At 34.9% G+C, this 143,479-nt stretch overlaps 7 protein-coding genes across 12 annotated transcripts; 4 read left to right on the top strand and 3 right to left on the bottom strand.

Annotated features, from left to right (window-relative positions):
- Positions 1-1,080: 1,080 nt before the first annotated feature.
- Positions 1,081-2,171, bottom strand: LOC142622344 (uncharacterized). The gene has a single exon (XM_075795793.1). It carries the CDS (start codon positions 2,040-2,042, stop codon positions 1,260-1,262), a length of 783 nt encoding a protein of 260 aa, XP_075651908.1. The 5' UTR covers positions 2,043-2,171; the 3' UTR covers positions 1,081-1,259.
- Positions 2,172-9,552: 7,381 nt separating this feature from the next.
- LOC142622547 (esterase-like) lies at positions 9,553-17,171 on the top strand. Its single transcript, XM_075796038.1, has 5 exons — positions 9,553-9,844; positions 15,569-15,778; positions 15,921-16,090; positions 16,276-16,540; positions 16,718-17,171. The coding sequence occupies exons 1-5, from the start codon at positions 9,577-9,579 to the stop codon at positions 17,008-17,010; spliced, it is 1,206 nt and encodes a 401-aa protein (XP_075652153.1). The 5' UTR covers positions 9,553-9,576; the 3' UTR covers positions 17,011-17,171.
- Positions 17,172-29,919: 12,748 nt separating this feature from the next.
- Positions 29,920-64,896, top strand: LOC142618728 (DExH-box ATP-dependent RNA helicase DExH7, chloroplastic). 6 transcript variants are annotated; one of them, XM_075791734.1, is made up of 34 exons: positions 29,920-30,348; positions 31,018-31,123; positions 31,246-31,436; positions 35,490-35,537; positions 36,545-36,695; positions 36,785-37,203; positions 38,138-38,356; positions 39,684-39,795; positions 39,992-40,189; positions 40,485-40,576; positions 41,127-41,249; positions 42,096-42,182; positions 44,145-44,245; positions 44,723-44,780; positions 46,063-46,128; positions 47,646-47,728; positions 47,840-48,023; positions 48,919-49,071; positions 49,169-49,270; positions 49,373-49,525; positions 50,123-50,242; positions 51,180-51,320; positions 51,424-51,513; positions 51,596-51,652; positions 53,394-53,477; positions 53,841-53,939; positions 54,030-54,170; positions 54,532-54,602; positions 55,505-55,574; positions 56,326-56,418; positions 58,693-58,905; positions 60,218-60,310; positions 62,544-62,666; positions 64,170-64,896. In XM_075791734.1, exons 1-34 carry the CDS (start codon positions 30,028-30,030, stop codon positions 64,248-64,250), a joined length of 4,443 nt encoding a protein of 1,480 aa, XP_075647849.1. In that variant the 5' UTR covers positions 29,920-30,027; the 3' UTR covers positions 64,251-64,896. The 6 variants fall into 6 exon arrangements, with proteins under 6 accessions (XP_075647849.1, XP_075647870.1, XP_075647856.1 ...); XM_075791755.1 differs by having other exon boundaries at positions 50,138-50,242; XM_075791741.1 differs by having other exon boundaries at positions 48,925-49,071.
- Positions 64,897-67,147: 2,251 nt separating this feature from the next.
- LOC142636621 (uncharacterized protein At4g02000-like) lies at positions 67,148-67,681 on the top strand. Its single transcript, XM_075810899.1, has one exon. The coding sequence runs from the start codon at positions 67,148-67,150 to the stop codon at positions 67,679-67,681; it is 534 nt and encodes a 177-aa protein (XP_075667014.1).
- A 16,681-nt stretch (positions 67,682-84,362) lies between these two features.
- LOC142618847 (serine carboxypeptidase-like 17) lies at positions 84,363-90,137 on the top strand. Its single transcript, XM_075791883.1, has 14 exons — positions 84,363-84,654; positions 84,744-84,880; positions 87,133-87,209; positions 87,298-87,420; positions 87,580-87,682; positions 87,793-87,830; positions 87,924-88,025; positions 88,310-88,396; positions 88,471-88,623; positions 88,766-88,837; positions 88,911-89,029; positions 89,447-89,560; positions 89,654-89,708; positions 89,803-90,137. Exons 1-14 carry the CDS (start codon positions 84,479-84,481, stop codon positions 89,884-89,886), a joined length of 1,440 nt encoding a protein of 479 aa, XP_075647998.1. The 5' UTR covers positions 84,363-84,478; the 3' UTR covers positions 89,887-90,137.
- Positions 90,138-125,806: 35,669 nt separating this feature from the next.
- LOC142636652 (uncharacterized) lies at positions 125,807-126,712 on the bottom strand. Its single transcript, XM_075810929.1, has one exon. The coding sequence runs from the start codon at positions 126,710-126,712 to the stop codon at positions 125,807-125,809; it is 906 nt and encodes a 301-aa protein (XP_075667044.1).
- Positions 126,713-129,257: 2,545 nt separating this feature from the next.
- On the bottom strand, positions 129,258-130,753 carry LOC142636661 (uncharacterized). The gene is made up of 4 exons (XM_075810941.1): positions 130,536-130,753; positions 130,177-130,418; positions 129,984-130,062; positions 129,258-129,864 (listed from the first exon to the last, which is right to left on the bottom strand). The coding sequence occupies exons 1-4, from the start codon at positions 130,751-130,753 to the stop codon at positions 129,258-129,260; spliced, it is 1,146 nt and encodes a 381-aa protein (XP_075667056.1).
- Positions 130,754-143,479: the final 12,726 nt, after the last annotated feature.

Raw genomic sequence — 143,479 nt, forward strand, 5'->3', positions numbered from 1 at the left:
AAAAAAAAAAAAAAAAAAATTCACTACATCATGCATGTTTTCAGGTGAACAATTGAATCATGATTGAGTTTGTAGGTTGGACCTTTCTAGGTCACAACCCTTATTTTTTTGAAATATTATCCATCAAAAACCAATGGCCATCAACCTAAAACAAAACCAAAGTAGATGAAGGAGAAGGGGGGGGGGGGGTTTAAAAGTGATGAGGGTGGCCACGATATGGTGGTTTTTCAAGATCGTCTACAAAATTGATGATTCTTAGGAATTGGAACCTTTGAGATTAATTATTGATAGTAATGGTGTGTATTCAACCCACATTAACTTAGCATTCAATTTTGGTATTGGCGTGTGAGTGTATTCCCTTATCTTATCCCCTTCTCCTATATATATATATATGTGTGTGTGTGTGTGTGTGTGCACGCGCGCGCGCGCACGCGTGTGTCTCTCAAAAAAAAACCACACTAACTTAGCAAAGCCGTTCTGATCCGATCCATGTTATTAATAGTTTAAAACATATATGTATTTCAAATTTACTAGTTTTATTAATTTAAATTTTGGGAGTTATTTAAATTTGTTATCTTGATTTAGTTTGGTATTTGAGATTAATTTTTGATTAATTGAATATTAAGTTTAATTGTGCAAATTGTAATCGTTTATATTGAATAATGAGCTTAAATGGTTAAATGATTTTTTTATTTATTAGGATTGTCAAAATGACCGCAACCCTAATAAACTAACCAATTCCTATGAATTGTGTTGAGTTTGCTACTAGTTATTATGGCTAAATGGGTTGAGTTGGGTTAGAGTTTCTTAATATGAGTAGGTTTTCTTTGGTCAAAAATTAACTTAACCCCAATTTGAATCGATCCATGCACATCCCTAATCAATAGTTGATTGGTAATGCCATTCAAAATCAACATTGATTAGTAGCAAAGGCCAAAAGATGATCGTCTGAAAATGAGGAGATTAAAAAGAGAAACTTGAAACTTCAATAGACATGAGTGTAACTGGAAACTAAAAGTTACTAAACTCAAAGTCCCTTTCTTCATTCAACAGATTAGCAAATATGACTACAAAATATTAACCATGGAAAGGTTTAGATAGTTCATGAATATATATAGATATAGATAACCTTTGCATACATATTCCCTCCACAAAGCAATTAACGTTCTTATAATCTCATAAAGATAATAAAAAAAAAAGAGACATAAAACCAAATTAAAGACACATTCCTTCTCAAAAATTAAAGACACATTAAATTCTCAATTATACAAGTTGGGAGATGAATATAGAGGGTTTTGCATGGTTTTAGAAGACCGTTTCTTCCTTGAAAACAAATCTCCCACCAAAGGAATAATAGGCTTCTTCTTCATCGCCTTCTTCTCATGCACTTTCCCTCCAAAATAACCTTCCTCACCTAAACTTAATATCTGAGCCAAAGTGGTCGAGTCCTCCATTCTAATCATCAACTCTCTCTTCCTCTCTTCCTCTCTAACTTCTCTGTTTCTGTTTACTATCAATGCATTTGTTGCAGCAGCTGCCTCGGCTTTGGCCAACTTTGACATGTTCTTGTGAAGCTCAGCATTTAAAGAAGCCAATGCAACCTCGGTTTCAGACTCTCTCTCTTTTAACATCTTCAACTCCACCTTTGTTTCCTCTAGCTCAGCTTCAAGCTTCTTTAGAGCGTCTAAAACCAAGCTTTCATCTTCTCTTTTGTTGTCGCTAAAGACCAAGTTTCTTGTAGGGCTGTCGTCATCGCTAAATACCAAATTTCTTGTAGTGTTTGGAACTATATTCACATTATAAGGCTTTGGAGATGGTGAGAATATTTCTCCTACATTCACATTATAAGGCTTTGGAGATGGTGAGAATATGTCTCCTACATTCACATTATAAGGCTTTGGAGATGGTGAGTACATTTCTCCGAGAAGAAGGCGCTCGCTCAAAATGGCGACGGCTTCTTTGACAGATCGGAAGGGACTGGAAGTGTCAACGTTGGAGCTATAATCTGGGGTTGGGCTTTGAGGAAGAGAAAAGGGCTCCATGGTGGTGCGTTTGTGGTGAGAATGCGGTGCACGAAGAAGAAGGAGAATAAGATGGAGAAGCTATATTTGATATGATTGGTTAGGTTTGGGTTTTCTTTGCTTTTACTTCAAAAGTTTGGAAGGAAATGGTGAAAGGGGAAGTGGGGTAAGGGTAAGATATAATAATATGGAAGAGGGAGACTGTTGTTTCAAGGTTAAGGTACGATCCGAATGTGGGATGAGGATGAGGCTGAGGATGACTAGTTACCTACAGAGAGTATATGTCACTTTGATATATACCTCAGGTGTGTCCCTCCAGTTTGTTTGTTTGTTTTTTTTGGTTTCTCCTTAGACAATATTCATGACACACAAGATAACCCCAAACCATGACAAGATATGTGATCAGCTTAGTTGCTAAAGTCACTTTTTATAGCACTAGTGTGGGATGCCGTGCCTTGCACGTGTTAGCCCTTTAGTAAGAGAATTAACATAATTTTTTTTTGTTGAAGAAGTATGAAGTCATGTATTTAAATTTAAAATAGCTATTTGAATATCTATGTACTATGACAATTTCTTAGAACTTATTTATTAAATGTAATATTTACTCACCAAAAAATGCTACAAAGAATGATAATGAATAAGATCATTTTTCTACAATATTTAAATTTTTGCAATGAATAATAATATATGCTACAAATTTTTTGAAGATCTTCATTAAATTAAATATTTGCAATCATCTACAATGAAAGTTTTGTTATTCATATTTCTTTCTTTATTATCTTATTTTATGAGTCTAACTACGGTGTTTACTTTACTTATTTTTAATGAATATCCTTTTAAGTAGGAAAATAAATTAAAATAAGAACAAAATAACAAAAGACATATGTCATCAAAGTTTTTAATTATTAGATAAAATTATAAGTGTAGAAGATTTAAACCTAATAAATTAGTGTTCTCTAGGTAACAAATAGAACACCATATATTATCATTCTAACTTTCCAAGCATGACTACTAGTCTACTACATAAAATTCAAAATACACAAAGAAATTTTTTGGGACATTAAAATTTAGTAGAAGTATAGTAGACATTGCACAATGGAATATTTTAGGAATTATAAGATTTTGTTAGGGTTTAATTGAGAGAAAAACAATAGGAGTATATGCTCATTTACAAAATATAAATGATGAAATTATTCAACTTTACTTTAGGGGGGAATGCAACTACCCCGAACATAAAGGAGGAAAGTGTTACTTCGTCAATTTGTGTGTGTTTTATGTGTGTGTAAAACTATGTGTGTGTGTGTGTTTTTATTTTTTATTTTTTTAAAAAAACTTGAAACAATGTGTAAAAAAAAATCAACCTAAAAAAATTATGCATTAAACAATGAATTTCAATTCAACAAATTGAATAAACCAAAAAAGAAGTTTAGAAACACAACAACAAGTCACGATATTTTTACAATACCTTTATTTTTAGCTATTGTGGGTCCTAATCTGACATTTTATTATTTTATTTTAAAGTAATGTTATGTCCACAATATTTTCATAATAAATTTTAGGTGGTAAATTGCTATTAGTTTTAAATTAGGCTAACCACTTTTAATCGTATATTTAAAAATAAAATAAAATTCCAATTGAAAAAAATTATGCCTAAAACAATGAGTTTTGGCTTACTAAATTTGACCCAAAAAAAAAGCCTAGGAATACAACAAAATGTCACACAAAAAAGAAGTTTAAGAATATAACAAAACGTCACAACATTTTCATAATATTTCTTATTTCCAATTGTGGTAGATCCCAGTTTGATATTTTATTATTTAATTTTTACATCTACAACATTTTCACAACGAATCTTAGGAAAAAATTATTACTGGCTTTAAAATTATGCATTAAAAAAAAAAGCAAAAAGAAAATACAAGAAAATTGTGCGTAAAACATACAGTGAATTTTGGCTCACCCAATTTGACTATATATACTAAAAAAGAAATCTAAGAATATAACAAAATATTAAAAAAAATTTACAATACTTTTATTTTTAGGATCAGAATAGTTATATTTTTATTTTATTTGAGAGAAATGCTAAATCTATAACATTTTTAGAACAAATTATAAATGACAAGTTGTTATTGGTTTTAAATTGAACTCATTACTGATATCTCGCAATCGTGAAAATATTGTAACAAAAAGAAGATGTTATAACATTTTCACCATACATTTATTTTTAGTTGTGATTGATCTTAGTCTCTTATTTTATTATTTTATTTTGACCTTTAAAAAATTGGCACCTTAATAATTATGAAAATATTGTAAAAATTTGTTGTGTCAATATAATTGTGTATACACATATAATATTTAAAAGCACAAGCAAAACCAGCGTATTGTGAAAAAAAAAAAAAAAACCAATGAACAGTGCAAATTGCCAATAATTGTGAAAATATTGTAAGAATTTGTTAAATCAGTGTAACTATACATACACATAAATATTTAAAAGAAAAGACAAAAACAGCACAACCAAAACTGGCATACTATGGTTTGTGGAAAAAAAAAAAAAAAAAAAAAAGCCTAATGAACAATGTTGTGAAAGTGTTACAAAAAATATTGTTGATATATCACTTCTTTTTTCATAATACCTTTAGTTTTAGTTGTCGATGATTCTAGTATGATATTTTATTTTAACCTATAAGGAATTAACATATCAACAATTGCAAAAATATTGTGACAATTTAATGTGTTAATTAACAGTTTTATATATAAAAAAATAAAAAAGAGTGGATAGGGTATTACCCAAGAAAAAAAGCAGAGAAAAAAGAAAAGAAAAGAAAAGAAAGCAGTGGGAAAAAAAAAAGAGCAACTATTCAAAACTTGGAAAAAAAAGAAGAAAAAAAGTGACTCACTAAATCAAAGTATTGTTGTAGCTACAGTGCTACAGTGCTACAGTGCATGCGCGCATTCGTGCTTTTATTATAAAGAAAAAAGTTGACCAAGAACACAGCTGCATTTTTTTGTCAAGCCTCATCACTTATTATAAATTATAGACAGGGCTGTTCACTACATCCTTTAAATGAAATGCATTGGTATAATCTTCATTTGTTATAAAGGTTCTGTTTAGATACTGCTTATTGCTGAAAATTGAAAATTAAAAACACTATAGCAAAATAATTTTTAAATGTGTGAATAGTGTCGTGGGACCTAATTTTAATGAAAATTTTGCTGAATTTCGTACTTATGAATTTCGTGAACAGTGTACGAGACCCACTGTTTAAACGCTAAATGCAAACGCTAGCACTTTTCAGTGCAATCCAAACTCACACATACTATTCCCTTTTTACGGGTGAAGAACGTAAATACATCCATCACGTTAAATGAAAACAACTACTTTAGGAGATTTTGTTCGCTTTTAGCTGCTGCAACATTTCCTCCTTAGTTTATATATATGAGCTTTCGCTCCCATTGTAATAAGCATTGAAAATATTAGAGTAACACACAGAGAAAAGGAGAGATGTGTATATCAGTTTTTGAAATAATATGTTGTGGTGAATGACTACTTGACAAGAAGCAGTTTAAAAATAATATCATCTTCATATTTTATCTTCTTGCTTATATATTTCCTCTATTTTACAACATCTTCTTCTTATTCTTTTTTTGCCTTTTTTCTTTTGGGATGTGAAGTATTTCATTTTTCGATCATTAACTGAAGCATAAGTTACATCATAAGATAATGTGTGTATAAGAAAACACGGTTCTCTCTTCAATCCAAGTAACCAAATCATCTATGAGAATTTCCTTGGCAACTTACATGAGAGACTACTACATACCAAAACATGTGAATGATGCTTGTAATTCTATAATAGATTGCTGCAGTTGGTATAATATATTAATATTGGCTCCCAGTCAAAGACTCTTGGAAGTGCAAAATCATAAGAGTGATCATTTTGCATGGATTTATAACTTTGTAAGATTTCTCCTTATTCGTTGTTAGAATTTTTTATATGATTTTCTGTTTCCTTGAAATTGGATACTATTTGGTCGGGTCACCCAATTTAACTATCGTTTAATAAAAACCATAACTCGATTACAAGCCCAACCTGTAACAAATAAACCCAAGCCCACCTCATTTAAACACAATAAACTCAAATCCATACATGCCCCATTTGCCCTTAAAGCCCAACCAAGATCAAGCCTAAGCCCATCGGTCCAACTCACTTCAAGCTTTCCCATATTACCAAACTACCACTCTTCTTCAAATCACACTTTTTCACCTACTTTCTAACAAAGCTCCCATAGTCCCATGCCCAAATGATCAAAATAGCTCTACATTACTTAGACCATTCTTATCAAACATGTCCAAAAATATAACATTTAACATCTCAAAACACTACTTTATCAATTATAACACTTCACTAATATACCATACATCAAATGTTTTATTTTTTTTATTACCTCATTAAAATATTATTTATTTATTATTTATAATTCATTTTTATTCTATCTTTCTCTCTTTCTTTGCGTGTGTTTCTCTTCTCCAGGCAAAAACAACCAACCCATCCCCTTATGGCCACCACCAAACACCACCCATTCAATGTCACCACCCACAACAAACCCACAACCAACCACCAAATCAATCAACCCACACCCACCAAAGAAAAATTTCACCAGAGAGAGATTGATCGATCCAAGGCCTCAACACCCAACAACCCACGGCCTCAATCCACCAGCACACCATAATCAACAACTACCACCAAAACCACAAACTCACCAAAATCTGCCAAAACCCAAAACAACAAACTCATCCACCACTCACAAACCCACCACAAACTTATTTGAAAAAAATCATAACCACCGTGATTTAAATTGGAACAATCACTTACCCAAATCTTAATCACCTCCTGTGGCCCAATGCCCCATCCTCTACCCATAAAAAACAACAAAAAGGACTAGAGACCACCGACCCAAATCCAAATCCAAAACCACTGACCAAAACAACAAACAACCACCACCATAGCCACCGATCTACACTTCGTAGGACGCCACCGTGGCTCTAACAATCTTCAACCTCACCCATAACACATAACACAAACGAGAGAGAGAGAGAGAGAGAGAGAGAGAGAGAGAGAGAGAGAGAGAGAGAGAGAGAGAGAGAGAGAGAGAGAGAGAGAGCAGAAGAGTTTGGAGACAGAAAGAAATTTGGAAAGAAAGGGCGGGAAGAAAGAAAGGGCGGTAGATGATAATGAAAAAGGGCACCATGTGGTAGTTGAGAGTGATTCCAAGATTGTAGCTGACTCCCTACTGGGATTATGTACTTCTCTTATGGTTGTCTCAAATATTTTGATTGGTATCGCATACAAATTTCAAGATTTTAGATTAGTTCAAGTGTCATTAAGGTAATAAACTTGCACATCTTCTGGCAAAGTTTGCCAAAGAAATAGATAATATTGATAATTATGTAACGGATAGAGGAAAATTCATCGTTGATTGAGTTAGCTATTACTCATGATGTATTGAATTTATTTTATTTTTAATAAAGTTACAAGTTTCTCATTAAAAAAAAGACTTTATATTTATGTGAAAAAATAAAATTTTATTTTCTATCGCATAATTTTTCTATCGCATAATTTTTCTATCTTGTATACTTTTATTGGAACAAGCCAAGTAGCCAACGTTGGAACCCCAAATACGGAACTCTACCCAAATCTTTGAGTTTGAAAGTGAATTGTTATTGGCGTACAAGTAAGCTCACAATTTATTCCCAAATATCTTTTATTTAATTTGACAAGGAACTTTTTCCATCACCCATATTTCTGGTTATTCCTATTTCATTTCGCTTTCAGCTTTCAGGTCAAACATCCTGGCTTGTGTTCAGCCTTTAGTTCTTAATCAAATCGTTTACTTTTTTATTTTTAAACTACAAATTGTGTACGTTGGGTGGTAAAGTAATCGTGAACAAATCATATGTTCAACATTTTGGGACTCTATCAGATTCAGATGACTTGTAAGACAAAGATAGATGTCCACTAGCTAGGCACATAAAGGATGGTTTCAGATGACTTGGTAAGCCAAAGATGTATAGTTGTCCACCAGCGCATAGAACGTGTTAAGAGTAAGATATAAGAGAAAATATTTATACACAACTTTGAGTCTTAATTTTTGTTATTGTCGTGATATGGTCGGTTGATGGAGTATAGGTCAAAGCCTTTTAATGTCCAAAGAGATCCATTTTGTCAACGGTTTTTTCTTTCATCTTATGTACAAGAATCTCACTCTTATTTTAATTTTGTAAGAATTAAAGAATAAACAATCATAAAAAATCTGTATTCTAGTATACAGACATTTTAAAATATTCTAAGACCATCAACTTTTTGTATTTATCTATTACTTTCACATGAACTACTTTTTGCGTTTGTTTAATACTTTCATATGAACTTCTTATAATTTTCTCATCACTCACAGTTTGTTATATTAGAGTTGTGGCAAAATTGTGCGTACAAATTGTGGTCCTAGATTTCCTTCTTGAGAAACCACATCTTACTTCAAAATTCACATGAACCGACAGATTCATTGACCTACAAAAAGATTTCTAGAATTTTAAATTGGTTTTAAGTTACATAATACTCGTCATCAGCAGATTTCAAAGAAGAATGCGAAATCTATGCCTTTGACAACCATCTTTTTATATATATATAGGACAGGGAAATGCACATTTCCTTGCAACATGTTGTTACTAAGAACAATACTTAATAAATAAATAACATTCAAATTAATATTTAAATAATAACATATCACATAAATTAGAATTTACCATAAAATTAGAGAATTTAAACTTATTACCTCAATGATGCTTTAAAGTAGCCTCATAACATGAGAATAATTTGTCGTCAATTCATAAGTTTTTAGATGGTAGAATTGAGGCGTGGATTATATCATTGTCTTGAGACGATACAAGCAATCTACGAGATTTCCAATATAATAAACTAAAAATATTGTCGTGCCGCCTTGGGGTACAACAACTTAGGCACCTTGCTGATCATCCTTACAAGCCAACACCACTTGTAAGATAGATAGCTTTCAATAGTACTTCTTTTTTCACCCAGAAATAAAGTATATACAAGGATATATTATTTTTATAAAAGATGAGAAAACTAACAAAGTAAATATATAGGTAGTTTTTCTATTACAATGAAAATATGTATGCATAAAAGTTTCTCTTCTATATCTCTCTCATGGCCGGACATATAGGCCTGAATATATAGTGACGTATTCAAACGTTTGATAATAATTATAGTGACGTATAATTGAATAATGGCTACTACTGAAGATCTGGATAGCAAGCCGTGTGAGCATAAAATGCTCATTGAATAGATCAAACCGGACCCTAAAGATAAAAGCTGTAAATAGACAGATTTTGATGATAAAAAGTATAAATATTAAATCGTTTAAGTCCGCAATTAATTAATATTTAAACTATTGTATTTAATATAAAAATGTTCCAACATAATATAAGCAACAAACTTTAGTTCTTGTTTTCAATATCATTTGCGTCTCATTTTCTTTATCCAATATGAAGTCTCCTAGCATTAATCTCAACTTTGCAACTTCTGTCCCTCTCTTTTGTTGTATGCTTTTGTTGTTTGCTTCCACAGTGAATCCTGTATTTGGTTTGAAAAAGTGCAACTTTCCAGCAATTTTTAACTTTGGTGACTCAAATTCTGATACCGGTGGATTGTCTGCTACGTCCCTTAAAACACCAACACCACCTTATGGGGAGACCTATTTTCACAAACCTGCTGGAAGGTTTTCGGATGGCCGGCTCATGATCGATTTCATGGGTATGTACCTTGTTTATTTTTAGCATATCTTACTCTTATAAAGAAATTAGATTCTCATGATAGTCATAGCCACTGTTATAGCCTAGTTTTCTTTATATGCACAAGTTAAGTGAGGTCGTTTAGTTATCAATGCAGTGTTGATAAAAATTAGAAAGTACTGCCTTTTTGTTCTGTTAAATATTGCACAAATAAAAAACATAGTATAAAGATTAAGTTTGCCCTTTGCACTACTAGACTACTAGTAAGCCCGTGAAGATTCATGGACATTCATTTTCTCATAGATCATCCCGGTTTATCCACATTGACATGATAGAAGGGTCATGTGTCATTCTACAGGGAGAACTTTCTAGAGCACTCCGGAGTGGACAAAAATATTAGGATGCTGCATTTACACCGATAGGATAAATGAAGTACCACCCCAAGAGGGGTGGCCCAGTTGGTAGAGATCCCGCAAGCAAGCACAAGGTCCCTCGTTCGAGTTGTGGCGGGTACCATGTGAGGGGTGGGCTCCTAGCTTGCTTTGCGCCTCCTCTGCTGGCTCTCTTGAGGTGCTAGGGTGAGGTCTGTGACACCCCAGTCACAGTAGTTATAGCTAAATCCAACATTCCCTAACGGGGGGTGCCCCTATTACGTCACGCCCTGAGGGGTAAGTCACATATGGTCGCCCCCGCCCCCCCCTTTCGTTTATCAAACAAATAAAAGGATAAATGAAGTACCAAAACCAATGCTTTTCTGTTCCATTTGTTTCACTTTCCATAAACATAAAATATTTTTAATGAAAAACAATTTCACATATGGCAAAGCCGCACTCCAGCCCCTAAATCTGTTATCTCTCTCTCTCTCTCTCTCTCTCTCTCTCTCTCTCTCTCTCTCTCTCTCTCTCTCTCTCTCTCTCTCTCTCATTTGAGCAAGAGATCTCTATCTTCTCACTTTCTCAATTTCCTAATACTGTTTGAAATAGAGAAGAGAGAGGGACAGAGAGCTTTATGCATCTATCTTTCTCCCTTTCTCTGTTTCAATAATGACCCATGAGTTTCACAAACTTGAGTTTGTGAAACTTGAGTTTGCCATGTAACTCAAGTTCCAGAAATTTGAGTTTTTTAAAAATATAGCCTTCAAGTTTGTCATGTTATTCTTTATGGAACTCGAGTTTCTGAAACTCGAGTTTCATAAAAAAATAGTAGCTATTTTTCATGGAACTCGAGTTTTAAAAAAGTGATAAATCCCTAATTATTTCGCAAATAGTGATAGATCCATACATATTTTACTAAATAGTGGTATTTGGTTATTTTGACCATCAAATGGGTCCAAAATTACAGTATGGATAAAAATTTTCACCTATGTTCCTACATCTATTATAAGCAGGACAAAGTTTAGTTATAAAATTGGTTATAGTTCAACATCATTTTATTGGAGGTAAATTTTGACAAATTTATCATTGAATTCATTTTCTTCTTATGTCCTCTATACTTGCAAAATTTCTAGAAAATTAAAGATTAACAACTATGTCATCAATAAATTGTTTAGATTGCAAGTTTTTATAATTTAAAATTATGCATAAAATATAATCTTATAGATCTTATAGTAAATAATATCTGATTGACACAAAATTTTGATATATTAAAAGTATGAAAAACATACAATTTAACGATTAGATTTCTGAAATATGTAGTTGTATTAATGATATTAAGTAATGTAGTCTTAGATTACAATCAATTTTATAGCTAAACTTTATCCTTATAAGAATAGCAATAAACATATGAGACGGGACCCAATTATGTTGGTGGGTGATTATTATTATTATTATTATTATTATTATTATTATTATTATTATTGAATTGGTTTAGCCACAAATGATACAAAATAGATAATTGGTATAGTTAATAGTTGTGTTTTTATGACAATTTTTTAATACTCATTCGAATTTTATAATAATTTTCTTTTTATATTATATCCCCCAAACATGAAGTCCTGCCTCTGTCCCTAATTGGATGAGAATTAAATACTATGAGTTTTTGTTAAATATTTTACCAACTTTTAAAAGATACAATGTTGTAAAACGTTTATAACATTTTATTAATGATTTTATGGTAATATATATATATATATATATATATATATATATATATATATATTGAGATTTGACGAAATTTTATAGTAAAATAAACATAGGAAATGCTGAAAATATTTTTCATATAACATTTTATAGCGAAACAAATGGAGCATAAGTAGCATTATGTTTATAAACATTATATATTTGCACTATTTTAGCAGGGAAGAGCCTGTTGGTTCGGAAAGGCCTAGCAATCGGTTGGATGGGTCCCTTTTTTTTGTTTTGTAATCTGATAGTTACAATTATTGGAGAATGAGGAATTTGAAATTTAAATTATGGATGTCTCTGTTATAAAATTAATCATGAGTATTCTTAGTAGTAGATTTTTTTTTTTTTTTAATTCAATAGTTATACCATACATGAAAGATATTTGATGCAAAATAAATAAATAAATAGATAAATCTATTATAAGGTAAATCATACCGAATATCCTTAACTTTTGGGGTTTTATCATGCAAAATTTACTAAATGTTTGGGGTCTTATTTTATATATACTATTTATAATAGGATTCCTTTCTATGGACTGGACTTTTATATGGCTCGAAAATACCCCTAGACTCTACGTTTAATAGGGACAAAATTTGAAGGCAACCCAGTAAAAATATATCTATAATTCCACTTAAAGTACCTACAAAATAGAACACTCTCCTACTAATTCATGTTTTCCAAACAAACTTATCCAAAAATTTAAATTAAAAAAAAAAAACCTTCACAGTCCACTTTGATATTTCCCTCAAAACCTTCACAGTCCACTTTTAATACCTTATCAAGACTCACCATTTTTTTTTCTAATTTTTTTGAATTCCTGGTTTCTTTAATTCCTAATCTCACATACACTAGACAAAAAAAACATCGCATCTGATGAGGATAGTTTCCTTTAATTTCTTTATCATGTAACCATTTGAGTTGATTTTGAATGATATTTTAATTTGGAACATGTGTATTTTGGTAATGCAATCAGTGGCGGCTCCAGGATTGTTTCTCAGGGTATTCCTTGGTGGGCTTACTCTGTTACAATTTTTTTTTCTTCAGATTTTCTATTACAATTTTTTATTTTTTAGATTTTAGTTCAAATTTTTTTTTAGCTTTTTCTTTTTGCTGGGAAGCAATGTTATGAATACCCTTTTGGACCTTGTTTCGGTTTGTTTAGTGGAACGAAATATTTTGGTACCGATCTATTTCGATGCACCGTTTCAGGGTGTTTCGGGATTTCTAAAAAAAAATAAAAATAAAAAATATTTATATTTTCTTATACAACATAAAATTATTGATCCAAATAAGTAAAACTCAAATAAACAAATCATTAGTTTTTCTTTTTTGACACTCAAATCATTTAGTTATTACATAACAATTTTTGTTTTAGAATATTAAAACATAAATATGTAATTGAATAATGAAAAACAACAACAAAAAATAGTACAATAAGAGTGTATATATGTATATCATATTGGGAAGAGGCAAGACCCAATAAATAAATTTGAAATCAAAATCTTTTGTTAGCTTTTTGAGTTTTGTCATTTCCAAAGCTTTGTCATGTGGGTGGGGTGAGCAAGCTAAAAGTCTAAAAAGCAAACTAAAGAAAAAACTTGACAAAGCAAAAACTAGAGTAAAAAAAGAAAGAAGAGGTAGACTAGCAGAACATCTAAGACCAAGCAAAGAAGAAGAAGAAGCCGACCTTTGCGATAGTTGGATTTGTTTTTTAGGCGTTCGACGCAAGTAATGACATGTTGTGCTGACGAGTTTGTCAGTTTAAGAGTTTTTCTTTTTTTTTCTTCTAAAAACTGGTACCAGCCAAAATGTAACAAATAATCTACCAAAATTTAATTTTATTGGCATAAAATTTTTTTGAGAGTGTTCCTAATTTTTTTGAGGGTGTTCCTAATTTTTTTTTTATAGGTAGATAAATAAATTTTTTTTATTATATATATATTAAAAAAAAAAAAAAGAATTCAGGTCAGGGTGGTCCTGGGACCACCCTGACCTATATGTGGCGCCGCCACTGAATGCAATCATTGTAGGGAGTACACGATATGTGTGTCTATATATATTGAGGAGTGAAATTGGACACTAGTTTAAAGTTTGCATTTTTTTTTTTTTTTGTAAGAAATGAAAAGAGGGATAATTATATATAAGTTTCTTGCCTTAACAATTCTTCTTTCCTCATGTTTGTGTGAGAATGTGAGGTTCAAACCTCAGATATAAATATTACAAAAAATAATATTACCACCAAGTTATCACGTCAACTACAACTCCAACTCCAACTATCTAATTTATGAGACATTGCTTAGATCCCCAATCCCAATGATCCATTAGTACTTTAGTAGTAAAGAATTTTTTTTTTTCCAATTTTAAAAAACCAACTGAAAAACTTAAGTTCTTGTTCAAAAAAAAAAAAAAAAACTCAAAAACTTATGTTATAAATTGGAGAGACCAAGCAATACATATATCTATTTTTATAATCTTCAGCCAAAAAAAAAAAAAAATCTATTTTTATAATGAGATTTACTATTCAAGTATTTATGCTATAAAAACTAAACATGCAATCTCTGATCAAATTAATATAATTGGTTACTCTAACAAGCAATCCCCCTTTCTCTTTTCTAAGGTCAGACTCAGGATAGGTTTAGCAGAATTCTAAATTATAAAGATTCAGTCACTTGACCATAGGAAGAGACACTTCAGCTTCGTTTCTTTGCATACAACTCGACTGTTCTCTAATATATATATATATACACACACACACACACACACAAACCCAGGTAACGTGGGATTCTTTATCACTTTGATATATTGAGAAGTATTAGCAGTTTTTCCTTTTATTTATTTTTTTCCTCCCTTGTGTGTAGGTAGTGAGAAAGTTGATTAGCAATAGCGGTAGATTTCTCATTTGAGTAAGAAACAAGAAAAAAAAAAATTGCCTCGCAGCTAGACCAAATAGTAAAAGAACTAAATAATGTCTTCGTCAAATCGGAAACTCTCTCCATTGAGGAGTTGGGTTGGGTTACGTAACTATTGTTCTTCTACTTTAATATTTTTTTTAAAAATAGTTACAATATGCTGTTAACCTTGTAATTTAAACCCTTTCCTTCTTAAACTCATAAGCATTCTAGGCTAACTTCTTTATAATTAGTGTGCACTTGATGATTTAATTTCCACCATCTTATTTATTTTATAATGTAAAAATATAATTACACTAAAGAATCCCACGTTATTTTTTCAAAATAAAATAAACACATCCAAAGGCCGGCAATTAGATTAAGTACGGTTAAGGAATTTTTTTTTTTTAGCAACCATCCTTGCCATCACTTGGCAGTTGCTAGTTGGTAAAATCTAGGGGACTAACCGTTTATTCAGGTCTAAGTTAAATAAGTAAATCTAAACACAAAAACAAATTTCATAATATTTCTATAATTGTTAATTGGTATGTAATAATAGACAATATTTTTTGCATAAACTGATATGAATGTTCACATATGTTGCTCAATAAGTTGTGGAAAAGATTGTGAAATTTACTGTCTGCAGCATTGTCAAGATTAATTTAATTTAATTTCCACTCTAAGCGCAATGCTTAATTATCAATTGTTTACTTTAATCACATTGTATGGTTACAGCAAAGAGTCTTGGTCTCCCATATCTGAGCGCTTACCTTGATTCCTTGGGGACCAACTTCACACACGGTGCAAATTTTGCTACATATGCATCCACAATCAGACTACCAACCAGTATTATACCTGCTGGTACATTTAGTCCCATCTACCTCGATGTCGAATACTCAGAATTCATACAGTTCAAGTTCAGATCACAAGAGCTAAGGCAGAAAGGTAAAATGGGTCAATGGGTAAACACTTCACTTGTTCTTAATATTGGGTACTGTAGTTCTAGAGAATTGAGGGTGCTTATAACAAACATCTGCATTACCAAATGAATTTTTGCTTTATATTGGGCCTTTGATTTTTCTTGTAGGAGGTATATATGCATATTTATTGCCCAAGGGGTATTATTTTCCAAAAGCTTTATACACATTCGATATTGGTCAGAATGATCTTGCTGAGGGGATCTTTGGTAACATGACTACAGAGGAAGTCAGTGCTTCTATCCCTGATATAGTAAACAAGTTCTCCATTAATGTCAAGGTACTTAAATATATTCTACGATTTGTCATTGAAAATGGGCTGCCTTGTTGGCCTTGGCCTAGTACTTCAAGAAGAAACATACAATTGTTAAACCAATTAGTAAAAAAGAAAAAAGAGAGACAATAAAAACAGGCAAATAAAGTTTGTTTTCTTTTAATGCTAATCAAGTGAAAGTTATGGTGTAGAATATATTTAACTTGGGAGCTAGATCGTTTTGGATCCACAACACGGGACCAATTGGCTGCCCTCCCTTTATTTTGGCAAATTTTCTATCAGCTCAAAGGGATAGCTATGGTTGCGCAAAGCCTTATAATGATGTAGCTCAATATTTCAACCACAAGTTGAAGGAGGCCATAGTTCAACTCAGGAAGGATCTTCCTTTAGCTGCAATCACATATGTCGACATCTACTCTGTCAAGTACTCTCTATATAGTAAACCAAAGGAATATGGTAAGACTGACGATATTATATAACCAGAAAAGTACTAATACTGATAATGATCGACCTCATAAACTGAGATGCTTATTAATATTTATCATTTTTTAACATTTGTACTTAAGTGACAATTTTTTCGAAAAGAAACAAAATCTCAAGTTTATTGATTATTTGTTTGGTTGAAAATATCAGGATTTGAGCTTCCCCTCATTGCTTGTTGTGGCTATGGTGGCATATACAATTATAGCAGCAGTATTGGCTGTGGAGCAACAATCACAGTCAATGGAAGCCAGATATTTGTTGGTTCGTGTGAACGCCCCTCAGTTAGAGTAAATTGGGATGGAATTCACTATACAGAGGCTGCTAACAAGTTCGTTTTCGACAAAATTTCAACTGGAGCCTTTTCAGATCCACCAATACCCTTGAAAATGGCTTGTCACAACATTTGGATTTATAGGCACAGCCGCACAGGCAACTATATATAAATCAAAATAATCTTGTACTGCAGGTTATTATGTACTCTTTAATTACCGTCTCCCTTATTGATATTGTGGTTTAATTCTGAAACAGCCTGCTTTGTACTGAATATAGTCCTATTATATAAAGTAGAATGAATAAATTACCATATACAAACGAACTTTGGGCATTTTTTTTTTCTTCATTTTGATTGTATAATTAAATAAATAGCCAGAACAACGCTCTCATTGCAGAGCAAAAATTAAAGTCGGTTATTTTTCATTTGAGGTTATCAATAATGTTGTCGATAGAAACCATTCTGAGAAAAATAAAGGAAACCATAGGGCAAGAAAAACCATTTAACGTGGTTAGATCATAAAGAGCCTACGTTCACAGAGCTTTTCAGTCTTTTGTTTCTCCACTTTTGTGTTGTGTTAGGGAGGATCCTTTATATTCACGGTTTTCAGAAACAACATCCCTGCATATATTTAATCTGCATTTATGCATGTATCCTTTGCTTTCTTTGTGTGTATGAATTTGTTGGAAAATTATTAGGAACTTATAGAGTACCATAAATGCATACTTTCTCCTCTCACATGAATAGTGGGCCCTACCATGAATTTATTTAGTGGGACCCACCATTCATGTAAGAGGAGAGAGTATGCATTTATAGTACTCCGAAAATACACAATAATTTTCTGAATTTGTTGATTACACAGTGATTTGGTTGGTGTAATTTCCATATTGGGTTGGTCTTCAACTCTTCTTGATTTGGTTGGTGAGCTTGCCATATAGAGTTTGTCTTCATCAACACTTCCCCTCAAGTTGGGGTGGATATTCATGATACCCAACCTGCCATGCGATTCCTAGTCCAAAACCATTAAAGAGTAAGTGAGAAATTGACTTCTAAAGTGCCCACTAGACATAATTAAAGTGATGAAATCTTTGAGTAGGGTTGCATCTTTTATGAAATGGTGCAAGTGTGTCTATAAATAGTGATTCTCTCATTTCATTTAGAGAGAGAGAGACTTCTTCTTTTTTTCCGTTGTGAACTTATATTGTTGTGCTTGACATCTAAGAGTAAATAGTGCGAGTGGCGAAATCTATTTTAAAAAGATAGTGTCAAACACTAGCCTTAATTAGATTTGCACTTATTATTCTACATTCATATGGTCTATGAGTATATTTAATTATTCTTAATTATTTATTTATTTTACATACTTTTTTTGTTTGTTGTTTTTGTTTACAAAATCACAAGAGTAAATTATTATGCACAATATATCCAATAATGACTTTATCATTGACTAATGTTCCTCAAAAAAAAAAAAAAAAAAATAACAGCTTGTTACCTCGACATTTGTAAAACATTTTGTAGTTCTATCTACACCATGTGCCATAATTTGATGATATGGTGTGAGTGATAGATAATCACTTACTCATAGTCCATCAACTAAAACTTGTGGAAAAAGTTATGATACAAAAATTTTATATATAAACTTAATTATGTGACTTGAGTCATTGAATCACTAAAACTTCTAAACCTTTTACTGGGGCAAGCAAGGGATTTCATTTGTCAATTCCGTGCGAGAAATTTCCGCAGATCAATAAACCTATTCTCAACTGTAACATTTTGTAAGTTGGAACCCCACATAGAAATCCCTTTTCTTTTGGTTTGAAATTGAATATTTATGGGCTGCAAATAATGTCACATTTCTTCCCTATTTCTTTTATTTAATTTGAAGATTTTCCTAAAATTTTCAACCACCCATTTCTACTTATTTCACTTCAATTTGTGGTCAAACATTCTATTGCCTGTATTTAACGAGTAATTTTTGGATACTCCCGGAGTATTATAAATGCGTACTCCTTCCTCTCACATACCGATAGATCCTACTAATGAAATTTATGGTGAGACCCACAATTCATGTGAGAGGGAGGAGTACACATTTATAGTACTCCTAGTGTATTTAGTAATTTCCTATGTTTAACACTATCCACATTGGTTTGGGCATAATTTTCCCTCTATTTTAGAATAAGACTATTTTTTTAACTAACCACTTTTCAAAAATCTCAAATCTAATTCTTTATTCAAAACTCTATTTTATTTAAACATTCTTTTTTTATTCATTTTTTTATTATTTCTTTAACTTTTCAAAACACACACATCCACACTAACACTTTTCAAAAAATGAATAAAATATTCATTTGGAAAAGCTACATTGTTCTTTATTTTTGAAAAATGAAGTAGCGAAATCTTTTTTATTTAAGATATAAATTTTACTCTAGCCTAATCTAAGTATATATGTGTGTGAAACTTCTTCCTGGAAATCAACTTAAATTAATGAAAAAGTTTTACATAAATATACACTTAAATTATATTAGAGTAAAATTTATATATTGTATAAAAAAAATCAATTCACTTAATTTCCTTTTTCTAATAGTTCTAACTAAAAAATATTTACAAAAAAAAAAAAAAAAAACTTTCTATAAAAAAAAAGACAAAGTTTAGTAACAAATTTAGTTTTAACCAATGGCTAAAACTTCACTGAATATCACTTTATTGGATGTATTGAGAAATATACAATTGGGTTACAATTTCTTATTATATTATCTAGAGTAGAATTTCTATCTTGTATAAAAAAAATTATCAATTCACTTAATCTTTTTTTTTTAATAATAGTTAAAACTAAAAAAAAATATTTACAAAAAAAAAATCTTTCTATAAAAAAATGAAAGATGGACAGTTAGTGAAAATGTCACATTGAAAATGAGAGGAACTATTTTATTCTTTTTAATTGTGGTGATTAATGGGTTAACATGAATTGTTTCAGATATTGGGCTAGATACGTAAGCAAGGAGGAGCTGAAGAATGGAGATATTAATCAGATTAATTTGGATAATAATTTCGTGAGGTCTATTGAGCCTATAAATAGACTCATTCAAACCCAATCCATATGACAGCAATATACACAAACAAAAAATAGAGGGGTTCTTGACAAAGTCTAGCCTAGCTCCAACAATGACCAAGTCAAATGTTTTTTTTGTATGTTTTCCTTACTAAAACCAAACTTGCATTATCACTAAGAAACAAATAAAGAATGTTTCTTCCAAGCTTCCCAAACACAGTGGGGCAGGAAAGAATAATTACAAATGAAAGAACGTTGATCATCAAAACCAAATTATGACTTGTTTCGATAACTCTACTCTACTTTCTTTTTCTCCCTCTCCCTCCCCTCAATTTAAACAGACCATTAGTTTAGTTACCCCATTAAACTCTCCCCAAACCCATGTAAAAAAGCAAGATGACTAGAGAAGTCAAAAATAGTTGTCCAGGCACATAAAAGATGTATAAAGTTCAATATAAATATGGAGTACAATTTAAATATAAAGTTCACAGGAAACGCGGTTTGTTGTGGGTTTCTTTGGCTAAAATAAATAAATAAAAAAAAAAAAGATGAATTGCTGATTTTGACAATGAGAGAAAATATAATTTGAGAAAATGTAAAAGCCAAATATTTTGACATAAAAATAGTGTTTTCAATTTTACTCTATCGAAAATGCTCAATATTATGTTTTATTCACACTAAACTATAGACATAGTTATCCTTTATTATTATTATTTAATTCTTAGATCAATCCAATTTTTTTTCTTTTTAGAGAGAGAGAGAGAGAGAGCTTTGCCTTATTGATTTTGTGATAGCACCGGTGATTCATGCACAGATTGGCACATTTAAAAAAGTTTTAAATAAAAATTACCAATTAATTTTTACATCTCACATAGGTGTGGTAATTGCATGAAGCCACATCCGACAATTTCAATATGGTAGCATTACTCAAGTTCATGTTCTAATTAACCTTTATTTTTTTATTTTTTTAATGAGGACTATGGATTTTGGCCCGTTGGTTATTTCTATTTCATGAGGTCTCTTTTGACCAATTTGATTTTTCATATTGAATCAACTATAAATTTTAAAAAGTTAACATATAATTTTAACTAAATACTATAAAAACTTAAGTATATACTATAATTTATTTTTAACTCTATACATGTTATTAAAAAATAAAAATCAAGGCGCCACGGCCCTTTAGTCCAAATGTAGCTCCGTTGCAGTTTTTAATGATGATCAATCTCATAGATTTAGATGATTATTCGCATTTATCATTTTTATTCATTCGTTTAAAATATTTTATTAATGAAACAAAATTTCAAGTTTATTAATTGTTTGGTTGAAAATACCAGGATTTGAGCTTCCCCTAGTTGCTTGTTGTGGCTGTGGTGGCATGTACAATTATAGCAGTAGTGTTGGCTGTGGAGGAACAATCACATTCAATGGAAGCCATATATATGTTGGTTCCTGTGAACGCCCCTTAGTTAGAGTAAATTGGGACGAAATTCACTATATAGAGGCCGCCAACAGGTTTGTTTTTGACCAAATTTCAACTGAAGCCTTTTCAGATCCACCCATACCCTTGAAAATGGCTTTTCACAACATTTAGATTCATAGGCACCCAAATGTTGTGCTGCGGGTTATTATGTACTCTTTAATTTTGTCTTCCTTATTGCTATTGTTTTTATTCTGAAATAGTCTACTATATTGAAGTTAGTCCTATTAAATAAACTAGTGTGTAATACTGTGCATATATACGGGTACAATTAACAATAATTACACTTACATAGTTCATATATATATATATATATATATAGAATGGATGATTGATCCAAAAGATTGATCATTTTGGATGAACTTTGGAGTTTTTTTTTTTTTTTTTTTCATTTTTATTGCCTAATTAAATCAATAGTCAGAAGAATGCTGTCATTGCAGAGAAACTATAAAAGTTTGTTATGTTTCCTATTAAAAAAATTATTGTGAAAATATTAAACTTAATTCTTAAAAAAAATTAAAAAAAAATTATTGTAACAGAAGATAAAATTAGCATAGTTATATAACAAACCCCAGAATATTGTTTTTTAAGTTAAAATCTAGAATTTCTATCGCATAAATGTTTAGAATATACTTTTGAAATTGTTATAATTTGAGCATGTTAATTATGAACTTATATTTATTACATTCTCAAAAAAAAAAAACCTTATATTTATTAAAATCATAGAAGTTCACATCAGCTGAACTTAGAGTTTATCTAGTTACTAAATTTCATTTAACGTGAATCATAAGTGGGATATTGATTATGAATAAAATTTGCATGCATCATAACAAATAAACATTATATAATGAACATATCCTCTTTTTATAGGTTTTCTTGTTTCTAAAGATAATATTCTTGTGGCTTATATTTGTAATAGCCCACTAGTTAGGGTAGCACATGCAAGACACGTGCTTGCCGTGAAAAAAAAGTACTATAGTAATTAAAGTCAATTTTAGATTTTATTTGTATTACAAAACAAAGATATGAATCATTTGATTTTTAAAGTATATAGAGATTTACATTAATTAAAAAACAAATTAATTTTAAGAATTTTGATAATTATGTCGTAAAAAGTTAATCTCATTCGTTTAAGATTTTTGATCAACCACAAAGTTAGGGTAGCTATTTCATATAAATATTTATTAACTATAATAGTTTTTAGTACCTACTTGCTAAAGACAATATATCTATTTTCTAAAAACTTCTAAGAATGATAACGAATATCATCATCTTCCAACAATAAACAACTGAGTTTTGCTAATAAATTTAAAAAAAAAAAAAAAAAAGATAACAAAAGGCACGTGTCATCGAATTTTTCATTAGATAAATTATAAGTTTTGAAAATTTAAACCTGGAAAATCAATGTTCTTTAGATAACAAATAAAACACCTAATATTATAATTCTAACTTTCTAAGAATTTTTATCATTTAAAACTCAAAATACGTAAAGAAAATTTTTGGGATGATAAAATTAGTGGGAGTAATTTAGACATTATACAATAAAATATTTTAAGAATCATCAGTTTTCATTAGGGTTTAACTGAGAGAATAACAATATGACATATTTGCTCTTTTTCAAAATATTAAGGGAAAAATTGCTTGATTTTAAAGTTTAAGGAAGAATTGTAAACTACCCCAAACATAAAGGATGAAAAATGTTTTTTTTCCTAAGTTTTTGTTTTTGTTTTTTTGTGCAAAACTATGTGTTTTTACTTAAAATAGTGTGTAAAAAAAAAAATATATATATATATATATATACAAAAAGTCAACCCAAGAAAAGTGTATGTGGAATAGTGAATTTTGGCTCAACAAAGTTGATTAAACCAACAAAAAATTTCTAAAAGCACAACAGAATGACGCAACATTTTCATAATATCTTTATAATTTTGTTATATTTTATTTTAACTTGTAAAGAATTGACAGTTCAGCAGTTTTGAAAATATTGTAACAACATCAAAATGTCTTAACATTTTTCACACAAAAAAAATGTTATATCCATGACATTTTCACAACAAATCATAAGTAATAGGTTACTACAAGTTGTTATTGGTGGGCAAAAAAGTAGTTTCATTACTAAATTTAAATTATAACCAATAACAATTTACCCTATATGATTTGTTATGAAAGTATTGTGAAAATTATTGTGGATATAACACTTCTTTTTCACAATACTTTTATTTCCAGTTGTAACTGGTTATAGTATTATATTTTATTGTTTTATTTTGACCTATAATGAATTAACACCTTAACAATTGTGAAAATATTGTGCTAATTTGTGATGTTAATATTTTATTAGAATGTGAAACAGCGTGAATTGGACAAACCAAAAATAATATAGCAAATACACTACAACTCTATGCATTCACAAAAAAAAAAAAAAAAAAAAAATGGCCAGCAAAACAGTGAAAGTTGAACAAACTAAAATTACTGTAACTTTTCCCATTCACTCTTTATATATATATATATATATATATATATATATATAGAGAGAGAGAGAGAGAGAGAGAGAGAGAGAGAGAGAGAGAGAGAGAGAGATTACACTTACAATGTAAATATATATTGTAAACACATAAAAATTGGTAATTGTTGTACACATTTGCAAAATTTGTACAATTTTTTTTTTTTTACAAATGTATATAATATTTGCTACTTTTTGTGTATATACAATGTAAGTTTACATTACAAGTAGAAAGTAAACGTATGAAGATCCTTTAAAAGAAAAAAACCAAGCTCAAACCAAGTCGGTGAACTTGAAGAAATATATATAAAAAAAAAAATTAAAAAAAAAAGGGGAAGAGGCAACTCACTAAACCAAAAATATTGTTCATGAAGCAAACATATAAAGATCCTTTAAAAAATAAAAAATAAAAAGCTCAAACAAAGTTGGAGAACTTGAAAAAAAAAAAAAAAAGGACAAAGGCAAGTCACTAAACCAAAAATATTGTTTATAATACTATTTATGAGCCTATTCGCTATTTTTATATAAATAAAAAAGAGCACAAATCAATGATTGGAATAAAAAAATTGATGATTAGTACATATTGAACAAACCAAAAATACTGTTGTTTTTACACATTCACCCAACAAGTGTCACAACATTTTCATAAAATATTTATTTTCAATTGTGGTTAATTACAGTTTCATATTTTATTTTGACTTATAAGAAATTGGCACCTCAATAATTGTGAAAATATTGTGAAATTTGTTGTGTCAATATAACAATATATATGCAGGTTCTTATAAATATATATTTTTTTAAAAGTACAAATGGAAGACTTAAAAAAAAAAAAAAAAAAAAAAAATAGAGCAATGTAGCTACTGTAGTAGAGCTTATTAAATGTATATAATATTTGCTACTTTTTGTGTGTATACAATGTAAGCTTACATTACAAGTACAAAGTAAACATATAAAGATCCTTTAAAAAAAAAAAAAAAAAAAAAAACTCAAACGAAGTTGGTGAACTTGAAGAAAGAAAAAAAGGGGAAAAAGACAAGTCACTAAACCAAAAATACTGTTCATAACACTATTCATGACCCTATTCGCTCTTTATATATATATATATATATATAGAGAGAGAGAGAGAGAGAGAGAGAGAGAGAGAGAGAGAGAGAGAGAGAGAGAGAGAGAGAGAGAAAAGAGCACAAATTGGTGACTAAAAAAAAACGATGAACTAAACATATTGAACAAATCAAAAGTACTGAAGCTTTTACACGTTCACCCAATAAGTGTCACAACATTTTCACAAAACATTTATTTTCACTTGTGTGATTGGTCACAGTTTCATATTTTATTATTTTATTTTGACTTCTAAAAAATTGACACCTCAAAAATTGTGAAAATATTGTGAAATTTGTTGTGTTAATATAACAATATATATACGGGTTCTTATAAATATTTAAAAGAAAAAAAAGTACAAACGGAAGATTGAAGAAAAATAAAAAAAAATAAAAAACAGAGCATTGTAGCTACTGTAGTAGAGCTTATTAAATGTATATAATATTTGCTACTTTTTGTGTGTATACAATGTAAGCTTACATTACAAGTACAAAGTAAATATATAAAGATCCTAAAAAAAAAGCTCAAACCAAGTTGGTGAACTCGAAGAAAAAAAAGGGGAAAAAGGCAAGTCACTAAACCGAAAATATTGTTCATGATACTATTTATGAGCCTATTTGCTCTTTATATATATATATATATATATAAAAGCACAAATCGATGACTACTTTTTGTGTGTATACAATGTAAGCTTACATTACAAGTACAAAGTAAATATATAAAGATCCTAAAAAAAAAAATGCTCAAACCAAGTTGGTGAACTCGAAGAAAAAAAGGGGGGAAAAGGCAAGTCACTAAACCAAAAATACTGTTCATAACACAATTCATGAGCCTATTTGCTCTTTATATATATATATATATATAAACACAAATTGATGACTAAAAAAAAAAAAAAAAAAAAAAAAAAAAAAAAAAAAGATGAACAGTACATATTAAATAAACCAAAAGTACTGTAGCTTTTACACATTCACCCAACAAGTGTCATAACATTATCACAAAACATTTATTTTCAGTTGTGGTTGGTCACAGTTTCATATTTTATTATTTTATTTTGACTTTATAAGAAATTGACACTTTAATAATTGTAAAATTTGTTGTGGCAGTATAAAAATATATATGCGAGTTCTTATAAATATTTAAAAGAAAAAAAAAGTACAAACGGAAAACTTAAAAAAAAAAAAAAATGCTATAGCACTACAGTGCCACTTGAACAAACCAAAGTGGCACTATAGCAACTGTCCAAAACTTGGGGAAAAAAATGGCTCACTAAACCAAAAGGAGCTCTGTAGAGGCATTGCCTCATTTTATATAGTTAGTAGATGTGGCCCAATTTAGTGGCCTAATTTGTAATATTCTCGGGTTCTATGTATAACATACTTCATTTATATAGTCAAAGATGTAGGCATGTAGCTACTAGAGCATCTTCCGTGACGTAACCCTCTGTGTTCTGGGAAATTATTATGTACTCTCGGAGTACCATAAATGTGTACTTCCTTTTCTCACATGAATGATGAGTCCTACTAATTAAATTCATGGTGGGATCCACTATTTATGTGAAAGGAGGAGTACGCATTTATGATACTCCGGGAGTATCTAATCATTTTCCCTATGTTCTCTCTCTTGCTTGTACTCTTTCAATTCTTTACAAAAATTTTCCTTTAATTCTAACATGGTATTCGAGCTATATTCTTGCAGTCTTTGATTGTTTCCCAATTTTGTTCCCTTTCACAAATCCCAGCTCCTCTCAAAAGAGTCTAAATCTTCTGTCTCACTTTTCCTACTCCACTCTATACTCCACTAATAAAAATTTGCCACGTGTTCACCTAATTAATTAAATACTACTATTAATTAATAATGATAGCATTAATAAGTCAAAAATGATAGTATTTAATTACTTAAGTGAACACGTGGCAAGTTTTTATTGGTGGAGTATAGAGTAGAGCAAGAAAAGTGAGACAAAAAATTTGGACTCCGCATAAAATCTTCCTAACCAAAAGCTCCACAAATCCTCCACATTGCCGGCCGTCTTGTGCCACAACAATTCCAAAGTAGAAGGCCTAGATTCACTGCTGAAAAATAAATAAAAAGGCCGTCTTGTGCCATAAGTCCAAAGTAGAAGGCCGTCTTTGTCTTGTGCCACAAATCCTCCATATTGTCCGACGTCTTGCTCTTTAATTATATTGTCTTCTTGATTTAAAATAAATAAATAAAAAGATAATTATCGTCTTCGTTGTTGATATTGATTTTATTTTGATACAACCTGCTATACTGAAGCTAGTCATATAATATAAACTAGAATGAATGATCGAATTTGGATGAAGTTTGGGCTTTCCAAAAGAAAGATCTCATTTCAGAGCAACTACCAAAGTTTGTGAGTAGTTTTCAAAAAAAAAAAAAAAGTTTGTGGGTAAAATCTAGGAACAATTATTATTATTTTTGCTAAATCTAGAAACAATTATTTAAATGTAATACATTAGATTATCCAATTAAATTCATAGATATAGTTGCATTGAATTTAATTACTCTTAATAAAAAAAACTGTTTGAACTTCATTTAGAAATGCAAATATGTGTTTGAATCAATGAAAACACAAAGTGGTCCAAGGAATTTTAGGGCCTAAGGAGATGTTTAAATTGATGCATTTTATATATTCAAATTTAATTAAATAATATATATTTTTTACTTAAAATTTATTCTTCTAATTATTTTAGATGCAAATTTCTTTTAGTTTTTCTTAATAAATTTCTTGTTCATATGTGAGTTGTTCATCTAAATTATTTTATAACTTTTGTTGAAAATTTTCTTACTTGTTTTTGAGATTTTCACATTTTTTAACTATTATTTTGCGCTCATTGCTAGTAACAAACTATCTAACAATCATTTTGAGATGTAATTAATTTTTTACAAAACTTTTTTTTTTAACAATTAGTATATATATAAAACTACAAAGATTTAAAAACAAAGAGTTGAGTAGACAGTGGTGCACCTACACTTTACTATTCTTTTATAGCAAATAATTAGTTGACCAAGAACACAGCTGCATTTTCAATTGTCAAGCCTCACTTGTTATAATTATAGACGGAGTTGTTCACTACATTCTTTACCTGAAATGAATTGGTATAATCTTCATCTGTTGTATACTATTCCACGGGTGATGAACATATATACGTTCATCACATTAAATAATAATAGTTACTTTAGGAGATTTTGTTCGCTTTTAGCTGCTTCAACCTTTCCTCCTTAGCCTATATATATATATGAGCTTTGGCTCTCATTGTCGTACGCATTGAAAATATTAGAGAAACACAGAGAGAAAAAGAGATGTGTATATCAGTTTTTGAAATAATATGTTGTGATAAATGACCGCTAGACAAGAAGCAGTTTAAAAATAATATCATTCACATATTTTATTTTCTTACCTATATATTTCCTCTATTTTACAACATCTTTTTTTTTTTTCCTTCTTCTTTTGGGATGTGACGTACATCATTTTTTGTTCATTAACTGAAGCATAAATTACATCATAAGATAATACGTGTATAAGAAAACACGGTTCTCTCTTCAATTTAAGTAACCAAATCATCTAGGGGAATTTTCTTGGCAACTTACATGAGAGACTATCACATACCAAAACATATGAAGAATGGTTGTAATTCCATAATAGATTGCTGCAATTGTTATAATATATTAATATTGGCTCCCAGTCAAAGACTCTTGGAAGTGCAAAATCATAAGAGTGATCCTTTTGCATGAATTTATAACTTTGTAATATTTTTCCTTATTCGCTTTTAGAATTTTGTATATGGTTTTCTGTTTTCTTGAAATCCCATTGGCTAGTGAGATTTCAATTGGATAATATTTGGTCGGGTCACCCAATTTAACTATCTTTTAATAAAAACCATAACTCGATTACAAGCCCAACTTGTGACAAATAAACCCAAGCCCACCTCATTTTAACACAATAAAACTCAAATCCATACATGCCCAATTTGCTCTTAAAGCCCAACCAAGATCAAGCCTAAGCCCATCGGTCCAACTCACTTCAAGCTTTCCCGTATTACCAAACTACCACTCAGCTTCTTCAAATCAAACGTTTTCACCTACTTTCCAACAAACCTTTGACAGATCTCAAATTACACAAAAGCTCCCATATTCCCGTAACCAAATGATCAAAATAGCTCTACATTCCTTAAAATATTAAATATATGTTGTAAAATAGAGGAAATATATATATATATATATAAAAATAAGAGAATAAAATACGAGGATGATATTATATCTAAATTACTTATTCTCTAGTGGTGATCTACCCCAACATATTATTTCTGAACTAATTTATATATATATTTATTTTACTTTCATTATCTTTCTAATTTTCTCAGTACATTACAATGGGAGCGAAGGCTCATATATATATATATATATATATATATATATATATATATAGGCGAAAGATGAATTGATGAAGCAACTACAAAAGAGACAAAATCCCCTAAAGTTGCTACATCCATTTAATGTGATGGACTGTGAAGAGTAAATAGTTTACAATAAAATAGAATAACGGAAAACAATAATACCATATAAAGCCCTAACATGATGTGCTGGGCTTTTGATCTTATCACACTCTAGTATACCTATTTTTTCTTATTTGACTTATGTACCATTAAACTCATTTTTTCACATATTTCTAGATAAATTTAGGTCCTATAGTATTATATATAGCTTTAAAAATTATTTTGTTACAGTATTTTCAGTAATAAATTTTTAATTTATAACAAATAAGCAGTATCTAAATACATTTAATTTTGTAACTTTAATTCTTCAATTAATTTTTAAATACATAATATTTGGATTTTTTTTTTTTTTTTTTTGGGTTGAGAAACGCATAATATTTGGACTTGATTAGAAAATCTAAGACATACAGATTCTTCTAAAATGAAAATAAATAAATAAATAAATAAAGACGGTGTCGTTTTCTTCACGCCTCAGGACTTGTAGTTTCTCTTGAAATTCTTACACTTTTGTTCAACTCCGAAATCCTCTGCTCTGCAAAGCCAAAGCAAAAATGGCTCCGAAAAAGAAACAGCAGCAGCAGCAACAGAAGCAGAAGCAGAACAGTAACAATACCAAGCCGAATTCGAAATCGCAAAATTCATCTTCATCTTCATCGTCCGGTCCGAGACTCCAAATTTCGGCCGAGAACGAGAACCGCCTCCGCCGGCTTTTGCTTAACAACAGCAACAACTCGGCCCGGTCCGATTCGGCTCCGGTCGACGATACACTGTCGAAGGCTCAGAAGGCAAAGAAGCTGAAGACCGTTTACGAGAAGCTTTCTTGCGAAGGCTTCACCAATGATCAGATTGAACTTGCTCTCTCCGCTCTTAAGGTTGCTCTCATTTCTCTCTCACTCTGTTTGGTTTCCGAGAAAATCAAATAATCGAAAATAAAATAAAGCAATACTGCAACGGAAAAGGATTTGAAGTTCGAGTGTAATCGTTTGCGTTCTGAAGAATGGAAGTGTTTGGTTGCTAAGAAAATCAAAGCAAAGACACTTTGATTTTCCGTAAAAAATTGAAAGGAAAAGAAAATTTGATGCTACACAGGAAAAGTATTTGAAGTTCGAGTGTAATTGTTTGCGTTCTGAAGAATGGGAGTGTTTGGTTGCTAAGAAAATCAAAGCAAAGACACTTGATTTTCCGAGAAAATTGAAAGGAAAAGAAAATTTGATGGCATTGCTATAGGGGCTTTTTTTTTTTCTTTGATACTGACACTTTATTACGAATTTCAATTAAGGAAGTAACAAAGAGTTTGATTTAATAGAATACAATGAAATGCACTAATGATTATCCATAGCCAATCCCAAAATTTTGGGACTAAGGCTTGGTTGTTGTTGTTGGATTGGATGATATTTATGACCCAATGGCTGTTTTTTTTTTTTGTTTTTTTTTTATTTTGAAGGAGATTTTAATGTGATTTGGCACTAAATGTTGAAAGCATAGCTCTTTCAAGTATCTTATTGCTTTCTAAGATTGTTCTTGTATGTTACTTTGAATAGGAGGGTGCTACATTTGAGGCTGGTCTTGATTGGTTATGCTTGAATTTGCCGGGTAATGAGCTCCCACTGAAGTTTGCTAGCGAGAATTATCTGCGTATGAATGAAGGTAGAGTTCAATTTGCTATGATTATATAGTGAAGCTGGGTATTTTTTTTAGTTTAGAGTAATTGAGTGAAATTGCATTGGTTTTTGGATAATGATTTTACTGCCTTTTAATGCCATGTTCAGGAGGTTCAGTTGGTGTCATATTGAATTCACGGGAAGATTGGGCGCCTTCGGTGGACCTATCAACTAAGATTGAGGAGGAAGCTCCAGAATTTTCTGTTAAGATCAAGGGGCGGCGGGATGATGATACTCTAGATTTACGCCAACCTTCTCAGGCAGATTGGATTAGGCAATACATGGAACAACAGCAAGAGGTACAGAGAGAGGCCGCCTTGGCATTTTTACACACTGCTTCCCCTTTTTCAAAACCTAGTTTTAGGATTGAAATATTGAAATATATGCCTTTTAATTCTTCTCAGATGCTCAAACTTTCTTCTTTTCAGTTTGATTTATTGCTGAATGCATATAGGTTAAAAATGCTTGATAGTATTATGTTTCACTAGATCCTTAAGGAACAATTGAAATTTTATATATCAGAAATTTCATACCATTTATTTATTTTTAATCTTTTTATAATGAATTGAGGAGGCGGACAATAAGTTGAAAGTTTGAGCTATTTCTATCAACTGGTTGCTTTTCTATTTCTACACGTGCTTGCATGGTTTGAGGATCTCTTTAAGCTTGATTTGGGTATAGGTTTTATGGGCCGACCTTCAAATTGTTCCTTTTTAAAACTACTAAAATGTTCAGTGCCCATTTCTTTGACTACTCTTTTAGTTTGGCCTATATATCTATACATATATATAAAATAAAATAAATAGCATGAAAAAATAATTTAACATTCGCTGAGATGTGATAATAACTGAGCTTAAAAAAGGATGATGTCATGGCATCCAAGCTAGTGTCAACATACTAGTACTTGGTTTGGCATGGTCCATTTGCTGCCCTTACTGGGGATAACATCCTGATTTTGTATTTGGAGTTGAGAAATAGGTCAAGGAGTTTGCTGAATTCTACTGGAACCTTTTGCTCTATGCTTGGTTGCATATAAATGGGATGGCCGACCTTTTTTCCCCTTGGGTGTTTGGTTATCTTGGAAACAAAATGAAGGAAATCAAATGGTGGGCTTGATTCAGAAAATAAAGAGTATAGACAAAATGAAAAGAAAACACTTTCTCAGTTTTGGAATTTTTTCAATAATTTCCTCCCAAAGTAAGGAGGCAAAGTGGTGGCCCTAAATTGAAAGGAATCCTTCAATTTCCCCCTGCCCCCCTCCTTCCCTTGCCATTAGTTTGACAAATGGAAACCAATTCCTCCATTCCCTTTCCCTCACCCCTGTTCCATTACTTCCTCTTCCCCTGAACCAATAGCCTTAGAAATAGAGATTTGCTCAAAGGAATTTGCTCAATGCTTTGGTTATTGTCGAAGGGCCATTCATTGAGAAGAATAATTATGTTGCCCTGAGCGCGCGCACACACACACATATATATATATATATATATATATATATATATATATATATATCCACACACACACACACACACACGTGAGTAATCTCAAATACAATATTTAACTAGTCTTTTGGGGCCTTACATAATCAATTGCAGGTTTAGTTGAGTTGCATACTTTTTTTATTTTTATTTATTTTATGTTGCTGTTTCATTTGTTTGTGTTTCTTATGTTTTTGAATTCAAAGATATTTCTGTTATTTTTAGATTTTCTGGAACAGACTGTAGCTTTTTTTTTAATGGTTAGTAGCTTCAAGCTTAGTGTACTAACTTATTATCTTGTTTCTAAAACATTGATTTCTAGGCTCAAAAAACTCAAGAAATATTCAAGTATGAAATTTCGTAGATTAGATAAGAAAATGCAGCCTTCAATGATTCAAAAGAGCCCATTTATATTTAGAAACCCTTGAATCCTAGCCTTTCATCTTACACAACAGTTAAATTGTAATCATCCAACTTCATTAATAGTCACGCACTAGTCACATGACCTTTTGAAATACTCAAGACATAATAATTCATTCAATATACGCAGAAAAATAAAAGACAATGGTCAAAAGATTTTTGTTTTTGTTCCCCTTTTATCTCTGGGCTTAAATTCTCCTACGTCACTTTCAGAAGAGGTCAAAAGTATTTATTACTTTCAACAAACCTTTCTTCACTTGAGGTTTGGACTGTGGAAGGGTAGTGTTCTAGAATGGGCAAACAGTGACAAAGAATTTGGAAGTTGATGCTTATGGGGTATTTTCTGCCCGCAGTGCTTTGAAAATGGTGAGAAATCTTGAGGATGTGGCTTTGGCCAACAACAGTATTGGAAGACATTTCTCCATATTTCTGGTCTTTAAAGGAAAATCTTAAAACTCAGGATGTCACATGGGTATGTGGGTTCTGCCAAATTTCAATCATATTCAATGCCAGAAAATTGCAGAAAATCAGAGGCTTCTTCAGTCTCTAATAGAATATGGGCTGCTATTTTTTATGAAATTACAAGTGGAATTTTGCCTTAGATCGGAGGTAGAATGGATGACTAGGCAACACAAACACCCTTATGTTCATAAAGAGCTGAGAAATGCTAACTTTGCTGTAGTCATCTGCCACATTCAGAAAGAAAGGAGTAGAAAATGATTGAAAAAGTCTTTTGCATCCAGAAAAGTTGTTTTTCTGAAGATTGTGGTTGTATATGGCTTAAATTTTTTAGTGTATAGTAAAGGGATGGGAAATTTGCTGACTACTGTAACATGCGGTTGAAATCTAAAATGAAAGGAGCTAAGGGACTGGTGATGTGATATAGGGTTATTGTGTTGAGTTGCTGATTTGTAAATGATAGGGGACTGGTGACCTGATTCAATGGGTTATTGTGTTGAGTTGCAAATTGCATACTCTCTTCCTTAATACGGACTGATGCTGGTGCATTCTTTTTGTTTTTTCCTTCAATCTGACTGATCAATAGTAGGGCTGTCTGAGGAAGGCATAAGGCTGCATAATGAAAATAATGCCATGAAGAAATAGTACTTCGGTCAAGTTTTTTGTGGCTTGTATAATATTGAGTGACAGCTTGTTGTATAGTTATGGTGTTGTTTCTCAGGTTGTCCATTGTCTTGTATGTTGGTAGTGCAGTTGTTGGTTGTTGAATATGCTTCTTTCTGGTCATTGTTGGGGAAGCACTCGTCTAACTTTTGGAATTTAGTTCCGATGTGTTTAATGTGGTGTATTTGGAGAGAGTGTAATCGGCGGACTTTTGAGGGCTTGGACATGACGAGTTTCTTGCTTCTTTTAGTGGTTCTCTTTTTGATTGGTCTAGGGCTTGGGGACTCACATCTAGTGATTCTCTCCCTTTGTTCCTTAGTTCTCTTCTTCTTTGTAATTAATTTCCTTCTTTGTTCTTTGCTTTTCTCTTTTTGTAATCTTTGATTTGCTTTGTGCCCTGTTTGCATAAAGGCAGCTTTTTGAACATACATCTTTTGTACTAATCAAAAAAAAAGAAAAAGATGTTCTAGCGAAAATTGTTAGAAAATTCAATTAATCTCTATATACTTCATCTCTTTTTTATGTTTCATCTGTTGATATGGCAGCATAATTTCTTCCTTGGGTTGATCCCTTGATGACAAGACATTGAATAATATTTGACATCAATGGAGGCTTATGTTAATTGAGAAATTTGGGATTTTTTTTTTGGGTAAGTGAAGTTTTTAGGTTATTCACTTGACAAATTTTTAATTGTTATGTTACTTATCAAAAAGTGATAATTTAGGAGATAGTTTGGCATTTACACAACAACAAAAAAAAAAACCTGGATTAGTCTACATTTGAAAGAGATTCACTATTAATTCCCTAATTCATTGACCATTGATGAGTGTAGTTTTCCTTATCTTCTCTCTCTTGTATTCCCACACTTCCCAATTATTTCTGTTGGTTTCTCTTTTATTTTAAAGAAGAAATCATCTAATGAATAAATCTACTGAAAAAGGAGTTATGATTTTGACTTTTTATATTTATAAGTAAAATAAATTCTGAGTTTGACTTCAGTTACCGCTTTAGAAGTTTGAAGCTCAAAATTATTTTGCTGTTGGTGCTATCTATTTAGCAAGCTTTTGTGCTTAAGATGACCATTGCCTTCTTAATTCATTATGGTTTTTCAACTACCATCTCGTGGAATGTGTTTTTTTGTTTATCAAGTGCATTTCCATTTTCTTTCATTTTGATAACCCATATCAGGTTTGCCTTGCAGTGTGCATTTCAAAATCTTTTGAACATTTTTGTCTAGCGTGTGGATGTATCTTTATACATGTATTTAAAAGAATACTGTTATGGGAAATAGTTAATGTAGTAAAGGAATTAATAATAGTTATATATTATTTGCAGGACGAATCCACAACATGGGAAGATGATGCAGTTGATTCTCTTCAAGAGGTACTTTCAATTGTTTGCCACCATTATCTATACTATTTTCCTAATCTAAGCAACTTCTTTTTGAAGACGTCTATCTATGTTATCCCTACCCGGTTATTATCTTTATTTTTTCTTGTATACCATAAGTAATATTCTGTAAGTTAAATTTCTCTAGATTTCCATTAGTTTCCCAATTAAAAACCTTCTATTCCAAGTGCCTATAAAAATCTTATTCTCTTGGACTAACAGTGAGAACTGTTACCCAATTTTTATTTCACCCAAGTGCCGATGTAGCGTTTTGTTTACAGGGAATGCCCAAGCTAACCCTTGCTCACTTTCATTGCATCTGGGGTTGGATGCAGTGTGTCACTAGTAGGGGATATGAGGATATCTTAACATGTATTTGTAGTGGATCCATTCATAATAAAATGGCTAAATTTTAAGCTGGTAATCAATTTATCACAACCCTCTTCTTCTTTTTTGGACTTGGGACTGGTTGTGAACATAATATATGACACTAAGCAAATACAAATGTGGAGTTCTCTACATACCCATCATGCATACTAAATCTCACATCAATCCATTCATTTTCTATCAGATCCACATTCCACAAGCTCATTTTTAAATTGCAACAGTATATGGATAAGACAATTCTTGGTTCCTAACTGAATTGATATTTGACAAGCATGATGCATAAAGGGAGGGAATGAATGCATTGGTGGCTTTACCAACGTATAAATCTTATAAAAAAAACAAAAAAAAAAAACTAATGGAACAGTATAAAAACCAATTAAATTTTACACTGGTGTCAATGGGCCTTTCCTTTTGCGTGTTGTGAGAGTGCAAAAGCAATGTAGACTAGCTCTTTATAGAGAAAGTATAGTTTCTCAATGTTCTGTGATTGTCTCTACCAAGGTTTGTATGGTTTCTGATGTAAAGTGGTATTACTATCTTTCTATTATATATATATATACTCTCTTCCTTAAGATACTGACTATCTCTTTCATCTTTTATTTTTATTGCAATAGGTATCTGGGCCTAGGTCTTATGATGTTATAGCAAAGGAGTACCATGCTGCACGGTTGGAAGCAACAAAAGCCAAGGAAAAAAGGGATAAGAAAAGCCAGGAGCAGGCAGGCAATATCATCCGCAAACTTAAACAAGAATTGGCTGCCCTAGGTTAAAAATTATAATATTTTTTCCTGATTTATATTAAGCATTATTTTTTTAGCACATTTTTTAATCTGCTGTTTAATTTTTCTGAGCAGGATTATCAGATAACATCATGGCATTAGAAGTAGAACATGAACAAGCTGGTGTTTGTACATCTGGGGACACAATTACGAGTTCCATGCCTTACAGTTACTCTGAGATAACAACATTGTGCAATGTTGAAGATGGTTTGCCCTTTGTTGTGGGTGCAGATGAATCAACATTTGATGGAAATGATGTGGATTTCTGTGGCTCAAAGGAGAATTCAATCAAATCTTCTCCTAGTTCACCTATTCAGGAAAAACCTGCTACGGAAGAAGAGTCAGATGATGTAGAGCTTGGTGGTTTCTTTTCAGAAGATGCGACATCTAATGATGTTTTGCCTCCTGAAGTTTTGAAACTTCAGAAGCAAGAAAAGATGAGAAAATTATATAATGAGAAGAATTTAGAAAAGTTGGATGGCATCTGGAAGAAGGTAATTTATTAGATGGCATTTGGAAGTAATACCATTGATTATAATATGAAATATTTGACTTGTAATCAAATTTAAGTGATGTGTAGCTTTTACTTCTCATATTTAGCTGGAAATAGATACAGTTCAAAAGGTTTTTGGTGCTGTAATTTTGTGTTAGAAGACTCTAAAAGTACAGTATTTGATGCGTGACTGTAACTTCATAAAAAAATGATGCACCATTGTAATTAGGGGTGTACATCAAACCCACCAACCCAATCCAACTACCGATGCCTTGGGTTGGTTTTCGTGGGTTGGGTTGAGTTGGAATTTTATTTTGAGTTTCGGGTTGGGTTAGGTTTAGGTTGATGGTTTTTTTAACTCACTATATATATAATTTTATTTTATTACACTTATTTAATTTTTTTTGTTTTATTTATTTAGTATTTTAAGAATTGGTTTTGATGAATTTGGAAATTCGCAATATAATTTAAGCATATTATGTGAATTGTAATAATTTGTTATAAAAAAATTAAATAATTAATGAGAATCCAAGTTTTTACAAGGCATGAAACACATAATCACCCTATCCATAAAAAATCAAAAAAACATGTAAGCACAACCCACCGATCCAACTGTGGGTTGGGTTGGGTTGGGTTGCCGAGCCAACCATGGGTTGGGTTGGTTTCTATGCATGTGATGGGTTGGGTTTAGTTGAAAAATCTTTCCAACCCAATCCATGCACACCCTCAATTGTAATAAAGTGGCATGTCCACATTTCTGTTTACCATATAAAAAATCTTATATCTTTTCTAATTGGTGGACTCATATTAGAACTTCAAAATGCTTATTGTTTGTCCTCTTTTTGCTTTTCATGTCGCTTGTATGCTTTTATTTATTTCCTATTTGTTGCAATTTTTATCTGATTTTCATTGTATTCTGTGATATGCAATGATAGGGGGACCCACAAAAAATTCCCAAGGCTGTTCTTCATCAATTATGTCAAAGATCAGGGTGGGAAGCTCCGAAATTTAATAAAGTACATAGCAAAGGAAATAGTTTCTCCTATACTGTCAGTGTTTTGCGTAAAGCTAGTGGGAGGGGCAAGAGCAGAAAAGCTGGGGGACTGATTACCCTTCAGCTTCCAAATCAGGATGAAACTTTTGAATCTGCTGAGGTACTCTCACTATTCCCTGTGCCGTTCATGCTAGTTGAATAGTAGAATATGAGGTATTAGGGTCAAGGGAGATAAAAGAAGAACGGAGAGAAATTTGAGAAAAGGTCTAGGGCTGCATTAGTCAGTCCCTTACCCTAGCACATATTTATATAAAGGTTTATGGCATGATTACAAGAATATATAAATATAAAATATCATGCTAATGTAAAAAAAATAGCAAGAAGTACTGTGAACAATGCTCATATATTTTCGTACTGCATATGTATATGTATGTTGATGTCCTAATTGTTTCATTTTTATTTTTAACATCTTGTAGTGGTCTGGACTCTGGACTTCTGGGTCATTGATGTAGATTTTGACATTATAGATGCATTTAGCTTGTATCATTTATCTGCACACAGAAAAAAAAGAAAAAGAAAAAAAAGATGCATTTAACTTGTGTTAATATATTGTTAATCTTTTAATATTTGTTCACTTGGTTTTGTTTTTGGTTGTTAATTTAATGTTAGTTCACTTCAATCATCCTCCACTTTGGTATCTTATTAAACAAAAATGGTGATATTATTCCTCAATTAATTAAGAGTTTCGATTTATACCTGGATTTCAGGGTTTTATTTATTTATTAAATTATAGTTTTGCTTCGAAAAATTATAGTTTTGCTTCTTCCGACATTTTACATACTTATGTAGAATGCACAATGGGTCTTTGTCCATCTCACTGGAAATTCTTAAAGTTTGTTGATAGGCTACAATGGTCTCTAGCTGCCCGAATATTTATCAGCTGAGGATTTGATCCGACAGGGTATTATTGGGTTATATTTTTATGGTTAGAAAGGAGGTCGGACTATTGAAACATGCATAGTCTTTGGATGTGAAACTTTTATGCCTAATATGAATTTAGGGATGATGGTGGTGTGTTTGTAAACATTCATGTTATTATTTTGGCTAATCATGGTTGGCAATGAGATGGAAATGATCTTTTAATTGAAAAAATTGGGGTTTGAATTTTTTATATTGATGTAAAAAGAGGACCTTGGGATTTTTACTGCTTGTTTGTGTCTTTAGTACAGTTTTTTTTTTTTAAAATTCTCATTACACTTTGGTAGGATCATCCTTTCGTCTCCCTTTTCCTTTTTCTAAAACTTTGTTTTCATCACTAGTGATTTTATCTTTTATAAGGGGTTTTCTCCTTCCATTTGTAGAATGGGTGGTTTGTCTTCCCTCCTTGTATCCCATTTAATATATATATATATATATAGTCAACTCACATGTTGGATAATTGGCTGGCTACTTGTGAATATAACTTATATGAATTATTTTGATGACAGGACGCACAGAATAGAGTGGCAGCATTTGCTCTTTGTCAATTGTTTCCAGATCTCCCAGTTCACCTACTAGTTACGGAGCCCTATGCTTCTCTTGTCATGCAGTGGAAGGAAGGTGACTTCTCTTTTTCCCTTCTCTAAGATCTATTGTTGAAACTATTAAAAGTGTTTGAATTCTTTGTATATTAATTGCCTTTTTCAAGATTAGTTAATAAATATCTTTGGTAGTTTGAGATTATATTGTTTATCGGGGTAGTCAAAATGTCATGTAAGTGTCGTTGGCTATTGCTATAACATTTGAGACCTTACAGGGGAATCATTGGCCGACGTGGAAGACACTGTGGAAGATCGGAGGGCTAATTTTGTGGATTCATTATTGAATGCGGATCACTCTAGCTCAGCTGCTTCTGATGATGTTACAGCTTGTTTGCCTCCAGAAAAATTTCAGAAGCTCCGTGTTGAAGAAAATGAAAATTCGACTCTTGCCGGCTCTGATTCATTAGTTGATAGTATGTTCATTCATTTATCCCTTCCATATCTTGTTCTTTGTGTGCCAATAAGCTCAGGCTCAAATGTGAGAGAACAATTTCAAATATTTTATCAGCTAGTACAATAAAGCTCTTAGCTTGATAAGTGTTATGTTTCAGACATTAGGTGGATGCTAAACTAACTGGTCATTGATTTACTTTCAAAAAACATAGGTCCAAAATTTGTAAAAAAGTTTTAGTGGGGGCCAAGTCAATTTGTATTATTGAAACGTAAAAACAAATATAATTTTGATTTATCTTTCTTAACTTTGTCAAGGTCATGTTGCAGGAGTAAATCAAAGGAAAGAAGCAGAGAGTGCATATTTGAGACAGAAACATGAGAATAAAATGAAAATGCAGAGATACAAGGTTGTTATATTCTTTTTTCAATTCTCTCTTTATCAGGAACTCCCTTCAAGTAGGCTTCAACTTTTAAACTTTTACTTGTATTATTCTGAAAGCCTTGTATTTTGTTGGCATTTATCTAGTACCTCAGGAGGTGTAACATTTGCTGGGTCTTAGGCATTTTATTCAATCTTGAGGACCTTGAGTCTAATTTCACCTTTCTTTTGAAACATGGCCTGTTCTATATGTGTTTTTCTTCCCCCCCCCAAACACCACTCCCCCCATACAAGCAAACTGAATCAATTTGTTGTATGTATATTTTCTTTATTTGCTTCTTAATAATTGTGAGTTTCATTATGTTACAAGATCTTATTGTTTGGGGTCAGCAGTATGTGTTTGGGAAAGTCACATAAATATGCTGGATAATTATTATATTCCATGCTGTTAGTACTTTGCATGGCTGCGGTTTTACTCCAATTTTTGCCATTATAGTTCTTTTAATATCTCCTTGTGCATTATTAGTACATACATTATGTTTTTCTCTATGTTCTATAATACTTGTTATTCCCTTTAGGACATGTTGAAAACTAGAGCTGCACTTCCTATTGCTGCTTTGAAGGGTGATATTCTGCAACTATTGAAGGAGAATAATGTTCTTGTTGTTTGTGGTGAAACGGGCTCTGGGAAGACAACTCAGGTAAAGATTAATTAGTTTGCAGTGATGCATACTACTTATGGGTGTATTATTTTTAGAGCTTTGGTGCTGCCATTGTTACTCTTCTCCAATTCTCATTTTTAGATCATATTTATATAAAATTGCCTAGAGGGGTGGGGGATGATAAGTTTCTTTGGAAGTTTACTGGGAGTGGCAATTTCGATGTTCCTTCTTTTTATAGTGCTATCCATGGAAATAATGCCTATCTATTTCCATGGAAGAGTTTTTGGCATGTGATGGTCCCCAAGAGGGTGTCGTTCTTTTTGTGGTCAGCTGGGTGGGGTAAGATTCTCACAATTGATAATCTCAACAAGAGAGGTTTATTGCTCATCAATTGGTGTTGGATGTGTCGTTGCAGTGGAGAATCAGTCATCTTTTGATCCACTATGAGATTGCTGATGCTTTATGGAGTGAAGTATTTAGGATTTTTGGGATTCAATGGGTGTTGCTGGACAAGGTGGCATCCTTAGCTTTGGTTGGCGCAATTGGTTTGAGAAACATTCCTTGAATGTATGGAATTTGGTGCCAGTGTGTATGATGTGGTTAGTGTGGAAAGAACGAAATAGTTGCACATTTGAATAGATCAAGACCTATTGATCAATTGAAGTCTTTGCTGCTCGTTACCTTGTATGATTGGTCTCGGACATGGAGTTTTACTAATTGTACTTCAATTTTTTATTTCCAAATTTCTCTTAGATTTTCCTATTGATTTACTTGTATATTTCCAAGGTGCTTTATGTTCATCATTGAACATTGAGTAGCCTTTTCATTTTCTATAAATTTCTATTACTTCACAACAATGTGTTATCTAATTGGCATTTTATGTAGGTTCCACAATTTATCTTGGATGAAATGATTGAATCAGGATGTGGTGGACAATGTAACATTATATGCACGCAACCAAGAAGAATAGCGGTGGGTATCTCAATTCAGTTGTGTATTGCCTTAATCTTGCAATCAACATTACTTGTTCAACTCAAATGTAAAGCATCTTTAGTTTCTTGGTTAATTTGTTAACTCTGTTGTTCATGCATGTTGCTTCTTGTTATACAAGGTTATGTATGATACCTGGATTGTGTGAATAAGATCTGATTGGATTGTATGAGTGTAAGTGTTAAATGGTTGTGTGTTGAGTTCCACGTTGGGTATTTACTAGGTTGAGCTTGGCTATACAAGTGATTATAATGAGCACTAATTGTAACTTGACTAGTCTCTTTGAGATGTTGTGTAAATGTGGCTGGAACTTCCTTGGGCCATGACAAAATTAGAAATAACCAGATAATGCTGTGTGGGGTAGGAGTTGTAGCATAAGGCAGGACCTGATAAGACATTAAGGATTCAAGCGAGGGTGCTTATAATACCTTGGATTGTGTGGATCAGATTTATTGGATTGTTTGAGTGAAAGTTTTTCACTAGAATGCGCTACGTCCCACATCGGGTGTTTTCTAGGTTTATTTGGGCTATATAAGTGAGTACGAAGAACCCTAATTATAGTTTGACTCTTTGTGGGACAACACAAATGTAGCTAGTGATTCCTCAGATCGTGACACTATTCTCACAAATAAGATTGTCCATATTATTCTGCATAAATCCAGTAAAGTGAAATAGAAAATGATATTGGAGCTGGTCTGGAGCTTAGGTAGTAAAGTGGCATGGGGTGTGGGAAGGTCCTAATACCAATCTTTCTAATAATTTTGTTTTTGATTGGTAAATTAAACACACACCTTGTGGGCCTTGAACCCTCAACCCTACTCTCCACCTAGCACTTGCAAGAGGAAGAGGTGCTAGTGGAGCTCGATAACCTTACCAATAATTAAAAAAATTATTATTATGTGGTATTTCTTGTAAAAAATAATGTGTTACATTGCATACAACCTAAAGATGTCATAGATAAAATGCTCTTACATATCACAGATTTGGACAAGAAAACCCTTCCTATCACCCTTTGGTTGGAGATTTAAATTGAAACTTATTTACTCCCCAGGGTGGGTCCAAAGGGCCCTGCCTTGGTGAGGTTACCGTCATAATAAAAAATATTGATATGTAACATATGTTGATATATGAACCTAGAGTTCTGGGGTTTGAGGGATACTCTGGTGGTTCTAGCACCTCTTGTGTTGCCTGGGCACCAGGATTCGGACCATTCCCCCCCCCCCCGCCTTTACCTAGGAAAAAAAAAAGCACTTAGAGTGCTACTACACTTTAGTTTCTTTCTGAATTTCACTTCAAGTACTATCTCAAGCTTTATATTGACAAGAAAAGCAATGACAATGAAGCTGTTTTATGATCCCCAACAAGGTAAATGCCCCTGATTCTCATGAGGTTAACATCAGAAATGGTTAATCTGCCTCTGTACATTTTTTTTTTGAAGTTCAATTCTCTGATATAGGGAAATTGGCACAAATTAAAATATTTCATCTATCTGATTATTATGCTTCAAATCATTACCCTGTTGCTTGAAATCGTGTAGTTGGTAGTCATTTTCTTGCAAATATTGTCTTGATGGTGGCTTGGGTTGCTTGGCTCTACCTTTTCTATTCTAGTGCAGGTCTATTTGAGGCTTGTTTAGGGGCATTATGAGGCAGTATGACAGCTGCAAATGCACTGGTGGAAACATATTATCTCTATTTAACTTATTATCCTCATTGTTTGTTAATCATCCTTTGTGATTATTGTTATTAATCCTCGAAAAACATATTTAATCTGGACTGGTTGATACTATGTTATAAAACTGCCATGTTAATCATTAGGAGATAGATTTTTGCATAATTTTCTGCAAATAATTTTAATTTTGAGATTGCTTTATACTGAAACACAGGGCAGGCTTTTATTTCTTACTTGGCAACTGTTGTTTATCTTTGCTGTGTTGTATTGTAGGCTATTTCTGTGGCTGAAAGAGTTGCTGATGAGCGCTGTGAACCTTCACCAGGTTCAGATGGTTCTTTGGTTGGTTATCAAGTCCGTCTTGATAGTGCAAGGTGTTCATATGCCTGCTCAACTAATTGGTTTTTTATGGTGCTTATAATATCAGAGGCATCATCTTATATTGCTTTGACTGCATTTTGTTGTTATTTTTTCAGTATTCTATAGTTCTACACGATCCATTTTTTTAATCTCAAATCTTTTTCATAGACACACAGTTTTGGAGTTCAGTTGTGATTTCAGATTCTGCCTTATGTTTCTATCTTTTTGGGTTTCTCTTTCGTTAGTAATCTGATGTTGACGTGTTTGGCTAAGATGTTCTTGATAGTATATAGAATCAAGTGTTTGCAATTTTGTTTGGTGTGCGTATATAAACTAGCAGAGAGAGTTACTGATCACCATCAGGATACTTAAGACTAAACTCAAGTAGTAATCATGTTAGCAGTGCCAATTGAAATGTACCTTTCACTTTATATATATGTGTGTGTGTGTTAACTGTATTACTTATATTTGCTTTAATTTTGTGATCTCAGGAGTGAAAAAACAAAGCTTCTTTTTTGTACTACGGGCATTCTTCTGAGAAAATTTGCGGTATGCCCTTCTGTTTGATTGGGTGATGTTACTGAATCTATTGTAATCTCTATGGTACTCATGCTGATTTTTGATTTCATATCAGATCTAAATTTTGATTGTTATGTTGTTACCTATCCAAAAAAGAAAATTGTTATGTTGTTGTGGTGGTGGTTGTTTTGGTTCTAGTACTATAATTTTACATGCCTATAAATTGTGTAGATGCTTGAAATGCTTTACTTCACGAACCCTTACTGATCTATCAATGGCAACCTAGCTATTTTAAATTATTATTATGCTGTCTGACATATTTCTCTCTCTCTCTCTCTCTCTCTCTCTTTATTTTTCCCAATTTTAGTGGATAAATCACGTCACTAATCTTTCTCTTTGTCCTTCCCTTTTCTTGCTGCAGCCTTAAAAATCTAGTATTTACTCCCTCCATCCCAATTTGTTTGTCTTGTTTGAAAAGTCAATTTTTTTAAGGGAACACCATTTATTGTTTTGTTTGCCTTATAAAATTGTATAAGTTTACAAAACTACCCTTAAATAAATTTATCAACTTTTTTTTAAAAATAGTTATTCTTAATGAGACAATTAAAAAGGTGCCCCAATTAGATTGATTTTTTAAAAGTATTTGTTAATTTTCTTTTCAAATGGTTTTGAAAATAAAGTAGGAGTATAATAGGAACATTAGTAAATTAATGACTTTTATTTTTAGAAATAGGACAATATTTTGGGATATCCCAAAATGGAATAGAGGACAAACAAACTGGGACGAAGGGAGTATCATTCAAAGTGAAGTGAACATAACATTTATTTAAGATAATTCTTTGATTAAAATAAAAAGAAAAGCCTATACTTGAAATGCCACTCCACTTTTTTTTTAATGATTAAATGTCATTTAGAATATACTCTTTTCTTTCATTTTAATTAAAGGCTTATCCTAAATTAATTAATTGGTATAAGACTTAGTTGAGTTAAGTTGGTTGTGTTTCATACATTACCTTTAATGATACATAATAATTATTTCACCAAATTGTTTCAGATTAATGAATTTCTTGTGATTACAACCATTATTAGTATAGTTTAAAGCGGTCATTAGAAGTGACTGCCTGGTGTCCATTTTTTTAATATTCTATACTTGGTTTGACATTTGCACGTGTGACTTAAATATTTTTAACTTACCAAAGTTATTGTTTCATGATGATATGACTAGTTATATATTAGGGGAAGTATTGTATTATTATGTTATTCTTCCCCTTAGAAGCACATTAACCTTAATTGTTATGTTTTTCAATTTCAGGGGGACAAGAACTTGAGTGACATCACACATGTCATAGTTGATGAAGTGCATGAACGGTCTCTATTGGTGAGTTAGTTTAACTTTAGGTAGTTTTAAAAAATAAGGTATTGGGTATTTAAATAATTAGTTGATTTGCATTAGCCATTTCGTAGTTGATCAAATGCATGAATGGTTTTGATCTGGTAGGGAGAACTTAGGTCTTGTGTAGATCTGATATGAATTGTTGTTATTTTGGTTCATGATTTTTGCCCCACAGTACATCCCCAATGTACATGGGTTGGCTTCTTCATTAATATAGTTGTCATTACCTATCAAAAAAAAGATCTTATATGAATCTGCCAAAGTGACAGAAGCAACATTGAGATGAAGTTGTTGTTCACCCATAGCAACCTTTTTTCTTTATTAGTAAATTACACACACAACGCGCGCGTGTGCAGTGTGTCAATTCATGAATTTCCCCTTACCCTATTGTTATATGTGTAAGGTGCTATTTGGGTTAGAGCTGATTAGCGTAGTACACACTTAAAAGCAATAAGCCCAAGCTCCTTGGTTGCATCAAAAGCTCTTGAGATAGAAACTCCTGTTTAGTTAACCAATCTGCTCTAAAGCTAGCTAATTTGACAACCTTTGAAATGGAAGTGGTTCTCCACTTAATTATGTCAAAGTCTCTTAAATGAATTAATAATAATCAATGGTCCTAGAACATTGTGTTTGGTCCATCTTATTAAATTAGAGGACTTATATATCTGAAACTAATCTTGTTTGCTATCTGATTGCAAAGAGATTTGGATTAACAGTTCCATATCCTACTGGCCAAGATCAGGAGAATTAAATATGTAAGGTCACCAATTTCTACTTGCATTAGGGTATCAAAATCAGAGTTGACATTAAATTTGGCTGCTAACTGGGGGTAAACCTCTTTGAATATGCAGAACATGGCAATGTTTCAGTATAAGGCCACTCCCACTTGTTGCAAGGCTAATATCAAAAAAATTTCAGGCTAATTAAGAGCGAAAAGGAAAACAAATGATCTGATTCTGAGAATTTTTTGTTTTTGAATTAATGTTAAAATTTACTCTATATATTCTTATTATTTTTAGTAATGTTGATGAATCGCTTTCATGGAAATGGTGCATACAATTGGCTTGATAAAAATGTAATCACAATATCACAATTTCAATCATTTTAGTAGCATAAATGTTGGCAATTGTAACATAGTTCCTGTCACTCCTCTGCCTTGCTTGATGGACAACATATTTACTTTTGGTTTTACTTGAGTTAATTTTGTGTGACTTGTAACACTTGTTTGCCTTAGATGCATAAGTGACTGTAAAATCTGTGCCACCTAGAGGTTGGTGATCTTATTTGTTTGTCAGTAGGTGGAATAAGTATTTAACATTCCTCTTCTCATATGGTTAAGTTTATTGGGTTTGCATTTCATTTATTTACTTTGTTTAAAAGCCTGTTATTATGTGTGATCTCCTGTACAGAGAGAATCTGACTAACAATATGGAAGTTGTAACAGGAAGAAATAAAGACTGACTTGAAAAAGGAGTAAATAATTGGCTAGTTTTTTTTTTCAGGGTGATTTCCTACTCATTGTTTTAAAGAATCTGATAGAGAAGCAATCTGCTCATGGCGCACCAAAACTGAAAATCATCCTTATGTATGCAATTTTGTACTTTGTTGTATTGTATAATTATGCATATCTTGTCTGTTTTCATCTTTAGTGAGCTTGTCTTGATTTTCTTGACTTATTTATGTTCTAAATGTTCAGGTCTGCAACTGTAGATTCCAATTTGTTTTCCAGATACTTTAGTAACTGCCCTGTAATTACTGCAGAAGGCAGAACTCATCCTGTGACAACTTACTTTCTTGAGGATATATATGAAAGCATTAGTTATCACGTTGCTTCAGATTCTCCAGCTTCTATAAGGAACGAAACATCCACCAATCAAAGGGTATCTTATTATTGAGTACTAGATTATTCTCAATTTGATATGGAATTATTAAACATCTCTTGCTAGCTTTTTCTCTGTTGTACTAGTCAAGTTTTTCATAGTTCCATCTATTTGTTTTTCCTAATATTTTCTTTTCTTTGTGCACATTCATAATATGTGCTGAGAGGTTTAAAAAATTAAACTGTGCACTTTTTTTATGGAATTAAGAAAACACTATCTCAGATCTAGTTTTTTTGTTATTTCTTTATTTATTTTTATTATAAATAATGTAAGAGCTTTTATTAAAAATAGTCAACCCAAGTACACTGGAAATGTACTTCAATGGAAGAAATTAAGAACCTAGATTACAATGATCAACTAGAACAGGGAGGAACAAACAAGAACATGAAGGCAAAACTAAGCTCCATTTGAGGAGAATACTGTAAAAAAAAAAAAAAAAAACTTTATATCAAGAATAGACCATTTACAATCCTCAAAGTATCTAGCATTCCATTCCCCAATTATGAAATCGCTTTGTGAATTGATTATGAAATTCAAATCCATACATGTACCTTATATATTAACCCAAATTTCTTGATTTATGTGCTAATACAGTGGTAGTTCACCATGACTAAATGCTTTTCAGCTATTTTTTAGCCCGCTATCAAATGTACAATGATGATTGAATATTATTCTCTCCGTTTTTATGGTGCTTGTCATAATGTCAGTTCAACCAGGCAGGTTATTCCGTATTTGATATGGTATACTATTTTCTAAAGAGTGGATTAATGAGTACAATTTTAATAATGTCATATATTGTTTCCTTCACCTTTGTTTTTTTAATGATTATTGGTTGGATTATGGAGTACTATTTTGATAGTCATCCTCTAAGTTGTGAGCTCTTGCTTTGTCAAAGTTCCAGAGTGGTCCCATAAATAACCGTAGGGGCAAGAAGAATCTTGTCTTATCTGCATGGGGAGACGATTCTCTGCTCTCAGAAGACTGTATTAACCCCTATTATTCGCCAAGCAGTTATCAATCATACAGTGAACAAACTCGACAGAATTTGGTAAATGTCTTCAAGATTTTAATCCTGAGACCACTTTCAAGGTGACTTCATAATTTGACAAATTCACCTTTTCTTCTTCTTCCTTTTTGGGGTGCAGAAAATAGTGAATGAAGATGTTATTGATTATGATCTTCTTGAAGACCTAATCTGTCATGTTGATGAAACTTGTGACGAAGGTTCCATACTTGTATTCTTACCTGTATGTCCTTTCCATCATCCTTTCTTGGGTCATTTATGTATGCCTTATTGTTTTCTCCTGGAAAATATTATTATATGTTTATTCTGCTGTACTGCATAACAGGGGGTGTCTGAAATTTACACGTTACATGATAAGCTAGTTGCTTCTTACCGATTTGGCGGGCCATCTTCTGATTGGATTCTTCCTTTACATTCATCCGTTGCATCAACTGATCAAAAAAAAGTGTTTTTACGTCCTCCTGAAAACATACGCAAGGCAAGTTCTTGCATTTAAGGCCACCTATGCTGGTTGGTTCTTGCATTTAAATTTTGCAGATCACCATTTATGATAAATCTTGTACACTCTTGAAGTCATCATTTAAATAAATTGTATGCTTCATTGCTTTATATTGGTGCATGAAAGTTCTTGTTTATTTATAACTTGGAATTAAAAATTTGGTCATATCCCTTTATGTTCCTGTTGTTTCATTTTGTTCTGGTTGTGATCTATTAAAAATTCATGCACCAATATAAATTCATGCACAAATTGGTGATGAGATCTTGTGTAATTGGTGTAGAAAATTCAATGCCATATATGCCTGAAGTTAATGGTGGAAATTCACAAAACATGCATGTCTGAAGTTATTGATGCTTGGATTCTTAATTAAACTGGACCATTCTCATTAAAGGAAGATCTAAAACAACAAAGGTTGTTCTCTCTTGATGTGTCTTTGTAGTCCTTTTGTACTCACTTTGATGAAGAAATGCCTTTGTAGTACTTTTAGTTGTTTGTTTGACATATACTTGTGTGATGTTTCCCAGCTTCTGTTGCCCTTTGACTCCTTGTGCCAAACTTATTTATTATAATCTTCAATATCTTGTGTCTCAGGTCATTATAGCTACAAACATAGCAGAGACGAGTATAACCATAGACGATGTGGTATATGTCATTGACTGTGGAAAGCATAAGGAGAATCGTTATAACCCTCAAAAGGTTGTGCCTTTTCATTTTCTAATGAAATGTTTAGTTGATTAGAAGGGCAGTAGTATACAGTTACATCCTTCATATTGGAGCCACTCATACACATTCAATTATATTTCTGTAGTATAGTAATTTCCATCTTATTGCCAAAGATAAGACCATGTTCTGGCATTCTTCCTCCTTTTTGTCAAGATCTATTCAAGAAAGAGAAATAATGTAACAAGAAGATACTACATGTTTAATAAAGTTTAGCGTTGTGTGTGTGTCAAATTACTTGTTTTTGTCAAATTACATGTTTATTTTTTGCAAAAGGATAGTGACATTGTATTAGTTTTTGGAATTTTGTTGCAACTGTTTCATGGAAGAGAACTGAGACAGTTTTGCTTCTTGTTCTTATGATCTAATATGCAATGCTGGTTTGGTAATTAGGTTTCTTTTAATAATAGAAATTTTATGGTTGGAAAAAGATTGGTAATTAGGTTTCTTTTATCACCTATCCCAAAGAAAAGAAAAAAGAAAAAAGTTGTATTGTTGGAAAAGATTTGAATATGTTTTTTTATTGCTATTTACATATGCACTTGTTGGGTCTTGAACACATGATCTCATCCTTCACCTTACTCTTACAAAGGGGAGGATGTTCCATTTCTGTGGAACCCAACATTTGCTGAACCTATCAATCCAATGAGTTAATATGTTCTTGCCACTGCGTTAAATTAGGATTGTACAAGAGATAATGGTAGTAAACATTGCAAGTAGAATAGAAAGGATACCATAAGAGGGCTGAGTTGCTCTGATCAACTTGTGTTACTTAGACACTAATAGAGGTCTTTCTCCCTATAGCTACATCCTTCTTTGGTAATTATTGAAACTTGTCACTTTCTTTATTTCTGTACTCCCTGTATGCTGTAATTGATCCTGGAATCTAATTGTTTAAATTGGTCTCTTATAGAAATTGTCTAGCATGGTTGAAGATTGGATATCTCAAGCAAATGCAAGGCAAAGGAGAGGAAGAGCTGGACGTGTAAAACCTGGAATATGCTTTTGCTTGTATACTCGTAATAGATTTGAGAAACTCATGCGCCCTTTTCAGGTACTCTCTGCTAGAAAAAAATAGGCTCTAAAGGTGCATATCTTGTGCTTTTCACTCCAATTCTGTTAATTAAAGGACTCGTTTACCATCTTTTTTTCCCAAGGTTCCTGAGATGCTTCGGATGCCACTAGTGGAGTTGTGTTTACAGATTAAGTTACTTGCTCTGGGTTATGTAAAGCCTCTTTTATCCGAGGTAAGTAACACAATTCTTTAACTGCAGATGTTTAATTTGATGGAACTGTCTAACTGTTTTTATTTTTTAACTTCTGTTTCAGGCGTTAGAACCTCCTAGGGAGGAGGCTATTACCTCAGCAATTTCATTGTTATATGAGGTAGTTTTGGTTCTGAAAGTGATGATTATGATTTACTTTTAAATGTATGGATAATATCGGAAACAATCAGCAAGCCTGATTCATGTTAATAGAATTTCTTGGGATTGTTGAATTAAAGACCATAATTATCATTACTTTTAAAAAAAAAATTTTAAAAAGTTTTAAAGAATTTTATTAATAAAATAAACGGAATTCTCTAAAGGAAGAGAATCCTAAAGGTTACGACGGAAGACTTTAGTGATCTATAAAGAATTACAAGAAATCCCCCATCCATTGTACATTTTTTTTTTTTTGATAAGTAATAAAGATGTATATTAAAAAAATTCTACCTCATGTAGAAAGTCATAAGGCAGAGATAAAAATTATAGAAAAAGAAAATGAAAAACAGAAAGGAAAGATACTAATTACAATGAAGGGAGTTAAGGAACATAGGAAGAGAATCACTAGAGGTGAGTCCCCAAGCCCTAAACCAATCAAAAAGTGAGCCATTGAAAGAAGCCAATAACTAGCCATCAGAACTTTCCATGTCCTCAAACGTCCTCCAATTTTGCTCCCTCTATAGACACCACGTTAAGCATAGCGGAGCTAAATTCCAAATGCTAGATAAATGTTTTCCAGGCCAATTCCACCAACCAAAAGAGTATCCACAACTGATCTTGGCAAGACCCAAGAAATCCCAAGAGATCTAAACACCAAACTCCACAACCGGTAAGCCTTACCACAATGCAGTAGCAAATGATCTACCGTCTCCCCATTACAACGACACATAATGCACTAGTCAAAAAAGCCCATCCCTCTACCCCCTCAAATTGTCACTTGTAAGGGAAATTCAAATAGAAAGTGATCTAATGAGGTGGAGATAGAAGGGTAGTTGAAAATTTCATGTTAAATCTCATAATGAGGCTCTTTGTGGTTACTATTATGCAAGATTCTTATGGAATAATGTATGGTGCACCAAAGCACCTAAGAAAGTCACTTTTTTGGTATGGGCAATGGCTTTGGGAAACGTCAGATACAATTTAATCAAAAGAGGTTTCAACTTGGTAAATTGGTGCTGCATGTGTAGATGTAATAATAAAACAATGGACCATTTGCTAATCCATTGTGCGGTTGCTCAGGAGTTATGGACCTTTATTTTTGCTATGTTTGGGGTACAATGGGTGATGTCTAGGAGGGTCACTGATGCACTTGCTTGCTGGTGAAGCCGATATGCCAAGCGTGGAGGTTCTTCTGTTAATGTGGACTGTATGGGGTTAAAGGGCAATCAAACATTCAGTGATGTAGAACAAACTGTGGTGGAGCTGAATTCTGGATTATTGAGATCAACATTTGAGTGCTCTTGAACCATAGGCACAAGTGATATGATTATATGAATTTGGTTGTAGATTTATTTCCCTTCTTTTCACACAAATGATTAGGGTGTGTATTTTCTGGGAGTGTTATGTGTACACTTTTGATGTACATGAACCATCTCCTTTGTCTTTATAAATTTTTTATTACTTTTGCAATAAAAAGTTCAAAAAAGAAGCTTTACTAGTTTCTACATATGTTATTTCTCCTGAAATAATAATAATAATAATAATAATAATAATAATAATAATAATAATAATATTATGCATATTGTGAAAATACTCGATAGTGTTCATGGTTGTTATTACTTAACTAGTCATTTTTTGTTCACACCAGTTAGAATTTATTTTTTGCTGCATAACATTATACCGTACAACTGGCCTCTTTTTAGGTTGGGGCACTTGAAGGTGATGAAGAGTTGACACCTCTTGGGCATCATTTGGCAAAACTCCCTGTTGATGTTTTAATTGGGAAGGTGTGCATCAAATAATAATTTATTCTTTACTCTCTATAGAAAATTAATTTATTGAGGTATTAGGAAATTTTTTGTTAACCTAATTCTGCATTTCTTGATTTTGATGCTAGGTGAAGTTTTTCCTATTACGTTATTGATGTATTTTTCTCCTAAATGTTTATGTTCTTACCTGAAACTATAATTTATTCAATAAATGGTCTTCCCACTTTCAAAATAAGTTTTGTTAGAATTATGTGGTTAAGTGATTCTATCTCTCACTCTCACACACAGAAAAACACATAAACAGATATTTTTACTTTTCTTCATGAAAGACTGTTGTGTACCCTGGTAGAATTTTCATATTGTTCTCCTTTGAAACTGCAGATGATGCTATATGGAGCAATATTTGGTTGCTTATCTCCCATTCTCTCAATTTCAGCATTTTTGAGCTACAAATCTCCATTTGTGTATCCAAAAGATGAGGTCTGTCTATTAATGTTGCAAGAATTTAATTTGCTGCTTAACTTTTCTGAAACAAGAATTTGAAGTATGTACAACTGTTTTGATTTCCAGGGGCAAAATGTTGAAAGAGCAAAATTGGCACTTTTGACTGATAAGGTTGATGGTCCTAGTGATCCAATTGATGTTGATAGGCAATCTGACCACCTTTTAATGATGACTGCTTATAGGAAATGGGAGAAGGTTCTGCATGAGGTTAGTGGGTGTTTGCCTTACCTCTATTTGCTTTGTTTAGTGGCCAAAAACCACTCTGTTGCAGTCATACATGTTACTCAATCACCACTGGTGTAATACCAGTTTAAAGTTCCAATTTGCTTTTTCCAGTTTGCCTTAAATTCAAATTGTAGACTACTTTACACTTTCCATGAGAATGGTAGATACTCCCTCTTTCTTGACTTGCATTTTTGCCTATCAAATAAGCCATGATTTTAGTATTGAAGATCCCCTGTTGTTTTTCTCAGTGTTATAACATGTATAATTGGCATGATTAAATATTATGACATTTTGTAGTCTTGAATCACAATGTTTGCTGATATGATAAACATGGTTCTTGCAGAAAGGAGTTAAAGCTGCTCAACATTTTTGCAGCTCATATTTTTTAAGCGGTTCGGTTATGTACATGATAAGGTATAGCTGTTTTTCTCTAGATTTTTGTATGAATTAATGTTACTGTTTTTCTATATTTCTTGTCACATAATGTGAGCAACCTATTTTGAAAAAATTATTTACATTGCCTTGTCCAGTCAAGAATCATATACTTCTAGTGACCAAGCTAATTGTATCTTGTATTTGCTGAGGTCCAAGTGATAGTTTGTGGTTTCTACAAAAGAATAACTTGTTTAAAAAGAATAATATGCTTCTTCCTGGGTAAGACCTAGAATATGCAGATGCATGTGCATTTGGTCACATTGGTTTCTTCACTACAATATAGCTTATGTCAATATCAACATGACTTATTGGCTTCTGCATGATGATATCGTTGCAAATTTGCATGTGCTGTGATAGAATATTCAGTTCTCAACTTACAACCTGCAAACCTACTTGGCACACCACCCATTAAAGAAAGAAACACCTGTCATACAAATACATATTTCTGATGGTGGGTTTCAGTTAGGTTGCCTTTACTGTTCAGTGTAACAAATCAAACCTATTTAAGATTTGATTACAATATCCTTTTTTTTTTTTTTTTTCCTTCTTGTTTACTTATCGTTGTAATTTTGGTTCTTAATTTGTGCTCCCATAGTACATCCCCAATGTACTCAGGTTAGCTTTATTAATAATAATATCTTACATTACCTATCAATATATATATATCCAATATTTTTTCTGAAAGGCAGTTGCATAAGCCATTGCCTTTCTTCATATCATCATAAGTAAAAGCCTGCAATTTCTGTTTACAGAATCATTCCAAAGAACAACTAAGTCTATATCATACCTGTGTTTAGAGCATGCTGGCATGATACTATTTTGTCTTGTTTTTTATACCACAACTCTTCTCAGTTTTTTTTTTTTTTGAAATATATGTTTAGAGACATGAGAATACAGTTTGGATCATTGCTAGCAGACATTGGCCTTATCAACTCTCCAAAAAAATATCAGGTACATTGCCTTTTTTTTTTTTCCCCAGTAATGGATAATTGATATTTTATGTCATTATTTTCAATTGTAATTCTTTAGGCTACTTCGTGTATTTTTCCACTAAGTAGTCTCTTTTCAATAAAATTATTATTACCTATCATAAAATGCATAATTGATATTTATGCCACTCTTTTGATAGAGTTCATTTGCACATATTACTTTCAGATCTGTATTATCCTGGGCTTTTTTTCATTTTTCTTTTTCCCTAATAAACTAATAATTGTTCAATCGGTATTGGCCATATGAAGTCTGTAATTATGTGCAACTGTGGCTGGTGCTTTGCAAAGGACTAATATGGCATTCACCTTTCCAAAGTTAATTACATATATAGGAGTAAAATCAACTTGATAATGGGGCATTCACTACCAATTGATGCTAGGGCACAAGCACAAGCCGCACAACTATCTTATGGTCTCTCATTTTTGAAAAAGTATTTATGTATCTCCTGCAATCCTATTTTCTTTTCAAATATTACTTATGAGTGATAAAGATGTGTAGAAGATTGCATGCTGTCACAGGAGTTTTTGGAAAATGCAAAGTTGTTTTTTCTTTCTATTTAGTTTGGATCGTTATGATTTAATTGAATTAAATATGAATATAATCTTTTTGAATTTCCTTTCTGAAGTGTTGTCCCAATGGAAATTTCTACATTAAATTCCAATCTTCAATGCTTTGTGTATGAAGTTGAAAATTCTATGCTTTTATGGTTCAGATTGATAGAAGAAAGAAAGAGAATCTTGGCAGTTGGTTTTCTGATGCATCGCAACCATTCAATAAATATTCACATCATTCATCTGTTGTAAAGGTCAGTTGTATTTAGATGCATTTTCTCCTTCTGGATACTGACAAAGCATTCGGTTATATTTGCTTCATGCACTGACTTATCTTGTATAAAGTGGAGCTATACATTTGTCTTTTACATATATATATAAAATTTAAAAAAAAAAAAAATTTAAAAAGTGATACATTTGTCTATTGATAAAGAGAACACACTAATTTTTCAAGGTTGTTCTCTCCACTGGATGAGACAGATTGGCAAGAGAAAACATGAACGAAAATAGAAGAGCTTGACTGCCCACGAGTATATATTTCCCAGTAGCTTCGTTTAGACTATATGTCGTTTTTGGTAGTTTTTAACTAATAGGTAGGGTGACAACAGAGTTTAAGGAAAAAGTCTAGGACACATTAAAAGACCGTTAAAATTGTGTGGTTAAATGATTAAATTTATCATATCCTAATAGCTTAAACTTTTGGAACAATTGGTAATTAACATGGTATTAAAGCAGGAGGTCCTGAATTCAATCCCTGTCTCTTCCACTCTACCTTCTACTTAAATTTCCACATGTTGGGGTTCACCTATTAAAGGGTAGTATCGGCCCACATGTGAGGGGAAATGTTAGAATTGTGTGGTTAAATGATTAAATTTACCATATCCCAATAACTTAAGCTTTTGGGACAATTGGTAATTTAACAAAAACAACTCTCTGGAAGCTAGGTAAATGGTAAGACCAATCACACTGGTCCTTGATAATTCAACCACACTAAGTTCAAAGAAGTTGAAGAGAGATTTTTAGGGTTGTTTCAAAAAATATTTTGGAATGATATTAGCCAACAAGCCATGTACACCATTGCAAAGCTCTGTCTCTACTCTCTAGTTTATAATACATCAAACTGTTACCATTTGGAGTTTCCTAGAGGAATTTATGGCCATTTTACAATAGTGTCTACTCTTTCAGAATGCACTCCGAAAATAGTGAATTTTGAATTCTCTTGCTTTTACTTCTGTTAATGGGTCTTGCATTTTGAATATTTGATCAATCCTGTAATTTATCAAATGTTTTTGTCTTGAAAATGAAAGTCAGATTACCTATACTTGGAGGGTTGTTTGAAGTTGGTCCTATTTAAGTCCTAGGTCATGTATGGTTTGGCATCAAAATTGTTGTTTTGAATGAAAATTGGCTTTGACAAGAAGGATTTCTTTTTGTTTAAGATTTATCCTTTGGTGGAATCCAATAGGTGCTGTCGTTTTGGTGGATTCCTTATAGTGGTGATCGTTTTTATCCTTTGCTTTGTATCCCTTGGTTGGATTCCTTTGGGCTGTGAGTATGTACTTGTGTTGCCTCCTTACTTTTCCAAAATTAATATATATGTGTGTGTATATATATATATATATCCTTCACATCTAGGGCTATATGCTAGATCATTAGATAGGGTAGATTATGTATACTACTTTGCAACTTTTTCAGCAATACCAGAAGACATTTTCAATACCATTCATTTGCACTTTGTGTTGGGATTGTATTTGTTGTTGGTAACCTGGTATCCAGCTTCTGTTGCCTTGACTAAGCTTTGATGATATTTTCAGGACCATACCCTATTTAAATGTGCTCTTTTTTTTTTGAAATTCCACATTTTTTTGTATGTTATACCAAGGGATGCATGGTTGTAAAAGATATGCATGTATTTTGTAATCAGTTTGTCATTTGAAGGTATGCTACATCCTTGCTTTTGTCCATATGCAACCAATGGGAATGCAGTCAAAACAATAATTTCATCGCTAGACAGCAGAATGATATAATTATCTTTCATTTTAAATGGATTTCAGTAGTTGAGATGAATGCTTAAATTGCTGAACTCCCGTTGCGTTCATTTAAATTTCTATGGACATTGTTATGCAAGGCAAGAATTAAACCGAATGCATGACAAAACTTCACACATCCCCTTTATCAACGGGGCCAAATGCTCATGGACCAAGTTTCTATAAACTTATTGCTGTCAACATTTTGTGTCTTGGCTTTGCTTTCCATTTCTGTCTTAAATTAATAATGTTTTGCATTGATCATCATGGAATCTGAGGAAACAACTGTTTATGGTTAATTACATGCGTGTCAGCTTGTCTCTTTAGTGGATCATGTATTTGGAATTTGCTTGTAGTTGACTATTCTCTATAATCATGAAAATTAAGGAGTTGTATCTCATGTCTAAATTTTTTTTTTGTACGTCTCATGTCTAAATTTGAACCAACCTGTATAGCATTTTCCTTTTTTTCTAAACAAAGATTTTTGAAGTACCCTTGCAGGCTATACTATGTGCAGGCTTATATCCTAATGTGGCGGCCACTGAACAAGGCATTGCTGGAGTTGCTCTAGGCAGCCTTAAACAGTCTGTTGGTCCTGTAAAACAGGGTCGTTCTGTTTGGTACGATGGAAGGAGAGAAGTTAGTATACACCCTTCTTCTATAAACAGTAACTTGAAAGCATTTCAGTATCCCTTCCTTGTTTACCTTGAAAAGGTTTGCACTTTTATCCCATGGATCCATTCTTGTTCCTACTTGTCATGTCCTTGTCCTAATATTGGTTTATTGATGTGTTGCTATAATACTGCTATTGACAAACATTTTTATGTCTCTTAATTAGTTTTGATCAAATTATGGCTGTTAAACATAATCCAATTAACATCCAACAATAATATTATAAAATGACGTTTAAATTTTATGTATCTACGCTGTCCCCAAAATTGAAATTCCCTTTAATTGTTGAGTTAGCCTTCTATGATTCAAATTGGTTCAGAATTTCTTCATTAGATGCATCAAACAAGCAGGAATTAGTACCTCCAACTACGAACAATGTTCTTTTAAAAACTTGGATTTTATTTATTTATTTATTTTTATTACAAAAGGTGAAAAAATAATTGTCTATAGTCCTGGATAACTAAAAACATCATTTTTTTTTTCACTCTGCAATGAAAATAAAGTATTGTATATTCCTGTCATTCTTGATTTAAGAATAAACTAATCTAAAATAAAGTTATGTGCTGGAAAGAACAAACACAGTAGTCTGGGTGCCTAATCAAGTTTTAAGTTATCCTTTTTTTGATGAGCTTCCTGTATTGTATGCTTATGCAAATCACTTGTCTTGTTGGAATTGATTGCTCAGCAAGAGAAAACAATAGTTTATCTTTAGCTCTAGGATTGTGAAAATACAAGCTCCCTGTAGTTCTAATTTTTATTCAATCTTAAGAGTAACAGTTTCATGTTTGAATCCTGAACGCACTTTTTTCAATTTCCGTCTTGATATTTGTCTCTGTGTTTTGTTCTGCATGTGCAAGGTCCACATTTGATCCTTGATTATTGGGCTAGCTTGCACAGAGAACAGAGAGAAGAAGGGAAAGAGAGGAGAAGGAGGGGGGGGGGGGGGTTGATAGTGTGTGCTTGATTTACATTCAGCCTCTTCCTAATAGCTTAAGCTTTTAGGATGGATGGTTTCCGACAAAAGAAAGACTGATAGGAAATTATATACTCAGAACAGGAAATAGATGTTCATTTGCGCTATGTAGTAGCAAAATAAATTTATATCAGAATTGTCTGTTTACAAAAGTAAATTAAAATTCCATAAGATTCTTTTTGTTATTGAAGTCATCATAACATGATGCAATTACGATATAACTCAACACTAATCATATTGAGTGGTGACTTCCAATTATGCCTTGGGGATAATATTTGTTTAACCACTGTTTGCTCCACTAATTCTTTTAATTTTTTCCTAAGTATTCACTCTATTTTTTCATTAGGTTTAGAATTTCATTCTGATTTTTCTTTTTATCAGGTTGAAACCAACAAAGTTTTTCTTCGAGATACTTCTGTCATCTCTCCTTACTCTATTTTGCTGTTCGGTGGCTCCATTCATATTCAGCATCAGGTATCTTTTTTATTTCTCCCTTCAATAAATGCATGAGCATCTGAAAATGAAGTTACTGCTAATCATTTCAAAATAAGTGCTCCTTGTCTAACAAGATGGTCATAGTGTATTTTAATTTCATTTAGTCTTTGTTATGAACTGTACTAAGGGAAAGGAAGATTTGTGGAGACTACCACAAATTATGTTTGGCTCATCTATATATTTTTTACTTAAATGGTAAATTTACAATATTACCCTCACTAATGCAGAACTCTCTGTACACTCCCTTCAGGCTGGAGCATGATGTAAACCAAAGCCCTTCTTGTTAAAAAGATTTGAAAATTTATTTTTGTGTAATGCCATAGTTTCTTTTAATCAGTAAGTTACACATGCGACCTAGGAGTCTTGAACCCACAACCTTACCATCAATCCCATTATTGAGAAAAGAAGAAGTGCCATTTGAGCTAGCGTTCATTGAGGCAGAAGATCAAAGCAGGGTGTTTCTCTTCATATATGAAGCCCATGACATTCCTGTGGAGACAAGTATGTTGGGAGCTAAACCAGTGGACACTGAATGGATTTAAACACTAAGCTTAGTAAAGATGAGAATGAGGCATTTGAGAATCCTGGAAGGTAAAGGAGAGTTGAAATTGATTTACTTGATCTGACTTGGCCAGACATCACTTTTTCTGTTGGAGGTTAAGGCATCTAATTAAAAAATGTAGCTTATCAAAAGTGGATAACAATGTGTATTAAGCACACAATACACCAATGAATTTAATCACAAGACAGGAAGTTGATCGTGATGCCAGCAGTGGGTTTGATCATGGGGTTTATCTCTGGTCTAATGTTGATTGGTGGTGATCGATGATTGTCTATGGTGGTCTTTTTTGGCTTATGGGCAGTTCATGTTGGTTGTTTATGGTCAGCAGTCAGTCAAATGGGATGTCTAGGTAGTCGACCGTTGACCATGCACAGCAATAGTGTTATGGCTTTCATCATTGGTCGATTCGCAGTTTGCAACCCTTTTGCAGTTTTCTTTAACGAATTTCTTTGTCTAAAAAATAAAAAGGAAAAAAAGAGCACCAAAAACAAGGTTGGAGGGTGAGGTCACAGTATTAACCCCCCCCCCCCCCCCCTTACTAATTATTAAGTAAGATTCCATTGTTCCAAAAGAATTTATTAATAAAAAAAAAAAACCTTTTTACTAATCCAAGACCAGAATATTCAGGGGCAGCTCTAATATTGAATCCTTGAAAAAGAAGCTGGGAGATCAGAATTGGAATTTAATGACTGATATTAAGTTTATGTTGCATAACTAATCTGCCCACTAATCATTGAAGTTGCCACTCTCTCCAAGGATCTAGCAGTTGAAAAATCACAGAAACCACCCTTCTTAGAATTACTTGGACTGGTTTCTCTTGAAAGCATTAGCCAATATGACTGCATCCGTTTCAACTACCAAGTAGGTGTTTATTTCAGAGGCAGAGCTGCCATGGTCCCTGCTGTGGGACGAGACAAAAAAAGACTCTTATTTTAGTTTAGTATTATTTATGTTTCAAGTCAATTGTATTTTAATGTTTTAACTCATGGTAATTTATAGGCTATTAGTATTTAATATTTGGAACCAAAAGGCTATTTTTTTCATTCATTAAATCATCATCTCCCTTGAAAAGAGTACAATAGTTTGCTTTTTAGGGTTTCCTATGCCAACTAGAACTAGGGTTTAGTAATCCGTTAGAAGCAAACAATCGTACTCTTTGCAAGGGAGATGATGATTTGATGAATGAAAAAAGCCTTCTGGTTTCTTTGGCCTGGTGTTGACTCCAGCCAACCCTAGGTGCTGACCCCTAGGTCATATTCCTTTGTTTTCTTGATCTTTTAATTTTTCTGTTCAATTGTTCTGGTTGTAATGTGTTAGTTCCCCCCCCCCCCCCCTTTTTTATAAACCAAAAAAAGGGACCAACAAAGAAGATACTGCATTCATACCCCATTTTGGTTTTCATAATTTGGAAATCCTGGCTGTACCTGTTAATGTTGCATTGGCTTTCCAATAAATTATGTTCATTCTTATGATGTTAACTGACTGCTTTTCAAAAAAAAAACAAAAAACAAAAAAACAAAAACAAAACAAACAAACCTGACTGAAAGACAGATGGCATTTGAAATTTTGAATGCTAAATATTATCTGGTGCTCCTTTGTTTTTCATTAGCCATCTTCCTTTTGCAACTGTATTTTGATTTTCTAATGCAGACTGGACTGGTCATCATAGATGGATGGTTAAAACTGACAGCAGCAGCCCAAATTGCAGTTCTGTTCAAGGAACTACGATTAACTCTTCATTCAATTTTGAAGGAGCTAATTCGAAAGCCAGAGGTACCATTTATTTTGCTCCAATTTATTAACATTTAATTTTGAAGGAGCTAATTAGAAAGCGAGATTTACCATTTATTTTGCTTCATATTTGTATACTTTGATGTTATTTTCAACCTGTGAGAACATGCTTATTTCTGACTGGAACAAACTATTTTTAGAACAATTGCTATCTGTCCTATATTCAGCAAAGAAAATATTCATTATGTCAGGGTAATCAGCTTGCATTTAGTCCACCGTTAATAAACATCATTGTCTCTTTCTGGATCTCCTCAAAGTCAGTCCTATGCAGAGTCTAACCATCTGGATGATTTTCTCTTACAACAATGCATTACCAAAATTGATAACTGAGTTGTGGGTTGACTAATCTTTGTTGTGGGGTTATACCTTGTTAGGGACGTTACATTTTCCGCAAACCAAACTATTGGACTGTTGCACCATAGATGGTGTGGATGGTAAATGTCCTTAAACGTAGGCAGGGTTCCACAGAATGACTAGAAAATACTAGGGTTTTGACTTTGCTAGGGTCAAAGGAGTGGAAATTAATTCTAGCTTGTGCAGGTACCTGTTATGGGGCTGCAAGCCAGTGACCAACATTTATAGCTGCAGCCTGCTATAGCATCAGCAGGTCAAGCATAAACATGATTGCTTAACTCTAACAAGATAAACTATAAGAAAGCATTCTTATATGTGAAGCAAATTCATCCACAATTAATGCATTCTTATATGTGTGTATATGTGTGTGTAAGATCTGAAAGCTTCATCTAATAGGAAATTCATCTCTCCTTAAAATGATGTTCTCAAACTAGTTACTGCTCCATCATGCTTGACCTTGACCTCATCATTAAATATTTCCCAATGGGCTCAGCCAATGTCAACAATACAATTTACAATCACTTTATTTGTAATTCCTTTGGTGAGACAGAATGCTCTTTTTGCCATTCCTTAATTCATGGATACAAGACCTCTCAGCTGCTCTGTTAGCAGTATCTATACATGCCCAATTCATAGAACATGCTAGGCCCTAAAACTGAGGCCACTCAAGCTTGCTAATTTTTCACTCATCTCTAATACAATTTACTTGGGAAGGCTTGTAAGGCTAACTTAAGCCTAATGCTACCCATGAAGCATAGGTTGTCTATTCCCCAAGTCAAATTAAGTTTTTCCCTCACTTAAAAAAAAAAAAAGGATTTTTCCCTCAATGCCCTAAAATGTATCTGCCTCTGGTTTCTGGGCCGTAATATCTTAACGAAAACTTTTGAATTTACAATTTATTAATTCATCTCTTCAAGTGTGCTTCATTTTAAGCCTAGCCAAGTAACAGGGAATTCTTACATTTTGTAGACTTTGATTATGTGAATTCTTATTCTTGAGCAATTAAAATTTCTTTTTCAAGCTGATACTTGGCCATGTAATACAATCTCATTGCTTCTCGTACTCGTTTTATCATTTCATGCCATTGCATTCAACCCTGGAAAGATGCATAATGTTTTCTTCATTTCTCAGGATGCCACTATTGTCGATAATGAGGTGGTCAAGTCTATAATCCACTTCTTGGTAGAGGAAGAAAAACCCCCGCTGAAGTAATCAAGGAAAATTAGAGCATGTCTTTTCTCCAAATTATGGCTGGCCTAAAGAAAGGATACCATACAGGTAGTATTGCAGTTCATGAGGAGGCACACATTTTTGCTCCTTCATGTGTGCCCCTTAGCATTACGTTGTTACTTGCTGCTGCCTTAAAAAAACTGAACATGAACTCAACCACTGTTTTGGAGATAAATGCTTACAATTTAAGCATGATGCCCATCCTCGTCTATACTACAAATGACCAACAGGCTTGGCAGTTCATATACCGGAGGACTAGTTCCTTTACTCATAAGGAAGATCCACTGAGAGAACGACTATCAGGTCATTGAAGCAACATTTGGCTTAAACAATGTACTCCATATGGATATAATTAAGAATTTGCACTTGATTTGATTTGGGTATTAGGTTTTGTTCTCATCTTACAAAATCTAAACACTAAACTCAATATATTGTAATTTACCAAAAACAAAAACTTATTATGTTTCAAAGCCGTGGATGATGCATTTGAAGACGCAGGAACTGAAATTTCAAATTTTCAAGTTGCTTAGAATTCCATCTGCTATCTGTTAGATCAATTTGATCAAAAAGAATTCCTATCATTTAGGATGTGATCAATTTGATGCATGAGATTGGCTGATTATTGCTATCCTTATTTTTGGATTGTTATCGGTAGTTTATCTGTTATCTGTCATTATCTTAAGATGTATTCGTCATCTTGGCAGGAAGTATGGAATGAGTAAAACTAACAAGAAGATTACAACTCTCTCAATCTCTAAAAATATACTAATAAATAAGTTTTTTATGAATTTTTTATATTAAAATATTATTTACTATTTTTCATGAATCAATTAAGCATTTATCTCTATAAGAGGGAGAGAAAGAGAGCTTGGTTAGAGGGAGAAATAATAGACAAAAAATCAAAGCCAATTACTTACGCGAATCCAAAAAAGAAAAAAAAATTATCAACAAATTGATGATATAGACAAAAAAAACAATTCTCTTTTTGATTTTTCTACCTTCACAATTTTGTGCTCCTTTACCATTCACGGTAGATCACATTTGCAACTCACGTCACTACTGTCAACACAAAAGTTGCGTACACAAATTTTCTCTTATTATTATTATTATTATTTTCTTTTCTTTTTTCCTCTATCATATAAATTTTTGAACGGCCATGATTGATTGAAAGAACCCACCTAAAAACAATATCCCCAAATCAAGGCCCATTATCGTGATCACCGTCAGATGAGAATATACCATGGTAAACAAATAAGGTATCCCTACTAGAAACCTAGGCAACTACGCAAGAAAACTCAGGGCCTATAAATACTTATCTTTTCCCTAAACGCACTCACCATCTATCTAGACCTTTCTTTTCATCTGTACGGCGCTGCTGCATACCTCTTCTTTTGGCATAGCCGCATAAGACCGTGAAAGAAAGCCAGAGTGTGTCCCTCTCAATCGGGTCCAATCCATATTTTTATACAGAGTAATCACGGTTGAGAACTAACAAACTTGCAAGATTGCAACAACACTATTATAGTCTCTCAAACTCTCAACCGTGTTTCTCTGTATAACGAGATGTACTGGATCCTTACATATATATATGTACTCGATCTTGGAGAAGATGGGATTTCTCTCTTTTTCAGAGATGAACCTATTTGCTTATCTTTTTGACTTTGTGTTTTGACTTGCGGAGCATAATGTTTTTTTAAGGTTAGATAGATATTGTGGGGTTTTTCTGTCTGTTGTCCACGTGTGGTTACCATCCAACCTGGTAATTTTTTGTCCTACTACAATATCACTACTGCTAACATTAACTATAAATAACATGGAAAATAAAATAAACTAAAAATTTGGGTTTGGAGTTCAATTCCTCAATAAAGTTAAACAGATTGTTATCTTCTTTTTTTCTTTTTTTTTTGGTTTAATCGGAATGTGAATTGATAAACTGAGCTTTATTTTTTTTCTAATTACTCTCTTTATCTTCAAATTAAAATACTGTGCATGACATCTTCAAATAAAAAAACCGGTGGTCGTGATTATGTGAATTGATAATCATATTTTTTTTTTAAATTATGTCCATATTTGATATTTGTAAAATTATATATATTTTTAAAAATTATGTCCATATTTGATATTTGTAAAATTGGGAATTACCAACATTATATCGGTTACGTCAAATTTGGGGTCAAAATTCTTTTTTTTTTTTTTTTGCATTATACTCCCAAAAAAAAAAAAAAAGAATGAAATGCATTAACAACCAACTAAATGATTACACAATCATATGCCAAAATTTTAATCTTCTCTTGGTAAGAACATCCCCACAACCATTGGCCTCTTTGTAAATGTGGTGAGGCTTGGATTACACAAGCCTGCATATTAGGTACCTACACTCATCCATAGGTTTCTAAAAGTAAAAGGTTTTCATGCTCTTGCTTGATTTAATGAGTTCAGTAATAGTCACTGAATCAAGTTCAATTTCTAAACAAATCTAAAATAGGTCTCAAAAAAAGTGTTGATTTTCTTGCTTGATATATTGTCAACAAGTTTTGTAATTTGTTATTTCTCATGTAAACATCATGTTTAAGTCCCCTTTACCCTCAGTGAGTTTTACAATATTTCAAACTTCAGTAAAACGGAAAAAAAAGTATGGAAGTTGAGTTCTCCGCACCAGCCCAGCGATCAAGTGAAGAAGAGGATGAATTGCATTGTAGTGTAAAAAAATTCAAAGAAAGTAATGGTGCAAGAAGCTTCTTGCAACCTAGGAACCTTGTGAGCTACAGAGACAGCCTTGTGGGAGATATCCCTAGAGGGTATGAGCAGGCATTCAAGTTCAACAAAGATTAGGAGGGAGGATATGAATCGGAAATCGAGATGGAGCCTTTACAGAAGGTATGGCTAAGGTGAAACTCTCCAAAGAAATGAAAGCTCGCATCAGGGTGCCATGGTCGAAGGCCTTGATAGTGAAAGTGTATGGTAGGTTAGTTGGATTCCACTACTTAACTTTCAAAATCAATGCTTCATGGAAACCAATGGCGAAGATGGATTGTGTGACCTTGGGCAGAGATTTTATCCTAATTAGATTTAGTAGTATCAACGACTATGACAAAGTTCTTCGGGGAGGACCGTGGATTATAGGGGAGTATTTCCTTGCAATCAAGCCTTGGGAACCTTATTTCAAAGTTTTTGAGGCCAAGCTTACGTCGGTGGTAGTATGGGTAAGATTTTCTGAATTGCCAATTGAATTTTATGATGCATTTATACTGAAGGAAATTGGGAGTGTCATTGGTCTTGTACTTCGTATTGACTTTTACACAACCTCAAAGACCAAAGGAGGTTATGCAAGGTTACGCGTTCAGATAGACTTAGATAAACCACTTAAGCAGTTTTATATGAGGTTATTAGCTCTATTCGGGTGGGAAGATTAGTGCAAAGAGTTTTATATGAAGGCATATCATCTCTCTGTTTCTGCTGTGGCAAGCTTGGACATAAGCAGGAGAATTGCGGACTGCATGTGAAACAACCAAGCAGGGAGGAGAAAGTACAAGTCTCGTTGAAAACCAACGAAGCTAGAGAGGAAATCCAACCCAATCCTAACTATGGGCCCTGAATGGTAGTCACGAGGAAAAAGGGTAATGTTAGGCCGGGAAAAGCTAGTGGGCCAGCTAAGTCTAATACTCCATCCCAGATTAGATTTAAGGGTCACTCGAACCTTTCTCAAACTTTAGCTCATGTGGAAACAAGTGAGGATCTTGGTAAGTCAGATCATAGTGATTCGACTGACTTAAGAAGTGAGACCACACATGCTGTGGCAGCCCAAAACCCGCAGAGTGACCTTAAGAAGAGAAAGGATTGTGTGATGGAGGATTGCATTGAAAACCCAAGTGCTGGGTGTCAGTAGGATTCGAGACAAATATTAGGGAACAAAAGGAAAGCCTTAGCCAAGAACAAATCCAAGGGAAGTGAAGGTCTAGGGGTTAGAATTTCAAAAAGCCTAAAAAGATTAAAAAGCCATAAACGGCTAACTCACAATGCCAAGGAAAAGGGTGAGTTGATTCTGTCATCAAAAGGGTTAGGGAGTGATAATCAAGTTGAGAATGTAAAAGATTTTGATAAGGTTAACCCCACTGCCAAGGTCCGAGTGGGCCATCTGGTACAGGAATCGAGCGATGGCGATTCCAGATGAGATAATAGCTCAGATAAGAGCGGCGCCAAACGAAACACTGGGGTAGTTCAAGGAGGAACTAGGGCAGGCTTGGAAGTGTTTATCATGATTTTCAGACTCGGACCGTTCATTGAACCGTAAAAAGAAGATGTTCAAGATTTTGGAGGTCGAATCGAGGTTGACCGAGGTCGAACCGTGATGACGTCATAATTAATTTAATAATTATTTTAAATATAAATAAAAACATTAAATTAATAAAAAAAATTAACTAAAATAGTCTAATTTAATATAAAGATCTATCTTTCAAATATTTTTTATATCATAATTTTTACCAAATAAATAAAAAATTTGAAATCCTAAGCAAATATAAATAAAGTATATCTTTATTTATTTATATGATAATTAGCAAAATTTGTGATAATAGTAATAATAATGATAATAATTTAATAACTATTATAATATAAAAATGAGAAGTACACTTACTTCAAATAAAATAAAATATTTAAATTATCTAATGTAATCTGGCAATGCACTACATAATGTCACATCACCTTGGGCTCAAAGGCCAAAAAGAAGGAATGGAGAGCTTTCACGTGTTGAGATTGGGGAGTTCACCTTTTATTCAAAATTGAAAAGCTTTCAATATTTCCTAGGCAGCTAGTGTCAGTTTTGTATACACGTGGAGAACTTAGGAACCTTTCAATATTTCCATTTTTGAATGCTAGGCAGAGTGTCAGTGTAGTCCTAACAAATACAAAGAAAGAGAAAGTAAGAATGCAGACCACTAACAAAGTTCAGCAAAAAAAAAGAAGAGTGGGGGAGACCGACAGAGAAGAAGATGAAGAAGAAGCAATTGCTTTATGGCACCACCCTTGCTTGCTTCCTCGTCGTTTTCTTCATTTTCTCTTTTTTTGTGTTTTTATTTTTTATTTTTTAGTTCAGATTTAAGAAGTAGGGAACTGTGAGAAGCGGTCTGATCACAGTTCTTAGAGCCGTAAGGTTTGATCGTAGTTTGCATGGGTTCGTGCTTTTTTCCCATAGAGTGGTTCTTGAGGCTAAAAGAATTGCAAAAATGAACGATTCAAGATTTTTTTGGTCAAACTGTACGATCCAGTCCGGATTTCAAAATCTTGGTGTTTATTCCCCATAACCCCAGAAAGCATCAGATTGGGGAATCTTCCTTTGGAGCACAATGCATGGAATCTCACACCCAATCCGTGATGGAAATTCCTCACGGATGTTCCAAAGGTCTCGTGGGAAGCGGCGGAGGAGCTGAGCAAGCAAAGACAGCCATTAGTCGTGCCCTATTGGGACAAATCCGAGTGGATCATTCAAGAGAGGAAGCTTGTGGATTTCAGAGGGATGGCCACGACCCATATGGGGAACCATCCAACTCTGAAACTGATTCAAATCATGGCTTTGGTGCAGAGATGCGATGTGCTTCTGCGTTGCAAAGAGGAATTCTAAGCATTCTGAAACACATGATAATTTGGAAGCCAGACTGGGTAGCATCCAAAGATCTATTGAGAAGGATGGGGTGGAGTATGGTGGAGGCAGTTGCAATGAATACTAATCCACCGGTACTTGAGGTGCCTTTTGGTCAATTTGTTTAAATGAATGTGCTACTCTGGAATTGTAGAGGAGCTTTGAATCTAGATTTCCAAAGGAAAATTATTGAAAATGGCTATCAACCATCGGTCTACCATATTTGTTGTGGCAGAAATGAGAGTGAGAGGAGACAGAGCAGCAAAAATTATAGAAGGGCTGCCTTTTGATAGGTTTATTACTACGCATACAATTGGCTATGTTGGGGGATTGTGGATTCTATGGAAATCGGAAGAGGTGGAAGTTCTTCCTTTATCATCCACAAAGCAGGAAATATATGCTACTGTTAAGATGCGCTCCTCCAATCTTACCTAGCTTATGTCTACTATTTATGCTAGTCCTAGGTTGGTTGACAGAAGAATATTATGGGATAATCTTAAAATTGTAGCCCACCTCCATAATCTACCTTGGCTCATGTTGGCAGACTTTAATGAAGTTCAGTGCGATGAAGATAAGTCTGGTGGTAACCATGTCAATTTGAATAGAGTACTAGAATTTAAGGAATGTTTAAATGAGTGTAATATGTTGAATTTGGGTTTTGCGAGTCTAAAGTTCACGCGGACAAACTGTAGACCCATTTCAAATTTGATATTAGAACGAATTGACAGGTGTTTTGCTAATCCTGTGTGGCGTATTCTTTATCTAGAAGCTTTGATGACTCACCTCCCAAGGACCTTCTCGAATCACTGCCATGTCTTAATTGAATTATGTAGAGTTAGTGCAAATTATCATAATAAACATTTTCGCTTCCAAACTATGTGGTTACTAACAAGCAGATTACCACTCTCTCTCAATCTCTAAAAACCTTAATAGATGAACAAAAATATACTAATAAATAAGGTGTTATTTATGAATTTTTTTATATTAAAATATTACTTACTATTTTTCATGAATCAATTAAGCATTTATCTCTATAAGAATAAGAGAGAAAGAAAGGTTGGTTGGAGAGAGAAGTAATAGTCAAAAAATCAAAGCTAATTACTCAAGCGAATCCAAGAAAGAAAAAAAAATTCAACAAATTGATGGTGTAGACAAAAAAACAACTCTTTTATAGTTTTTCCACCACCACAATTTTGTGCTCCTTTCCCATTCATGGGAGATCACATTCGCAACTCACCTCACTATTGTTGACACAAAAGTTGCGTACAGAAATTTTCTCTTATTATTATTTTCTTTTTCCTCATAAATTTTGAACGGCCATGATTGATTGAAAGAACCCACCTAAAAACAATATTCCCAAATCAAGGCCCATTATCGTGATCACCGTCGGATGAGAATATCCCACGGTAAACAAGTAAGGTATTCCTAGTAGAAACCTAGGCAACTACGCAAGAAAACCCAGGGCCTATAAATACTTATCTTTTCCCTAAACACACTCACTATCAATCTAGACCCCTCTTTTCTTCTGTACGGCGCTCTAGCATGCCTCTTCTTTTGGCATATGACCGTGAAAGAAAGCCAAAAGCCGAAGAGTGTCTCACTCAATCGGGTCCAATCCATATTTTTATACAGAGTAATCACGGTTGAGAACTAACAACGCAACAGCGTTATTGTATAGTCTCTCAAACTCTCAACCGTGTTTCTCTGTATAACGAAATGTGCTGGATCCTTACATATATGTATACTCGATACTGGAGATGGGGTTTCTCTCTTTCTCTGAGAGGTGAATCTATTTGCTTATCTTTTTTACTTTGTGTTTTACTGTTTTGTGTGAAGTGCGGAGCCTAATGTTTTTTAAGGTTAGATAGATCTTGTTGGGTTTTTCTGTCTGTTGTTCACGTGTGAGTGCGATTACCATCCAATTTGGTAATTTTTTGCCTACTACAGTACCACTACTGCTAACATTAACCATAGATAACATGGAAAATAAAATAAACTAAAAATTTGGGTTGGGGTTCAATTCCTCAATAAAGTTAAACAGATTGTTATCTTTTCTTTTTTTTGGTGTAATCAGAATGCGAATTGATTTCTGATTAGTCTCTTTATCATCAAATCAAAATACTGTGCATGAGATCTTCAAATTAAAAAACTGGTGGTTGTGATTATGTGATTTGATAATCATTTTTTTTAATTATGTCCATATTTGATGTTTGCAAAATTGGGATTTATCAACATTTGGGGTTAAAATTCCTTCTTTGTTTTTTGCAATATACTCCAAAGAAAAAGAGAATGAAATGCATTAACAACTAACTAAATGATTACTCGGTCATATATCAAATTTTTTTAATCTTCTCTTGGTAAGAACATCCCCACAACCATTGGCCTCTTTGTAAATGTGGTGAGGCTTGGATTACACAAGCCTCCATATTAGGTACCCACACTCAACCATAGGTTTCTCAAGGTAAAAGCTTCTCTTGCATGATTTTTAGGATCCGTTGGGATAGAATTTATTGCTGAAATTGTATTAAAATAATTTCTAAACGTGTGAATAATACTGTAAATCTATTTTTAAAGAAAAAACAAGTAATAATCACTTAATCAAGATCAATTTCTAAACAAATTTACAATAGGTCTCAAAAATGTGTTGATTTTCTTGCTTGATTTATTGGCAACAAGTTTTGTAACTTGATATTTCTCTTGTAAACATCATATTTAAGTCCTTTTTACCCTCGGTGAGTTTTAGTTTTATAATATTTCAAACTTCAATGAAACGACAAGAGAAGAATATATGGCTCATAGGTCATTAAAGACCAGATCCGTAGGGAGATCACAATGGACCATCCCATTCACCCTTGGCCAATGAGCCTTACCGCCATGAAGCAAGTGAGCATGGTTTGGGATGCTTATGAGAGAGGCAGCGGCCTGAGAGGCCAGAGAAAAAAGGAAGAAAAGAGAAGAAAAAAAAGGGTTAATTTTTTCAAATAGCATAATTTAAGGAAAAATTTAGGAGAAACGTAATTTGCCAAACTTATTTAGTTATGTAGCGATTTTTTTGGTAGTTGAGTTTGTCAAACTCAAGTTCTAAAGGTCCATTTGAGAACAGTTTATTTGGTTGAAACTCACTAAAAGTATTGTAAATAAAAGTAAAAACTTGTTGAAATTATATAACGAGACTTATGAATAATACTAAAAAGCGTAGTGGGACTTATGAATAGTAGCAAAAATTAGTTGAATAATAGCAAAAATAAGTTAAATAGTAAAATAAACTTACTTTAAATTCTAATCTCAAATGCAACCTAAGTGAAACTCGAGTTCCAAGTATTATTTTTGGTCAGATTGCCATGTGAACCTATAATGTTTGAAACTTAAGTTTGACAAACTTGAGTTTTAAAAAAGTTTTGCATAACTAAATAAGTTTGGTAGGGTACATTTTTCCTAAAATTATGCTGGCAAAAAATGCCAAAAAGAAAATTATAAATTGTGAGATTGTCATGTATAACATGAATGAGAATAGAATGAAGGACAATTGAATGAGAGGCAAATCTATTATCAAACTTTAGCTCAATTAGTAAAATCTTTTGTTTTTGAATAAGAGATTTGTTGTTTGAACTTCATCTACATCAAAAACCAATGATAAAGAGCAAATATCATGCCATAAGTTGAAATTTTATCATTAATTATGAAAATTAATGAAATGATTAAATTTCCATCTTTTACTTAATATTTGAGGGACCAAAATTCAACTTTTTAATTGAATTGGTAGTAGACACTCCAATTTGTGCACTACTATACAATTTAAATACTCGATTCCAAAAGCTATAAACAAAAAGGGGCTATAAACGAACCAACTCAATCAAGCCATTCATGAACAATTGCAGCTTTGGTAAATACAAAGATTATTTATTTTTGCTTATTTCTAAACAAACATAGCTTGAACCTTTATTTTCAAACTTGTTTAATTAATTCTGATTGGTCAAACAATTAAAAATTAATTAAATAATTTTGTGATTGGTTGATAATTAGTGTTTAAAATAGGGATGCATGTATAGTAATAGAAGGGATGGTTGGATAACAATAAAATTATGGATAATCTGAACTTTATTAGAATTTATTTTGAGGGATTTATTCACAAGAAAATTGTTCAAGATAATTTTTCTTAAAAAACCTAAATTATCTGGAAAAGAGAAAAAAAAAAAAAACATGGACGGAGAATGAAAATACGTCAAGATACAAGGATCAGTAAAAAAACCCTAGAAGAGGAGTCCAAATGGCGCCCGAACATGAAAGAGTGTTCGGAGTCCCGAGGGCAATTTGGCACTCTAAAAGGGCAGAATTTTCTTCTTGTGGGCTTTGGCCCAATAGCCTTCGGGTGACGATAAGGCACACCCTTTTTGACCTTTTTGCAAAATAATGTGTATAGATTCAAACCTTAATTGTCCATACTTATTTTTTAGAGTCCTCTGACTTCTATAAATAGAGGTTGAACCTCATAATTCAACACCTTTTTTTACGCTTTGAGAGACATAAGTTTTGAGACTTAAAGATTGCTGATATTCTTTGATCCTTTCTAATGTTTATGGCCAAAATTAGGATTTTTAGGTTTTAAAGAGAATTGAACCAATTTCTATGAGACCTAAAACATCCTCTCAAGAACAAAGAGTGCTCATGCAAGAGGTTGTTTACTTCACCTTATCCTTTCTATGCTTCCTTTTATGTTGATGAATGTTTACGTCCATAACATGAATGATTCGTAATTGTTTTGTTTAAAGCATGATTGTTTTCCTATGTAATTGTTATAATCTTTTTCTTGAATGTTAATAATTTGCTTGCGAACAATAATTTTTCTTAAAATAAAAACGAATTTGAGTTTCAAAATCTCTTAAAACTAGAGAATTAAGAACTTTCCTTTTATCGTGGATCTTTTTTGGGATGTGACCAAAAACTGAGTGGTTCCATCTCGATAACTTAGTAGCACATTGATTGCGACCCTGTGAGAGGCCCTCAGGTGTGTTTGTGTCAAGGCATGAGTCCTAAACTCTTTCAATGAGCTCTTTACATTCCACCTTTTGTGTCCACATTGCCTCAAAATGGAATTGACGATTCTGCAGAGGTTGGGCAGAAAGGACATTAGAGATTAATAGGGCACAATGGTTTAAGGTGGAGTCTATGAGATGGTGAACCGTGGTGTTTGGGAAATGGTTACTCCAATTAGAAATGGCAAGGGCTCTGTCCAGCCTCATGTAAATTCTGTCATTGCCTTCTCTCATGTTGCACTATGTGAAGTTTGAGCCATTGTAACCAAGATCTTTGAAATTGTAGGTGTTTATTACATGCCTAAAGCCATCCATTTGTTGCTATGACCTTAATATCCCTCCTTGTTTCTCATTCACTAGACAGGATTTCATTAAAATCTCCTAGGCAGAGCCATGGGAGACGGTACCTATTGTTGAGTCTGTCAAGCAGCTTCCACGATTAGTTCCTTTGATTGGCATCAAGGTGCCCATAAAAACCTGTAATCCTCCATTTCAAACCAGAATCAGATTCAGTGACAATAGCATCAATGTGATTTGGGCCATAGGTCATGATATCCAAATTAGTGTCTTTTGTACATATCATTGCTAATCCTCCACTTTGACCCTCACTAGCCACAAAGATGCATTTGAGGTGACTCATGGAACTTCTTCTCTTCTCCATCTTCTTCTTATTTAACTTAGTCTCTGCAAGGGAGACGATTTTGGGGCTCCAGCGTTGCATGAATTCACGCAACACTTTAACTGTTCGAGGGTTGGCTTGGATTGTCTTACAGCTTGACGTTGTTTGCGGACAAATTTCTCAGATTTTTTCTCTCTCTCTCCACTCTTTGTGACTCGCTCTCTCTCCACTCTTTGTGACTCGCTCTCTCTCTCTCTCTTTCTCTCTCTCTCTCTCTCTCTCTCTCTCTCTCTCTCTCTCTCAAATTCTCTCAATCTTTCAATTTAATCGAAATTTGTTTTAAACCATGTGGGATGAACATTAAAGTTTAAAGCGTATAGGATAAACTTTAAAGTTTAAAGCCCTCAAACAGTGCAATGTGTGGTATTTTGCAACTTTTTAATTGTTTACGTGGCAGTTTTTTAAATGGGTCTTTTTTCCTATGTGTCCACACAGTCTTAATTGCAAGAAAAGGTTTTTGCAATTATATATAGTATATGATATAAATATATATATATATATATATATATATATATTTATATATATATATATTCATATTGATTTGGGGCATAATAAGGAGCTATGTGTAGAGAGGGTAAGATGAGTAGATGAATTTGAGCATGTGTCACATACATTTATGACAGGTGTTAACACTTTGAATTTTAAGGTTTTGTTTGTTTCTTTGTACGTAGGAAACTCAATCTTGCTCATAGAGTAGCAAAATGGCCTGCTTGGTATAAGTCTAATGGGCATCTTTTCTCTTCCAAATTATAATTTTGTTTGAGAGGAATAAGATGGGTTAGGACCTTTGATTTTTTAATTCTTTTTGTTTGGCTTAATAATATTTTTGGTTATATTGGAAAAATAGTTTCTGCCACTCATCTAAAAAATAAAAAGAAAAAAAGAAAAAGAAAAATAGTGAGTTTTCCATTTCCATAATAAAGAAAAAATAATAAGCGACCCCCAATTTTGCCTAGCAATTAAAACTTAACCCGTAAACCTTACCATCTAGTGCTCTTATACACTAAATGGGACACATGGTTGACACTTGTTGTGCTCGTGTCTCCTCTAGTGCACAATAGCAGTGGAAGTAAGTCAAACCTAAACAATTTGTAAAAGTTACTTAGTCAGTTTTGAAGTACTTTTAAGTAAAAGTTACTTAGCAGTGGAAGTAAGCTAATTTTCAATATCCATGAAAATTAGCCTTTTCCCACTCAAAATTAAACAAGTTTCAAGCTGAATATGCTTGACTATGTTTTGAAGTGTCTTTAATATTTTCACTAAAGTACAATTTTTACCCATAAAGTTTGAGGTTATTTTCATTTTGGGCATTTACATTTCAAAATAGATTGAGGCCTTGGTACGATCGTAAGCACCTTTCACCAAAAGCGACAGGTCACAGGTTTAAATTTGGGAATAACATCTCCAATAAATATAAGGCTGAGTTCAAGTTATACCTGGTGTAACTCTAAGTAATGTTATACCACTCAATAAAATATTATTGAATTCATCTTTAGAAAATTCAACTGTTGAATAATATGTTTTATATGTTCTTAACATATACGCCAAATTTCATGCCAATCAGATGTAATTTACTATTCGATCAATAAACCAATCTTTTATGCATTATTTCAAACTACAAAAATATAATTTAAATAATTAATTGATGACATGTTTATTGAACTTTAATTACCTTGAAAATTTTCAAACATGGAGAATATACGAAGATAGTATAATCTAATGGTGGATTTGTCAAAATTTACATTCAATTAAAAATTATTGATTAGTGTAATATTGCTTAAAGTTACATCAAGTATAATTTGAATCTAACCCATATATATATAGAAGGGGTAGAATCGTCTACCAAGAACACCTTCAAACCATGCAAAAGTGGAAGCTTTGTGCATTGGGTATGCCTCCTATAGTTGCAAAATTGTCATTTTGACCATTCATTTTTTATTCAATTATCTATTTGGCCTTTCATGAAAATGAAAATTGTAAAACATAAAGGATCAATATGAAACTAATTCCAAACTTTAAAAGACAGAATGAAATAATAATAATTATTATTTTTTATATAAGATAGAAATTATACTTTAACCTAATCTAAGTATATATGTGTGTGAAGCTCACTTTTAGAGACTTGAATTTTGGCTCTTGCCTCCTCACCCCTCACCCTACAAGTACTTATACTTATAAAGTGATCACCGCAACAAGGATACGCGGTGGTTGAATGAAAATTTTGAAACATAAAGAGCCAATATGAAAACAATTCCAAACTTTATAGGACAAAATAAAAATTTTGAAACATAATTGATAAACAAAAAAAAATCCCAAATTTTAAGGGGTCAACTGTATTTTAGTCTTACATTTTCCATTTCACATTATGCATAAAAGCTTTATGTTTACTTGCTAGGGCCCAAGGGATAAATTTATGCTGAAATAAAAGGAATGTGGTGAATCTTGTGATCTTTTTTCTGGGTGAAAAGGAGAACTCATTAAAACTAAAAAATAAAAATCTCAGCACAAAGCATGTTCAGATACACCCCATTGAGTCATGTTAGAAATATTGAATTCAATAGTCTTGTATTTCTCACCAAAATAATATACATGAGTGCCTTTATATAGGAGGCATATGAGTGTTGTACAAGTAAATATGAGTGCAGTACAAGTAGTACAATGTGTGCTATACAAGTAAGTAACCTAGTTGGGCCAAGCCCACAATACTATACGTTAACAGCCCCCCTCAAACTCAAGGTGGATGTGAGACCAGCTTGAGGTTGTCAACCAAATCACGAAGGCGTCCTTTAGGATGGAACTTGGTGAAGATGTCTGCAAGTTGATCTTTGGAGGAGACGGAGAAGAGCTTGAGAGCACCATGAACAAGATGATAACGGATAAAATGACAATCAATCTCAATATGTTTAGTCCATTCATGGAAGACATCATTGTGAGCAATGTGAATGACACTCTGATTATCACAATAAAGAGGAGTAGCAGAGGATGTAGACACACCTAAGTCTGTAAGAAGCCATCGTAACCAAAGAAGCTCAGATGTGGTATCAGCAAGAGCATGATATTCTGCTTCAGTACTAGAGCGGGCCACAAAGGTTTGTTTCTTACTTCGCCAAGAAATCAAGGAAGAGCCAAGGAGAAAACAATAGCCAGTGGTGGACCTACGATCAGTGGGATCTCCTACCCAATCAGCATCAGAGAATGCACGGAGTACAAGAGGAGATTGAGTTGAGTAGAAAAGGCCATGGAAGAGAGTGTCCTTCAAGTATCGATCGAAGAATGCGCAGAACAGCAGCATAGTGAGTCGACCGTGGAGCAGACAAATACTGGCTAACTTGATGAACGACATAGGAAATATTTGGACGAGTAACTATGAGATAGACTAGGTTGCCAACCAATCGTCTGTAAAGAGAAGGATTAGACAATGGTTTCCCCCCCCTCAAGGGAGTCAGATGCGCATTAAGCTCAAATGAGGTATCAACAGTCTTGCTGTCAGTGAGTCCAGCACGAGACAAAGATCAGAAGCATACTTGGCTTGAGTAATATAAAGACCATTTGAGGAATGAGTGATTTCAAGACCCAAGAAATAGGTAAGGTGGCCAAGATCTTTCATCTCAAACTGCTGACTGAGAAAATCCTTTAGTTCTTGTATGCCACTAAGGTCATCACCAGTTATGATCATATCATCTACATAGAGGAGAAGTAGAATGGTGCCTTTATTAGTACGACGAAGAAATAAGGCAGCATCATAAGGACTGGCAGTGTAACCCAAGCGAAATATAGTAGAGCTAAATTTTGCAAACCAGGCTCGAGGAGCTTGTTTAAGACCATACAATGCTCGTTGAAGGCGGCAAACCTTGTTGAAGTCAATGGAGAGACCTGGAGGAGGTTGCATGTAAACTTCTTCACTCAAGTCCCCATTAAGGAATGCATTTTTAACACCCATCTGAAAAAGATCCCATTGTCTAGCAGCAGCAACGGCCAGGAGGGCACCAACAAATGAGATGCGAGCAACTGGAGCAAAGGTCTCTTCATAATCAATCCCATACTCCTGTGTAAAACCTTTTGCAACAAGACAAGCCTTATAGCGCTCAATGGACCCATCTGAGCGAGTCTTGATCTTGTAGATCCACTTGTAACCAACCACAGACTGTCCAGGAGGGAGAGTAACTAAGTCCCAAGTATGGTTTTTGGTTAATGCATCAAGTTCCTTTTTCATTGCAATCTGCCATAAAGGGTCAGTGGAGGCCTCACGATAGGTTTGAGGCTCGTGGAATGTAGCAAGTGCAGTGTAACAATGATAATCAAGTAAATGTGTAAGAATGGATCTTACCCGGGTTGAGTGACGAGGTGGAATGTCTTGTGGAGGTGGAAGGTCTTGTGGAGGATCTTCAGGCGGAGCAGGAGTGGGGGACCCAGGCTCAAGTTGGGGTATCTCGTTATCATTCTGCTCATCTTCGACCTGTCCAAAAGAGACATTAAAAGGATCTGGTGTTTGAATAGAGAAGTCCAAAGGAGGATCAAGTGGATTTGAAGAAGGAACATGAAACTCCTCTGGAAAGACTTCAAGTACAGATGAGGTAGTGAGGGAAGAACGAAAATGAGAGAGTTCAACAAACAAACGGTGTTCCCAAAAGACAACATTACGTGAAACACAAAGGCGATGAGAGACAGGATCATAACATCGATACCCCTTTTGTGTTTCGCCATAACCAAGGAAACAGCAAAGTCTAGATCGAGGCTCAAGTTTGTTGTGCTCATGAGGCTGAAGAAGAACGAAACAAGCAGATCCAAAAGAGCGAAGGTGATGGTAGTTAGGGGGTGACCCAAAGAGGCGCTTATACGGAGTTTGATTATGGATGACAGTGCTTGGAATGCGGTTGATGGTGTGAACAACATGAAGAGCAGCTTCACCCCAGAATGGAGGAGGAACCTTGGCAGAAATAAGAAGAGTACAAACAGTGTCAAGAATATGACGAAGTTTTTGTTCAGCTCGACCATTTTGCTGAGAGGTACCTGGACAAGTTAGATGATGTACAGTGCCATAGGAGTGTAACAGAGCTTGAAAAGCATATTGAGTGTATTCAAGAACATTATCAGAACGAAAATTTTTGATTCTTTTGGAGAATTGGGTTTCAACCATTTTTGCAAAGTTACTGTATATTGGAAAAATTTCAGAACGAGATTTCATAGGGAATATCCAACTGTAACGAGAATAATCATCGATAAAAACAACAAAATATTGAGATCCACCAATACTAGCAACAAGAGAAGGTCCCCAAACATCAGAATGAATTAACTTAAAAATACTATTAGAAATAGAATCACTATTATTAAAAGGTAAAGTTGGCTGTTTTCCTAACTGGCATGAAGTACAATCAAAATTGTCTTTGGACACAGAACCTAACAGACCCTTAGAAGCTAATTGTTGTACCCAAGAAGAGGGTGCATGACCAAGACGAGAGTGCCAAAGTGAGAGAGAGGGTAAGGAAGACACTGCAGCGGCAGTAGCAACAACAGACATCGGAGTAACAGGTGGAAGATGAAGATTGTCCACTAGAAACATACGCCTAACTCTAGGGCCGATCCCAAACTCTTGTCCCGTCCTCGGATCCTGCACAATACACCTAGAATAGTAAAAAATAAGACAATAACCTAGTTCAGCTAATTGTCCCACAAAACACAAATTATAGGATAGGTCAGGAACATGATAGACCCTAGGAACAAAGGGGTTGGAGGTTGAAACAAAACCAAGACTATTCCCATGCATGGTGGAACCATCAGCTATGTGAATATTTAGGGGATGTGGAGTAGGGTCAAGTTTGGAGAATAAGGACGAGTGAGGTGTCATGTGATTGCAACAGGCAGAATCAAAAAGCCAAGTTTGAGACTTACCGGGTAAAACTGAGAGAGCAGTGGAAAGAGATGCATTACCAGCCATACGAACAGCTTGAGCTATGATCTTCTGTAGTTCAGTGGGTGAAAGGTTGATAGTGGATCCAGAAGACTGGGACTCAGCTGAAATGGGAGGCATTGGTGGAGTAGACTCAGTGTTAGCAATTGCAGCAGTAGATTTGTTGCGACGGTAACAAGTCTCAACAGTGTGGCCAGAGCGCTTGCAATAGTTGTAGAACTTTTTATTGGTCTGTCTGCGATGATTGCTGGAGCCAGAAGGATCACATAAGTGCTGAGGTTGCTCTATGGATGGAGCAGAAGGAGTAAGGGCCAGAACATTAAACTTATTCTGGGCTCTAAAAGTTGCAAGGCGAGCTTCTTTTCTTACTAACTCGTTTACAGCAGTATTAAGAGAGGGAGGAGGACAACGATTAAGAAGCTGACTTCGAATGGGCTCATAGTCCTTGTGGAGTGACATCAGGAACTCATAGAGACAAAATTCATCTCTAATAGCAGCATATTGTTGAGCATCTTTTGAGCATGCCCAAGTTGGATCAGAAAGGTCAATTTGGTCCCAAATGAAGCAAAGCTGATCATAGTAGTCATTGATGGACTGCCCTGGTTCTTGCCTGAGTTGATGCAATTCAACCACTAACTAATATTTCATGGATCCGTGAGTGGTAGAGTATCTTTTGGCCAACATATCTCATGCTAATTTCGCATCATCAAAGCTGCCAAGCAAATTGGAGATGGAGGGAATGGAAGTGTTTTGAATCCATGTGAGGATCATATGATTGTGACTATCCTATTCAATCATGCGACTGAGAAAGGCAGCATCTTCTTCACTTGCCCCCTTCACAGGAATAGTAATTGCACCAGTGCAATAATGTCAGAGCATGCGACCCTTAAGAAAACTGCGCAAAGCTTGATACCAAGATAAGTAATTCCTAGTCCCCTCCAATATAGTATTGATGAGGCGAGGAAGAGAAACATCCTTTTTATCCATTTATAGACATAATATGCAAAAACAGACTGCAAAAATGAAATCTACGCAAAAAACTGAGTAAGGAGAACCTGGACTGTAAAAAGTCAACTCCAGAAAAAGTCAACGGTCAACGATCAAAGTCAACGGTCAAAGTCAAAGGTGACGTGGCAGGTGACGTCAACAGTGTGCTGGCGGGTGATGTCAGCGATGACTTGGCAATGATGACGTCACTAGGGCTGACGTCAGCAGGAGCGTCTGGCGTGTGGCAGCGCGTGGAGGCGCGTGGCGGCGTGTGGCTGCAGTGCAGAAGCTTTGGGCGGCGAGTGGGGGCTTCGATGACTGTGAGGTTTTCACGAAAAGGTAGATTGGAGCAAGACAATCTTCGTGGTACCTTTGGAAAATTTTTTGGAGCAATATTCACGGTGGTGCCGAAAAAGGCAGTGGTCTTTGCAGTGTTCGGACTCCTCAACGGCGGCTGCTACAGGTCCGAAACCTGAGGACGATGTTTGGAAGACTCGAAGGTTCAACGGCGAAAGGCTGTGGCAGTTGTTGTGACAGCAGAAGCAATATTGAGAATGAAGTTACACCAATAAAGACAAGACTGCTAATAAAAGGTCAGAGCAGTGGCTCTGATACCATATTAGAAATATTGAATTCAATAGTCTTGTATTTCTCACCAAAATAATATACATGAGTGCCTTTATATAGGAGGCATATGAGTGCTGTACAAGTAAATATGAGTGCAGTATAAATAATACAATGTGTGCTATACAAGTAAGTAATCTAGTTGGGCCAAGCCCACAATACTATACGTTAACAAGTCAAAAATACAAAAAATCTAATTATAGCTTGATCCCACCCTAACAAGCTTGTTGGCACATCAATTTGCTTCACGGTAGCAATGCTTAAGCCAGATCTGGAGATGACTAGAAAGTAACTGCATGTAATCATTCAAAATAGGAGACACATAATAGCCTTCCAAAAACCAATGGTCACACTCGCATAACTATTATAATTTAATGATGGGGCTCTATAACCTCAGAAGAAGTTACATTTTACAAAGAAAATCTAGATCATGACAATCCAACACAATGTATTGTTTGTTTATTTCTCAAAAAACAAAAAACAAAAAAGAAAAGAAAACAATATATTATTACAAAGGAAAGTTCGGTAGATCATGTCCCAATTTCTAATACCAGTTCCTCCTAATTTTCTTTCGGTCAACATGACAATGCACGGTGCCGAATGGTTTGGGTCACGTGAACACCTACACTCTTGGTCTGACACAACTTGAATATTGAAGCAGGCCTGTTGGGGATTTTGTTGGGTAAACCACGTGCTAAACTACCTTAATAAATATATTAAATATATTATTCAAAATATTCACTCGGGAGCTATTATTCAAAAATATTGAAATATGTTCTGGTGTGTTCTCAAAATACAATGCTTAAAGTTCAAATATGTTAAATCGAGAATTATGACTCAAAGTACACTCTTAATTAAACACTTTTATCAAATACACTTTTATTCTGGGCCCTTATTGAGTATCAATTATAAATTCAAGACTAATTACGAAATTAAGTCTCATGGGTTTATGTGAAAATAATAAATAACCACTCTCATTTGTCAAGTCAAATTTATGGTAAAATTGTGGTAAAAAGAAATAGTAATATTAGTCCTAAAAACACTATCAAGTTTTCATTAAAACAAAAAAAGTACAGTTTTTTAGGGTCTGTTTGGTCATCCAATTCAAACTCATATTTTTATATTTTAAATAACATTATACACATTTTTACACACATTTTTACTGACACATATTTTAAAGAATTACAAAAATATAGTCTCCAAACAATTTGCCAAAAACACTTTAGTGCCATAAATTCACTTCTCCCACTGGGTCCCTGTCTCCAACTTTATAAAGTCCCGCACTTTATCACTACAGCAGCCAAAAATTTTCACGCACTACCTTCTGTTTTTTTGAGGTTAGCTATGGTATTTCACATGCTATTTCCAAGGAAGGCCTGTAACACTGTCAGTCTGCCAAGATGGGCGTCTTTGCGTGTGCTTCTTGTGTTAATTTTCTCAGCAAACACAGTTTACTCTGGCTCCATTGTCAAGTATCTGCCTGGCTTTGATGGTGAACTACCATTTAAACTCGAAACAGGGTAAGTTTTTGGAAGTTTGAACTGCATTTTGAGTGTAGAATATATAGGTTTGTTTCATTTCGAAAATTTTAATGGGTTTTCCGTTTCAGATACATAAGTGTGGGGGATTCTGAGCTATTCTACTATTTCATTGAGTCTCAAGGAAATCCTCAACAAGACCCTCTTTTTCTTTGGCTTACAGGAGGACCTGGCTGTTCCTCTTTTTGTGGAATTGTCTATGAAATTGGTACCCTTATTTCTCTCTGTTCTTGCTTTCATTGCAACCATTTAGGACTTAACACTTTTCGATATTTTAACTAGAATTGAAAATTAACATTTGCACATAGCGGATGCAAACTTGCATTAAAAGCCTTCTGTTTCAATTAGGCTCCACATATGGTCATTTGGGAAGTTCATCTATAAAATCATGTGACATTATGCATAAAATTGTGGATGTTGTGTGTATGAAGTATACATTAACAAATATGAAAAAAACCATTACCGATTTAGGAATAACCTTTCACATTTGGTACGGCAGGATATAGTATTATATTTTTTAAATCAATATATATATATATATATAAACAGAGATCTCATGCGAAAGTGCATGAGTTCCTGCCAAGTGGCGCTCTAATTTTGCTATTAGCCTTTTTTTTTTTACCTCTTTTATTAAGGTTGTTAAGTCCACGTTAACTTATTTTATTGTAATCTCATTGATATCTCATTAATTGCTTAAGCTTATATCACACATTTCTCTGATCTTCATGCTTTTAGCATAACCACTGTTTTAGTGTTTTAGAAAAAGCAAAAAAAAAAAAAAGAAGTAAGGACTAATAGTAATAACTAATCAGATAAGGCATTGGGGAGAGATAGAGAGATACAAAAATGTTGTGAATTGTTAAATAAAACGCACTATTTCACTATATATTACCAAAATAAAAGACAAAATACTTGAGACTAATAAAACATTTGAAAGAGAGAGAGAAATTTGAGAGGTCACCATCTCGGTTATACTGGCCTCCCACCAATATCGAGACATCGAAACTCCTACGGGTAATTTTTTTCTTTTCTTTATTCTTTTTTAAATTAGGGGCTTAAATATGATTTAGGTTTAAGTAATTTGGTTGGATAATTTTTGTTTTGATTATATAGGTAGAAAGTATTTGAAGCGCAATGTAAAGTCATATTCTACCATGGTTTAATTTTAAATCATCTATAAGCCCTGGAAAGAGAGTTCTGATGGTTAAAAAGTGTGAAGAGAGAGAGAGAGTGAGAGCACCAAATGTGAGATGAGAAGTAGAGGCTAGGTTACAAACTTAATTATGGAGCCTACCGGCTAATATGTGATAAGAAGAGAAGCAGGAAAGTAAGATTGTTTAGCCCTTGATTGGAAGTAGGGAATGGAATGAAATGGAAATGAATGAAAATAATAATTTTAAAATATTTTTCTCTTTCTTTGTTTGGGAGTTTTAATGGAGAGAATAGAAAGTCTATTCTCTTGTTTGAGATTTTAAGTGAGAGGGAATGGAATGGGTAGGATGGAACACTCATTCTTTTCTATTTCTTTAAAACTTCAATTTTCAGTCCCTCAAAATTGGGAGGAATTGGAGGGAATGAAATTAGATTTAATGAATTTTTTACTAAAACTCCCAAAATACCCCTATATATTCAACATTTTTATTTTAAAACAGGGGTCTAATAGTAATATTGTAATAAAATAATTCAATTTCTTTTCTTCTATGTTACTCCCAAACAATACTGCTTACATTCCATTTGTTTGCATTCCTTTCCATTCCTTTATTTTAAAACATCCAAATAAGGTTACTTAATTCCATTCCATTCATTTCTCTTGTTTAAATATATTTCATTCCATTCCATTCCCTTATAATCATTCCATTCCATTAGCATGTTAGTGTATGTAACAAGCACTAACATTCCTTTCCCCTTAGTGTATATTTGAATGAGATATAATGTTTTATGCACAAACACTTTTAGTATGTTTGGAACGGAGGGAGTGGAAAGAAGAGTACAAGGAAAGGTGGCCCGAATATACTAACATTTAGTACATTTTTTTAATAGAGATGGCTAGTGTCTTATTACCAGTTGGTTAGGCTTAAAAGGGAAATAAAACAAGTAAAAAGGTCTAACTTGGATCTGCTCAAGTAAAAAGTTTGCGACCGTGCAGGTTTGAATGAATGACTTCAGACTTCTTCAATTTATTGTAACTTGAGGACCACCAATATAATTTACTTTTTGCGGTGGATTTCATTCAATATCAAAGAGCGTTATAGTTATTTTGTAAAATTTTTGGCACAGAAGGGTTTGGTTTGAAGAAGGAAATATTAGAACAAGTTAAATTCAACCTCAACTGTTTGAATAGTTTCATAGCCTCTGATAATTAGTGAAGAGTGGGCTGAGTGGCTTTCCTGCCTTTAATTAGTTGAGTGACTTCTTTCATAAGCAAAAAAGCTGTAATCTAATTTGATAATTCTTGTGCAGGTCCACTGGAATTTCAGATTAACAACTACACTGGGGGCTTACCAAGATTGGTATATTATCCATATGCATGGACAAAGGTACTCATTTTGAGCAAGCAGCCTTCTCTACTTCTGTCCTTGTTTCTTATTTCACAATTGTTATTAATCTGTTGTGATCATTATCCAGACAGCCAGCATTATATTTCTAGATGCACCTGTTGGCACTGGATTCTCCTATGCAAGAACTCCAGAAGGCTGGCCTACCTCAGATTCAGAATCATCTGAACAATCCTATCAATTCCTCAGGAAGGTGTGTAAAAGCTCATACCTTCAAGAAGGAAAATTCCACTCTGTTTACAGATAATTATTATAGCAGAAATGTAGGAATCCAAAATGTTCCATTACAGATATTAATAAGAGGTCTTGGACAAGTTTAAATACCCATTCATGTGTTTGAGCTATGTTGCAGTGGCTAGATGAACACCCACAATATCTCCCAGTTCAACTATTTGTTGGCGGGGACTCTTATTCAGGCATTATTGTTCCATTAGTGACAAAGAAGGTCATAGATGGTAAGATAATTTATTGATAACTATTTGTGGAATTGTGGAATTGAATTTGTATGTTGGAGTTGATCCCCCTTTGAGTTACTCATTGATCTTGGAATGACATGTACTTGCAGGTATTGCAGCTAAAGTCAAGCCACGAATGAACCTCAAAGTACATGACCTATATTATTTCACTTAAATTATTTGGGCATTTCATTTTGCTGTTGCATAGTGATTTTGACATTCTTCTTTCAAATGAATTTAGGGGTATTTAATTGGGAGCCCACGTACAGATTCGGTTATTGATGAAAATTCCAAAATAATATTCGCTCATCGGATGGCACTGATATCAGATGAACTTTATGAGGTGAGTGGAGTTTACTTGGTATGCAGTATAGAATAATGGTTAAATAATTAAGTTGAATATTTATTTACAATTTAAAGATTTGGGACACTGGTAATTCGCCATTTTAGGCATCCCGGGACTCTTATTATATACATATAGTCTGAAAATGTTGGCAAAGATGTCACATAAGCTCTACTTTCATTGTATTGAATTTGCTGATTTCTTATTTTTCATATTGACTGATTATGATGTCTTCCTTATGGTTGTAACACCTTGGTGCTGATTTTATGTTTACATCTTTGCAGGAACTCAAAACAAGTTGCCAAGAGAACTATGTGGTCGTAGATCCATCCAATACAGCATGTGTCTTGGCTCTTGCATATTACGAAAAAGTGAGTCGATTTTTAATGATAATATTGTTTTACTCAATTTCTTCCAAAAACTGACAGATTAAACGGAACTGCAGTGCATAAAAGATCTATTTCGTAATGATATTTTGGAACCAAAGTGCGCTTTTGCTTCTCCAAGCCTTAATACAGAACTGGATAGAAGATCTGTACAAGAAAATTCTGCAGATTTCATACTTTCTCCACCAAGAATTCATGAATATTGGTGTCGGGTAAACATTCCCTCTTATAAATTGCCACATCACATACAGTGAGATATGTTCTTGTGTGATTCATTTTGAAAGCTACATTACCCTTTTCTTGAATTATATAAATATATAGCTCTGTGATTAACCAGTTCACTTTTAACTGCAGAATTTTAATTATGCATTAGCATACATGTGGTCCAATGATGACAGAGTTCAAGATGCTTTGCATGTTCGACAGGTACATAAATTCTTCAGGGTTATGCTATTTGAATCCGTATAAGTTTATTGAGATGCCATCCTTGTGGCACCAGGGTTTTGTCTGGGATTGGAAGAGGTGCAACAAGAGCTTATCATACACGAAGGATATTTTGAGCGTGGTTGATGTTCATCGATATCTCAGTAAGAAAGGCTTACAAGTCCTGGTGGAGAGGTAATCACTTGCAATTTTCTGCACTCAACATTGTCTAGTTGGAGGCAATTAGTGAATCAAACCACACAAATTGATATAATTTTTATCAAAATGGGAAAATAAACTAAAAAAATAATCTAAGCTAAGTTGATATCAAGCTGATAAAATGAAACCAAGGGCATGTCTACTTTAAAATTTGGTGTATAAACATTGAAATCAGTTTTGATTCTCCCCTCAAATGTATCAATTTACTGAATGTTACACTTACCATCAAAATATGGATGAAAATTGCTTAGTGGAGGATTCTTGATAAAGGAAATTGACTCGCATTAAATTTGATGATCTTAAATTTCACTAATTTTGAGTCTAATTATAAATTATTCCATCAATTAGATTATTTTTAGTTGCTCATTTCTAAAGATTTTCTCATTTTAACAGTGGTGATCGTGATATGGTTGTCCCATTTGTGGGCACAGAACAATGGATAAAGTCACTTAATTTGACTATTGTCAATGATTGGCGACCTTGGCTTGTTGATGGTCAAATTGCAGGGTGAGTAATTTGTTGCAATCTAATCTTTCATAAGCTTTGAGTATTTTGTAAAAAAAAGATCCATTTCTTAGCTATGCCGCTTGTTTAATTTAGGTACACAAGAAAGTATTCTGAGAATGGATTTCGTTTAACATTTGCAACTGTAAAGGCAAGTAAACCATACTCTTATTATTGATTCATCTCTTTATTTTTGATCTACAAAGAAAAGTAACATTTTTTTTTCCCTGTTGTATTGGATATAGGGTGCTGGTCATACTGCACCAGAGTACTACCGTAGAGAATGTTATAACATGTTTCAAAGGTGGGTCCATTATTACCCTTTGTAATAAGTGGTTTTTTTTTTGTTCCTCTCTCTCTCCCTCTGAGCTCTGTAATAAGTGATTGAAGCTTCAATAATTTGGGACATTTGATCATGAAGTGAGGTTCTTGCATTTGTGTAGTTTTTTTTAGATGAAAGCAGTTGTAATCTTTTAGTCATTTAGTGCTTTGTCTGTCTAATTACAAGTTTACAACAATGTTCGAAAAACCACATCAGTTTCTTAAATAAAAAAATCCACATCAGTTGGTCCAAATAAAAGGTACACGATATGTATGGTATACATGAATTTATTGTAGCTTCAGTTAGTCTTTTTTAGTACGGATGTGAGATGAGGTAATTCCTAGTCTTCTTTCTCACAGAGGTATCACCATATAAGTCTATCAAAGATTCAAAGGAGAAGTGGGTTTTAGTTAACTTAATTGATAAAGTCTCTAATGGTTGAATAAGAGATATGAGATTCAATCTCCGCCTACATCAAAAATTGATTCCTGTCTTAGTTTGATGAGTCCAAAAAAATCATTAAGGTCATCTATTAATATAGACAACCTTGCATCATTAGTAGACCATCATGGAAAAAGATGTAATCACTCAAGCACATTCAACACATTAATGACGTCCGTTACTCATCAACTTTAAACTCCCATTAAGACGGAGACTGTTATACGGAGGGAAATAATTACCTGCAATTATGTACATGAAGATAATTATGAGCACAACTACCCAAGCTACCTATAAAAAGGACAATCTGTCCATTTGCTAAAGTATGTCAAAAAGACTACAAAATGCAATCTATATACAAAATATATGGATAGATACTGACTGAAGTATCAGAGGCTCCCCCACCGGGGTGAGCCCCAATGGCTCTTCGACTAGCTTTATTTCTCTTGTAGATCTCAAAAACCTGTCAAAAGCTCTAGATTGGACGAGTGACCTAACTGACGATTTTCGGTTTCATCAATTTGGCCCATTCTGTTGGAAAAAGACAAGTCATTGTTCTCTTCCCGTTACAAAGGGTCACTTAGTTCATTAAAAAAATATGAACACTATGATACTGTAGTAAGTCTCGATCAGATAGATGGAATATCATGTAAAGATCCTTCAATAGAAGCAGATCCGCTTGCTACAAAAGCAGTCTTGCAGTGCCTTCCACCCTAAGAGGACATGCACGTGAAATTTGGAGGCCAAATCAAATCACCTTGACGTGATTTGGCAAAAAATGTCATCCTGCTACTGTGGGTCGACAACCCTGGGCACGAACAAGATGGTTCGCATCAAGAACCCAAGGTAATTCTTATACCTTTATTTAAATAAAAAATAAAAATAAGCAAGAGCAAAGATAAAATCGCCACAAAGATACATGGCCTAACCCACTGAGCCTTCCTTTGAGTATCATTGCTCAGGTCAACCATAGTAATGGTAGTCCCAAATCACAGCTTTGTCTTTCTATATTTATTCTAGATCTCAACTTAATCATACTGAAGTTGCTATATATGGTGATCTATAAATGGAAGGAATGGGAATCATAGTCTCGGCTAAAGGCTTTTATAAAAAAAACTTAAGCTACAATTGATGAGATGTATTGCGCATATATATGTATATATATATATATATATACACACACACACATATGAATATATACATGTTGCTTAAGATAAATACAATCAACCCAATGTGGTGTGAATCCCATTTTTATCATTCACAATTTCACATGTACTGTTTAGTTGCATGCCTTATGTTAGACACACTTGTTTGGCACAAAATTCAACTATGTTCATGTTGACACATGTATGGTGCCACTTGCTAGTTATCACCCTTTTTCTTTCCTAAACATATCTTGCCTAAATAGGAAAGATGAAGTCAATATATTACTGCCTTGCAAGAGGTAATAAATCTCAATGCTTGAACATTAGAGAAAATTTATTAGACTAAAATTATAATTTTGGACATTAAAAGGCAAAAGTCAAATTTTATTATCTTGCCAAATTCAGAATCCTAATTTTAAACATGAAATTAAGTTTAAAACAAGGAAAGAAAGTCTAAACCCAATCAGCATTGGGTATGTGTGGAAGCCAAGGGGAATGAATACCTTAATTGCTACAACCTACATAATTCAAAGAAGATTAGTGGCTAAGAAGTCAAACCGATGCCTTTGAGATCCTTGCCATTAAATCCAAATATAATTATATGTTATGGCCTAATTGATATCCTGATTATAGCCATAAAAAGGGTTTTACAGCTTTACTACATTTCCTATTATAACACGAAGAGATCATTTGTGTCTCTTTATAGCATTAAATAATTGGTATACTGATAGCATCTTGGTTGATATTCATGCATTATGTGATTAATTATGGCTTTTTATTTCACTACTTTCTCCTAATGCATCTTGCTAAGAGAAAAAAAAGGAAGTGAAATATTATTGCCATGCCAAAGATAATAAATCTTAATTTTTGGCACTAGAGAAGGTTGAAGCCAAAATTTTTTGTCTTACCGAAATTATATCATAATTTTAGAGTTTAGACACTAAAGAGGCTAAAGTCAGATTTTACTATCTTACCAAATTTAGAAACTCTAAAATTGGACATAAGAGAAAATCCAATGAGCCAAGTTGAGCCAAATCTAATCAGTATTAGAGAGGTGGAAGCCAACGATAATAAATATTCTATTTTTCTGCTACAACTACACCTTGTGAAAACTATCTTGATTTATGTATGATTTACGTATGTTTGGCAAAAACATTATATATACATGTCCAAGAAAACTAATTTTGTAGCAGTCATCTATGAGATTGAAAATATCCACAAAAGAGGATGTATAACAAATAAAGTTTTCTGAAAAACCACGTATGGTGATGTTATGCGGTCTAGAGATGATGAACAGTGTTAAAGGGAACTTATCAAGACAAGCCTGCCAAAAAGGAGATCAAAGAGGGGAACGTTCTCTTCAAACATACATATTGCCTGGTATGTTACATGATAATTTCAATTCGATTTCTTATGATTAATAAATCTAGGCTGTCCATCTATTAGAAGATGGGGGAACCCTAAAGCTAGCCCATGTGCATGACTTATAAGTCATAAGGCTAAATGGGTAATAAGATGAATGGGCAATAAGCCCATGCACCATGTTATTCACCAATAGCATGTGTCATCATGTGCCTCTTATGTTTAATTTAATATTAATTCCTATGTCAATTGAAAGGATCAGTAAACAAGCAATTGACTAATATATATTGAAATCGAATAAAGAAAAAATACAGGAAATAGTATTTCAGTTACAAATTAAAATCCATGGTTATCTTCTTTACATGGTGAATAAATCTACCTAGAAACCTGTCAATTATATTGTGAGTTAAGGTTATGAATTTATGGTGCTTAAGTATTGCAATTAAGGACCAGTTAAGGAGAAATCTTATGAGCATATAGATTCACACATAACGATCATGATTTAAATTTTCCCAATTATACATGCTGCTTTGACTTTGAGAAAGAACATTTTTTGAATTGTTACATATTAACATACAATCTACTCTCAAAATAGTATCAGATTATGTCCATATGAATTCGATAAACAGAAAAGATATAGCATGTTGTACCAAAATGGTTTGGCTATGTACGCGTTTGAAGTTTTGATTTTTACTTCTGTATACTAGTCCAACATGCTTTTACAATTGATGCATAAATCCCGCCACATGGTTTCAAGAAATCTTTGGTGGTTTTTGTATGTTAAAGCATCATGCTTTCGTAAACCGAGTTACTAATTCAGTGCTTGGTATGAACTAAATTACACTTCATTTATATAAAATAAATATTAAGCCCCAAAAATTTTTATACATTTGTGGTTAATATTATTTGTGAACTTCTTGCTTGACAATGTCGCTCTAAGTCTAACACTTCACATAGTAAAAGTACTAAACTATTCACTAGTGTAACTAGACTAGCTTGTCTGTACCTATATTCTTAAGATTACAAACTTTAGAATAAGAACTTGTCAAGAAAAGCAAGCCAAGAAAGAGATCAAAAACTCTTAAGTGGAAAAGGGGAATACAACCAAAGGTTGTTAGAATTCCTTTGACATCACAAATGGCGAGTCATGCCCCTGTAGCTTTGAAGCCAACAAAGAAGAGCTTGTTGAAAAGAAATTAGCTTAGAAGGGTACCAAAAGTATCACACACATATCTATTTTACTCGCCATGTGAGCAAAGTGGTTCCAAGCCAAGCATGCTTGTTATAGGGTCCTTGCAAAGGTGGGCTTTCTATAAAAATCCCTCAAGGCAAATAGGTTCAATCCATTAAAAGGTCATTCCTCTAGTCATCAACAAACATCAATTGCACCTTTTATGTTTGAATGGGGGCAACAATGTGGCCTAGTTCTAGCGCTTACAAAAAAAAAAACAAAAAAAAAGAAGCAAAAGCGATCTAGGCCTTGAACATGTTAAGCCTAACAAAAGAGATCTTAAAAGAGAGAGAGCCCATCAAGAAGACTAAAACAATGAAAAAATCAAGGTTTGTACAAAAATAATATCGAGATTTAAGTTCTTCTGTCGAGGTAACTCATTTCTTTCTTTCTTTATTGGAACTAAATACGTATCAAGCCTGCATGATTATCACAAATGTGTAGAACATGTTGAAAATATTGCTATAAAATTGTTGCAACTATCACAGCTAATATAGCTATATTATTAGTAGCATATGCTTCTTCGTCATGAATCTAAGAAGTTCAATTGAGTCTCGTAGACTTGAAACGCATGTGCAACTTACTTTAGACAACAGCATAACCTCAAGAAGGTCCAAAGTGGCATGATCTCAAGGAGGCCTAAAGCTACAAAATTTCAAAAGAAGCTACAATCCCATGTGATCATTTGTTTACTCAAGAAGTAACCGTCCCAAAAATTCAACTATAAAATTCTTCATGCAAGAGTAAAATCATTTAACGATAAATTCTTCATGCAAGAGTAAAATCGTTCTACGGTAAATTCTTTGTGCAAGAATTAAATCATCCAAAGTAACAACGATAAAATTCTTCATGCAAGTGTAAAATCGTTTAACGATAAATTCTTCGTGCAAGAGTAAAATCATTCAATGGTAAATTCTTTGTGCAAGAATTAAATCGTCCAAAGTAATAATGATAAAATTCTTCATATAAGAACCAAATCATTTAATGATAAACTCTTCATGCAAGGGTAAAATCGTTCAACGATAAATTCTTCATACAAGAGTAAAATCGTTTAATGGTAAATTCTTTGTGCAAGAATTAAATCGTCCAAAGTAACAACGATAAAATTCTTCATGCAAGAGTAAAATCGTTCAACGGTAAATTCTTTGTGCAAGAATCAAATTGTCCAAAGTAATATTGATAAAATTCTTCATATAAAAATCAAATCATTTAATGATAAACTCTTCATGCAAGGGTAAAATTGTTCAACGATAAATTCTTCATGCAAGAGTGAAATCATTCAACAGTAGATTCTTTGTGCAAAAATTAAATCTTCCAAACTAACAACGATAAAATTCTTCATGCAAAAGTAAAATCGTTCAACTATAAATTTTTCATGAAAGAGTAAAATCGTTCAACGGTAAATTCTTTATGCAAGAATTAAATCGTCCAAATTAATAATGATAAAATTCTTCATATAAGAATAAAATTATTTAATGATAAACTCTTCATGCAAGAGTAAAATCGGTCAATGATAAATTCTTCATGCAAGAGTAAAATTATTCAACGGTAAATTCTTTGTGCAAGAATTAAATCATCCAAAGTAATATTGATAGAATTTTTCATATAAGAAACAAATCATTTAACGATAAACTCTTCATGCAAGAGTAAAATCGTTCAATGACGAATTCTTCATGCAAGAGTACAAGTGTTCAACAGTAAATTCTTTGTGCAAGAATTAAATCGTCCAAAGCAATAAGGATAAAATTATTTATAAGAGAATAATTTTGATAAAAAATGATCATCCAAAGAAATCACCTTGCTCTTCAGCAGTGATAAAAAATGGTCATCCAAAGAAATTAGCCCATTCACAAGATCAAGCAATGATCCTTCAAACATCCAAAAGGACCTTCCAAAGGCAGACACCAAGAAGTCGTCATAAATAAACCACCATCCTTAAAGAAGAAATTGATTGAAAGACAAAAAAGTCTAAATCTAAACAAGTCAAGGAAATTCCCTAAACCTGACTAACATAAAATCAGGCTTGGGAATGGGGGGCAACTGATGAGTCCAGAAAAATCATTAAAGTTGTTTATGAATATGGATGACCTTGCAACATTAGTAGATCATCATGGAAAAAGATGTAACGTCTCAAGCACATTCAACACATTAATGACGACCGTTACTCATCAACCTTAAACTCCCATTAAGACGGAGACCGTTACACACAGAGAAATAATTACCTGCAATTATGTACATGAAGATGATTATGAGCACAACAATTATCCAAGCTACCTATAAAGGGACAATCTCTCCATTTGCTAAGGTACATTAAAAAGACTACAAAATGCAATCTATATACAAAATTAATGGGCGGATACTGACTGAAGCATCGAGGGCTCTCCCACCAGGGCTCACCCCAGTGGTCTCTTCGACTAGCTTTATTTCTTTTGTAGATCTCAAAAACCCATCAAAAGTTCTAGATTGGATGAGTGACCAAACTGACGATTTTTGGATTCATCAGGTTCAACATCTTTTCAATAAAGCCTATAACATACTCATGATCTTGGACTCTCTTGTTTTTTGAAAAAGATTTTTGAATTTCGACCCAAAAGCTAAGGTATGGTATGACTTTATGGCTCAATGCCTTTCTCCAAAGTCTATGGTATACTCATGATCTTGGGCCCCTTTGATTTGAACTTTTTTTTGAATGGGCCCAAAACTTAGGGTATATCTTGACTTTGTGGATCATCTTTCATCTTCTTTTTGAATTTTTCTTTTAAAAATTATTATTATTATTTTTTAATTATTTTTCGTAAACTTTTCCCTCTTTTTTTTATTTTGAAAATTTCACTTCTTAAAAAATTATTTACAAAGATTTTTTTTTTTGAAAACTTTTCTTCTTTTCAAAAAAAAAAAAAATTCTTCTTTTTTAAAATTTTTTTTTTTTTTGAAGTAGCCCTCTAGCTAGGATATATTGTAGCCTTCCTCTCAAAGTCCATGAAATTCTCATCATTTTGGGCCTAGGCATGCAACAAAGAGACCCAAGATTAAGGAGTTTCATTTTGGACTTTGAAGGATATTGGATGCTAAGTCCATAACATACTTGTTACCTTAGGCCCAAGGTCCTCTTTTTCAAAAGGCCTTTTGATTTGGGCTTATGATAACAATTAGGTTATGGCCTTATGAACCTTTCAAGTTAAGATATACCTTTGGACTTTGGGATAAGCCTCTTATGTGTAATAACTCCTTTTTTTTCTTTTTTCTTCTTTCCAACATTCTTAGGGTATATCATAACTCTTGGGTCATCCTTTCACCTTTACATCTTTTATTTGTCCTTTGGAATTATGTGATCACAAGATATAGGCGATGGCCAATTATAAGCGGTGGCATTGATTGTGAGTTAGTGGGATGAGCTTCGGAAGACTTGGGCTTGAATGGAGCCTTCCATCTTCAAACTCATCACCAACCAAGGTAAAAGGGACAATAAAACCAAGTGATGTGTGTACAAACAAGTATTGAATAAGTCTTTATTAAGGTTAAGACATATGATACATAGGAATTAAACTCACAATACCCAGCGGAGTTGCCACTGTGGACACAAGGGGGAGTTGCCACCTAGATCTTACTACCAAAGATATGCGTTCAGAGTTAAAGTACAGTCTTGGGAAGGTGTTAGGCACCCAAAATTGCCCAACCCTAACATTGACTTCCTCTCATTGAATCTTACTTCTTAAACCTATTAAAGGCACGTTCAACATTGCATCTATACTCACACACACGCTAGCATCCATCCAACAATCAACATGACATCAGTCATCCCAAAACCTAATCACTCATCTATCATGATATATCATAACCCAATGATACATCTATCTCATCTCATCCAAGGCAGCAAGCATATCACAATACGGTAGCATCAACAAGGCATTAACATCAAGCATATCCGAAACATCCAAGCATAGCATCATGGTATTAGCCAAGCATATTCATCATGTTCATAAACCATATCATGCTCATCATCCCAATTAAATGCATGTTCATGTAATTATTCATAACTTGCCTCACTTACCTCATAGCACCACAACAACTGTGTATCAATGCATGTTCATGTTTATATGCATGTTCAGGTGATTCAACTAAGATATAAACCCTAATTATCAATTCAACAACCAAAGCATGTGAAACATGTTATTCTACTAACCCTAGGCCTAAACATGTGAAAATTAGACTCAACAAGACTTTAAACAGAGAATTTAAAACTAAGCAAAACAATCAAAATTTTAAGAACTCTAAATCTGCATCTCTGGACATGAGTATGCGTACCCAAGCCTTTAGTATGCGCATGCATACACACCCAAAAAACACAATTTCAAAAAAATAACAATCAAACCAAACCTAGCATGCTTCTAATATAAAACTAAACAACCTAAACTAACAATAAAGATATCAAAGATAAATAAAACAAAATTTATTCTTGAACATGCATTGGATCTAACAACAAACATGAGCAACACTTAACACCTCACAATATATTTATTGATATATCAAATCATATCAACTTTCCATTTAAAACATGATGAAACAAAACAAAATAAAATCAAACAAGACAAAACATATTTCTAAGCATTAATAACATATAAATTAACTAAGAACAACAAAAACATAAATTATAAAAGAACCAAATCAAGGAAAAGCCATGAAGAGAGACTTACCTTGCTATGGAATACAAACTTGATTGCCATTTAACTGGCCCTTCAGTGCCTACACAACAAGATTCAATGAGATATCAAGGAAAAAGAAGATTTCAATAGTTTATAGGTAATCACAACTCAAAAACAAGATTAGTTTTGAATTTTTTTTTGAGAAATCAAATTGGGAAAATAGTTTCTGCCTTAGAACTAACTAAAGAGAGGTTTTTGAATTGTCAAAAACATGCAGAGGTGATGTGTATTTGTTTTAGAAAAGAGAATTAGGGTTTTAGAGAAGATGGAGGCTAAAAAATGACTCTCTCTAGCTAGGGTTTTGATTGGAGGCATAAAGTGAGTATTTATAAGTTAAAATTAGGGTTTTCAGACTTTTTCATGATCTTTGGATGTTCTCAATGGTCCATGGGCCAGCCCACACCAAAACATTATTTTTTTGGCCCTTAAAATAAATTTTTAAAACCCAGAAAATCAGACAGCCCAGTTGGCCCAAATTCAAATAGTCATAACTCACTCAATTTTAGTTCAAGTTAGGAAAAATTTGTGTTCAAATTAAAGCCCATGATGTCTACTTTCCAATGAAATAAATTTCAGTCAAAAATTCTTTTTGTATAAAATGTTATGTCCAAAACAGTGAGCAAAGGTCATTTTAGCATTGTTTTCAAAGCGATTTGAGCACTTTTGAGTTGTGATTACTTTCAAACTATCAAAATAATTTCAATTACCTTTTGTAGTCATGTCAAGCTCATCATTGAGACCGGGGACAATAGTTTATTAACCAAGTACAGAATGAGGTGTCTATAGGTACCCAAAGGAATTTAGGACAAGTAGGCCATGCGAAGGCAAGTCAAATGATGTTACTATTGTTCATGCTTGCAATGGACCAAGAGAGCTGACCCCACTGGGCATGCCTTTGTCAAAAGCATTCAAGGATTTATCAACCAAAGGAATTATGAAGCCATTGGATCTTGGTAGGTATACTCCAAATATCTCTTCTCCAAATTACTTTGCCAACGAGTATTGTGAGTACGTCAAAGCAAAGGTCACTATACGGATAAATTTGCTTGTCTCCGTCATGACGTTGAAGACCTTATCGAATCAAAGAAGATTACAAAGCCACATATTGGAAAGAATTCTCTCCTGGAATGCTATGTTGTGCCTCCCGCTACTTGGGGTTGATTGATCAAGTTCAATTTCTAAACAAATCTACAATAGGTCTCAAAAAAGTGTTGATTTTCTTGCTTGATTTATTGTCAACCAATTTTGTAACTTGTTATTTCTCATATAAGCATCATGTTTAAGTCCCCTTTACCCTCAGTGAGTTTTATAATATTTCAAACTTCAATGAAACGACCAGAGACCTAGGTAATTGAGGTGTGCAACGGGTTATTGGGTGTCAAGGAGTGAGTGAGAATATATGGCCCATAGGTCATTAAAGACCAGATCCATAGGGAGTTCACAATGGACCATCCCATTCACCCTTAGCCAATGAGCCTTACCATCATGAAGCAAGTGAGCATGGTTTGGGATGCTTGTGAGAGAGGTGGCGGCCTGAGAGGCTAGAGAAGAAAGGAAGAAAAGAGAAGAAAAAAAAAGGGCTAATTTTTTCAAATAGCATAATTTAAGGAAAAATTTAGGAGAAACGCAATTTGCCAAACTTATTTAGTTATGTAGCACTTTTTTTGGAGCTCAAGTTCTAAGGTTCTGTTTGAGAATAGTTTATTTAGTTGAAACTCACTGAAAGAATTGTAGATAAAAGTAAAAATTTGCTGAAATAGTACAATGAAATCTATGGATAATACCAAAAGGTGTAGTGGGACCCATGAATAGTAGCAAAAATTAGCTGAATAGTAGCAAAAATAAGTTAAATAGTAAAATAAACTAACTTTAAACTCTAATCTCAAACGCAACCTAAGTGAAACTCGAGTTCCAAGTATTATGTTAGTCAGATTGCCATGTGAACCCATAATGTTTGAAACTTGAGTTTGACAAACTCGAGTTTCAAAAAAGATCTACATAACTAAATAAGTTTGGCAGGGTATATTTTTCCTAAAATATGCTATTTGGCAGAAAATGCCAAAAAGAAAATTATAAAAATGTGAGATTGTCATGTATAACATGTATGAGAATAGAATGAAGGACAATTGAATGAGAGGCAAATCTATTATCAAACTTTAGCTTAATTAGTAAAATTTTTTGTTTTTGAATAAGAGATTTGTTGTTTGAACTTCATCTACACCAAAAACCAATGATAAAGAGCAAATATCATGCCATAAGTTGAAATTTTATCATTAATTATGAAAATTAATGAAATGATTAAATTTCCATCTTTTACTAAATATTTGAGGAACCGGAATTAAACTTTTTAATTGAATTGGTAGTAGAAACTCCAATTTGTGCACTACTATACAATCTAAACACTCGATTCCTAAAGCTATAAACAAACAGGGGCTATGAATGAATAGACTCAATCAAACCATTCATGAACAATTGGGGCTTAGGTAAATACAAAGATTATTTGTGTTTGTTTATTTCTAAACAAACACAGCTTGAACCTTTATTTTCAAACTTGTTCAATTACATTTGATTGGTAAAATAATTAAAATTAATTAAATAACTTTGTGATTAGTTGAGAATTAGTGTTTAAAATAGGGATGCATGCATACGAATAAAAATGATGATTGGATAACAATAAAATTGTGGATAATCTGAAATTTATCAGAATTTATTTTGAGGGATTTATCCACAAGATAATTGTTCTTAAAAAGCCTAAGTTATCTAGAAAAGAGATAAAAAAAATCATAGCCAAAGGATGAAAACACATCTAGATATACGGATCGGTTAAAAAACCCTAGAAGAGGAGTCCAAATGACACTCGAACATGAAAGAGTGTTCGGAGTCCCGAGGGCAATTCAGCACTTTTGGAGTGCCAAACGGCACTCTAAAAGGGCCGAATTTTCTCCTTGTGGGCTTTGGCCCAACGGCCTTTGGGTGATGATAAGGCACACCATTTTCGACCTTTTCACAAAAGGATGCGTCCAGATTCAAACCCTAATCATCTGAATCTATTTTTTAGAGTCCACTGACTTTTATAAATAGAGGTTGAACCTCATAATTTAACACCTTTTTTTACGCTTTGAGATGCATACGTTTTGAGAGTTAAAGATTGCTGATATTCTTTGATCCTCTCTGATGTTTGCTGCTAAAATTAGGGTTTTTAGGTTTCAAAGAGAATTGAACCAATTTCTTTGAACCCTAGAACATCCTCTCAAGAACAAAGAGTGCTCATGCAATAGGTTGTTTCCTTCACCCTATCCTTTCTATGCTTCCTTTTATGTTGATGAATGTTTATGTCTATAACATGAATAATTCGTAATTGTTTTGTTTAAAGCATGATTTTTCCCCATGTAATTGTTATAATCTTTTTCTTGAATGTCAATAATTTGCATGCGAACAATACTTTTTCTTAATATAAAAACAAATCTAAGTTTCAGAATCTCTTAAAACCAGAGAATTAAGAACTTTCCTTTTATCGTGGATCTTCTTTGGGATGTGACCAAAAACTGAGTGGTTCCATCTTGATAACTTAGTAGCACATTGCTTGAGACCCTGTGAAAGGCCCTCAGGTGTGTTTGTGTCAAGGCATGAGTCCCAGAATCTTTCAATGAGCTCTTTACATTCCACCTTCTATGTCCACATTGCCTCAAAATGGAATTGACGCTTCTGCAGAGGTTGGGCAGTGAGGACATTAGAGATTAATAGGGCACAAGGGTTTGAGATGGAGTCTTTAAGATGGTGAACCATGGTGTTTGGGAAATGGTTACTCTAATCAGCAGTGGCAAGGGCTCTGTCTAGCCTCATGTAAATTCTGTCATTGCCTTCTTTCATGTTACACCATGTGAAGTCTGAGCCATTGTAACCAAGATCTTTGAAATTGCAGGTTTTTATTACATGCCTAAAGCCATCCATTTGTTGTTGTGACCTTAATATCCCTCCTTGTTTCTCATTCATAGACAAGATTTCATTAAAAGCTCATAGGCAGAGCCATGGGAGATGGTACCTATTGTTGAGTCTGTCAAGCAGCTTCCACGATTCGTTCCTTTGATTGGCATCAAGGTGCCCATAAAAACCTGTAATCCTCCATTTAAAACCAGAATCAGATTCAGTGACAATAGCATCAATGTGATTTGGACCGTAGGTCATGATATCCAAATTAGTGTCTTTTGTCCATATCATTGCTAATCCTCCACTTTGAACCTCACTAGCCACAAAGAGGTAGTTGAGGTGACTCATGGACCTTCTTCTCTTCTCCATCTTCTTCTTATTTAGCTTAGTCTCTACAAGGAAGACGATTTTGGGACTCCAACGTTGCATGAATTCACGCAACACTTTAACTGTTCGGGGGTTGGATTGGATTGTCTTACAGCTTGACGTAGTTGGCAGACAAATTTCTCAAAATTTTCTCTCTCTCCACTCTTTGTGACTCGCTCTCTCTCTCCCTCTGTTTCTCAAATTCTCTCAACCTTTCAATTTAATCGAAATTTGTTTTAAACCGTGTGGGATAAACATTAAAGTTTAAAGTGTATGGGATAAACTTTAAAGTTTAAAGCCCTCAAACAGTGCAATGTGCGATATTTTGCAACTTTTTAATTGTATAGGTGGCAGTTTTTTAAAATGGGTCTTTTTTCCTATGTGTTCGCATAGTCTTAATTGCAAGAAAAGGTTTCTACAATTATATATAGTATATGATATATGATATATATATATATATATATATATATATATATATATATTCATATAGATTTGGGGCATAATAAGGAACTATGTGTAGAGAAGGTAAGATGAGTAGATGAATTTGAGCATGTGTCACATACATTTATGACAAGTGTTAACACTTTGAATTTTAAGGTTTTGCTTGTTTGTTTGTACATAGGAAACTCGATCTTGCTCATAGAATAGCAAAATGGCCTGCTTGGTATAAGTCTAATGGGCATCTTTTCTCTTCCAAATTATAATTTTGTTTGAGAGGAATAAGATGGGTTAGGACCTTTGATTGTTTAATTCTTTTTGTTTGGCTTAATAATATTTTTGGTTATATTGGAAAAATAGTGAGTCTTCCAATGTCCATAAGAAAGAAAAAATACTACGCGACCGCCAATTTTGCCTAGTAATTTAAACTTAACAACAAGTAAAACTTACCATGTAGTGCTCTTATACACTAAATGGGACACAAGGTTGACACTTGTTGTGCTTGTGTCTCCTCTAGTGCACAATAGCAGAGGAAGTAAGCCAAACCTAAACAATTTGTAAAAGTTACTTAGTAAGTTTTGAAGTTCTTTTAAGTAAAAGTTACTCAGCAGTGGAAGTAAGCTAATTTTTAATATCCATGAAAACTATCCTTTTCCCACTCAAAATTAAAAGGACAAGTTTCAAGCTGAATATGCTTGACTATGTTTTGAAGTATCTTTAATATTCACTAAAGTACACTTTTGACCCATAAAGTTTGAGGTTATTTTCATTTTGGCCATTTAAGTTTCAAAACAGATTGAGGCCTTGGTATGATCGTAAGCACCTTTCACCAAAAACGACAGGTCACGGGTTCAAATTTGGGAATAACATCTCCAATATATATATATATATATATAGGGCTAAGTTCAAGTTATACTTGATGTAACTCTAAGTAATGTTACATTACTCAATAACTTATTATTGAATTCATATTTTGAAAATTCAACTGTTGAATTACATGTTCTATATATTCTTAACATACATGCCAAATTTCATGCCGATCAAATGTAATTTGCTATTCGATCCATAAACTAATCTTTTATGCGTTATTTCAAACTACAAAAACTTGATTTTAAACAACTAATAGATGACATGTCTATTGATCTTTGATCACCCTGAAATTTTGCAAGCATGGAGAATATATGAAGATAGTATAATCTAATGGTGGATTTGTCAAAATTTACATTCAATTTAAAATTATTGGTTAGTGTAATATTACTTAAAGTTACATCAGGTATAATTTGTATCCCAGAACACCTTCAAACCATGCAAAAGTGGAAGTTTTGTGCACTAGGTATGCCTCTTATAGTTGCAAAATTGTCATTTTGACCATTCATTTTTTATTCAATTATCTATTTGGCCTTTCATGAAAATGGAAATTATAAAACATAAAGGATCAATATGAAACCTAGTCCAAACTTTAAAAGACAAAATGAAATAATTTTTTTTATTATATAAGATAGAAATTTTACTATAATATAATCTAAGTGTGTATGTGTGTGAAGGTCACTCTTAGAGACTTGAATTTTGACTATTGCCCTCATCACCCCTCACCAGGAACGGAACTAGGATTTGAACATGGGGGTGGCCAAAGCTTGAAACAATTTTTTTTATTTTTTTTTATGAATATAAAAACTAACATCTATATCATATTCAACAAAATACTACATATAAAATAAGTGTTTCTTAAACATCTGATATTATAAAAATATCAACAAAGTATGATGTATAAAATAAGTGTTTCTTAAACATTTCAACACAATTATTAAAATAGAACTCGATGCTATTCCAGAGGAGATCCAAAAATATATATATTTAAGAGTAAATCTTAATTTTCCAAATTAAATATGTATACCAGTTTTTTTTTTTAAATGGGGGCTATTAAGACCAAAATGTAAAATTTTAACACACACACAAACATATATATCCTAGTTTATTTTTTTGGGTGGGGGTGGGCGGGCTATAGCCCCCCCTGCCCCACTGTAGGTTCGTCACTGCCCTTCACCCTACAAGTACTTATATTTGTGAAGTAACCACCGCAAGAAGGATGCGTGGTCGTTGAATGAAAATTTTGAAACATAAAGAGCCAATATGAAAACAATTCTAAACTTTATTGGACAAAATAAAAATTTTAAAACATAAATGAAAAAAAAAAAATCCCAAATTTTTAGAGGTGAACTGTATTTTAGTCTTACATTTTCCATTTCGCATTATGCATAGAAGCTTTATATTTATTTGCTAGGATCCAAGGGACAAATTTATGCGGAAATAAAAGGAATGTGGCGAATCCTGTGATTTTTTTTTTTTTTTTTTTTTTTGTGGTGAAAAGGGGAATTCATTAAAACTAAAAAATAAAGATCTCAGGACAAAGTATGTTCAGATACATCCCATTGAGTCATAAATACAAAGAATCTAATTATAGCTTGATCCCACAAGCTTGTCGGCACGTCAATTCACTTCACGGTAGCCATGCTTGTCGCCACACTGACTCACATAACTACAATAATTTAATGGTGAGGCTGTAGAACCACAGAAGTAGTTAAATTTTAAGGATAATTACATTTTGTTTACACGTGGTTTGCCTCTAATTTGATATGTCTATCTGTGGTTTAAAGTTTGATATTTTGCCCACCTGTGGTTCCTACCGTTGCTCTGCCGTAATCCACCTCTGTTAAAATTAAGGGTAAATAGGTATTTTTACTCAAGTTTTATGTCTTTCTCCTCCCAAAACAAAAAATAGCACAAAAATGCAAGAGAAAGAGATCAAAAAGTGATATTTGTCTCTCTCTCTCTCTCTATTCACACAAATCTTGAACACGAAGAACATACCCAAAAAAAAATCCAGATCAACCTACACAAGATCACTGACTTAATGACTCAAATTTTCTAGTTTCTAAGAATATTGCACCTTTCACTGTTAACACTCAGCTCATGAGTGAGACGTACAACATGAATAAAGTTACTTTGTAGTTGCTTTAAATCTTAAATTTATCTTCTTAATCCCTCTCTCCTTTTTTGGGTGAATATCAATTTTCATCTGTTTGCTTCCTCTCATCTCTCAATCTGACAGCACAAATCATGTAGAAGACCCACAAGGATCTAGGTTTATCCAAACAGGAAATTTATATCAACAAGTCATGTTGAAGACCCACAAGGATTTGGGGAATTCATATCAACAGACAAGAAATTTATCCAAATAAAGAAGACCCACAAGGCCAAACTCAACTAGGACCTCCGCGACTTCATCTGAGTTCATCCGCCTTTGGGACCTCCGCAACTTCATCTGAGTTCATCTGCCTTTGGGACCACACGACCACTCGATCAATTCGCTTTGCGTTCTGAACAACAGCAAGACCTCCGAGTTTTGCGCTTCGCTCACTGTGTTCCCACATAATCACTACCGATCTGGGTTTTCAACCATGGGTTTAAAGAGAGAGATAAAGATGATGTGTTAGAGAGAGAGAGAGAGAGAGAGAGAGAGAGAGAGAGGACCAGACATCAAGAGCTTGAACTGAGAGAGCCTTAAAGATCTGGGTTTTCGGCCGGTGGTGGTGGTAGCGGTGGTGTAATTAGTGTTCAACCTGTGAAGTTTATAGCTTTGTTGGTTATTTTGGATGATTTTTATGTTTTATAATTGATTTGGTTAGGTTTTGATTTACTGGATTTGAAGATGTTTGGGATGAAATTTTTTGTATTTAGTTGAATTTGTGTGTATGAGAAATGTTGGAAAAGAGAATATTTGAGCACTGTGTTCTTCATTCAACGATGGGCTGGCTCACTCCTTCAAAGAAGGCATAGTCAATTGGGAAATTGTCATTACCATAAAGATTTAATTGAGTATATTTTGATCTGTTTGAGATTTGATTTTTTACATATTTAGTGTTAGAGTAACGGCTGAGAGAGAGGTGGGTTACGGCAGAATAACGGTGGGCAAAGTGTCAAACTTTAAATCATAGATAAGCACATCAAATTAAAAACAAACCACAAATAAGTAAAATATAATTATCCCTAAATTTTACAAAGAAAAGCTAGATCATGACAATCGAAGACAATGTATTCTTTGTTTGTTTCTCAAAAATCAAAAAAGAAAAGAAAATAATGTATTATTACAAAGGAAAGTCGGTAGATCATGTCCCAATTTCCGATACCAGTTCCTCCTCCTAATTTTTTTCGGTCAATTATAGTAAATAGTACATGACAGTGCACGGTGCCGAATGGTTTGGGTCACGTGAACACCTACACTCTTGGTCTGACACAACTTGAATATTGAAGCTGGCCTGTTGGGGATTTTGTTGGGTAAACCACGTGCTAAACTACCTTAATAATTTCTATACATTTTGTTTTCGAAAATTTAGAGTTTAACTGAAAAGATTGGATAATTGCTCTACTGTCCCACAACAAGTCTTTTGGGTTAACGTGGGTGTCACGATTTTCGCAAAAAAATATTGAAATCTGTTCTGATGTGTTCTCAAAATATAACACTTAAAGTTTAGATAACTGGTCGCTAATTTATACTATGCACAAAAAAATTATTAATTATGAAAAAAAATTGAATAATGAATGTAGAATTTAAGCTATTACTTAAAAAAAATAATAATGAATGAAGAGTTTAAGCTATCACCTATGCAATTTTTTTTGGGCATTTCAGTTAGACTAAGCAATATGAATATGGTTATTATTTCTACAAATTTTGGGCTGAATTTTTTTCCCTGAATTGAAATAAAGTTATTTGTTTACTATTTTTTTTATGTCGGAATTTATTTACTGTTATTGTTAAGTTAAAATATTTAAAAATGATCATTTGATTATATATTTAAAAGAAATATTTTTATAAAATAATGTAATGGCAGTTTTGTGAATAAAAAGGCATGTGATGTCATTGCAAATATGTATAATATTGTACACTTTTTTATAAATTTATGTAATATTATACCGATTTAATCTATAATATAAATCCTAATTTACAATAACAGTACATGAGGGGTTGTTGAGAAGAACAGTACATGAACTTAATATACGAATATGTTGGTTTGTAGTACCAATAAATAATGCAATTAAATATTTAAATGTCTTATAAAAAACGCAATTAATAAATGAAAAAAAGTTTAAAAAATTTAGAAGCAAATGAATGGTTGAAGCGTGGCCACATGTCCAACTTTTTCATGGAGAGTGGGTAGTGTCTGCCATATTGGTAGACAGCTTTATTGGATAGGACTTTTGATTTATTTGGGCACCAGTGACAGAAAGAAGAAAGGAAACGGGAGGAAATTTTCAGACTGCATAAGAGTTCAAATCTTCTGTTTTGTTTTTTTTGCTTCACTCTATATTTTATCAATAAAAATTTGTCACGTATTTATCTAATTAATTAAATATTATTATTAATTAATAATTAGGTGAATACGTGGCAAGTTTTTATTGGTAGAATATAGAGAGGAGCAGAAAAAGTAGGACAGAAGATTTGAACTCCTAGCATAGTAAGGGAGGACAATATAGTAAGTTAACACACGTATGAAACAAATTAATAAACTAGCATCTTGAGTTTTTAAAACTTGAGTTCAATTTTAAAACTCGAGTCTCGAAGACTCGCTTTGTACTGATGACTTGGACAGAAATGTGAAAAAATGCCACATAGATCTCGAGTCTCTTAGACTCGAGTTCTACCAAAGACACAGACTGCGAGCCCAACAGAACTTTGAAGAAGAGAGAAACTCAGTACCTAGAACAATGAAGAAGAGAAGAAGAGAGAAACCTAACACCCAGAACGATGAAGAAGAGAGAAACCCAGAACAAAGGTGAAGAAAAACCCAGAAAATTAAACAACAAGAACAGAACGAAGATGAACCTAGTAGAAGAAGAATAGAACAAAGATGATGAAGAAACCCTAGAAGATGAAGAAACCCAGAACAATCTGACGATGAAGAACAGAGGGAAGAACAGAGGAAGAACCCAGAATGCTGGAGCTCCGATTGGACGATCTGCACAAAGAAGAATGATGGGTCTGACTCAAAAGAACACGAGGAAGACGAAGGATGATCTGAAAGGGAAAAATGGTAGAACTCGAGTTTCTAAAACTCGAGTTCCACGCGAAAGGAAAAAATGGTGGAACTCGAGTTTCTAAAACTCGAGTTCCACGTGGAATTTTTTCCATGACAGCTTCCACCGCTTGGGTTTCGAGTTTCAAAAACTCGAGTTTTACCATTAATCTCGAGTATTTGAAACTCCAGATGTCAGTTTTCCACTTTGTTTTGCAACAGGACAACTAACTATATTCTTAAAAAATTAAAGTTAAATGGAAAAAAAATTCAAGGAAACACCAAAGAAGAATAAACGCAGAAGAATGGAGAGGAAGGAAAAATTGGAAAAGAGAGAGTTGATCGCCTTTTAATAAGGAAGGAGGAGTATTAGGGAGAAACGGTGAGAAATAGATATTAAAATCAAAATTTTTGCTTTATAATATTGATGTTTTAAAAATAATGATGACATGAAAAATGGTAGGTGTTTCAAAAGTTTCGATTATATATATATATATATATAATTGAGAATTATGACTCAAAGTACACCCTTAATTAAACACTTCTATTAAATACACTTTTATTTTGGGTCCTTACTGAGTATCAATTATAAATTCAAGACTAATTACGAAATTGAGTCTAATGAGTCTGTGAAAACAATAAGTAACCACTCCCATTTGTCAGGTCAGATTTATGGCAAAATTGTGGCAAAAGAAATACTAGTCCTAAAAACACTATCAAGCTTTTCATAAATTCACTTCTCCCATTAGGTTCCTGTCTCCAACTTTATAAAGTCCCGCACTTTATCACTACAGCAGCCAAAATTTTTCAGGCACTACCTTTTGTTTTTTTTTTTTTTTTTTAGAGGTTAGCTATGGTATCTCACATGCTATTTCCAAGGAAGGCCTGTAACACTGTCAGTCTGCCAAGATGGGCGTCTTTGCATTTGCTTCTTGTGTTAATTCTCTCAGCAAACACAGTTTACTCTGGCTCCATTGTCAAGTATCTGCCTGGTTTTGACGGTGAACTACCATTTAAACTCGAAACAGGGTAAGTTTTTTGAAGTTTGAACTGCATTTTGAGTGTAGAATATATAGGTTTGTTTCATTGCGAAAATTTTAATGGGTTTTCCGTTTCAGATACATAAGTGTGGGGGATTCTGAGCTATTCTACTACTTCATTGAGTCTCAAGGAAATCCTCAACAAGACCCTCTTTTTCTTTGGCTTACAGGAGGACCTGGCTGTTCCTCTTTTTGTGGACTTGTCTATGAAATTGGTACCCTGATTTCTCTCTGTTCTTGCTTTCATTGCAACCATTTAGGACTCAACTCTTTTCGATATTTTAACTAGAATTGGAAATTAACATTTGCACATGGTTGATGCAAACTTGCATTACAAGCCTTCTGTTTCAATCAATGAATACCATTTTAAAATCCGTTTCCATTTCTTTATTAGAATGAAATATTTTGGTACCGACCAATTTCGAATACCGTTTTGAAAACCATTTTGAAATTATTGCTAAAATATATATATATATATATATATATATATATATTTATTTATCTATACTATTATTTAAGGGGCTTCTTCTTTTTGGATTCATCATTTTTTTAATTCAAAAATGCCTCTATATTCCTATGTTTAAGTAGAGATAAAATTACAGGATAATCTGGTAAAAATGCAACTCTAACTTCTACTAAAACATTACCTAAAAAATATGACAATTTTTCTATTAATTTTTAAATTACTTTATCCACTTATAAATTAAAATTTCAAAATAAAAATTATATATATAAAATTTAAAAAACACAATTTTTTCTACAAAATAGACCACTAAAATAAATTGTTAATTTTTAAATTTCTTTATCCACTTATAAATTAGATTTTTAAAATAAAAATTATATATGATAGGATACTGATTTTGCCTATCTTAAAGTCGTCCATATAGGTCGTCCGTAACCCAGCTAGAATTGTAAGCACCCTCGAAAACCTACCTGTAACTACCTCGTCCAAGGAGGAAGAGCCTTGGACGAGGTAAGTGCGACCAGAGAATGAGGCACTCGTCTAGAGTGCTGACAAGCTCGTCTTGAAGGAATTCGACCGCTAGACGGGACGACCCCTATTCATGTGCCAAAATACACTCGACGAGGGAATGCTAGGACGAGGGTATCATACTTAGGAAAATCTCCGAATATAATGTGATAATTCTTTATTCCACGCATAACTGCCGGGTATCCGTTGTGAAATAGAAGAATAACTCCTAAACAGTTATGGGAGTTACGTTTAATCCTTGCGCTTCCTTGAATCCAGGGGAGGTTCCAATTTCGATAACCGTCTATTAGAACACTATATAAACGCTTATTCAGACAAAGCAAAAGTACGTTTTGATTTGCTCCCAAAAAGTTGGAACTCCAAAAATATAGAGAGAAAAACTAACTTTGCCATCGGAGGGTTCTTGGCCAGCAGCCCCGGTCACCTTTGATCGCTTTTCTTTCTTTTTTTAGGCCGTTGAGAGAGCAAGTGGTCCTTTCAAGTTCGAAGCATCCATCCTACTGATTTTATTTGCATCATCAGTTGGCGCCGTCTGTGGGGAAAGATAAGAAAACAAACAAGCACTGTTCACTGTTCTTTTCATTCGACTGTGTTTTTGTTGTCAAGGATTAGCCTTTCCCAGAAAAAAGGCTAAATGGTTCGAATGAGATCAAGGGCTACTAACCCAGGCCACTAAGAGAGTAGGGATGCTTCTAGCAACCCCTTTCGCGACCGCAGGTCAGCGCCTGTCATGCAACCACCTTCTATTCAACACATACAATCCATGGCCACCGCTATGGCAAAACTGACACCTCGAAACCAGGAGTTGAATAGGGAGATCAACCTCAGGAGGGAGCACTAAGATGGGCACGCGGATAGATGGGCACCGAGTCAAGAAGGTGGAGGAGAAAATGTCGAGTTCGAAGATCAAACAAGGGGTATCACTTCAAGAAGAGTGCCACACTTGGAGAAAGAGATGGACCAGATGAGAAAAGCCATGGATGAGATGAGGGAAAACATAAGGCGCGCGAACCCAGTGGATGATATGGTTCACCGAACGGACTCCCCTTTCACGGCTTCCATCAACAGTCACCCCCTACCTCCAAAATTTAAAATGCCTTCTTTGGATTCGTATGATGGAAATCGCGACCCGTGCGATCACATTGCTACTTTCAAGACGACCATGCACCTTCAAGGGGTCCCGGACGAGATTATGTGTAGAGCTTTCCTCACCACACTTAAGGGACCAGTGTAGGTGTGGTTCAGTAAAATACCCCCAAACTCGGTGGGATCATTTGAAGAATTGAGCAAGTTGTTTGTCAATAATTTCATTGGAGGACAGCGCCGCAAGTGCTCATCTTCTAGTCTGCTGACTATAGAGTAAGGGGAAAATGAGAGTTTGCGATCCTTTATCACCCGGTTTAATAGGAAGGCCTTGACGGTGGACGAGATAGACGATAAGTTATTGTTGGCCGCTTTCCACAATGGGGTCTATTCTGACTTGTTCATTCATAAGCTCTACGAGCAGGAACCACAGACTATGGCCGAGCTCGTCCATTCAGCCCAGAATTTTATGAATGCTGAGGACGCTATCATAGCCAAGAAAAGAAAAAGGGCAGAACGCTTAGAAGCGGGTCACCATTGTTATTCAGATCAGGGACCTCGTCCAAAGAAAGCTCGGGTAGACGAGAGGAAAGACAAGGATGGTAAGAAGGCTAGTTCCTCTGCGAGGAATCAGTAATATACGCCTCTGACTATGCCACTAGAGCAGGTTCTTATGCAGATCAAGGATGATCCATCCTTGAAGTGGCCGGATAAGATGAAGGGAGATCCCAACAAGCGTAATAGGAGCAAGTACTGCCGCTTTCACAGAGACCACGGGCACGATACGGACGAGTGCTTTGACTTGAAACAGCAGATAGAGAATCTCATCAGACAAGGAAAACTGAGGAACTTCCTTGGACGAGACCAAAGAGATGAGAAAATGAAAGCCAAGGTGGAAAAATCATCACGTCCCCCGCTCGGAGAAATAAGGGTAATTATAGGAGGAAACTCGACAGCGTAGTCATCCAAGTCAAGGAAGACATACCTGAAGGTGGTGCAGAACATCCAGCTCTCTGGACGACCTCCTAGGACGAGCGAAGTAGACGAGCAGGCCGTTACGTTTACGGACGAGGAAGCAGGACGACTTCACCACCCACACGATGACACGATAGTCATCACCCTACTCATCTCTGACTACATGACTAGGAGGGTGTTGATAGACAATGGCAGTTCTACAGAAATTCTCTACTACCCCGCATTCCAGCAAATGAGGCTAGGACGAGATCGGCTTCGACCAGTGAATTTGCCGTTGGTAGGATTCGGAGGAATGAAGGTGCAACCGGTGGGCACCATCACATTACCAGTGGTCACCATCACATTACCAGTGGTTGTGGGAACATATTCACAGCAGATAACTAAGGAGGTAAATTTCCTTGTTGTTGATTGTGCATCGTCATATAATGCAATTATTGGAAGACCAACTTTGAATAGCTGGAAGGTAGTAACCTCTACCTACCACTTGTCCATCAAATTCCCAACCGAGCACGGAGTAGACCAAGTACAAGGAGACCAGTTAGCTGCCAGAGAATGCTACTTAGCTATGCTGGCAATGGACGAGCACATGCAGGCAATGAGTATAGACGGGAGAAGGATCGCAGTGGAGCCCACTGAAGTATTAGAAGACATCCCTTTGGACGATAACTAGCCTGAGAAGTTTACTAGAATTGGGGCGAGCATGGAAGAGGGGGCAAAGCGCGCTTTGGTCCGGTTTCTGAAGAAAAGCCTCGATGTCTTCGCATGGAGTCATGAGGACATGCTTGGCATTGATCCGAGTGTCATTACCCATAGCCTAAATGTGTGTCCTTATTCAAAACCAGTGCGTTAGAAGAAAATGATTTTCGCTCCTGAGTGAGACAATGCCATTAAGGAAGAAGTACAGAAATTGGTTGCCGCAGAGTTCGTCCAAGAAGTTTATTATCCAGATTGGTTAGCGAACATGGTCATGGTCAAGAAAGCTAACGGCAAGTGGCGAATGTGCGTGGACTTCACCGATTTAAACAAAGCTTGCCCCAAGGATAGTTACCCATTGCCACGCATTGACCAGCTGGTGGACTCGACGGCTGGTCACAGAGTGCTTAGCTTTATGGACGCTTTCTCAGGTTACAACTAGATACATATGGATGAAGCGGATCAAGAGAATACCTCATTCATTACAAGCTAAGGGTTGTATTGCTACAAGGTAATGCCATTCGGTTTGAAGAATGCGGGGGCGACTTACCAAAGGCTGGTTAACCATATGTTCCGTCCTCAAATCGGGCGAAATGTGGAGGTTTATGTAGATGACATGCTGGTAAAGAGCCAGGACGAGGATAAACACCTGGACGACCTTCAAGAGACTTTTGATACGTTGCAGCGGTACAACATGAAATTAAATCCAAACAAGTGTGCTTTCGGAGTGTCATCGGGGAAATTTTTGGGGTTCATGGTGTCGCACAGAGGAATTGAAGCAAATCCGGACAAAATTCGGGCAATACTGAATATGGAACCACCAAAGAATATCAAGGAAGTTCAGTCTCTTACTGAATGGGTCGCCGCCCTTAATAGGTTTGTCTCGAAAGCTACTGATAAGTGTTTACCTTTCTTTAAAGTCCTTAGGACGGCATTTGAATGGACGGACGAGTGTCAAAGGGCCTTCCAAGACTTGAAGACATATCTCATGACAGCGCCGCTGTTGAGCCCATCCGTACCTGGGGAAGAGTTGTATTTGTATTTGGCAGTGTCCTCACACACAGTAAGCTTAGCGTTGGTCAGAGAAGAGGGGAGAGTCCAGAAATCGGTCTATTACACAAGCCACGCAATGAGAGGAGCAGAAGGACGATACCCGATGATGGAGAAACTAGCCTTTGCATTGATCACGGCTTCCAGGAAGCTGAGGCATTATTTTTAGGCACACGTCATCAATGTCCTAACAAACCATCCCATAAAGAAGGCAATGAACAAGTTGGAAGCTGCTGGACGGCTAGTACAGTGGGCCTTTGAGCTCAGCGAATTTGATATCAGATACCTCTCAAGGAGTGCGATAAAGGCGCAGGCATTAGTAGATTTCATTGCCAGCCAGGACGACCTGGACAAGGACGAAGGAACTGAAAGGTGGGTGATTAATGTAGACGGATCGTTCACATTGTATACAGGAGGGATTGGAGTTATACTGAAGTCCCCTGAGGGTGACAGACTGGAGTATGCAGCCCGTCTGCAGTATCAAACTACTAACAACGAGGCTGAGTACGAGGCTCTACTCAAGGGATTGTAATTGGCTAAGTCCTTAGGGGCAAAGTCAGTAACAATCAGAGGAGATTCTCAGCTAGTCATTAACCAAGTAAATGGAATGTGTAATACTAAGAAAGATCGAATGAAGAAATACCTCAACAAAGTAAAACGACTTGCACGAAAATTTTCAGCTGTAATTTTTGTTCAACTACCTAGGGAGGAAAATACGGAAGCAGATACCTTAGCAAAAGTAGCTTCGGCAGGGGTTACAGACGAGTGCGGCAACATCCAATATATGCCGAGCATAAACATCCCTGACGTACAGCAGATAGGAGGAGGAGAAAATTGGATAAGTCCAATAATGATTTATCTCAAAGATGGAAGGCTTCCAGAAGACAAGGATGAAGCGAGAAAGTTAAGGGTCAAGGCAACCAAGTACGTTCTCATAAATGAAGTGTTATACAAGCGAGGTTTCTCCCAACCTTACTTAAGGTGCTTGGCTCCTGACGAGTCAAACTATGTTCTAAGGGAAGTTCATGAAGGAGCATGTGGAAATCATTCAGGAGCAAGGTCACGGTTTTGTTCTCCTCCCAAAGCACATAGCAGTGGGAAAAGGCCTCTACACATTAAAGGGAGGTTACACCTTATAAGCACATCCCCATGTGCTTCCCTAAGCGATGTGAGATTTCATAAATTGTAAGACCCTCCTTTTAGCAAGAAGTATGGGCCCCACATGCGAGAACGTGTGTGTTGTCTAATTACACTTGTCTCTTATTAACATGATGAATGAATGGTATATGATAATGCATAAAATCGTTAATTGAGTTCTCGTCTGTGTAGAAGTACAATGGTGTTGGATTCGTCCAGAGATAAACTTGCAATAAAATATGAAATAGAGCGAAGAAATATACTGGTGTGTTGTTTGTCAAAAACCCTCTGATGATTAAGATAGAATGGAATTCAATTGAAGTTTTTGGGGTGAGAATTGTGTACTCCCCTCCCTTTGGTTTGTGTGGGTTTTATAGCCCTTGGTTTCATTGTCTAAATGAATATCTGCATTTATGGGATATGGAACTGTTGGTATTAATGACTAGCTTTTCTTGTTTACCAACAGCTATTCGTCTGTTGGTGCCCGTACATTACTCCTTAGCTGTCTTGGGCATTTAATGTATTTTTTGGCTTCGTTCATCATTGATGTTCGTACGTTATGCCTTGCATTGAATAGCATTTGATTCATCCATCGAGAGATGGGACGATCTTGATAAATTAACACTCATCAATAATGAATGCGGAGGCGTTATAGACTTCAATGGTTTTTTGCCCATTGGTTCGTCTATTACACTTTTGCCTATCTGGCACGTTAATTGTTACTCATGTCATTTATGAGGAACTCATTTAATGTATACTGTAATCATTCATCATATGGATGATGCTAGCTTGATGGACGATCCTGTATTCTCTTCTTTTGCCATATGATGGACGATTGTGATTTTCCTCCTCTTCAGTATATATATGGCAGACAGTAATAGGAAAAATAGTCATGGCATGGAGACTAAGAAAGATTGAAAATTTCTCTCACCAAATCTTTGATTATATTGTTTCTGATGGCTATGTAAGCACATGGTTCTTATGATTACCTATTGTTCTTGTTTATTAGATCAAATTGATCAATATCTCAATTTCTGGGTTTTTTTTTTTTTTTTTTTTTTTACTGCTTGATTTTTATTCATTGATCATAACTTTGGTGATGAAACTCTCATATAGAAACTCATTACTTATCATCTAACAAAGAATACACCGGCTCATTGTTTCTTGCTTAGTAAGCTTTAGTTTCTTTGTCTTTGTCTTTTCAACATTGGTGCAAAAACCAAAAAATTTGGTCACCTTCTCTTGTGGAAAAAAAACATAATCTCAATCTAATATGAATAGTTCAAAGTTCAAACAACCAGGCCCAATACGATGTATCAGTTTTGAACCATCAACCCACAAGAATGGGCTATTGGGCCTTAATGCAACGTCACTACTGCTCATACCCAATGATTAAACCCAAGTTACCCTATCCACATTCCACACCATTCTATAGCTACCTAAAAGGCCCACATGCGAACACCACAAAGACCCACCACCACAAAGTTCAAACTGCCACATGGTAAAAAGACACCACATTGAAAAAAAAAACATTCTAATAAAGAAAACAAAAAACAACACTAGAGATAAAATTTGAATAGTTGATTGTAGTATGTAGATGATAAAAAACAATCTGTGGTGTTTTCAGATAAATATAATTCAAGACTAACCGTTCAAATATTGTGAAAAATTGAAAATTATTATGAAAATTGTTATGTTTATAATGTTACTAAAAAAAATGCCAAGCCATCAAAATAAGCCCCAACCATAAATAATTCTATGTAGCCTTTTTACTAATTTGGGCTTTAGCCCAATTAACCAAAGAACATGTTAAAATAATAAAATGGCTTTGGAGCACATGATGATGACTAATGAGCAAAGCTTAATTGGGAATAACTAGGCAAGATTAAGAGAAATCCAAATGGAAGATCATAACGCTAAGAAAGAAAAGGAAAGCATGGATAAAATAGTAGCGAGGATTGGGGATAAAGTAGTGAAGGCAAGGTAAAAAAAGGATTAAAAAAAAGTGAGAATGAGCTCCAAGCAAAGGGGAACTATGAGTAAACACTCACAAGGTAGTAACAATTTTCGTTTTGAAGACAAATCATTTAACAAAAATGGTGAAGTATCTAAGACTAACTCACAAGACTTAAGAACTAGAGAAGACATCTTAAAAAGCAAAGAAACAATGGCTAAAAGTAAGATAATTCAAAATTTTGCTATTTTAGGAGTGCATTCTATTTGTCCGAATACTCTCTAATAAGATGGTCATAACTTCCATTAGAAAACTCCAAATTAGACATTGTTTTTAATGGCCCTGCCTCAACTGTGTAGATATTATCCGCTTTGGGGTTCATACCTTTCACGGTTTTGTTCTCCCCCAAAGCACATAGTAGTGGGAAAAGGCCTCTACACATTAAAGGAAGGTTACACCTTATAAACATATTTTTATGTGCTTTTTTAGGTGATGTGAGATTTTATAAATTATAAGAGCTTCCTTTTAGCAAGAAGTATGGGCTCTACATGAGAGAACGTGTGTGTTCGTAAATGGGGTAGATTGTAGAGATCTAAAGGAGATGTCTTGCAATCCTTGGAATCCTATATCGCCTAAGGAAGCACATGACGATGTGCTTATAAAAAGTGACTTTTTTTCAATACATAGAGGTCTTTTCTCCACTATTGTGTGCTTTAGTGGAGAACAAGATTGTGAGGGGCATGAGCCCTAAAGAAAATAATACATTCACTGATGAAGCAGTATCTCGTCGGTTTCTCTGGGATTCGTCCAGATGGTTCCTGGCAGTACTTTGACGAACTTGTGGGGGCAAGAACTTATTCAAGTGGTCACCGGTGTGATGCCTGCCACAACATCTCCGATGGCAAAGTCAGTATGAAAGAAGGCAATAATCGAAATATCAAGAATAAATTAGTTCAGGTTATGATGCTGTCTCTGTACCTTGTGTTGGTGTTGTGAGGGTTTTATATACCCTTGGGGATTATAGCCATTGGGGTGTTAATGACTCCCCTGATAACGTCTATGGTGGAGTTATGGACTTTAATGCATTTCCACCGCTTCGTCCAGCTGGTCTCGTAACCGTTGGGGCTTTATTGGCACCATTGAATGACATTAACTCTTTCTGATGACGCGGATACTGGTCATGTTTGTCCATGAAGGCAGCTTCGTCTATGCTTAACTTCGTCAGTCCCATCAGATGCCCCCCGGGCTTCATGGTCGTTGGTGACGATTGTGGAAGCCGAACAGTTTTTTTTTTTTGTCCTTTGGGATTTCGTGCCGCATTGAATGCATGGTGGCGGCGTTACGTGGGTCGTGGCCACATGGCGTGATGTGGCTGGAGAGGGATTGACCCTTGGGTTTCCCGCCGATTTTCGGTTTTCACCTCCATTTGGTTTTTAAACTCCTTTCTTTGTACTTTACCTATCATTTTCTTTCAAACTTCAGTTCATCTCCTCTGAGCACCCTCTTCGTATATTTCTTTGCTTCTTTCCGAGTTTGGTATTTGCTTGGCTGTTGGGCTTCTCGCTTCTCTTCTTTGAGGTAAGCTTTTTCTTCTTCTTCCTTCTTCTTTTTTTCTTCTTCGCAAGTATCTGATTTCTTTTTGGTTTTTTGTTTCTTGGTTTTTTCTGTGTTCTTGTTTGTTTCTCCCCCTCTTTTTTGTGGGAATTTTAGTATTTTCCTATTAGCCTGGGAGTTCATGGTCAGTAATTTAGAGGTTAGGGAAGCTTGTCCTTCAATTTCTTTTCTCTTTGCTCGCTTAGGGGGGTCTTTGGGCGCTTTTCCCAATTTGAGGGGTTTTTTTTTTAGGGTAGCAGTTTAGGCATTGTTTTAGGTGACTTGTTTCCATTGCTCCAAGAGTCGATCGATTGGTTCGAAGGCTTGGTGAGGGAGCCGCAATCGATGTCTGAAGTTAGGTCTAGTGATCTCGACACTGGGTTGTCGTCTAGTGACGGCCCTATGGAGGGAGATACAGCCGTTTCGACCTTTAGAGAGGTTAGGGCTTTTCATGCCCTCATGGAGCCGTGCGGGTTAGATTCAGACACCGTCAGTCGGTTTAGGGATAGGTTTCAGTTTCCAGAGCGGGTTCGTGTTCGTCGCCCTACTGACGATGATAGGGCTTGCCAGTTTTTCCTAGGTGAAGTATGCTTCTATGACGCCGCTTTTACTTGTGGACTTAGGCTTCCTGTCCACCTGTTTGTGATGGAGCTCCTGGCATATCGGGGGATTGCCCCTGGGCAGCTTATGGCCAATTCGTGGAGAATAGTGGTCAACTGTATGGAAATATGGTTGGCTGCTAACGGGGATATGATGAAGGTAAACGAGCTCGTCTATTTATACCGTCTAAAAGAGTCCAAAGAGTACGGGTATTATGAACTAGTACTTTGGGAGAGAAGAACCAAGATCGTCAAGGGCTTACCTTCGTCCTTCAGGTACTGGAAGTCCAGATTTGTGTTTGTGTCTGGGGACGATTTTGAGACTCCCTCTAGCCAGGACTGGGATGAGATCCCTAGGTTGCTTCGTCGGTGGGGAACCCCGGCCTTAGGTGCGTCAGTCTCCTTTCTCGTTTTTTTTTTTTTTTTGAAGTTATTGTTACTAACTTTCTTCGTTCTTGTGCAGTTAAACGAAGGCCAAAGCTGAAAAGTAGGTACCAGGAGCGCGTTGAGGCAGCCATCACGTATTCCCAGACCATCGAAAACTGGGACGACTTAGTAGACCCGAGGACACTTGCTTTTTACAACCTCGGCCCCGATCCGTCTCCCTACGTCTTGCGGAGCCTTGATATCGAGGGAAAGAAGAGTAAGCTTCTGAGTTCGTCAGACTCGACCCTGTGGCTGTACTTGTTTGACTTGCTCTTTCTCTTATAAATTTTTTTTTTCGCAGAGATGACGACGAAATTCAACAAGGGTATGTACGAGAAAATGAGGTCTAAGAAAGACGAACCTTTATCCAACCTCGGGAAGAAGGTGGTTCGTGTAAAAGGGAAAGTCTCTTCTGTTACTCCGACGGCTTCGACCACACCCGTGGTGTCGGGTGCCGAGACAACGAGGACGCTTCTCCAGCTACCTCGGTTGAAGAGATCCCAACACCTGCTTCCAAAAGGCCTCGTACATCGGACAGAGGAAAGGAAGCCGCTTGCTCGTCCATTATTTGGGACAACGAGAAGTTGGCGACGGCTCGGGCTCATGGGGTCGTGACTGCTGAGGACCTAAAGGTGTTCTCAGGTTTGACCCCAAATGAGTTGATGGGTCGTCACATCCATAAGCTCGTCCAGGTAACCTACTTGTTTTACATGACGCATCTACATATATGCCCCCCTTCTTATTTATTCCTTCGCATGTTTTTTTTTAGGTGTTGGGGGAAACTGTTCATCTTTCAGCGGAGTATCTAGCTCCGGAAGCCAAGGTCGAGTCCTCGCTTTCTCGAATCAAAGTCCTGGAGATGGAGAACTCGAAGCTGAAGAGGGATCTGATAACCGCGATGGAGGATGTTCACCAATCCCAGGAAGAGGTCAAGAAGCTGGGTGACGACCTTAAGGTTGAGCAGCAGCTGGTTCTGGAAAAGGATGAGCAGCTCGCAGCTGTGAAGGAAAAAATTAAGGTCGTCGCCTCCAGGGCCATCGAGGGCTTCCAGTAGACTGAGGAGTACAACTCCGTGCTCTTCAGCTGGTATTTTAAAGGGTTCGAGCTCTTGAGGAGGTATTGCATTAAGCATCCTTCCGGGGTAGATTTGGAGGCGCTGGATATGGAGGAGGTCGATAGGGAGATCTCTGCTGACGAGGCTGCCCAAGCCGCCGTAGCTGAAGCTCCTGGAGACATTCTTGATGCTCGTGTCGTCGATGCCTCTGCCCTCGATGCCCCAGCTGAAGACAATGCCGCTCTGGATGTTTGAACTTGTTATCAAGAAGTTTCTCTTTGTTTTTTTTTTTTTTTTTTGAGGTGCCTGATATGTTTTTAAGGCTCAATTTCTAGGACATTTAAAAATTTTCATGTGCATTTTTAGCCCAATGTTTATGGGTTTTTTTTTTTTTTTTTTTTGTATAAACAATGGCCTTTGGTTTTTAGGCTTTCATCGTATCTACTTACACATGTTCTCCTGTATGTTAATTCTTCTGTCTTCGTCAGTAATGTATGTTCATCTAGTTGGAACGTGATTACTTAAGCATTTTCCTTTAGTAAGGCGTTTGTTTTTGCCTTCATCAGTAATGTACATCCGTCAGTGCAGAATCTTATTACTTAGGCAAATTTTTGTTTTTGCTTTCGTCAAAAATGTACATCCGTCTGTGGGGAATCTTATTACTGAGGCAATTTTTTTTTTTTTTTTTGGTACCGGGTCTCCGGGACTTTCTATTGGCGGTACCTGTATGAACACATTATTTGAACCATTATTTCATTAATTTTGAGGAATCGGTACATTCTTGATTTACATCTGTTGGTGGTACTTCTTCAAGTGTTCTATGTTCCAGGGTCGCGAGAGTTTTTGTCCGTCTAGGGTCTCCAAATGATAGCTACCTTGCCGGGAGTAGTGCACGACTCTGTAAGGTCCTTCCCACGTGGGACCGAGCTTCCCATAGGCGGAGTTTTTAGTTGCAGTAGTCACCTTGCGTAGGACGAGGTCGCCAATTCCTAGCCTTTTGAGCTTGACCCTTTTGTTATAGTATTCAGTCATCTTCTGTTGGTACTTCATCGTCACGTTCAAGGCCTTATCTCTTACCTCGTCTAAGCAATCTAGATTGATTCGAAGTTGGTCGTCGGTGTTCTCCTCGTGGAACACTTCTCACCTGGTGCTGGTCATACCCACCTTGACGGGGATTACCGCTTCAGTGCCATAAGTGAGCCTGAAAGGCGTCTCTCCCGTTGGGGTTCTTGCCGTTGTTCTGTAGGCCCATAAGACATTGGGCAATTCTTCCAGCCACGCGCCCTTAGCTTCGTCTAGCCGGGCTTTGATGATTCTTAGCAGTGTTCGATTAGTTACTTTCGTTTGTCCGTTTGACTGCGGGTGTCCAGGTGACGAGAATTTATTCTTGATGCCTAGCCCTAAGCAGAAGTCCCTGAATCCCTGGCTGTCGAACTGTCGGCCATTATCTGAAATAATTGTTCGCGGAATCCCGAACCTGCAAATTATATTTCTCCGCACGAAGCTACAAATTCTTGCCTTTGTGATTGTTGCCATTGCTTCTGCTTCGACCCATTTAGTGAAGTAGTCGATAGCGACGAGCAGGAACCTTACTTGTCCTCTTCCTTGGGGTAATGGGCCGACTATATCAATCCCCCATTGTGCGAATGGCCACGGGGAGGTAATCGTCATCATCTTTTCTGCTGGCAGCCTCTGGACGTTCCCGAACCTCTAGCACTTATCGCACCTCTTGATGAGCTCCGTGGCGTTTGCTTGTATGGTTGGCCAGAAATATCCTGTTCTAACAACTTTGCTTACCAGGGATCTATGCCCGGCGTGGTCTCCACAAATCCCTTCGTGGATTTCGTGAAGGACGTATTTGGCTTCTTCCTCGTCGACACACTTCAGATAAGGCAGGGAAAACCCTCTTTTGTATAAGGTATCATTCAAAATTGTAAACCTAGCTGCTCTTGCTTGAATCTTCCTGGCTTCCACTGAGTCACGAGGGAGATGCCCGTCTTGAAGATATGAGACGATCGGTTCCATCCAACCACCTATGTTCTAGATGGAGAATACTGGGACTTCTTCGATGTTGGAGTGTTTCTGAATCTCCATGAGAATTTCACTGTTCGTTGGTTCTTCTTCAGACGAGGCCATTCTGCCGCCCTCATCTGCCGCCGCATTCTGGTTTCTCGGGATCCGAACGAAATCCAACTTATCGAACCCACAGGCTAAATGTTTAATCAGCTTGAGGTACTTCTGCATCCTCTCTTCTTTCGCCTCATACTCTTCTCGGATCTGCCCTATTGCCAGCTTCGAGTCACTCTGAATAAGCAGGTTCTTAATCCCAAGGGCTTTGCCAAGTCTCAGTCCCGTCAATATACCTTCGTACTCAGCCTCGTTGTTGGTTGCCGGGAATTTTAATTGGACTCCATATTGGAGTTTTTCTCCATTGGGGGTGTTTATAATGACCCTTACTCCTCCCCTCTTTTGGGCTGACGATTCGTCAGTCTGAATCATCCACCGTTCCACCTCATCTTTGCCATCGTCATCTTCTGGAAGGGTGAACTCAGCTATGAAGTCTGCTAGAGCTTGCGCCTTGATGGCCGTTCTGGGATGGTATTCGATGTCGAACTGGCTGAGTTCAATTGCCCATTGGACCATTCTCCCAGCTGCTTCAGGCTTGTTCATGGATTTTTGGATAGGTTGGTCCGTCATTACAAGGATAGGGTGTGCTTCGAAGTATGGTCGTAGCTTTCGTGAAGCCACTATTAGGGCGAAAACGATCTTCTCAATCCTGGGATACCTGGCCTCTGCTCCCGGAAAGGCTTGACTGACATAGTAAACTGGAAGCTGCTTCTTATCTTCCTCTCGAATTAAGGCTGCACTGACGGCGGTAGCTGATGCTGCTAGGTATAAATAAAGGTTTTCCCCTGCTTTTGAGGGACTCAAGATGGGCGGGCTACCAAGGTAACGCTTGAGCTCTTGAAAGGCTGCTTCACATTCGTCAGTCCAGGAGAAAGCCTGCTTCAACGTTTTGAAAAATGGAAGACATTTGCCCGTTGCTTTAGAGACGAACCTATTGAGTGCAGCTATCCTTCCCGTGAGCTTTTGGACTTCTTTGACGGTCTTGGGTGATGCCATGCTGAGTATTGCTTGCACCTTCTTCGGATTTGCTTCTATTCCCCTTTGGGATACCATGAATCCTAAGAACTTTCTTGAAGCTACCCCGAACACACACTTACTAGGATTGAGCTTCATCTGGTATTTTCGGAGGGTATTAAATGTCTCTCCCAGGTCGTCCAGGTGAGTCAACTCTTCTTTGCTCTTGACGAGCATATCGTCCACATATACCTCCATATTTCTCCCAATTTGCTTGCTGAACATCTTGTTTACCAGTCTCTGGTACGTTGCTCCTGCGTTCTTCAGTCCAAAGGGCATTACCTTATAGCAGTAGAGTCCTTGGCTTGTGATGAAAGTAGTTTTTTCCTGATCTTCCTTAGCCATCTTTATCTGGTTGTAACCTGAAAATGCATCCATGAATGTTAGTAACTTATGTCCAGCCGTAGAGTCTACCAACTGATCTATCCTTGGCAGGGGAAAACTATCCTTCGGGCAAGTCTTGTTCAGGTCCGTGAAGTCCACGCACATTCTCCACTTTCCATTTGCTTTTTACACTAGCACGACGTTGGCCAACCATTCGGGATAGTAAACTTCTCGGATGAAGTCTGCCTGCAACAACCTGCTAACTTCTTCCGTGATTGCTTGGTTTCTTTCGGGGGCAAAGACTCGTCGTTTCTGTTGGACGGGTTTTTTCTCGGGGTCTGTCTTCAACTCGTGCTGGATTACCTGGCGTGGTATACCCTGCATATCTTCGTGACTCCATGCAAATACGTCTAAATTTCCCTTAAGGAAACGGACGAGTTCATTCCTCATCTCGGGGCTCATGGTCGTACCTATCCTCGTCACCTTTGAGTTTTCCCCCTCAACGAGTTCCACCGTTTCTAGGGCTTCCATGTTGTCTTCTTTTTCTCCCTCGATTGTCCATGTGTGGTTTTCTCCTACAGCCAACACGGCCTGGTAGCATTCTCTGGCCAAAACTTGGTCTCCTTTTACCTCGCCGATTCTGTCTTCGGTTGGGAATTTTATAATTAGGCAGTAGGTGGACGTTGCTGCTTTCCACCGGTTGAGCGTGGGTCTCCCAATGATCACATTGTACGAAGAGGGGCAATCTACCACTAAGAAGTCCAGATGACGGGTCTGCTGCTTCGGGTAGGCGCCTATTGTGACCTTTAGCGTCACAATGCCCTTGGGATATACTCTGTCACCGCTAAAGCTGACGAGGGGGGACTCGAACGGGCGTAATCTACCAGGACCTAGCTTCAACTGTTGGAAGGACGATAGGTACATGATGTCTGCGAAGCTACCGTTGTCGACGAGGATCCTCTTAGTGTTGAACCCTTCAATTGTGAGTGCTATCACCAGAGGGTCGTTATGGGGCTGCCTTACTCCCCTTGCGTCCTTTTCGCTGAAGAATATATCCTGGTTCGTCCGTCTTTGCTTCAATAGGAGTTCCATATGGACACTGTTTACTTGCCTTTGGCATGCTTTCTTGAGGGACTTGTATGATCCCCCCATGAAAGGTCCTCCTGCTATTGTGCTTATCTCCCCGATCACATCTTGTGGTTGAGATGGGCGAATCTCATTCTTGGACGAGGACTCGCGTTGGCTCGTGTCGCCCTCCTTGAACCTGCTGGAGTCCCCTTTTTTTACGTACTTCTGAAGCTTTCCCTTTCATATCAATTCTTCTATCTGTCCTTTCAGGTCTCGGCAATCATCCGTGTAATGGCCGTGATCCTTGTGGAATCGGCAGTATTTGCTTTTGTCACGCACACTTGGTGACGAGTGCAAGGGTCTCAGCCACTTTAGGTGGTATTAATCCTGGATCTGCGTCAAAATCTTGTCAACAGGCATAATTAGAGGTGTGAATTTTACCGGTCGTGGAGCTTTCTCGTTTTTTCGTCTATCAATGTCACCTCCTCAGCGGCTTGGGCGCTCCCTCTTTTGTCCCCTGCGTTCGTCTTCCTTCCTTCCTTCCTTCTTTGGCTTTTCCTCGTCTACGATGGCCGCCAGTGAATCCTCAGCATTCATGTACTTTTGAGCTTTCAATAGCATCTCCGCCATTGTCCGGGGCGGATTCTTTGCTAGCGAGACGACGAATTCTCTAGACTTAAGCCCTGCTTTAAATGTCGTCAGCTGGACCTTATCGTCTGCGTCGTCCACCTCTAGGGTCTCTCGAGTGAAGCGTTTTACGTACAACCGCAAGGTCTCCCTCTCTCCTTGCTTAATAGTGAGTAGGTGATCCGCTGGTCTCTTGGGGCGTTGCCCAGGACAAAATGGCGCGGGAAAACGCATTAGCGCTCGAAGTTGTCGATGGACGAAGTGGGCAATCTCGTGAACCACTCTCGTCTAGCTCCCTTCAGCGTAGTGGGGAAAGAACGACACATGATCTCATCAGGGGGCTGTTAAAGGCCTAAGGTCGTCTTGAAGGTGTTAAGGTGATCTTGGGGATCCTTGAGCCCGTCAAAAGGCTCGAGCTGAGGCAGCCGAAATTTCGCTGGTACCGGTCGTTCTAAGACTGCCATGGTAAAAGGGGAGTCCGTCGCTCTGACCATTTTATCCAGGCTTCGATCGGTCTTTTCTTTGATGGCATTTCTTAATTCATCCATCTCATTTCTCATCTTTTGGAGGATGTCGGAATGCTGTTCCTCTGGGGTTACCGTTCTCCATCGGTCACTTCTTCCATGGCTATCCCCTTTGTCCTCTTGGACAGCTCTTGACCGGTTCTCTTCTTGCTGTAACCTCTGTCTCATCTCTTGATTCTATCTGGTAAGTTCTTCGACAGTGGCCGCGAGATTTTGGACTTGCTGTGCCAAGGCCGCTGAGTCCTGGTTGGATTCCATCTGGAGCTGGTAGGAACCACGTTCTTGTTGTATGAGAAAGTCGTTCCCACAGATAGCGCCAAACTGATGAAGCGGTATCTCGTTAGTTTCTCTGGGGTTCGTTCAGATGGTTCCTGGCAGTACTTTGACGAACCTGCGGGGGCAAGAACTTATTCAAGTGGTCACCGGTGTGGTGCCTGCTACAATGCCTCCGATGGCAAAGTCAGTATGAAAGAAGGCAATAATCGAAATATCAAGAATAAATTAGTTCAGGTTGTGATGCTGTCTCTGTACCTTGTGTTGGTGTTGCGAGGATTTTATATACCCTTGGGGATTATAGCCGTTGGGGTGTTAATGACTCCCCTGATAACGTCTATGGTGGAGTTATGAACTTTAATGCATTTCCACCGCTTCGTCCAGCTGGTCTCGTAACGGTTGGGGCTTTATTGGCACCATTGAATGGCATTAACTCTTTCTGATGACGCGGATACTGGTCATGTTTGTCCATGAAGGCAGCTTCGTCTATGCTTAACTTCGTCAGTCCCATCATTCACAATTGAGGCAGGGTCATTAAATTGTTTTACACATTAGAAATTATAGATGGTATATGGCTTGAATCATACTCACACCGACTAATTCCACAATTACTTAGAGAATACTCTAAAATTTGTCAAGACAACTCCCTTCTAACTTAAATAGTGTGCTTGAATACCTTCTTGATGGTCTCGAATAGAATGTGCTAGAACTAGTTTTAGATGCACTTGACGAGGTTTTAAATAAGATAGAAGTAGTTTAAATTGAAGGGACATTTGGTATAAAATTAAAAACACATGTGAAATGTAATTAGTATAACTCTAGGTAGAAAATTTGAGAGTAATCAAAATCTAATTCGTATTTATTTATTGAGATTCGACTTTAATATACTACTAATCTTTAAACTGTGCAACACTTGAAAAAGTTTGACAAAATATATTTAGAAACACATATTTAAATATTAATTACAAAAAAAAAACATATTAGTTTAAATTAATTTTTTTTTCAAAAGAAGATAAAATTTAATTTAATGACAATTTGGTTAGTATTGGGGTGCTTGATCGAGATGATGAGTTCTAATTAGAATTAACTAATATAGTTTTATACTATTTGTAATTTTTTTTTTTTTTTGAAAGTGAAACCTTCATTCATTCATTCATAAAAGACAAACATCTTGATACAAGTGTTCTACAACTAGGGAGAGAATCCTCTATCCAATACATATCATCAACAATATTTCTAGCATTATGCGCTAACACATGAGCCACCTTATTTCCACTTTGCCTCGTGTGACTGATACTCACCCACTGTAAGGCCCGAATTAGATGTTTGATATTATCCACCACGTTCCCTAATAAAGACAGATTGGCTGTTGGTGATGAGATGGATTTTATAACATTAACATTGTCTCCTTCTATAACAAGCTTGTAAAAACCTGCACCAATACTAAACTCAATGGCTTTTCTACCTGCTAACAGCTCGCCTTCCTCGCTGCTGAACACTGCTGGCCCTCTAGCAGACATGGCAGCCATGACTTCACCTTTATAATGGTGGATTATAGCACCAACACTGGACCTATTCACCTCGGAAAACACTACTGCATCAAAGCTCAATTTAAATGCCGATTCTGGAGGTGGTTTCCATGCTTCCCTGCTGGTCTGCATAATCGGTTTCGCATCTGGTTGATCTTGAGCATGTTTGTAGTCTTTTAAGTATTCTGCTGCCTGCCGATTCAGACTAGCTGGATCAATGAATCTGCCACCATGTGTCACACCATTTCAAAAATTAAAATGACGTAACGCCTCATGTGACTGATACTCACTCATTGTAAGTCTCGAATTAGATGTTTGATAGCATCCACCACGTTCCCTAACAAAGACAGATTGACTATTGGCAATGAGATGGGTTTTATAACATTAACATTAGCTCCTTCAATAACAAGCTTGGAAAAACCTGCATCAATACCAAACTCAATTACTTTTCTACATGCTAATAGCTTGCCTTCCTCGCTGCTGTACACTATCGGCCCTCTGGCAGACATGGCAGACATGGCAGCCATGACTTAACCTTTATAATTGCAGATTATAGCACCAACACCAGAATTGTTCACCTCGGAAAACACTGCTTCATCAAAGTTCAATTTAAATGCCGATTCTGGAGGTGTTTTCCATGCTTCCCTGGTCGTCTGCATAACTGGTTTTGCAGCTGGCTGATCTTGAGCATGCCTGTAGTTTTCTAAGTATTCTGCTACTCGCCGATTCAGACTTGCTAGATTAATGAATCTGCCACCATGTATCACACCATTACGCCTATTCCAAATGAACCAAGCCCGAGTCAAGAAAAGCTTCATCTCCCCCAATGAGATTCGGTCCAGTAAATACTCCAACAAGTGAAGCATCTCACCTTGAACACTGTTGCCCTTCTACAGAAGTTTAACACTTCCAGCCCATACATCCCATGTAGCAGCACACTCCCATAGTGCATGTATGGTTGATTCTGGGCTTCTGCAACAGATCAGGCAAGCATTTTCTGAGATGATCCGTTGCTTGGTAAGGTTTAGTCTAGTAGGCAGAATGTCATGACAAGCTCTCCATCCAAACACCTTCATTTTGCTTGGGATTTTAAGCTCCACAAGGCAGCCCATACTCGTTCCACAGCCATGTATCTGTATACTATTTGTAATTTTAAAAATTAATTTAGAAATATATTTTATAATGACATAGAAAAATGTGGATTTTAAGACTTATATGGCATAATTAGAAGATGCCAACAAAAAAATTTCATGATCATGCCTTTTATTTTATATTATTAGTATATAGATATAGACAAATTAGAATCCTTCATAGTAATCACTAACAATGGATTAGAATCCCATGGTACTGAATGATATTATTTAGATAATAATGCTTTAGCTATAAGAAAAGAAAAACAATGGAATAGACTCAAGTTTATGTCACATGTGCAACATGCAAGAGATTTAGATAATTTTTAAAAATGCAGGAAAATCTGAATGTTGGAGTATTTGTCCTTAAACATATCTTCTCTTTTCTTTTTTTTTTTTTTTTTTCGTTTGGTGCAGCTTGCAAGTCTATTGGTCCGAGTTTGAAATCGTAGTGACAATCATATAAGGTTGACTTTCTACAATTAGGTGCACCAAAAGTTCAAACTTACCAGTTATAAATAATACATTTTCTTTGAGACTGTGACATGAAATGTTAGACAATAGCTAAAGGGACTCCAACCCACATTTCTAATTCAATAGTCTGAATTAAATTACTTTTCTTATTTAACGTGATTCTCGTTTGTTCATTTCAAGTTTCGGATCACTAGGAGCTGGAAAGGCATGCTCTTAATACTTAAGTGCAGATACCGTATTTCGTCCGCCTTCAATTGCATGTCAGACTCCAAAATTTCCAAAAATATTAACTTTTTTTCAAGGGGCTGCGGAAACACTTAAATTGACATGGCGCAACCCGTTTAGGCATCGGAGTACTTAAAGTGCCATTTCAGGTCAAATTGACCAAAATGCCCATAGTCAGCCCTAAGTTGACTGAAAGTCAAAACTGGTCAAAATAATCCCAAAACTACATTTTTCATGTTTCTATATCAAACCCGAGCTACTCGGTGATTTTTGTCAACTTTGACCAAGTTTGACTTGAGGTTGACTGCCGAGGGCATCCATAAACCCTAATTTTGATCTGACTGTCGGAACGGGTTGAAACTAGCATCATTGAAAAGATTATTGAATTACCTTTCCGATGACTATTCATGGGTTGAAATAGGAGTCAAAACAGTCGAGATATCTTGAAAATCGTGCAAGGTGCATCAGCTCGCTTCTTGAGGCTATAACTTTTGATCCAATCGTTGTATTTCAAAGTTCTTTAGCTTTCCAGAAACTACACATCCAGAACTTTTCAAGTACACCAAGATCAACCCAATCCAAGCCTAGGCAGGCCTCCATCAAGCCGTTACAAGTCAGCAGCCACAAAGTGGCCCCCAGAGCTTGGCTAGTGGCCACTTTTGGAGTTGAAAAGTCACTTTTTGCCTATAAATACCCCAAACCCCCCTTAGATCGAAAAAAAAGAAAAAGAAAAATTGGGTGTTTTAGAGCTGGTTTCTAGGTAAATTCTCTCTCTTTTCTCTACATTTCTCTCCCAAAAACATATAAAAAAAACCTTTGATTCCTCTTTTTTTCTCAACAATCAAAAGGTAGTGTTCTTGCACTCTTTTTCCTCTCTTTTTGGTCTTAGGACCTTAGATTTGAGGTTTAAAGGGTGTAGATGTATCTTTTTAGCTACAATCTACACCCTTTGCTTTATCTTGCTTTATAATATGCTTTATTGTTTTTCCTAGCTTTTTCTTGTTTTATCTTGCATCTTAGCATGTTCTATAGCTTTCCAAGCATGTCCACTTGTTTTTTACCATGTTTTAATGCTTTAATGATGTTGGCCTAGCCTTCTTGGGCTAGGATATGCCTTAATATTGTGCTTGTGCTTAGATCCATGTATTTATGTGCTTTTTGCCATGTTCTTGCTTAGAACCATGTGTTTATGTGCTCTGTGCCATGTTTGTGCTTAGATCTACTTGTTTGTGTGTTCTTTGCCATGCTTATGGTCAGATCTATATCTTTGTGTGCTCCTTGCCATGTTCATGTTTCTAGATCTACATGTTGGTTGCTATGCCATGTGCTTCTAAAGCCTTTCTATCCCTTGTTATCTCCCTTTTCTTGTGTTTTGGCCATTTTGGTAGGCTGTAGATCTAGATCTTGTGGTCTAGGCCTACATCTATACACCTAGGCCTATATCAAAGGGTTTGGATCATTTCCTTTATGCATGTCTATGTATGCTTGCTTGCTTCTACGCTTTATGTCCATTTTTGGCTGTCTAGATCTAGGTTTTCCATGCTTTATGCCCTTCGTGGGTTTGTGCTTGTTGGTCTTTGGGGCCACTTGCTTGTGTGGTTATATCCGTCCTTTTTGTGGATTGTTTGGGTGTGACCAGTTATGAGATACACCTCCGTGGTGTCAGTGTGCTTGATACACACATTTCTCCGCTCTGTGTAATGTTATTATGCTTGCCTTGCTTGCTTTATGCCACCTGTTTGGCTTTCTTTGCTTATTTGCCTCTTTGCACGCATACTTACATGTTCATGCATGAGTCTGTATGTCGTCCATACTCCGATCTCATGGAACTATGGACACCCAATCCAAACCTACATTTGTCTTTCTAGGACACCCTCTTTTGTTTGATAACATGTTTGTTAGCCCTATTTGGCATCTTTTGCTAGTTTGTCTTTTAGCGTGCTTTCCTTCTATTTGTTTCTTTGCTTGTCTGCTGACTTGTTTCTTTTATCATTGCATGCACACGCATGGAGCATGGACACTTGGAGCAGGAGTGCGACCTCCTAGGCGCAAGCAGAAGGGCAAGGATGCAAGCCCACAAAGGGCAATGTTCTATAGATTAGGGGGCCTAGCCCCTCCTGAGTGCTTTTCTCTTTCTGTCTCTCTTTCTCTAAGCCTCCTCTAAAGCATGTATTAGGGTTTGCCCTCTCCTTCTACCCTTTATTTTTCCTGCTCCTTGCTCTGGCCGCATTCCCTGCATATGACAATGTTTGTTTTACATTTCATATACCTTGTTGGGCCATACCCTTGGAGCGTTGGCAATGTCTGCTTTACTTTCCTGCTCTGTATGATAGCATGATGCATGATGTGTGTGTGTGTGTGTGTGTGTGTGTGTGTGTGTGCGCACCTGCGTGTGTGTGTGAGTGATCGTGCACTTTGTATGATGGACTCTTGTGGCTACGTGAACGACCCTCTCTATCAATGAGTGCTCTTGACCTTGTGGCATGAGTATGTGCTTAAGGCATTTGTTGCAAATGCATATTCATGTCATACTGTGTGCATAGTCACCACACTGTGACTGTCTTTATCCATGTCATCAAGTGACATCGGTTTCCCTGTGTATGCATCACATATCAATGTGTTTAATGCTTTGAGGGGCTCTAACTCGTCTTAAGCACGAGCATGTTGGCACCGCTATATACACAGGCATGAAACCCTGCTGGTGTGCCATAGCGCACCAAACATGAAACTCTGCCGAATTTTTTTTGTGGAAACGGAGCATCCCCATTACCGTATTCTCACTTCAAAAGCTTGGTGAGAATAGCGTTTTGTGTGCTATGACACATCTGAGGCGAAACGCTGCTAGATTTTCGCCACAAAAATTAGGCGAAATGCTGCTAGATTTTCATCGTGGAAATTTGGCTACGATTCAAAACACACTTGGGAAATGTTGATCGAGACCACACCCTTTCCAAATCCAAACCTTAAAGCCCAATTTGCTTAAAGCCCTGAAAGCTAATGCCTACAGCTTGTTTTCAACTGCCAATGTCCGAAAATTATGATTTTACCAAAACAAAATACTGTCTACGGACAAGCGTTGTAGGGTGCCTAACACCTTCCCCACACGTAACCAAACTTTCGAATTCAAGAATCAAGATTTTTTACCCATCCACATTAGATTAGGAAAACGACCTTTTTTTTAGCCTAGGATTGGTAATAAAATCAAATAGAGTCAAGTGATCAATCACACATAGGAAAACTCAATGATTGGTGGCGACTTCACTTACCCTTGGTATTTTCCTTAAAATCGACTCATATTCTAGTCACACACTCGAGGTATGACATTCCTCATACACAAAAAAGTGGAAGTGCACGAGCATCGCCGCAATGGGTGGTCGAGCAGCCGCGAGGCGTTGACAAACTGGCGACTCCACTGAGGACACTTAAAGAGTTTAGCCTTTAGAGCTTTTGATAAGATCCTAATCTTTGTACATTGGCTTTCAAAAACATTGAAATTGGCATTAGCCTCCGGGACTTTCCTTTTGAAAAATACTTTTACTATATCCTAGTATACCATTTTCAAAACTCAAAAATATTTTCCAAAAATGTATTTCAAATGGTTTTCCAAAAACCAGCTTTAAAGTATTTTCGTATGTGTGAAGCTTTACTGCTTTCCTAAAGTATGCTTTACAGCTTTCCTTCACATGCGTGAACCTAGGTAGTAAGATTTAATTTCTGCTACACCTTTATCTGACATCACCCCTCATATTGGGTCAAACTAGACTCAGTGTTGAAGGTCAATGTTGGATGCATATACCCTAGATAGTTACTAGATGCCAAAATTAGGGTTTTTAGGTTTCAAAGAGAATTGAACCAATTTCTTTGAACCCTAAAACATCCTTTCAAGAACAAAGAGTGCTCATGCAAGAGGCTATTTCCTTCACTCTATCGTTTCTATGCGTCCTTTTATGTTGATGAATGTTTACGTCCATAACATGAATGATTCGTAATTGTTTTTTTTAAAGCATGATTTTTTTCCTATGTAACTGTTATAATCTTTTTCTTGAATGTCAATAATTTGCATGCGAACAATACTTTTTCTTAAAATAAAAACAAATCTGAGTTTCAAAATCTCTTAAAACCAGATAATTAAGAACTTTCCTTTTATCGTGGATCTTCTTTGGGATGTGACCAAAAACTAAGTGGTTCCATCTTGATATCTCAGTAGCACAATACTTGAGACCCTGTGAGAGGCCCTCAGGTGTGCTTGTGTCAAGGCATGAGTCCCAGACTCTTTCAATGAGCTCTTTACATTCCACCTTCTGTGTCCACGTTGCCTTGAAATGGAATCAACACTTCAACAGAGGTTGGCAGAGAGGACATTAGTGATTAATAGGGCACAATGGTTTGAGGTGGAGTCTATGAGATGGTGAATCGTGGTGTTTGGGAAATGGTTACTCCAATCAGTAGTGGCAAGGGCTCTATCCAGCCTCATGTAAATTCAGTTATTGCCTTCTCTCATGTTGCACCATGTGAAGTCTGAGCCATTGTAACCAAGATCTTTGAAATTGCAGGTGTTTATTACATGCCTAAAGCCATCCATTTGTTGTTGTGACCTTAATACCCCTCCTTGTTTCTCATTCATAGACAGGATTTCATTAAAATCTCCTAGGCAGAGCCATGGGAGATGGTACCTATTGTTGAGCCTGTCAAGCAGCTTCCATGATTTGTTCCTTTGATTGGCATCAGGGTGCCCATAAAAACTTGTAATCCTCCATTTAAAACCAAAATCAGATTCAGTGACAATAGCATCAATGTGGTTTGGGTTATGATATCCAAATTAGTGTCTTTTATCCATATCATTGCTAATCCTCCACTTTGACCCTCACTAACCACAAAGAGGCAGTTGAGGTGACTCATGGACCTTCTTCTCTTCTCCGTCTTCTTCTTATTTAACTTAGTCTCCGCAAGGAAGACGGTTTTGGGACTCCAACGTTGCATGAATTCACGCAACAATTTAATTGTCCAGGGGTTGGCTTGGATTGTCTTATGGTTGGCGGACAAATTTCTCAGATTTTTCTCTCTCCACTCTTTGTGACTTGCTCTCTCTCTCTCTCTCTCTCTCTCTCTCTCTCTCTCTCTCTCTCTCTCTCTCTCTCTCTCTCTCTCTCTCTCTCTCACAAATTCTCTCAATCTTTTAATTTAATCGAAATTTGTTTTAAGCCGTGTGGGATAAACATTAAAGTTTAAAGCGTATGAGATAAACATTAAAGTTTAAAGCCTTTAAACAGTGCAATGTGTGGTATTTTGCAACTTTTTAATTGTATATGTGGCAGTTTTTTAAATGGGTCTTTTTTCCTATGTGTTTGCACAGTCTTAATTGCAAGAAAAGGCTTCTGCAATTATCTATAGTATGTGATATATATATATATATATATATATATATATATATATATATATATATATATATATATATATATATATATATTCATATTGATTTGAGGCATAATAAGGAGCTATGTGTAGAGAAGGTAAGATGAGTAGATGAATTTGAGCATGTATCATATACATTTATGACAGGTGTTAACACTTTGAATTTTAAGGTTTTGTTTGTTTGTTTGTACATAGGAAACTCGATCTTGCTCATAGAATAGCAAAATGGCCTGCTTGGTATAAGTCTAATGGGCATCTTTTCTCTTCCAAATTATAATTTTGTTTGAGAGGAATAAGATGGGTTAGGACCTTTGATTGTTTAGTTCTTTTTGTTTGGCTTAATAATATTTTTGGTTATATTGGAAAAATAGTGAGTTTTCCAATTCCATAAGAAAGAAAAAATACTAAGCGACCGCCAATTTTGCCTAATAATCAAAACTTAACAATAAGTAAAACTTACCATCTAGTGCTCTTATACACTAAATGGGACACATGGTTGACACTTGTTGTGCTCGTGTCTCCTCTAGTGCACAATAGTAGTGGAAGTAAGCCAACAATTTGTAAAAGTTACTTAGTAAGTTTTGAAGTTCTTTTAAGTAAAAGTTACTTAGCAGTGGAAGTAAGCTAATTTTCAATATCCATGGAAATTAGCATTTTCCCACTAAAAATTAAAAGGACAAGTTTCAAGCTAAATATGCTTGACTATGTTTTGAATTATCTATAATATTTTCACTAAAGTACACTTTTGACCTATAGAGTTTGAGGTTATTTTCATTTTGGTTATTAACGTTTCAAAATAGATTGAGGCTTTGGTACGATTGTAAGCACCTTTCACCAAAAACGACAGGTCACAGGTTCAAGTTTGGGAATAACATCTCTATATATATATATATAACCATAAAGGGGGAAGGACGACAGCGCAGAAGGCGGAAGCACAACAGATAGCAGATATATGGAATAATTCAAAGTAAATAATAATTGAAAGTAAGGCGGTAGAACCAGCCAAGCAGTTGTATATCAAAATAATTCAAAGTATTGAAAACAGCAGTTGTTTATTGAATATACATCAAAGTACTTACAGTAGTAGTAGCAACAAGATTACACTGATCAACAGGTTGGGTAATCAACGGGTTGGGTAAATAGTACAAGGCTTGAAAGCTAGTCCTGGTTCCTAGTTACAAGCTTTGTAGTGAGATATCTTGATCTAAGGAGGTCCTAGAGAGAGTTCTAAGGGAAATCCTAGAAAAATATTTTGAGTTTAACAATAAGGGACAACCCCCCTTATATAAGTGAATAAAGTAGTAAACAGTACAAAGTAAATAATGACGTTTTACTATTCACATCAGGACCCGTGAGGGGCAAAAGGAGTGCAATATCTGGAAGGAATCAAATCGGCTTTTGAGATCGAAAGTAAGATGGCTGGTAGTGCCAAAAGTATCAGCAGAATAATTTTGTCTTGAGTCTTGGAATAGTCAACAATGGGTCATTATTGTCAGGAAAGTATTGTCGACAAACAGTAACATCATCTAGCTGGATCAATATGCTTCTAAGTAGATGCTGTATCAGACGGGTAACCAACATAAGGGTCTCCTGGAAAGGGATCCCATGGGGAATCATCATTGCATTCATGTTCATGATAGGTTGAATATTGGTTACAGAAACCACAATACATTAATGGTTCGTGAATAGGATCTCTTGTGAGGAATATTCTTGGGTCATCATGTTCTACCCATTGTAAGTGCCGGACCGCAGCAGTATATGGTTTGTTAACAAAAACAGAAATTCTATCTGTACAGCCAAAGAAATGGTAATCTTTCCATAATTCTTCAAAGACATCAAGAATTCGATTATTAAAGTAACTTCTCCAACATTCAGCAAGAGCATAAGGATGTTTATGGGAAACATAAGCATTGCCTTCATACCATTGGCCTTGGTGAGTATATCCATTAATAAGAACAAGATGCTTGGAAGGTTGAACATTCATCCAATTATTCTTTTCCCATCTGGGTAAAGTACTCCAACATCGGATTGAAACACAAGGGGTTGCTGCAACATCTGCAACAGCCTTTTGGATAATATTAAGGAACTGGTTAATTTGATTATGACTCGTTAATTTGATGAGTCTATATATATATATATATATATATATATATAGGGCTGAGTTCAATAACTTATTATTGAATTTATATTTTGAAAATTCAACTATTGAATTACATGTTCTATATGTTCTTAACATACATGTCAAATTTCATGCCGATCAGATGTAATTTACTATTTGATCCATAAACTAATATTTTCTGCATTATTTCAAACCAAAAAAACTTGAATTTAAACAATTGATTGATGATATATCTATTGATCTTTGATCACCTTGAAATTTTGCAAGTATGGAGAATATACGAAGATAGTATAATCTAATGATGGATTTGTCAAAATTTACATTCAATTAAAAATTATTGGTTAGTGTAATATTTCTTAAAGTTACATCAGGTGAAATTTGAATCCAACCTCTCTCTCTCTCTCTCTCTCTCTATATATATATATATATATATATAAAAGGAGTAGAATCGTCTACCAAGAACACCTTCAAACCATGCAAAAGTGGAAGTTTTGTGCACTAAGTATGCATCCTATAGTTGCAAAATTGTCATTTTGACCATTCATTTTTTATTCAATTATCTATTTGGCCTTTCATGAAAATGAAAATTGTAAAACATAAAGGTTCAATATGAAACCAAGTCCAAACTTTAAAAGATAGAATGAAATAAATTTTTTTATTTTTTTTATATAAGATAAAAATTCTAATCTAACATAATCTAAGTGTATACGTGTGAAGCTTACTTCTAGAGACTTGAATTTTGACTCTTGCCCTCCTCACTCCTCACCCCACAAACACTTATACTTGTAAAGTGATCACCACAAGAAATATACACAGTGATTGAATGAAAATTTTGAAACATAAAAAGCTATTATGAAAACAATTCTAAACTTTATAGGATAAAATAAAATTTTAAAAACATAAATGATAAAAAAAAATTCCAAATTTTAAGGGATCTAACTGTATTTTAGTCTTACATTTTCCATTTCACATTATGCATAGAAGCTTTATATTTATTTGCTAGGGCCCAAGGGACAGATTTATGCTGCAATAAAAGGAATGTGGTGAATCCTATTTTTTGGGTGAAAGGGAGAACTCATTAAAACTAAAAAATAAAAATCTCAGGAAAAAGCATGTTCAGATACGTCCCATTGTGTCATGAATACAAAAAATCATTACAGCTTGATCCCATCCTAAGCTTGTCGACACATCAACTCACTTCAGGGTAGCAATGCCTGTCGGCACATCAATCAACACAGTCAAAATTGGATAAGTTTCTTTTTTTTCTTTTTTTTTTTGATAACAGATAAGTTTCCTTTCTAGTACCGACACATAATAGCATTCCGAAAGTCAATGGTCACACTCACATAACTACAATAATTTAATGGTGGGGCAGTAGAACCACAGAAGAAGTTAAATTTTACAAAGAAAAGCTAGATCATGACAATCCAACATAATATATCATTATATTGTTTGTTTGTTTCTAAAAAAGAAAAGAAAACAATCTATTATTACAAAGGACAGTCGGTAGATCATGTCCCAATTTCCGATACCAGTTCCTCCTCCTAATTTATTTCGGTCAATTATAGTAGTACATGACAGTGCACTGTGCCGAATGGTTTGGGTCACGTAAACACCTACACTCTTGGTCTGACACAACTTGAATATTGAAGCAGGCCTGTTGGGGATTTTGTTGGGTAAACCACGTGCTAAACTACATTAATAATTTATATTTTTTTTTTTCCGAAAATTTGGAGTTTAGCTGAAAAGATTGGATAACTGCTCCACTGTCCCACGACAAGTCTTTTGGGCTAACGAGGGTGTCACTAAAGGTGTTCGCGCTGGGTACAGTGCGATTTTGAGTTATTTTTATCACTATATTTTAAAGTGTGGTTAAACTAAAATTAGAAGTGTACCGTACTTTATTTTTAAGATCACATATATTATGCAATGTGCAATATAGTTTAAAGTTTAACCAAAATTATAACAGTATAGTACTTTATTTTTGTTGTCACATATGTAATATGGTACGGTGTATAAGTTGTGGTTTGAATGATTTGAAGTTGGTATATTTTTTAAATTTTAGGCTTTTTTTACTCAGTTCAAAACCAATTTTTCTCTTTGTTCTATTGAGCTAGTTTTTCTTTATTTTGAGCTGACTTTCATAATCAACACTTATTAGAGTTATCAATTTTTTTTTTTTTTAAAATGAGGGTTATTAAACTATTAATAATATATTTAATATTAAAAATAATTAAAAATATTAATATATAGAGAGGGTGCGGTGTGGTTTATGCGGTTTTCTTATTATAAAACTACAAACCGCACTGCACCATGCGGTGCGGTGCGATGCGGTGCACTATTACTTTCAGTGCGGTACGATTATGCCATTTTACTAACGATTTTAGTGTAATTTTTACGATTTATGCGGTTTATGCAGTTTTGTAAACACCGTTAGGTGTCATGATTTTTGCAACATTTGCAATTGTGTCACTTGAGAGCTATTATTCAAAAATATTGAAATCTGTTTTGATGTGTTCTCAAAATACAACTGTTAAAGTTTAAATATATTTGTCACTAACTTGTGTGATGCACGAAAAAACTATTGATTATGAAAAAAATCCAATAATGAATAAAGAATTTAAGTTATTACTTAAAAAAAAAAAAAACAATGAAGGAAGAGTTTAAGCTATCACCTATGCAATTTTTTTGTGCATTTCTGCTAGACTTTAGACAATAATAATTTGATTATTACTTCTACTATTTTTGGGCTGAAATAAGGTTTTGTTTTTCCTGAATTGAAATAAAGTAATTTGTTTACTATTTTTTTTATGTCGGAACTTATTTACAGTTATTGTTAAGCTAAAATATTTAAAAATAATTATTTGATTATTTATTTTTAAAAAATATTTTTATAAAATGATGTAATGGCAGTTTTGTGAATAAAAAGACATGTGATGGCATTGTAAATATGTATAATATTGTACACTTTTTTATAAATTTATGTAATATTATACCGATTTAATCTATAATATAAATCTAATTTACAATAACAGTACATGATGGTTGTTGAGAAGAACAGTACATGAACTTAATATACGAATATGTGGGTTTATAATACCAATAAATAATGAAATTAAATATTTAAATGTCCTATAAAAAACGCAATTAATAAATGAAAAAAAGTTTAAAAAATTTAAAAGCAAATGAATGGTTGAAGCGTGGCCACATGTCCAACTTTTTCATGGAGAAGGGGTAGTGTCTGCCATATTGGTAGACAGCTTTATTGGAAAAGACTTTTGATTTCTTTTGGTTTTGGGCACCCGTGACAGAAAGAAGAAAGGAAATGCCAAAGAAGCAAAAGAAGAGTAAATGCAGAAGAACGGAGAAGAAGGAAAAATTGGAAAAGAGAAAGAGTTCATCGGGTTTTTATTAGGAATGAGAAGGAGTATCAGGGGAGAAATAGTGAAAATAGTGAAAATAGTTATTACAATCAGAATTTTTGTTTTATAATATTGATGTTTTAAAAATAATGATGATGTAAAAAATTTAAGAATTTTAAAATTTTTAATTATATATATATATATATAGATTAAATTGAGAATTATGACTCAAAGTACATTCTTAATTAAACACTTTTATCACATACACTTTTATTTTGGGCCCTTACTGAGTACCAATTATAAATTCAAGACTAGTTACTAACCGCTCCCATTTGTCAGGTTAGATTTATGGCAAAATTAGGGTAAAAAGAAATACTAGTCCTAAAAACACTATCAAGTATTCATGAAAAAAAATAAGTAGAGTCTTTTAGAGCATTTGTAGTAGATGTTGTAAAAGAAATACCATTTTGCAGTACTAAAATTCTACTTTATTATTTTATCACATCATTTTACATTTCATTTATTAGATGTCTTATTCTTCAATTCTATACATTAAAATAATATTTACAATACATTAAAATAATATATTAAATTCCTCCCCATCATCATCGTCAACAACACCAACAACAACAACCAGAAAATAACCAAAAAAATTGTTGCGGCCACAATCACCAGAAGAAAAATAAAATAAAATAAAAACAACCACCAAAATCAACTCACAATCGTCGCCGAATCCACCATCAAATCACAACCACCAAAACGGAAAAACAAAAACAAAAATAAAAACAAATCAGAACAGAGATCAGCACCACCACCGATTTACCTATCACCAGTCGATTAACCCACCACCACTGATCCACCCATTACCATCTCAACCCACCCACCCCTATAACCCACAACCCATGAAACTCAACCCACCCACTGCCATAACCCACAACCCAAACCCATCCACCGCCATAACCCACAACCCATGAAACTCAACCCACCCACCGCCATAACCCACAACTTGAACCCACTCACCATTGATCTGCCTATTTGAACCCACCCATTACCCAACCCACCAATCAAACCACAGCCAAAAAACATGAATGGAAAAAAAAAAGGAAAAAAAAAGAA

Source organism: Castanea sativa, chromosome 1 (genome assembly GCF_040712315.1).
Source record: "Castanea sativa cultivar Marrone di Chiusa Pesio chromosome 1, ASM4071231v1".
Lineage (NCBI taxonomy): Eukaryota > Viridiplantae > Streptophyta > Magnoliopsida > Fagales > Fagaceae > Castanea > Castanea sativa.

Coding starts and splice junctions, on each gene's coding strand:
- LOC142618728 (XM_075791734.1), top strand. CDS start 30,028: ATGGCTCCGAAAAAGAAACAGCAGCAGCAGCAACAGAAGCAGAAGCAG. Junction 50,243..51,179: donor ATCGTTATAACCCTCAAAAG/GTTGTGCCTTTT, acceptor GGTCTCTTATAG/AAATTGTCTAGCATGGTTGA. Junction 62,667..64,169: donor AGCTAATTCGAAAGCCAGAG/GTACCATTTATT, acceptor TTCATTTCTCAG/GATGCCACTATTGTCGATAA.
- LOC142622344 (XM_075795793.1), bottom strand. CDS start 2,042: ATGGAGCCCTTTTCTCTTCCTCAAAGCCCAACCCCAGATTATAGCTCC.
- LOC142618847 (XM_075791883.1), top strand. CDS start 84,479: ATGGTATTTCACATGCTATTTCCAAGGAAGGCCTGTAACACTGTCAGT. Junction 88,397..88,470: donor CTCTTGCATATTACGAAAAA/GTGAGTCGATTT, acceptor ACGGAACTGCAG/TGCATAAAAGATCTATTTCG. Junction 89,030..89,446: donor TTACAAGTCCTGGTGGAGAG/GTAATCACTTGC, acceptor TCATTTTAACAG/TGGTGATCGTGATATGGTTG.
- LOC142636621 (XM_075810899.1), top strand. CDS start 67,148: ATGGCTAAGGTGAAACTCTCCAAAGAAATGAAAGCTCGCATCAGGGTG.
- LOC142636652 (XM_075810929.1), bottom strand. CDS start 126,712: ATGGAACTCCTATTGAAGCAAAGACGGACGAACCAGGATATATTCTTC.
- LOC142622547 (XM_075796038.1), top strand. CDS start 9,577: ATGAAGTCTCCTAGCATTAATCTCAACTTTGCAACTTCTGTCCCTCTC. Junction 16,091..16,275: donor AGTTCTCCATTAATGTCAAG/GTACTTAAATAT, acceptor GTTATGGTGTAG/AATATATTTAACTTGGGAGC. Junction 16,541..16,717: donor TAGTAAACCAAAGGAATATG/GTAAGACTGACG, acceptor TGAAAATATCAG/GATTTGAGCTTCCCCTCATT.
- LOC142636661 (XM_075810941.1), bottom strand. CDS start 130,753: ATGGGCTGCCTTGTGGAGCTTAAAATCCCAAGCAAAATGAAGGTGTTT. Junction 130,419..130,535: donor GCTGGAAGTGTTAAACTTCT/GTAGAAGGGCAA, acceptor CATTTGGAATAG/GCGTAATGGTGTGATACATG. Junction 130,063..130,176: donor TATAATCTGCAATTATAAAG/GTTAAGTCATGG, acceptor GTATTGATGCAG/GTTTTTCCAAGCTTGTTATT.